The sequence below is a fragment of the Pristiophorus japonicus genome, chromosome 9 (assembly GCF_044704955.1).
Source record: "Pristiophorus japonicus isolate sPriJap1 chromosome 9, sPriJap1.hap1, whole genome shotgun sequence".
NCBI lineage: Eukaryota > Metazoa > Chordata > Chondrichthyes > Pristiophoridae > Pristiophorus > Pristiophorus japonicus.
The window spans coordinates 116,931,560-117,075,738 of record NC_091985.1 but is presented as its reverse complement, the minus strand read 5'-3'; the positions used below and the strand labels follow the sequence as shown (position 1 = coordinate 117,075,738).

The following is a 144,179-nucleotide window of genomic DNA, read 5'->3' as shown; positions in this document are numbered from 1 at the left end:
TTTGGTCTCCTAATCTGAGGAAGGACGTTCTTGCTATTGAGGGAGTGCAGCGAAGGTTCAGCAGACTGATTCCCGGGATGGCAGGACTGACATATGAGGAGAGACTGGATCAACTGGGCCTGTATTCACTGGAGTTTAGAAGGATGAGAGGGGATCTCATAACCTTATAAAATTCTGACGGGACTGGACAGATTAGATGTAGGAAGAATGTTCCCGATGTTGGAGAAGTCCAGAACCAGGGGACATAGTCTAAGGATAAGGGGTAGGCCATTTAGGGCTGAGATGAGGAGAAACTTCTTCACTCAGAGAGTTGTTAACCTGAGGAATTCCCTACCACAGAGTTTTGTTGATGCCAGTTCATTGGATATATTCAAGAGGGAGTTAGATATGGCCCTTACGGCTAAAGGGATCAATGGGTATGGAGAGAAAGCAGGAAAGGGGTACTGAGGTGAATGATCAGTCATGATCTTATTGAATGGTGGTGCAGGCTCAAAGGGCCGAATGGCCTACTCCTGCACCTATTTTCTATGTTTCTAGGTTTTCATCACCACGTACTGTGGCTGCAGTGTATACCATTCTACAAGATGCACTGCAGCAACTCGCCAATGCTTCATCGACGACCTTTACCTAGAAGGACAAGGGCAGCAGGCGCAAAGGAACGCCAGCATCTGCAATTCCCCTCCAAATCACACATCATCCTGACTTGGAAATATATCACCGTTCCTTCATCACTGGGTCAAAATGCTGGATGGAACTCCCTCCCTAACAGCATTGTTGGAGTACCTTCACCACACGGACTGCAGTGGTTCAAGGCGGTGGCTTCTTAATTGTCTTAAGGGCAATTAAGGATGGGCAATAAATGTTGGCCTTGCCAGCAATGTCCACACCCCATGAATGAATAAATAAAGTTAATGAATTGCCAATCCCTGTACTTGTTTAATTGGGGAAACTGGTGCAATCCAACTGTTTCCTGCTCCTGAACAGCACTGGCAACACGTGCTTAGATGTTTTAAGAAAGTACATCAACATGCACATAATGCATGGTGGCGAATGTTAATGAGGACAGCGAGATTCGAGCACTTCAGCAGTTGCAAAAATCAGTGAAAATAAAATGTGTCCAATATTTTCTCATAAGGATACAAGAAAATATCATAGTGCAGAAACCCGTTTAATAGATGGGGGGGCTGGAATTTGCTGAAATAATTAACGGTGTGTGAACGACGCTCATCGTTCATGTTTAAATCGCCCAGCAACTTGTGGCGAGGAAGAGATACCCTATGAATTGCGAATCTCAAAAACGGCAGCTTGTGCTTAACCTTGGTGTAGATTGATGAATCCAGAACCAGCTTTGTAATGAATTACACTCCAATTGTAAATACATTGAACTCCCACGAGTGAATTCCTTCTCTCCCCACTCAATATCTTCTCACAGAATAGCCACTACATTTATAGAAAAGTAGTAATTCAGCAAAAGTATGTCCATTAAACAGCTGAAAACAGTTACGTAGTAGTCACAAGTTTCTTACACAAAGTAATTTGAAATTAATTTAGATGAACAGATCAAATATTTAAACAGCATGCCAAGCACATACACACAAAAAAATGGCTAATATTTGGAAAGCATATTTTGAATATTTCAGACATAAAATGCAAACGGAGGACTCAGCAAAGCTATAGCTATTTTGGATTTTGCAATGATTCAGTCTTTCCTTTTTATACTCTAAAGAACTATGATGTGATTTATTTACTGTAGCTAGCAATATTAATACATCTAGCACAAATTATATATCTTTAAAAAGTATTTAATTAATTAAGGGGAGAGGGATAAACCAGGAAACTGCAGGTCAGTCAGCCTAACATTGGTGGTGGAGATATATTGGAAAATATCAGACAAAATAAAATTGCATTTGGAAAGGCATAGGTTAATTAAGGAGAGCCAGCATGGATTTTTTAAAAAGGCAAATCATGTCTGATGAACTTGATTTAATTATTTGATGAGGTAACAGAAGGCATGCGATAAAATGCCACACAGGCACAGAAAATAATCAAAAAGGTTAATGGAATGCAGGCCTTTATATCTAGAGGACTAGAATACAAGGGGGTAGAAGTTATGCCACAGCTATACAAAACCCTGGTTAGACCACACCTCTGAGCAGTTCTGGGCACACACCTCAGGAAGGATATATTGACCTTGGAGGGAGTACAGCGTAGGTTTACCAGAATGATACCTGGACTTCAAGGATTAAGTTACGAAGAGAGGTTACACAAATTAGAGTTGTATTCCCTAGAATTTAGAAGGTTAAGGGATGATCTGATCAAAGTTTTCAAGATATTAAGGGGAACAGATAGGGTAGAGAGAGAGAGAGAGAGAGAGAGAGAGAAAGAGAGAGAGAGAGAGAGAGAGAAAGAGAGAGAGAGAGACCACTTCCGCTGGTTTTGGAGTCTAGGACTAAGGGGCATAGTCTAAAAATTAGAGCCAGACCTTTCAGGACTAAATTAGAAAACACTTGTACACACAAAGGATGGTAAAAAGTTTGGAACTCTCTTCCACAAATGGCAATTGATCATTTTAAATCAGAGATTAATAGCTTTCTGTTAACCAAAGTTATAAAAGAGATATAGGGCCAAAGGCGGATATATGGAGTTGGGTCGTAGATCAGCCATGATCTCATTGAATGACAGAACAGGCTTGAGGGGTTGAATGGCCTACTCCTGTTCCTATGTACCCGAGAAGATGGAAATCCATGAAATTAAGGGGAAAGTGGCAGTATGGATACAAAATTGGCTCAGTGACAGTAAGCAAAGGGTGAATGTTTTTCAGACTGGGAAGTGGCTTGCAGTGGTGTTCCTCAAGGGTCAGTTTTGGGATCCATTACACTTTGCAATTTTTACAAATGAGCTAGACTCTGGTGTAGGGAGCAGTATTATAAAGTTTGCAGATGATACGAAACTTGGCAAATTAGATGATGAGGCTTCAGGATGACAGCGTGGCAAAATGGGCAGAATCATGGCAGATGGAGTTCAATACAGAGAAGTGTGAAGTGATGCACTTTGGGAGGACTAATATGGAAAGGCAATATATGATAAATGGCCTGATTTTGAAAAATGTAGATGAGCAGAGCGACCTTAGTGTCCATATTCACAAATCCTTAAAGGTGGTAGGCAAGACAATATGGTGGTTAAAAAAGCATGAGCTACTTGGGTTTTAAATAGAGGAATAGAATATAAAAACAAAGATCATGCTAGAACTTTCTAAATCACTGGTTAGGCCTAAGCTGGAGTATGGGACAATTTCTGGGCACCACATGTCAGGAAAGATGTAAAGGCCTTAGAAAGCACAGGAGGTGGTTACTAGGGATGAAGGACTTCAGTTAGGGAGGAGAGTTGGATAAGTTAGGACTGTTCTCCTTGGAAGAGAGAAGGTTAAGGGGTATCCTAATAGAGATTTTCAAGATGATGAGGGGTTTTGATAGAGTAGAGAGAAAAACTATTCTCTCTCGCGAATGGGTCAATATCCAGAGTCATAGATTGAGACTCATTGGCAAAAGAAAGATCGAGGGGGAAGATGAGGAGATTTTTTTTCTCCACTCAGTTGTCAGGGTCTGGAACGCTCTACCTGAAAAGGTGGTGAAAGCAGGTTCCATTAAAAAAAAACTTTAAAAAGGGAGATGGACAAGTACTTTTGGGCGAGGAACTTACAGGGTTACAGAAAAAGGGGAGGTTGGGGTTGGGGGAAAGAGATATAGGAATAAGCATGACTGCTCTCTAAAAGGGGTACCAGCAAATGGAGGATTGGGGAGGGGCGCTGGTAAATGGCAGGGGGGGGGGGGGGGGGGAGGGAGGAGGAGAGAGAGATAGAGGAGGGCTCCAGTAAATGGTGCCAACTTGCAATGATGTTCGAGTGTAAGGTCAATGTTTTTATGGGTTAAAAATAGAAATAAGGAACTTCCCCTGATAGCGAAGTTGATAGATGGTGGACCACGCAGACTAGAAAGGGTCAGAGGTATAGTACAATAACCTGGTCTATGTCGAGTTCGCTGCTCGCAAGTCAGGATAGCAGTAATTGTGCTGAGGCCAACAGTGAGGTCGGGACACGAGGCCAGTATACAGGTGGTAACCAACCACCAAAGCATGAGTGGCTGGAGAGAGAGTGGAAAAGCACAGCAGAGCCTGCGCATGGAGAGCAGCATGCTGGAGCTGGAGCCGGGGGTGGGGGGGGGCCCAGGTGTCAGTATTCTATGGCCAAATGCGCAAGCTGAAACAGTGAGGGGTCCTGAGGGAGGGGGTTAGTAGAAATGTGTGTGTGGCGTGCGTGTGCAAGGCCTTGCTCTGTCGAGTCAGTGTGGTAGCTGGTGTGCAACAGCCACCCCACATTAAAAGAATTCACACACCAGCATCTTCCACCCTTTAAAATGAAGCTTGGGACCTGGCCCGCATTGGTCTCAGTCACCTTAGAACTCATTTTAGTGGGGAAGCAAATCATCTTCAACTCCGGGAGACTGCCTAAGAAGACGCGAAGACTACTGCAGTATCCTAGCCCTTGTAATACTGTTGGGAGCACAGTGCTTAATAGTGAGGCACAATTATACAATCGGAATAACTAACCATTGTATGAGAAAATTGCCATGTTCTACAACGTTCATTGTTCTAAGCCTGGCATGCTTGTGGGAAGCTACAGTTATGCTTTTGTGAACAGCACGTTAGGAGTGGCTGCAATTCCTGACAGTTTATTTTCACATTCAGATCCTTACATATTTCCCCTCCTCCTTCAGTTTGGTTTAAAATGAACCGTGTTGCCTGGCAACAGTGATTGTGAAACCCACACAGCAATAGAGTAAGTGCTGTCTAGTTTGTCCTCTCTACACGCTCAGATCTGAGAGCAACAGCTGGAATGTTATGAGTTGAAACAGGAATTTTGTAAAGTTACATGCATTATCACAGTGCACATACATCTGCTAATAAGATCTGGATGCAAATTCTCTTCAGTGCCACTGGAAATCCTAGTCACTCTCCACTTTAGCCTTAGTCATGAATTGTTAATTGCCCAAACATAATCTCCACTGGATTTGATGTGATGAGTTTCTGATCAGAAATAACCATCTTGATATTTGTACCATGGATCTTCTATAATGCAAGTGAAGCTGAAATCACAGGATACAAAGACCCCCTTGTCATATCTGTGGAACACAAGCATCATACTGCATGATCGGTTGAGAAAAACAAACTTGTTAATATTCTAGTAGCTGCCTTGTGATACTGTACACCTTCAGGTCTAATTTCATGGTTATCTGTCCTCATAACTCCACAACAATAAGGACAATGACCTTGTTTTCAAAAATCTAACCCGATAAGCATATAAAATACATACTCGAGTGTCTTGGATGGTTAGTTTTCATAAAACTAAAAATAAAAATAAAAATAAAAATAAAAATAAAAAAGGGAAGGTGGCTCAACCGTGGCTATCAAGGGAAGTCAGGGATAGTATTAAAGCCAAGGAAGTGGCATACAAATTGGCCAGAAATAGCAGCGAACCCAGGGACTGGGAGAAATTTAGAACTCAGCAGAGGACGACAAAGGGTTTGATTAGGGCAGGGAAAATGGAGTACGAGAAGAAGCTTGCAGGGAACATTAAGACGGATTGCAAAAGTTTCTATAGATATGTAAAGAGAAAAAGGTTAGTAAAGACAAACGTAGGTCCTCTGCAGTCAGAATCAGGGGAAGTCATAACGGGGAACAAAGAAATGGCGGACCAATTGAACAAGTACTTTGGTTTGGTATTCACTAAGGAGGACACAAACAACCTTCCGGATATAAAAAGGGGTCGGAGGGTCTAGTAAGGAGGAGGAACTGAGGAAAATCCTTATTAGTCGGGAAATTGTGTTGGGGAAATTGATGGGATTGAAGGCCGATAAATCCCCAGGGCCTGATGGACTGCATCCCAGAGTACTTAAGGAGGTGGCCTTGGAAATAGTGGATGCATTGACAGTCATTTTCCAACATTCCATTGACTCTGGATCAGTTCCTATGGAGTGGAGGGTAGCCAATGTAACCCCACTTTTTAAAAAAGGAGGGAGAGAAAACAGGGAATTATAGACCGGTCAGCCTGACATCGGTAGTGGGTAAAATGATGGAATCAATTATTAAGGATGTCATAGCAGTGCATTTGGAAAGAGGGGATATGATAGGCCCAAGTCAGCATGGATTTGTGACAAATCTTCTGGAATTTTTTGAGGATGTTTCCAGTAGAGTGGACAAGGGAGAACCAGTTAATGTGGTATATTTGGACTTTCAGAAGGTTTTCGACAAGGTTCCACACAAGAGATTAATGTGCAAAGTTAAAGCACATGCGATTGGGGGTAGTATGCCGACATGGATTGAGAACTGGTTGTCAGACAGGAAGCAAAGAGTAGGAGTAAATGGGTACTTGGCAGGCAGTGACTAGTGGGGTACTGCAAGGTTCTGTGCTGGGGCCCCAGCTGTTTACACTGTACATTAATGATTTAGACGAGGGGATTAAATGTAGTATCTCCAAATTTGCAGATGACACCAAGTTGGGTGGTAGTGTGAGCTGCGAGGAGGATGCTATGAGGCTGCAGAGCGACTTGAATAGGTTAGGTGAGTGGGCAAATGCATGGCAGATGAAGTATAATGTGGATAAATGTGAGGTTATCCACTTTGGTGGTAAAAACAGAGAGACAGGCTATTATCTGAATGGTGACAGATTAGGAAAAAGGGAGGTGAAAAGAGACCTGGGTGTCATGGTACATCAGTCATTGAAGGTTGGCATGCAGGTACAGCAGGCGGTTAAGAAAGCAAATGGCATGTTGGCCTTCAGAGCGAGGGGATTTGAGTACAGGGGCAGGGAGGTGTTGCTACAGTTATACAAGGCCTTGGTGAGGCCACACCTGGAATATTGTGTACAGTTTTGGTCTCCTAACCTGCGGAAGGACATTCTTGCTATTGAGGGAGTGCAGCGAAGGTTCACCAGACTGATTCCCGGGATGGCGGGACTGACTTATCAAGAAAGACTGGATCAACTGGGCTTGTATTCACTGGAGTTCAGAAGAATGAGAGGGGACCTCATAGAAACGTTTAAAATTCTGACGGGGTTGGACAGGTTAGATGCAGGAAGAATGTTCCCAATGTTGGGGAAGTCCAGAACCAAGGGACACAGTCTAAGGATAAGGGGTAAGCCATTTAGGATTGAGATGAGGAGGAATTTCTTCACCCAGAGAGTGGTGAACCTGTGGAATTCTCTACCACAGAAAGTTGTTGAGGCCAATTCACTAAATATATTCAAAAAGGAGTTAGATGAAGTCCTTACCACTAGGGGGATCATGGCGTATGGTGAGAAAGCAGGAATGGGGTACTGAAGTTGCATGTTCAGCCATGAACTCATTGAATGGCGGTGCAGGCTAGAAGGGCCAAATGGCCTACTCCTGCACCTATTTTCTATGTTTCTATGAACAGCTGCAATCAAATTACATGCCTGTAGCTCCCTCCAAAATGTTACTCTGTATAAATCTCAACTTTCTACTTGACACTGTGGCTGTCTTTATTATTTTGCAGACACATTAATACCTGGGTTCAGTATTCTAATGTGTGGGTGGATTAAGTGGCATTGTCCCAGTTATACATCTGGATTTCAGAAAATCACCTCGAAAACATTAATCTATTTTTGTTATTGATGTACATTTACAGCGAATGCCAGATGTGAAAAAATATTTTCAAAATGAAATGACCTGAGAGAACGCGGGGCGAGAGCGAGGGAGAGAGAGAGAGAGAGAGAGAGAGAGAGAGGCAACGAGAGAGAGAGAGAGAGAGAGAGAGAGAGAGAGAGAGAGAGAGAGAGAGAGAGAGAGAGAGAGATGTGAATACAAGAAAATGCACTGGCAGTCTGGTGTCAAACTATTCTGGTACATGCCCAAATAAACAGACAAGACTTTCTTTCCGATGCTAGATCTCTTAAATTGTCAATAAATTAGACAAAATTTTGATTTCAATCTAATATGCAAAACACAGCTATATTATGTAATTCTTGGAACTGATTATAGTTCACTGATGCATGTTCATTGCATCATTAAAAGGGCTCAATTCGCTGAGTATACAAGAGAGTGTGCTGAATGGAATTAAATATATGAACTGCTGCAGCCAACAGCTAGTTAAGAATATTAAAAAGATTTGTTTACAAAAATCACCAAAGCCATGATGTTTACGTTGTCTAAATAAAGTTTTGTACACTAGATTGTGCCTGGTCAACATGATATCAATTGTTTGCGCTGATGCCAACTGTAATTCTGAAATTCCCAGATGCGACCTAAAGACCTAAGGCTAGATTTTGCACTTGTGTAGATCACCAGCTTGTCGCCCATTTTCAAAGCCACTAGTCTCCATTTTAAAAATTGGGCGTTACCGCCAGCGATCTGAAATGGACGTTAGCGTTAAATCTCTGACCTTCTGCCATAAAATGTCACCATCCTTAGAAACGGCATGGCAACGCGTGTTTCCCACGATTCAGGTGGTCAGGGGTCATCATTACATGCACAGGAGAGAGAGAGAGAGAGAGAGAGAGAGAGAGAGAGAAACGGACTGAAAGTGTGTGTGGGTGTGGTGTGTGCTTGTTTGGCTGTTGTGGGAGGCAGGAGGGGGATTCACTAGCAGCAAAGCGCCTAAGCACCAAGTTTTTGACTAACAAATAATAGACAACATGGAAGGGATGGAGGCGACCCTGGAGCTGTTAGCAAGGAACACTAGTGGCAGAGGGCTCCCAGTGGTCCCGGAGCACAGCACTGCACCCAAAGGTGCCGCACCCCCATTGCCAACAACAGGAGAGCCAGGAGCAACATCTTGCTTCTGACTCGGTGCATGTTCCCACCTCGGGACCGTCCTCTCCCGTATCTGTCCAAGCAGCGGTTCTGCCGTCATCTCCCCCCCCAATGAAGCATTGCCTGAGGAGCTCCTCGGCCAGGCAGCTTGGAGTCAGGAGGGGAAGGGGTAGAGGTGGGGAGGAGAAGCTGGGGGAGTTGGGGGAAAAAGAGGGAAGGAAAGTGAGATGCATGGCCACAGATGTTGTCTGGGGCATAATTTTAGGTTGCTGCTGCTATTTTGGTGGGAGGGTCGGGGCAAGGTGCAAGGGGGCTACCTTGTTGGTTTGCTTTTGTGTTCTGTTTTGCGGGAAATGGGGAACCATTGTAATGATGTAAAATGTGATAAATTTGTTGTGGACTGGGGTGGATTTTTTTTTTTTTAAAAAACAAACTCTTATGATTTCAGACAAATGGTCGGATTAAATGTTTTTTTATTTAACATAACCTTGTTGCGCATTGTCTCAGATAGCTGCATGGTTACACACTGGCGATTCCTTATCAAAGGGTATAATTACACTTAACTTGAATCAACTTAAATTGTTACCAAGGTGATGCACACCATTGATGTATGACCTGCACATCCAGCAGTGTTGCAACTTTGTAAATACCACCAACGTATCTTTCAAGCAAAGTGCTCATTTATGAGCTCCTGACAAGAGTCTTGCAGCTATGATGCCACCATGGGCCCTTTCCTGCGGTCTACAGGGGGCGGGGGGGCATGACTTCAGCGTCAGCCTGATTGTCAGGCCCGATGTCAGCATCCATCTCCTTGTCCTCTCTCGCCTGAAGTGAACCGGCAGACCCTTCTGGTAATCCTTGTCCCCTCCTGATAGCCAATTTGTGCAGCATGCCGCACACCACAAATTGAGCTACCTGGTCAGAGTGGTATTGGAGCTCACCTCCTGAGTGGTCCAGGCATCTAAAGCACTGCTTCACTCCAATGGTTTGCAACGATATTGCAAGTGGATCTGTGGCTCTTGTATAGCTTCTCAGCTTCGGTGTGGGTGTCACGCCCCGGGGGGGGGGGGGGGGGGGGGAGGAAGAGGGGGGTGGGGTGTCATCAGCCAGGTGACGAGGCCATATCCTTCGTCACCAAGAATCCAGCATTGACCTTGTGGCTGATTTGTCCAGTCAGATAGTGCTCTCATGCAGGACGTGAGCATCATGGATGCTGCCCGGAAATTTAGCATTCACTGCCATAATAATTTGCTCGTGGTCGACAACGAGTTGCACATCCAGGGACTGGAATCCCTTGCGGTTCCTGAAAACCTCCATCCTGAAAAAGGTGCCCGCATCGCGATGTGCGTACAGTCGATTGCTCCCTGCACCTTGGGGAAGTTAGCAATTCGGTAGAATCCTAAAGCCCTCAGTCTGAGCCTCTCTGGCCATAGGAAAGCTGATGAAGTCCATCCTGTGTGCGTATAGGGCTTCAGTAACCTGTCTAATGCAGCAATGTGTGGCATGCTGAGACAGGCCGCAAATGTCGCCAGCTGCGGCCTGAAAAGGAACCCGCCGTGTAGAAAGAAAGTGCCGCGGTGACCTCGACCTCGACGGACAGTGCAGTACTGATGGTGCTGGCAGGTTACAGATCTCTCCTGATGAGCTGGCATATCTCACCGATAACCTCTGTCGAAGCGCAGTCTCAGAAGGCAGATGGTGTCGCACAAGTTGAGGTAAGACTGCTTCTCCCTGTACTTGCGGGGGGTTTAACGTCTGGTCATCAGTCTGGCACGACTTACATTGGACCCATGATGCTGTCGAATGTACCTTCTGCCATCTTGCATCTGCAGCATGTGCGTGGTCAAGAGAGGATGAGAAATGACAGGCCCCATTCCAATGGCTATCTGTTTTACACCGATTGTTCACGAAAAATTAATGTCCCCACTAAAAGACAACTAGTAAATTACAATCGTCCACAGTATAAGATGTTTGTTTAGATGTTCATAAGAACATAAGAATTAGGAACAGGAGTAGGCCATCTAGCCCCGAGCCTGCTCCACCACTCAACAAGATCATGGCTGATCTGGCCGTGGACTCAGCTCCACTTACCCGCCCTCTCCCCATAACCCTCAATTCCCTTATTGGTTAAAAATCTGTCTGTGATTTGAATACATTCAATGAGCTAGCCTCAACTGCTTCCTTGGGCAGAGAATTCCACAGATTCACAACCCTCTGGGAGAAGAAATTCCTTCTCAACTTGGTTTTAAATTGGCTCCCCCGTATTTTGAGGCTGTGCCCCCTAGTTCTAGTTTCCCCGACCAGTGGAAACAACCTCTCTGCCTCTATCTTGTCCATCCCTTTCATTATTTTAAATGTTTCTATAATCTCTGAGTACATCCAAACTCCCCAGAGGTTGAAGCGAAATAATGCGACCTGTGATTGAGAACATGGCGTCCATATTGCTGAAAGTAGTTCCAGTCAGTTCAGCATTTTCCCATTGTGTTTTTTTCGGCAAGTGATATTGTTGGCGAGATGCCGAAAGCAAGGATGAGTGATATACTGGGCGTTAGTTTTGGCAAATGTAATCTTTACAACAAAAAACAGTGGGCGGTCAGTATTATTGAATCTTGATAATTACGTGCTGAAAGTAACACTGGGCAACATTATTGGCATTGGGTTCGCCCATTCTGATGATTCCGCCCCAAAAAAAAGTGGGCGGGTGGTATTTTTTTTCTCGCCGTTATGTACATGACGAAAATAACGCTCGGCGATGAGAGAAATGGGCGTCAGTTTCCATTCTGTGGCTAAATGGGCAATATCTGGGCGTTACACCTCATTTCAGTGTTAAAATGGACATTAAGTGGGCGTTATGCATGCAAAAATAATGGTAAATCTAGCCCAATCACTGTGCAGAGAAACTATTCTGTTGTTTTGATGGAAGTTCACATCCACAAATCATTCTGAATTAACTAAATTGTAGTGAGCATCTTGCAATAAACTGTGAAAGTCAAATATTAAACAATACAATATTTAGGTGTCAAAATCAACTAAAAACAGTTTAATTCAAATTAAACTGTCCCCACAAGCACTTAAGTTTTGCTGAGAATATCAATGACATTTCCAGGAGGGGCAAATTCAAATCAAATCAACAATACTCAGGGCTCCAGTATTCCATTTATGCTGCAGAATCATTGATTTGACTTCCAGCTCATCTGCTGCTAAAAAATAATTTACTTGCATTTATAATCACACCTTTAACATAGTAAAACTTCCCACGGCACTTCACAGGAGCATAATCAGACAAAATTTGACATTGAGCCAAATAAGGAGATATTAGGATAGATGCTCAAAAAGTTGGTTGAAGAGGGGTTGAGGCGCAGAGAGTTTTAGGGAGGGAATTCCAGAGTTTAGGGCCGCAGCAGCTGAAGGCACAGCCACCAATGGGTGAGCGATTATAATCAGGGATGCTCAAGATGCCAGAATTGGAGTAGAGGACTGCAGAAATGAGAGTTGTAGAAGATAGATGAGATTTAGGGAGGGGGAGGCCATGGAGGGATTTAAAATCAAGGCATTGCTCAACTGGGAGTCAATGTAGGTCAGTGAGCACAGGGGTTACATCTCGGGAGCCTCCCATCAACAAGAGCAGGCATTGCCGAGATCCAACACCGCCTCCAGTGCGCTAGTGCAGTCTTCGGCCGTCTGAGGAAGAGTGTGTTTGAAGACCAGGCCCTCAAAACTGCCACCAAGCTCATGGTCTACAGGGCTGCAGTAATACCTGCCATCTTGTATGGCTTAGAGACATGGACCATGTACAGTAGACACAAGTTGCAGGTGAAATATCACCAGCGATATATCTGCAAGATCCTACAAATCCCCTGGAAGGATAGGCGCACCAACATCAGCATCCGCATCCAGGCTAACATCCCCACTGAAGCACTGACCACACTCGATCAACTCCGCTGGGCAGGCCACAGTCTGCATGCCAGACACGAGACTCCCAAAGCAAGTGCTCTATTTGGAGCTCCTTCACAGCAAACAAACCAAAGGTCGGCAGGGGAAACGCTACAAGGACACCCTCAAAGTCTTACTGATAAAGTGCAAATCCCCACTGACACCTGGGAGTCCCTGGCCCAAGACTGCCCTAAGTGGTGGAAGTGCATCCGAGAGGGCGCTGAGCACAGAGTCTCAACACCGAGAGCATGCAGAAATCAAGTGCAGGCAGTGGAAAGTCAAGTGCAGGCAGTGGAAAGAGCGTGCAGTGAAACAGTCCCACCCACCCCTTCCCTCAACAACTATCTGTCCCACCAGTGACAGAGTCTGTGGCTCTTATATTGGACTGTTCAGCCACCAAAGAACTCACTTCAGGAAGCAAGTCTTCCTCAATTCCGAGAGTCTGCCTATGATGATGATGATGATGATGGATATGGGTGAACGGGACTTGGTGCGAGTTAGGACATGGATAGCAGAGATTTGGATGACCTCACCTTAACAGAGCTGGAAACTTCAAGCTTCCTCTTCCCCCGGCTTCTTCTCCCCAAACTTTTAGATCCACCCCCTCATTAGCCTTGCTAGGTCCATTGCCTTGGGTGCCTGGCAGCCATGCAATGTCCTGCCCCCTAGGTCATCCTACAGGCAGGGTCAGCACCAGGAAGAGATACAAGGGCCAGGAGTTAAAATCCTGTGGTCCAATGTTTCCCTGCACCCATTTCACTCCAGATGTGTGTCCCAGGTTAAAATTGGGGCGAGTGGGACGATGGCAAAAAAACTTTAACAGCAACTATTCACCGAAGGGCCTTCCTGGCATCAAGGAGCAAACACTTGAGAGAGTCAGAACTGCAGTATTTACTGAGCTCGATTTTAGTATCGATTTATAGATGGGATTAAAATATTCCACAAGATGGACAGATGAAGGCAGCTTTTCCACTCATTTCTCCAGAAAGGACATACAGTTCCACCATTGCAGCATCCAGCTTTCCTTAAATGATTCCAAGATTTGTGTCTTCACCACCCTACCCAGAAATCTGCTTCAAGTAATGATCAGTATCAATCCTAAAAATGTCCCTTTTTACAGTTTGAACTATGGCCCGTTCCCCACCATCGCTGTTTAACTTGAACGCATTCCAGGCTTATAAAGTACAAAGTTCTTATGAAGTATTAGCAGCACATTAGAGTAGTCTTAAAAAGCAGATAGAATGTTTCTGTAATTCTCTATTCAAAACAATCCGGCTGTGCCTCAATTTTAATGTGAGGGAACCTTTGCATAGGATTGTTAACAGGTCATTCGGCCCAACAGGTCCATGCTGGTGTCTATGCTCCACACGAGCCGTCTCTCGCCCTATACGCATACCCTTCTATTCCTTTCTCCCTCGTGTTTTTCTAGCTTCGCCTTAAATGAATCTGTGATTTGCCTCAACAACCCCTTTGTGGTAGTGAGTTCCACATTCTCACCACTGTCTGGGTAAAGAAGTTTCTCCTGAATTCCCTATTGGATTTATCAGTGACTATCATGTTTATGGTCTCCAGCTCTGGTCTTGCTTGCAAGTGGAAATATCTTCTCTACATCCTTTACTTTTCCTTTAATGTGTCCTGTTTTATAAAGTTCTGAGAGATCCCCGACTGGTCACATCCTTTCAAGGCTACAGTCTCTCTCCATCACTCAGTCCTCTGCCTTTCAATCAATCAATCTCACAGCTTTTCTCTGAATTGCTTCAAGCCTAAATTGTCTCATTATTTAAGGGCTTGGTGAGACCACACCTGGAGTACTGTGTATACTTTTGGTCTCTTACCAAAGGAACGATATACGTGCCTTCATAATACTCCTGTGAAGCGCCTCGAGACGTTTCACTACATTAAAGGAGCTATATAAATTCAAGATATTGTTGTTAGAGGGAGCACAGTGAAGGTTCACTAGGCTGATTCCTGGGATGGGGGGGTGGGGGGAAGAGAACTGTTAGAGAGAGAACTGTGAGAGTGAGAGAGAGAGAGAGAGAGAGAGAGAGAGAGAGAGAGAGAGAGAGAGAGAGAGAGAGAGATTAGGCCTATATTTCCTAGATTTTAGAAGAATGAGAGGCAATCTCATTGAAACATAAAATTCTTCCAGGATTGACACTGGGAGGTTGTTTTCCCTGGCTCAGGAATCTAGAACCAGGGGTTCTTAGTCTCAGAATAAGGGATTGGTCATTTAGGATTGAGATGAGAAGAAATTTCTTCAGAGGGTGGTGAATCTTTAGAATTCTCTACCCCAGAGGGCTGTGGATGCTCAGTCATGGAGTATATTTAAGGTTGGGATCAATAGGTTTTTGAATATTAAGGGTCTCGAGGGATATGGAGATAGTGCAGGAAGGTGCTGTTAAGGTAGATAGATCAGCCATGATCTTATTGAATGGCCAGAACTGAACAGTTTTCAAGGCATGGCGAGCGCAAAGCACTGCAGTTTAAACAAGATTTCCTGTGAATTGTTTTGGTTATTATAGTTCACCATTCTATTTGTTGGTACCTGGACTGTGTAGCAAGTCATCCTTGGCTATTTCGACAGTCAAGAAAGTAGAACCTCCATTTTTTCAGTAATTATTCACACTTATCTGTATTCATTTCCATCTGACATTATCTGATCCACCACACACACATTTCATGTAACTTATTCTGTAGGTCCACAGGTGACTCTTGGATTCAGTTTCAATCTCTTTCTCCTCCTATCCCCCCCACCAGATTGGTATCTGTAAATCTGTTCAGTTTATACAGAACTTCGGAATCCAAATCTACTCCTGGTCCACTGAAACAAGGCCCAAGGTCCAATATTGGGGGAACCTCTGGTCCCAGTCAACAAAACGTGTGTATGATTCAGGTGAGCCATTGAACCTGTGCACTCAGCACTTGATGGGAGGCAACGGTAAACTGTGGCCTCATAAGTAGCAATTTGTCAAATTCAATTTACCAGCATATTGTATTATGAAGGAAGGGGGCAGTTCACAGATAAAATGTTATTTTAATCCTTGCAACACTAACCATTGAACAGTTTCTTAAATAAATACACCCTTCAACCACCAGAATCAGAGCTTCAAACTAGCAGAGTTCCACAGGTACAAAACCAAAACAGAACCCATAATTATTAAAAAAGCAAACAATGAATGAAGGCCAGCTGCAGAACAGAACCTTTCCATTTAAAAACAAAAAAGATTTTGTTCATGTAATTGTTCCCAAATCCAATATTAAAGCAGGAAACAAAAAAAGGCATTAAGCAACAAAACCCCCCAAAAGCAGCATTTCATATCAGATTCATTGCTCTAGCGGGATTGTACAAATTTTACTAATGAATAATTTCAAAGAATAGATTTCTTCAAAACAAAAGTAGTGTTGAAGTTCAGTTAAGTTTTATCTACAATATATAAAAAAATACTTCAAATTGTTTAAGTTTTCAGATGAGTCACTTTTCTTGTATGGAGAATGCCGCTCCCTGCTGGTAGGGACAGGTAACTTCAGCAGTAGAATCATTGGTCTGGATTTTGCCATAGCAACAGCAGTACTCACTGTTATTATGGAGTAAATCAGACAGCAATTTCCGGCATGTGCAGTTAAACGTGGAAAACAGGAATTTGCTGTCAGAGTTGCCCTGCACCTCCTAAAGCTTTGCTATACTGGCACCTCGCCAAGACGCTCAGCATTGAAATCAATGCAAGGGCATGAAGTTACAGTACTTACCCATTAGATCCACACTAAACATGCCAGAAAAGTTCACGCTGGTGCATTCAAGTGTAATTGAATCTTCAATGGCGTAATAAGTCTTAATTACCGCTAAACAACCTCTCTGGCCCTGAAAATTTACAAATGTGAAATCCTATTCCTTCAGATTTTAATTATTGTTGGATATTTAAAAATTAAAAATGTGAAACTTTAAAAAATTTTAGGGCTAGACTTTCCATTGTTATCGCTATTGTCCAAAAATGGGCGATACTTCTGGCGTTAGTGGTCGTCTCACTTTTCATAACCGGCAGAATATCATCCATTTTAAAATGAAATATGGGCAGTAAACAGAATCTCGGCGGTTATATGGGTGCTAAATGGGCAGATATATGCCAAAAGTCTGCCCTTAGTCTCTCATCTCTCTCTCTCTCAAGCCCATCTTTCTTTCTATGGGTGATCTTGCTTTGAATTAAATGTTCCGACACTTCCTGGTTCAATCTGATTGGTTGAAGAGCCTCGCTGTTTCTTTGCCTGCTCATACCCACCACAGATCCCCCTGTAGAGGGTGCTGTGCTGTTTTGGATTTCTAAGAACCAAGTTCCAGTGCAAAAGCAACTTACAGTCTAATGACCAGCAAGTGCTGTTTCTTCGCCGCTGACCACAAAATTCAGGCCAATGTTTTCTCTGCGAGGGATAGTGGTTATGCAGCTCGCATTTGATGCATATAGCATGATACTGAAACAATATTTATAAAATTTTCAGAATGAAATACTGACTGAAAATATCTTCACTAATTGAAGATTAGGATTAGAATATCTTACTGCACAGTAGAACAAACACTTGTGGTAAAACACTACCAAATGCAGCACTGTTGAGGAGTTGGATGCCATTTGATCTGCTTTTTTGAAATGAGTTGCCAATCTGAGCCTCGCTGGACAAGGAGAGAACGGGAGAAGGAAGCAGTTCCCTCACTCAGTGACTGCTTCATAACCACGTGCTCCTCAACATTGAGTATCACATGGAGTGGTCCGTAAGAAAACATTCTAATCTACAGAGACCAGAGAAGGGAAAAGATTAAAGTTTTTAAAAACTGGATCACCTTTCAGAGGCTGGTGGGAGGTGTTGTGAAACTTACCAGGAGCAGTTCCAGAGGAAGGGGATTAGAAACAAATCAGAGAGTGAGTGAACTGTGATTTACAAATCCTTCCTCTGGCCACACATTCTAATGTCACAGAAAACTTTCCTTGTGCTAACCACAGCCAAGTCGATCAGTAAAAGATGTATTCCAGAATGAGCTGTGTATACTTTGACAGCACCTCCCAAACCAGTGACCTCTACTACCAAGGTGGTCAAGTGTAGCAGGTACATGGGAACACCGTCACCTGCAACTTCCACTCCAAGTCACACATCATCCAGTCTTGGAAATATATCGCCGTTCCTTCATCGTCGCCAAGTCAAAATCCTGGAACTTCCTCCCTGAGCACTGTGGGAGCACCTTAACCTCATGGACTGCAGTTGTTCAGGTGTCGGCTCACCACCACCTTCTCAAGGGCAATTAGGGATGGGCAATAAATGCTGGCCTTGCCAGTGACTCCCACATCCCAGAAACAAAAAAAAAAACACAGCTCAGGAAGGGAACTCGGGCAACATTTAAAAAGGAAACGTCCGGGGGTCTCCCTCCAGCTCAGATGGCAGAATGTTAGACGATGAGAACACTTGCGTTTTAAATAAAATCCAACAAAGAGGCACTTTAACGGAATGATGATTTTTATTATTGCCTTTTGAATATGGTGCTCAATCATACATGATGTCGTCTAAAACATTTTAGTTACAATTAGTGCAATTCTATAGGATTATTTTTGACAGTAACAAAATTAATTCAACTAAAAATAAAACTGTGCAGGTTCTCAGTACTGGACAGAATCTATCAGATTACAGAATTGTCGCCCATACATGTCCAAATAGTTTCATTTCAGTACCTTGTATAAAAGGAGCTGAGCAAGACTGGAGACATCGACTCCAGTCCTTTCCATCTTTTAGGTTTCTATTTATTTTGATCTTTTAGGCATTGCAATGTAACCAGTACAGTCAAAGTAAGCTTAACTGAGCACCCAATTTAAAAACCAGCCTCATAAGCAACACAGAGGATATCACCACTTAACCAGAGCTACAGGATGTTGTCCACAAGACCCTACAGACTGCCCCAGAACCACACCAATGGATCTTTCCAACCTTGATTCTCATCTTTTATAAATGAAACATCTCCACAGCAGATCGGGTTTTCCCTCCACGCGAGTTACTCATCTTGTCTGAATCAAATTCTTGCCCATTTGGTTCTTCAGGTATTGGTTGAAATTTTGTGAACGATATATAGCTGGCACTTTTGCGCGGCCTAATAAATAACAATTCCTCACTTTCCGATTCCTCCGATGGAGTTCTTACAGACACAACACCTAGATTTGTGTCACAAGTTCTGAAATACTTTTTGTGTGATTTTTTATACATCACAAAACAGAGAGCCAATATTCCTGATGTGAGCAGGACCGCACATATAGCAGAACCAATTAGGATTTCCTGCAAACCAAATGAAGACCAAAAGCCAGAATCTGGAAGAAGAAAATAACCATTATCTCTTTGTCCACTTGCTTCTTTACCCAAAAATATTTTTATTCTGCATTCTATGGCATTGCTAAATGTGGTTGAGTGATGTATTAAAATCACAAAATGAAATAAAATTAGACTTTTACTTTGAAGAGAACAAACATGTTACTTTTTGCTGATGAATATTTGGAGCTACGAGTATGGTGGATGTAACGGGTAAAATTCAGCTGCCAGTATCCCAATAATCCAATCAACCTATAAAGCCAAGGACTAATTGTTGCAATATTTCATATAACTCAGTAGTTTGAGATTATAAAAACCCAAAACTGACAGGCTCCCTTTCTGTAAACTTTCTAATTGTAAATTTCCTTCAGTTTATACTTCCTCCAGTTGTTACAGGAATATCAGATCAGGTTTATAAGTCCAGTTGGGATGAGTGTATTGCAAGCAAATGCAACTAAATACATCTCCTGAGCTTTGGAATCAGCAAAGGTAGAACCACAAAGATTCAAACTACATCAAGTACACTCACTCAGGATTTTTATTAAGATGACGGTCTCTCACAAAGCGGTTTCCTGACCCAACCTGAATCTCAGGAGCACTTTGTAAAATTTGTTTTTTATCCATTGTTTTGAGAGAGAGTCTGCATTCATAACATTTCAAACACAATCGGCATGAGTGGAACTCTTGCGTGTGTACACATGCAGACACAATCTTGATCCTGGGAATTCTTTTCCGAGCCAGGCAGGTGAAGAAACGGGACTGTCAGGCTAGAATAGATTCTGTCACTACCAGCCTCAGACTTGTAGCAACAGGTCAAAGGCAGCCATAATGTGGGATCTATGTCAAATGATGTTTAAAAATGAAATATTTTCTTAGAGATGGTCATGAAGTTCTTTCTCAAAATCCAATGTGCATAAACACAATTTGTGCAAAACATTAAAAAAACTTGCATTTATATAGCACCTTTTTAAGCACAATACCAAGAACCTTTTTCATTTTAAGACACACACAGTTTATACGTACCTAATTCCACTGTGTCAATGCAAACTGGACTGTGTCCCATTGAAGGTTCTTCAAATCCATGTTTACACTGGCATAAATATGAGCCAACAGTATTAAGACATTTTGTTGCCTTGCCACACACTCCAGTCTTCGATTTACATTCGTCAACATCTGGAAGAGTAAAAATACTGAGGATTTCCAAACAATAGGGAAAGAACAGTTGGCAGAGGCAGGGGGGGGGGGCGGTTAGAGGCAGGAGTACAGGAGTCTTGTACACAATCTCCCCCCACCTCCATAAAATCTAATTTGGCATTGAAAAAAAAATGCTTTTCCTTAAAGTTGTCTTGACATTTGCTTCAGCACTTTGCAGTTTTCAAAAGACGTCCCACTCCATTAGAATATTTACAAAGTAGAGATACTGTGAAACCACAATAGATTAAAAAACAATGTTACTGATTTATTGCATTATTTTACTAATGCACCTGCAACAGCTTCTCTTCCCGCTCCCTCTGGTGTCCCCCAAGGATCTATCCTTGGCCCCTCCTATTTCTCATCTATGTTTCCCCTTGGCGACATCATCCGAAAACACAGCGTCAGTTTCCACATGTACACTGATGACCCCCGGCTCTACCTCACTACCACTTCTCAACCCCTCCATGGTTTCTAAATTGTCAGACTGCAATTTAGTCTGGATAAGCAGAAATTTTCTCCAATTAAATATTGGGAAGACTGAAGCCATTGTTTTCGGTCTCTGCCACAATCTTTGTTCCCTAGTCACTCCCTATCCCTCTTCCCAACATCTGTCTGAAGCTTAAACACACTGTTTGCAACCTTGGTGTGATATTTGACCCTCAAATGAGCTTTCGACCACATATCCGCAACATAACTAAAACCGTCTATTTCCACCTCCGTAACATCGCACGTCTCCGCCCTTGCCTCAGCTCATCCACCGCTGAAACTGCTAGACTTGACTGTTCCAATGCACTCCTGGCTGGCCTCCCACGTTCTACCCTATGTAAGTTTGGTGATCCAACACCCGGTAGCCCATGTCCTAACTCGCACCAAGTCCCGTTCAGCCATCACCCCTGTGCTCGCTGACCTACATTGGCTCCTAGTTAAGCAACGCCTTGATTACAAAATTCTCATCCTTGTTTTCAAATCCCTCCATGGCCTCGCACATCCCCATCTCTAATCTCCTTCAGTCCCCCCCCACCTCTAATTCTGCCCTTGAGCATCCTTGATGATAATCGCTCAATCATTGGCGGCCGTGCCTTTCCAGGCCCTAAGCTCTGGAACACTGCCTAAACCTCTGCGCCTCTCTACCCCTCTTTCCTTCTTTAAGACACTCCTTAAAACCTATCTTTTTGACCAAGCTTTTAGTCACCTGCCCCAATTTCTCATGTGGTTCAGTTTCAAATTTTGTCTCATAATACTCCTGTGAAGCACCTTGGGACGTTTCACTACGTTAAAGGCAAGTTTATAAATACAAGTTGTTGGTGTTGTTAATGAAGACATTTAATGATTTTGCTGCAGATTATTGCTTTAAGGTAGATACTGTTGGTGGGAACTTCCTGGTTGTTCTCTTGAATAATTCAATTAAGTAAACTTTGGAGAACACATAGAAAAAGATTACTTCTATTTTATTTTGCAGATACACGCTACTTGGAGAACAGAGAAGTCAGTGGCCAATTAAAGAATTTGCAAAACATTTACCCACTGAACAAGATGGAGACAGCAACACTTCACATTAATATTGCACTAGAATCATAGAATGGTTACAGCACAGAAGGTGATCATTTGACCCGCCAAGCCCGTGCCAGCTCTCTGCAAGAGCACTTCAGCTAGTCTCACTCCCCCATCCTTTCCCCGTAGCCTTGCAATTTTTTTCCTCCTTCGGGTACCTATCCAATTCCCTTTTGAAAGCCACAATTGAATCTACCTCCACCACCCTCTCAGGCAGTGCATTCCAGACCATAACCAATCACTGCATGAAAGTTTTTTCCTTATGTCGCCTTTGGTTCTTCTGCCTTAAATCTGTGTCTTCTGGTTCTCGACCCTTACACCAATGGGAACAGTTTCTCTGTGCCCTGTCCAGACCCCTCATGATTTGGAACACCTCAGAAATCTCCTTTCAACCTTTTCTGCACCAAGGTGAACAACCCCAGCTTCTCCAGTCTATGTAACTGAAGTCCTTCATCCCTGGAACCATTCTTGTAAATCTTTCCTGCACCTTCTTTAAAGGCCTTCACATAACATAAGAAAAAGGAACAGGAATAGGCCATATGGCCCCTCGAGTCTGCTGCGCCATTCAATACGATCATGGACTCAGGTCCACTTCCCTGCCTGTTCCCCATAACCACTTATTCCCTTATTGGTTAAGAAACTGTATCTCTGTCTTAAATTTATTCAATATCCCAGTTTCCACAGCTCTGAGGCAGCAAATTCCACAGATTTACAACCCTAAGAAATTCCTCCTCATCTCAGTTTTAAATGGGCGGCCCCTTATTCTAAGATTATGCCCCCTAGTTCTAGTCTCCCCTATCAGTGGCAACATCCTCTCTGCATCCACCTGGTCAAACCCCCTCATTCTTATACATTTCGATAAGATCACACCTCATTCTTCTGAATTCCAATGAGTAGAGGCTCAACCTACTCAACCTTTCCTCATAAGTCAACCCCCTTATCTCCGGAATCTGCCTTTCGTAAATATGGAAACCAAAACTGTACATAATAGTTCAGGTGTGGCCTCACCAATATCCAGTATAACTGTAGCAAGACTTCCCTGCTTTTATAATCCATGCCCTTTGCAATAAAAAGGTAAAGATTCCATTTGCCTTCCTGATCACTTGCTGTACCTGCATACTAACCTTTTGTGTTTCTTGCACAAGTACCCCCAGGTCCAACTGTACTGCAACACTTTGCAATTTTTCTCCATTTAAAATAACTTGCTCTTTGATTTTTTTCTGCTAAAGTGCATGACCTCACACTTTCCAACATTATACTCCATCTGCCAAATTTTTGCCCACTCACATAGCCTGTCTATGTCTTTCAGATTTTGTGTGTCCTCCTCACACATTGCTTTTCCTCCCATCTTTGTATTGTCAGCAAACTTGGCTATATTATACTCAGTCCCTTCATCCAAGTCGTTAATATAGATTGTAAATAGTTGGGGTCCCAGCACTGATCCCTGCGGCTCCCCACTAGTTACTGGTTGCCAACCAGAGAATGAACCATTTATCCCGACTCTCTGTTCTGTTAGTTGGCCAATCCTCTATCCATGCTAATTTATTACTCCCAACCCCGTGAACTTTATTTTGTGCAGTAGTCTTTTATGCAGCACCTTGTCAAATGCCTTCTGGAAGTCCAAATACATCACATCCACTGGTTCCCTTTATCCACCCTGTCCGTTACTATTGTATATGCAATAACTCAATAGACTGAATACTGTAAACTCCAAACAGGTACAAACCTGGCTCTACTTTTAGGGCCCAAAGTGATTACATTACAAGATGGCTGGCCTTTTATACCTGGGCCGCACACGTGCGCACAGCCCAATGACCTCCGACAGTGGCGCCACCTAGTGGCTAGTAAACCCAAGCATACATACATGACAGTTACATCCTCAAAGAATTCCAGCAAATTCACATCCTTCCTAAAGTGCAGTACCTAGAATTGGACACAATACTCCAGTTAAGGTCGGACCAGTGTTTTTTTTTAAAAAAGGTTCATCGTAACTTCTTTGCTTTTATACTCTTGTGCCTTGATTTATGAAGCCCAGGACTGCTTTCTCAACCTGCCCTGCCACCTTCAATGATTTGTGCACATATACCCCCAGGTCTTTCTGGTTCATGCCCCCCTCTTTAGAATTGTATCCTTTAGTTTATATTGCCTCTCAGTCTTCCTACCAAAATGCATCACTTTGCACTTTTCTACATTAAATTTCATCTGCCACGTGCCCGCCCATTCCACCAGCCTATCTATGTCCTCTTGAAGTCCATCACTCTCCTCTTCACTGTTCACCATACTTCCAAGTTTTGTTATCTGCACATTTTGAAATTGTGCCTTTAACATCCTAGTTCAAGTCATTGAAGAAAAGCAGTGGTCCTAATACCAACCCCTGGGAAATACCGCTGTATACCTTCCTCCAGTCCGAAAAACAACCGTTCACCACTACGCGGTTTCCTGTCACTTAGCCAATTTTGTATCCAGGCAGCCCACTGTCCTTTATTCCCCAGGCTTCAACTTTGCTGGCAAGCCTATTATGTGGCACTTTATCAAAAGCCTTTTGGAAATCCATGTACACATCAACTGCATTGCCCTCTTAACTCATCAATCGCTGTTTTTACTTGTGAATCAGATTTTTTTTGCAGATTCAAGAAACTCATTAATGCAGCTACATTTTTCAGATAAAAGCATTAACATGGATTCCAAATTTTTACCAAAGCCACCTTAAAAGCACAGCAATATTCCATAGATTGGTGTGTGGTTTCATTTACAATCATTGTCCACAGTCACTTAGCCACTGATATCAAAGGGTAGCAATTCCTGTTTTATATGTTACTTGCCAGTGTCAGGAGTTGTTATCTTTAGATTATGCAAACTTAAATGGTTGCAAAAATATGAAAGTAATTCCCTTTGATAGTTGACTGTTAATTAGATGGTTAGGTTCATCAACTATAGCCTGCAACTAGATTCTTCCAGTAAGCACTTAATGTTGGGATGTATTTATTGGAATTGATCCAATTTTTCAGTTGATGCAGAATCCAAAACACTACTAACATTACAGGGAATCACAACGTCGTTCTCCTTAAACAGAAAATACATTTGATTTTTTCCCCAGGACTTATATCAAATGCTTTTCCATTATCCAACTCAATACACCAAAGACTGCAAAATGTGTCATCATCTCCAGGAGACATATAATGTCATCTTCCTAGGAGAGATGTCATTGGAAACATTCACAAATAATGATGCATGTTCTTCACTCAACATCTCCAGTGATCAGAACAAATTGAACAAGATACTTTATCGATATTCAGCGATCCTCAGCCAGGAAAGACTGAGCTGTCCTTCCACATCACTTTACACCCAGTCTTTATGGTGCAAGAACAACCGAACAATCTCAGGGATTCAATAGTTTCAATGCCTCAGATGATATGATGCATGGTCTGAGTCTATTTGAAGATTTGTTTTTAAAAACATCAGCATTTTCAAATAAAATGACAAAATAAAAGACATGCATAATCGTTTTATATGGAAAGCAAATTCCTTCAGTTACCAAATTAGACAAAGCTACACGGTGAAAAATCTGAATAGATTGTATTGGCTTCTTGATTTTTCCAGGATTGGTCAGGTACGATTGGCCAGATATTACAACACGCCCATGAACTGTACATTCATTTTTAATGTTTTACCATAAACATGGTCTTTTTAGCTTGTTTCAGTTTAATTGATAACTGAAAGGCTTCAAAGTATGAGAGATGAGGAAGAACCACGTATATAAATGCATTTGATATTTTTAGGTAATGATTAACACTTCTTGGGTTAACATGCAAAGGTTTTTCTCAATCTATTCTAATGACGCTCCTGTAATACAAAATCTGAATTCAAAGACAAGGTCATCGAATATTGAATAGAATATATACAAAATTGGTTTATATTCTTTCGCCCTCGCCCTCCTCGCCCCCCCCAAACAAATTCTGCTGTCCACTCGAAGATGGCAACTATTGTATGTTTGGCAGTGCCTCATGAATGAGCATAATTCAAAAAGAATCTGGAAAGTACCTGCAGCTGGTAAAACCAAGGAATGCATCCCAGCAGAGAGCAGTCCCACCCTCTCTCTAACCCAGAGACATGGAGCTCACATTTAGTTGCCTCAGTTCTGTACCCTGACCAAGATCTACTAAATGGATATTGGCCAAGGATCAAACTTGGGACCTTGTGGTGCACGGCAGAGTCTGACCCATTGACCTGCCGGAGCAGATACACATTTCAGAATACATCTAAAAGCTATAAAGCAGTACAGTACATTTATAGTAGCACTATTTCACACACTAAGATCTCAATAGGAATCCTTTTAGCCACTCAACAGTTCCCAGCTTTTGAACACAGAAACTGAATTAAATAATTCAATTACCTTCTACTGATATCGAAACCAAATGGATTTTTCCATTCCTTGGGTTAGCCACTGACTTGTTTAACAACTTATTCATCTCAGTCTGTAGAGAGTCATAGATGTTCTCCCCATTTGTACCAAAGTACAGCTGGTAAGCTAAAGCAAGACCTGAAGTGTTGATCCTGCAACAAGGAACAGTGACTATAAAATCAGAGCAGTCTACACTCGAGCTGTTGAAATAACAACTTCCCTTCATGCTGGCTTACTTCTTTCTTACAAAGCTCCATCAATGTGGTTGCCATAGATGAATACAGCACAGGAGGTGCTGCTGCTGGACATATGGAACCTCCACCTTGAGAGCAGACTATCCCAAATTCACAATTGATCTACTGGATTGATTTTGGTCTCCCTAAAACCATTACTACCAACTGGAGGTGATCAATTGGACCAACTTAGGTTAACACTGAACAGACAGACCAACTAACAAAACTGGTCTTTAAATGAACCAATCCCTTTGAAAAACATTGATTCATTTTGTCCCATTTTCCATGTAGCAGGTAGCATTGGGGGGAGGGGAGGGGGCTTGTGTTTTCAGATGGATCTAATTTTAAAATATTTTTTACAATCAAGGAATGAGCATATATATTTTGGTAATTAGAAAATCCAGAGTGAGCGCTCCCTGTCAATCGAGCCGGGGCTGGTACAACTGTGCTCTCTAGGAGAGTTCAATCAGCAACTGGGGCCTTACTTAGACCCACAGTTCCTCCCATGGCCGTCAGTATTTGCAGGACTGGCAGGACCTCCGTGAAGTTGTTCTTGTCGTCATCGGATATGCTAATTTGACAACTGCAGATACTCTACGTATCAGAGCCACTGATTTACAGTGATTGATCAAGGCAAATATATGGAAGAGATTTTTTTTTTTTAAATAGATTTTGGGTGTTGAATTCCATGACACTCATATCGCTGTGCAAATTGTAAATAAGTGGCTTTAATTATTGTTTTATTTGTGAATGAGTGGATAAATCTTGACCTTGTAGCTACATATTTAATTTTATCACTTACCTTTTTAAAAAAAAAAGCCAAGGACAGACAGCATATGTTACTCAAGATGAAAGGTAGGCAGCCTGTGTTTAAGCAGCATTAGAAGAGGAGGAAGTTACAGACTCAGTAAGACTGGTGGAGAGGACAGGACCTTCACAGCAATGGGGTAGGGATGCTAAGGGTCGACAGGAGAGAGCCTGTGTCTTGGCAGAATTGTGAGGGGTACAGAATGTGCAGGTTGGTTCCCTGGTGGATTCCTGGAGTCTCGGCATTAGGGGATGCCCAGTGCTGGTTTCTAAGGGCCCAAGTTTCGGCCTCAGTTGCTCCTGATTTTTTGGAGCAACTGGTGTAGAACAGAGTATCTTAGAAATTCAAATTCTCAGCATTTAGTTTGCTCCAGTTCTAGTCAGTTAGGGGGGAGGGAGGTCGGGTCCAATCCGGGGGTGGGGGGGGGGGGGGGGGGGGGGAGAGGAGAAGAAAGCGGGAGTCGGGTCGGGAGGAAGCAGGAGCTGGGCGTGGGAGGAACCTTATGCACGCAGCCCCAGTGAGGTCATTCGGCCAGGGCTCGGGGTTGCGTGCTTTGGGCCCCTCCCACACAGTTTTGGGCGCCTGGAGCTACTGCACATGCGCCCCCATTGTAGCGCGCATGTGCAGAGGTCCCGGCACTGTTTTCAGCGCAGGGACCTGGCTCCGCCCCCTATAGCTTGTACTGCGCCGCGCGTGACTCAAGAGGACCAGCAGGGAGCTGGAGAATCTGGACGTTTTTTTTAGGCGCACTTTGTGGCGCGAAAAACGGGCGTCCAGGCCGGGGCTGCGCCGTTCTCAGCGCGGCCCGAAACTTGGGGCCCATAGTTTGTAACTAATCTCTGGAAGCATTGAACTGATTCTTTGCAATTAGCTCCTAGAAAAATATCCTGGTTTGTTTTGATAATCAAATATCACAGCTGCATAAATGAATATGAAGATTGCACTCCGCCTCTCTGGAATAAATACATGGATGTTTTGATAATTTAAAAAAATTTTTTAACTAGACAAATTTAGCATGAATGAGCATGCAGATGTAAAAAGCTTGGGTCTGGGGGCAGAGCTTTCAACCAATGTTCCCTGTAAATGGCCAGTCATCCTATCAATCATAAATTTCCTTAAAATTTGTCCAAGATAAAAGCCCGAGGGCAAATTGGTTTACACTATCAGGCTAATGTACAGAATGGTTACCTGACGCAGTACAGGTATTTCTATGAACTGCCATTACTACTTCACTGGCCTACAGCAACTGGATAAACAAATCTCATGTAAATTGATTAAATGTAAAAAAAAAATTGATTGAAAATAGGTCAGAGAAAAACACAAGTTAAAAAGTCTTTAATTTTTTTCAAAGTTTAGTTTTAAATCTATGCCAAATCATCCGTTACTTTATATTAAAAACAAACTGAAATACGGTTATGCAAAGACACAATTTCTGTTCCAGAGAAAAATAGATTTAAATTTCAAATTGTAAACAAGGCACTTAACCAATACTGTTAGATTCAAGGTTAGTCTCTCTGTTACTCATCTCAAATTCCTTCAGCCTTCCCCAAAAAAGAAATAATTTCTGATCACAATTTATTTTACCTTTTGGCACCTCTAAGTAGAATTTTCTTAAGTGGAGGAGAAAACAATGCCAGATTGTCCATTATCTGTTTCAACAAAAAACACAAGATCAGCAGAAAAATATTAAACATTTTTCTTTTCACCCCTCAGCCCACAGTTGGGAGGGAGGGAAGGAGGGGGGGGGGGGGTGTCACAGTAATATAAATTGCGCTTTAAATCTTACCAGAGTCTTGACTGATTGCAAGGCTCTTTTTTCCAGATGCCAAAAGTTCTTGTAGACGACATTTACCAATTCCACTCTAGCAGATACTTCCAATAAATGACCTGCATTTTTATGAAGAATGTTTGGGTTTAAAAATAATTCAACAAAAATAGATAGGTAGCAAAGATTTGCATATCTAGGTAGCATTTTCCACATAACGCCACTCATCATTTTAATATTCTTCAGAGTTACATCCTTATCCTAAACCTCATTGCAACATTATATAGCCCAATTATTCAAAACACTAAACCTAGAGACCAAGAATCTCCTAATTATTGAGCCTTAATGGACTAACTTCCACTACAACTCTAACAAAATTCCATAATCAGGATCCCTGCAGTGGCCTGAATCAGTTTGCAAATCAGCTTAACGTTTTGTTTACATAATACTTTAGTAAAAATCTAGCGAAACCTGATGCCACCGGTAAGTTTGTAACTCTCGGCACCCAATGCATACCAACTAGTGGGCAACTTTTGATCTATTCCTTCAAAAAAGGAGCCAATTGTATAAAGAGACTTGAAATACGACAGAAAATGTTTTAATCAGATATTGACCAAAGCCCAATCTTACATTTTACACCCCATTGATATTTAATAGCATAAAATGGACTTCTGGGTATAAATCAACATAGAAACATAGAAAATAGGTGGAGTAGGCCATTCGGCCCTTCGAGCCTGCACCGCCATTCAATGAGTTCATGGCTGAACATGCAACTTCAGTACCCCATTCCTGCTTTCTCACCATACCCCTTGATCCCCCTAGTAGTAAGGACTACATCTAACTCCTTTTTGAATATATTTGGTGAATTGGCCTCAACAACACTGTGGTAGAGAATTCCACAGGTTCACCACTCTCTGGGTGAAGAAGTTTCTCCTCATCTCAGTCCTAAATGGCTTACCCCTTATCCTTAGACTGTGACCCCTGGTTCTGGACTTCCAACATTGGCAACATTCTTCCTGCATCTAACCTGTCTAAACCCGTCAGAATTTTAAACGTTTCGATGAGATCCCCTCTCATTCTTGTGAACTCCAGTGAATACAAGCCCAGTTGATCCAGTCTTTCTTGATATGTCAGTCCCGCCATCCCAGGAATCATTCTGGTGAACCTTCGCTGCACTCAATAGCAAGAATGTCCTTCAAGTTAGGAGACCAAAACTGTACACAATACTCCAGGTGTGGCCTCATCAAGGCCCTGTACAACTGTAGCAACACCTCCCTGCCCCTGTACTCAAATCCCCTCGCTATGAAGGCCAACATGCCATTTGCTTTCTTAACCACCTGCTGTACCTGCATGCCAACCTTTAATGACTGATGTACCATGAAACCCAGGTCTCATTGCACCTCCCCTTTTCCTAATCTGTCACCATTCAGATAATAGTCTGTCTCTGTTTTTACCACCAAAGTGGATAACCTCACATTCATCCACATTATACTTCATCTGCCATGCATTTGCCCACTCACCTAACCTATCCAAGTCACTCCGCAGCCTCATAGCATCCTCCTCACAGCTCACACTGCCACCCAACTTAGTGTCATCCGCAAATTTAGAGATACTACATTTAATCCCCTCGTCTAAATCATTAATGTACAATGTAAACAGCTGGGGCCCCAGCACAGAACCTTGCAGTAACCCACTAGTCACTGCCTGCCATTCTGAAAAGTACCCATTTACTCCTACTCTTTGCTTCCTGTCGGACAACCAGTTCTCAATCCATGTCAGCACACTACCCCCAATCCAATGTGCTTTAACTTTGCACATTAATCTCGTGTGGGACCTTGTCGAAAGCCTTCTGAAAGTCCAAATATACTACATCAACTGGTTCTCCCTTGTTCACTCTACTGGAAACATCCTCAAAAAATTCAAGATTTGTCAAGCATGATTTCCCTTTCACAAATCCATGCTGACTTGGACCCATCATGTCACCTCTTTCCAAATGCGCTGCTATGACATCCCTAATAATTGATTCCATCATTTTACCCACTACTGATGTCAGGCTGACTGGTCTATAATTCCCTGTTTTCTCTCTCCCTCCTTTTTTAAAAAGTGGGGTTACATTGGCTACCCTCCACTCGATAGGAACTGATCCAGAGTCTATGGAATGTTGGAAAATGACTGTCAATGCATCCGCTATTTCCAAGGCCACCTCCTTAAGTACTCTGGAATGCAGCCCATCAGGCCCTGGGGATTTATCGGCCTTCAATCCCATCAATTTCCCCAACACATTTTCCCGACTAATAAGGATTTCCCTCAGTTCCTCCTCCTTACTAGACCCTCCGACCCCTTTTATAACTGAATGAGTCTCCATATTGCAGCAACTTGGAATTTTAAAAAAGGGCCACGATTTGTAAAAACCATTTCACAAAGGTTCTTTATAAACACACGACGACAAGTCATGTCAACAAACCATTGCATATCAAGGGACAAGATTGGAATGAAAATCATGCATAGCTCTCCATCAGAAAAACGGTTGGCAAATATCTTCATAAAATGAAGTAGAAAAAGACTCATTTTAAGTAATAGGAAGTTTCTATCTTTTACATATTTCTAGCCAACGAATTGACAGGAAAGTTCTGCTTTGTGATCACTGGCAGATTTCTTTTAAAGTTCCTTCAGTTTCCCAACATTCCAATCACAAAGCATTTTTACAGAGATACTGTGCATATTTACAAAATATATATTAGAGGAATAGTAACTGGTTAGAGTGCAATTTGTTCAAGGGAAACTGAAGTGTGTCTGTGTACACACAGACAGGGCTCATATTCTGGAGTCCCAAGGGATTCCATAATCCCTTGGGAGCACAGGCATTTAAGGAGGCCTCACAGGTTGGAGGGGCACTCTGGAGACCTGCAATAAAAGACTAATGTCACACTTTACTTTCTCAGTCTGATTCTTTCTCCATATATAACTGGCGACAAGATACAGATAGTGAACCCAAAGATGCAGAGAACAGTGGGCATCATGGAGAAATTCTCGGAGGGAGATGATTAGGAAACTTTTGTGGAGCGACTCGACCAATACTTCGTGGCCAACGAGCTAGATGGGGAAGAGAACGCTGCCAAATGAAGGGTGATCTTCCTCACCGTCTGTGGGGCACCAACGTATGGCCTCATGAAGAATCTGTTCACTCCAATGAAACCCACGGAGAAATCGTACGATGATTTGTGCACACTGGTCAGAGCATTTGAACCCGAATTAATGTGCAAAGTTAAAGCACATGGGATTGGGGGTAGTGTGCTGACGTGGATTGAGAACTGGTTGTCAGACAGGAAGCAAAGAGTAGGAGTAAACGGGTACTTTTCAGAATGGCAGGCAGTGACTAGTGGAGTGCCGCAAGGTTCTGTGCTGGGGCCCCAGCTGTTTACATTGTACATTAATGATTTAGACGAGGGGATTAAATGCAGTATCTCCAAATTTGCGGATGATACTAAGTTGGGTGGCAGTGTGAGCTGCGAGGAGGATGCTATTAGGCTGCAGAGTGACTTGGATAGGTTAGGTGAGTGGGCAAATGCATGGCAGATGAAGTATAATGTGGATAAATGTGAGGTTATCCACTTTGGTGGTAAAAACAGAGAGACAGACTATTATCTGAATGGTGACAGATTAGGAAAAGGGAAGGTGCAACGAGACCTGGGTGTCATGGTACATCAGTCATTGAAGGTTGGCATGCAGGTACAGCAGGCGGTTAAGAAAGCAAATGGCATGTTGGCCTTCATAGCGAGGGGATTTGAATACAGGGGCAGGGAGGTGTTGCTACAGTTGTACAGGGCCTTGGTGAGGCCACACCTGGAGTATTGTGTACAGTTTTGGTCTCCTAACTTGAGGAAGGACATTCTTGCTATTGAGGGAGTGCAGCGAAGGTTCACCAGACTGATTCCCGGGATGGCGGGACTGACCTATCAAGAAAGATTGGATCAATTGGGCTTGTATTCACTGGAGTTCAGAAGAATGAGAGGGGACCTCATAGAAACGTTTAAAATTCTGACGGGTTTAGACAGGTTAGATGCAGAAAGAATGTTCCCAATGTTGGGGAAGTCCAGAACCAGGGGTCACAGTCTGAGGATAAGGGGTAAGCCATTTAGGACCGAGATGAGGAGAAACTTCTTCACCCAGAGAGTGGTGAACCTGTGGAATTCTCTACCACAGAAAGTAGTTGAGGCCAATTCACTAAATATATTCAAAAGGGAGTTAGATGAAGTCCTTACTACTCGGGGGATCAAGGGTTATGGCGAGAAAGCAGGAAGGGGGTACTGAAGTTTCATGTTCAGCCATGAACTCATTGAATGGCGGTGCAGGCTAGAAGGGCTGAATGGCCTGCTCCTGCACCTATTTTCTATGTTTCTATGTTTCTATGTTTCTAAAGTATTCTGATGGCGAGGTACTGGTTCTACACCTACAAAAAAGGTCTGAAGGCCAGGAAGTGGCAAGTTATGTCGCCGAGCTAAGACGCCTTGCAGGACATTGCGAATTTGAAGGACATTTGGAGCACATGCTCAGACTTTTTCGTCCTTGGCATTGCCCACGAAACCACACTTAGTCAAAAGTTTGCAAGAGACAGCAACCTTGAGTAAGGCCATAGCGATAGCCCAGGGTGTTCATTGCCATCAGTGACAATATGAAGCAAATCTCTCAGCACACAAGCGCTGCTACAAGTACTGTGAACAAAGTGATGTTTTCGAATTGCAACGTATAGGGCAGGTCACATACCTGCAGCTGCACGTCCGCAGATATCTCCGTGTCCACCATCAAGGGTGATAAATGCAAGGCCATTAATACCTGGTTGGTGCTGCGGGGATGATGATTTCCATTCATGCCGATTCAAAAGGGTACGTTTGCAAGGGCTGTGGAACAATGGGACACCTCCAATGAGTGTGCAGGCGAGCTGAAAATCCTGTTAAACCTGCAAACCACCATGTTGCAGGGGAGGACAGATCTACAACGAATCTCGACGAACCAGAGCCTCAGAAAGAGGAAGCAGAGGTACATGGGGTGCACACATTCACCACGAATTGTCCCCCGATAATGCTGAATGTTGAACTAAATGGACTCCCGGTGTCAATGGAGCAGGACATAGGCACGAGCCAGTCCATCATGGGCAAAAAGACGTTCGAAAGATTGTGACACAACAAGGCCTCAAGACCAGTCTTAACTCCAGTTCGCACAAAACTAAGAACTTACATGAAAGAACCGATTCCTGTAATTGGCAGTGCTACCGTAAAGGTCTCCTACGATGGAGCGGTGCACAAGCTACCACTCTGGGTGGTACCGGGTGATGGCCCCACGCTGCTCGGCAGGAGCTAGCTGGGAAAGATACGCTGGAACTGGGATGACGTCTGAGCACTAATCACCTGCTGACAACACTTCATGTGCCCAGGTCTTAAACAAATTTCCTTCGCTGTTCGAACCAGGCATCGGGAAATTCAAGGAGCAAAAGTGCAGATCTACCCAATTCTGGGGGCGCGACCCATCTATCACAAGGCGAGAGCAGTACCGTACATGAGAGAAAGGGCATAGATCGAGCTAGACCGGCTGCAAAGAGAGGGCGTCATTTCACCGATCGAATTCAATGAGTGGACCAGTCCTATTGTCCCAGTCCTCAAGGGAGACGGCACCGTCAGAATCTGTGGCAATTACAAAAGAACTATCAATCGTTTCTCCTACAGAACCAATACCCACTACCAAAGGCCGACGACTTCTTTGCAATGCTGGCGGGAGGAAAGATGTTCATGAAGCTGGATCTGACTTCAGCCTACATGACGCAGGAACTGAAGGAATCATCGCCCTCACCTGCATCAACACGCACAAAGGTCTTTTTGTTTATAACAGATGGCCATTTGGAATCCGATCAGGGGTGGCGATATTTCAGAGAAACATGGAAAGCTTACTGAAGTCAGTCTTCCAGGACGACATCTTGGTCACAGATCAGAACAGTCGAGGCATCTGCAGAACCTGGAGGATCTTAGTCGACTCAACTGCGTGGGGCTCAGGTGTAAATGCTCGAAGTACGCTTTCCTGGCACCTGAAGTGGAGTTCTTGGGAAGGAGGATTGCGGCGGACGGCATCAGGCCCACCATCACGAAGACGGAGGCAATCGAGAACGCACCGAGGCTACAGAATGTGACGGAGCTGCGGTCGTTTCTGGGACTCCTGAACTACTTTGGTAACTTCTTACCGGATCGCAGTACACTGTTAGAACCACTGCATGTCTTACTGCGAAGAGAGGATGAATGGGTTTGGGGTCAAAGCCAAGAAAATGCCTTTGCAAAAGCAAGAAAATGTTATACTCAAACAAATTGCTTGTGTTGTATGATCCTTGTAAGCGTTTGGTACTAGCATGTGATGCGTCGTCATATGGTGTCGGGTGTATATTGCAACAAGCTAATGATTTCGGGAAACTGCATCGGTTGCTTATGCATCCAGGAGTCGGTCTAATGCCGAGAGAGCCTACAGCATGATTGAGAAAGAAGTGTTAGCGTGTGTCTGTGGGGTAAAGAAAATACATCAATACCGGTTTGGGCTAAAATTCGAATTGGAGACTGACCATAAGCCACTTATATCCCTGTTTTCCGAGTGTAAAGGGATAAATACCAACGCATCAGCCCACATCCAGAGACGAGCGCTCACGTTGTCCGCCACAGAAAACTGCACCGATGCTTGCAGTAGGCTGCCATTGCTCACTATGGGTGTGGAAATGGCGCAGCCCGCAGATCTAGCCATGGTCATGGAAGCATTTGAGTGTGAGCAATCACCCGTCACTGCCCGGCAGATCAAACCCTGGACCAGCTAGGACCCCCTATTATCTCTGGTCAAAAGCTGTGTGCTTCATGGCAGCTGGTCCAGTGTCCCCGTGGAAATGCAGGAAGAGATAAAGCCGTTCCAGCGGCGCAAAGATGAAATGTCTATACAAGCAGACTGCCTTCTGTGGGACAATCAAGTAGTGGTCCCAAGAAGGGCAGAGACACCTTCATCAATGACCTCCACGGTACCCACCAAGGCATCGTAATGATGAAAGCGATAGCCAGATCCCACGTGTGGTGGCCCGGTATCGATGCGGACTTAGAATCCTGCGTTCACAGATGCAATACATGCTCGGAGTTAAGCAATGTACCCAGGGAGGCTAAGTTTATGGTCTTGGCCCTCCAAACCATGGGCTAGGGTACACGTTGACTATGCAGGCCCGTTCTTGGGTAAAATGTTCCTTGTGGTTGTAGACGTGTATTCCAAGTGGATTGAACATGAGATAATGTCGGCTAGCATGTCCTCTGACTACTGAAAGCCTGCAGACCATGTTTGCCACTCACTGCTTACCCGATGTCCTGGTGAGCGACAACGGGCCATTTTTTACCAATGCAGAGTTCAAAGAATTCATGACCCGTAATGGGAATCAAACAGGTCACACCAGCCCCGTTTGAACCAGCGTCCAATGGTCAGGCAGAGAGTAGTGCAAACCATCAAGCAAGGCTTGAAGAGGGTAACTGAAGGCTCACTGCAGACTCACCTATCAAGAGTCCTGCTTAGCTACCGCATGAGACCCCATTCACTCACTGGGATTCCACCTGCTGAACTGCTCATGAAAAGAGCACTTAAGACCAGGCTCTCGCTGATCTACACAAACAGGTAGAGAGCAGGCGGCTTCAACAAAGTGCATACCATGATGGCGCAAATGTATCATGAGAGATCGAAATCAATTATCCTGTCTTTGTATTGAATTATGGACAAGGTCCCAAGTGGCTTCCCGGCACTGTCGTGGTTAAAGAGGGGAGCAGGGTGTTTCGGGTCAAACTTTCAAATGGACTCATTCACCGGAAACACTTGGACCAAATCAAACTCAGATTCACAGACGATCCTGAGCAACCCACCTTGGACCCTACCTTTTTTGATCCCCCAACACACACCAGTGGCAACTGGCACCACAGTTGACCACAAAGCAGAACCCATCATCCACAGCAGGGCCCAACACACCAGGCAGCCCAGCAAGGCCAGCTGCACAGCAGCCCAGCGAGGGCCCAAATGATTCAACAATACCAGCTTTCACAGAGATGATCAACCAGGGCAAGGGCCCCAGATCGCAACATTGTAAATAGTTACACTTTTGACTTTGGGCGGAGGCGGGACAGAGAGTGTTGTTATATATGTAAACTTGTATTTACTCTGTACAGCCACCAGAGGGCTCATCCCCTGGAGTCCCAAGGGAGCACAGGTATTTAAAGAGGCCTCACAGGTTGGAGACGCACTCTGGAAACCTACAATAAAAGACTACGGTCACACTTTACTTTGAGCTCAGTGTTCAGTCTGACTCTTTCTCCATACATAACACTGGTCATTAAAGTTTAAGGATGTTTAGTTAACAATGCATGGGTTAGTGTTAGCTGGAACCAGGCTATACATGATTACTGCTTTCATAGCAGTGTGCAGTTTGGCCCAGACTATAGCAGTATGCAGCAAATCCACTGAGATTGAAGGCTACAAACAAAGTGCGTATCTAGGCTCCATTAAAACAGTATCAAATTTTTTTTTTTTTTAAATCATACATAAGGTGTATATTTATTAGATTTTCAAAAGTTAGCTGAGGATTACATAGATAGTAAACTCTCAGCATTTTATCCCACCAAAGACAGGAAACGCTCACCAATCTCTTTGTTATGCAGTTTTGGTGCCAACATTGTCCATAGAGGAGTCTCTGAAACAGAGGACGGCTCAATTAGATATTGAGCATCAAGGAGGCTTGTCCCATCAATCAGATTTGTTGTAACCAGAGAAGGTGTATAACTCATGAGTGTCCACAGACTTGGTGTTGATATTTGCCACTCCACTTCATAAATTCGAGACTCATTTCTCATCAGGCTGGAATTTGCTTTTGATGACATGTATACTTGGGATGGTGCAATCAGTTGCAATTCCGTTTCATGCATTTGATAAGTGGCAGTGTGAATAAAATCCTCAGACACGTATACATTCTGCGATTTAGTTTCCATCCACATGCAACTGTACAATGAAGTTAATAACGGTGTCAACATCCCATCAAAGCTGCCCGAGTAAATCAGTTCAGGTTCTTTCATTACATCGTTGGCAGTTTCCATTGAGCTCTCCAGCTCCCAGAACATATGGTGTTCCATTTTGCTGTGCATTTCTCTATAGGACAATGAGGATTTTAATGGCTGTGTCCTTATATGCTCCAAATTGCCACATTCAAGATCTCCAGCTGTGCCACAAATTGTCATCTGAATTGAAGCCCCATTCTCAGACAAGACAAGGTTGTTTTGCATTTCCCTCCACCCTTCAGTATAGTCAAACGACATGAACTGGCCTGTCAAAATTCCATCAAATTTGTCCGAATGTACAGAATTCCTTTCATACTGCATTTGAACAGATTCGAATGACTGGGTAATTCCATGCACAATATTTGCAAGGACAAAGACTGAATGCACAAGATCTATGGATCTGTAGATCGTGTGTGAATAAGGCTCAATCATGGGATGAGAATTTAGGCAACTGATACAATCTGAGTTCTCCTTTACTCGGTCTCTGGAATAGTCCTTAATTTGCTGTTTTACAAGAGAGACAACTTGGATGGAATGCTGTGCAGAATTTACTTCCTCCTGAAAGGGAGGCACAGAAGACCAAAATGCTAAAGTTGTTGAACACCAGATTTTCCACTGGTACTGAGGCTCACTGACTACTCCCAGCTTGTCAAACCTGCAAGTGACCAAATTTCTTTCCATCCTGGAAGGGTCCAGAATACCTCGACCACTTGGAATATCCCCATTATCTTTGACTTCAGCCTTTACCCATTCAGAAGCAGCGGAGCACATTTGTGGAACTATGGTCGTTATGGGAGGTGCATCTCCAGGAAATCCAGGCTGAAAGGGACCCAACGGTCTTGTAAATTCACAGGACCTGCTCAGCGGCTGTATGACAAGAATGTTCCACAGATTGGTATCTTCAAAGTCTGATACACTCTGTCCAGCAGAGATCTGTCCTCGGTGCCCAGGAACTGAAAGATCTTCACTTCCTGCAGCAGATTTTTGACTGCTGCCTAAAAGACTCTCCAGTTCTGAAATAATAAATTTAAAAATGTACATATTTATTTCTTAAATAGTGTGTATTCAAGTTGAGCAATAACATGAGGGAATTAGTTGTTTTTAAACTTTTTATACCAGTCAACAAGAAACAGCTCCGTCAGGTTAGATGAACGTAAGAAATTAGCCCTTCGAGCCTGTTCCACAATTCAATATCATGGCTGATGATCTACCTTAACTCCACCTTCCCGCCCTCTCCCCATATCCCTTAGTTCCTTTAGAATCCAAAAAATCTATCAATCTCAAACTTGAATATACACAAGATGTAGCGGTCATAGTGTTAGCACTGGCCGTTAAGGCCCGTTTCGGCAAAGAAAATGCCTGCCCACCTCACTTCCACCTGCTGCCACTCGCTCCTGGAGCAGCTGCCATTTTCGGCTGGGAGGCAGCACTGCGGTTGTCTGTGCTCACCTCATTAGGGAGATGTAGATTGTGACGTTATTTATCGTGTAACGTTCAACTAATGCCCGATCTGTCTTTTTGGAGGTTGCAGCTCAACTTACCGGTCTGTGGTAATTATGACCAGCTGACGAAGCATTCAGCAGCAGAAATGCCTATTAAGTACTGTAGTTGCTAAATGTATATAGATGCTAAATTTTAAACATTTATGTTCCTATAGTTTTGTGTTTATTTGTATAGAACTATTGTATAGTTTAATTGTTGAATTTCAGTTTCATACTAAAGGAAACAAAAAGGTATCCAATACTGACTCTTCCAGTTCTTGTAATTGGTATGAATTTATATCATTCAGAAATAAAATGCTCCTTATTTCAAAAAAAAAGGAGCCTCTAGCAACAATATTTAAAGTGATCATTAGCAACAACTTGCAGCTGAAATGTTTGTTCAGTTTGACTGGCTCTGTGGAACTTTGCTACTCTTGCAGCTTTCTAAACTGGTTTCAAGTTCCTATGGTAACGGAGTGTTGGTGCAAGTGGAGAACACCTTCATTCTTATTTAAAAGCTTCTGCTCAACACTTGCTCAGAGTGATGGGGGCTATACTGGCAGTCCCCTTGCGTTCAAGTATCTTCAGGAGAGGGAACGGAAGCAACAAAAAAAAAAACCAGAAGATGTGCACAGAGGGACGAGGAGGGCCCTCAATGGGAGGCTTTAACCTCCTAGGGTCTTCCGAGAGCACTTCTCTTATGGCCACTTAAGTAAGCAGTGTATGAGGATGATCTGCTTCACCAAGGAGGTGGTCACAGAACTCTACCACCTCCTACAACCAGACCTGGAGCTTCAGCAGGGTGGTCATGACTCTCCCACTCGCCCTCAATTTCTTCACCAGTGGATCCTTTCAGTCTGCAGCAGGAGACAGTAACATCTCCCAGTTTGCCATCCATCACTGCTTTCAGGATGTCAGAGGCTCTCTACTATACTGAGAGAAGCAGGATGTGTGCGTATGTGGCTTTGCCAAGTTAGCGGGCTTTCCCCTAGTACAGGGCGCACTCGGCTGCATGCACGAGGCTGTGCGGGAGCCGTATAATAATCCTGATCTCTTCCATAACTGCAATGTGCAGTTGTTGTGTGACCATGCCCAGTGCATCATGGTGGTCAATGTCTGCTATCCTGGCAGAAATCATGATGCCTTCATCCTGTGCCAGTCCAGCATGCCAGCAACGTTCCATGCACCACCACCAGAGCTTGGCTGCTCGGAGACAAGGGCTATCCGTTCTGCACCTGACTAATGACTCCCCTCCACAATCCCAATATTCATGTCCCAGCACTGAGAGCCATGATTTCACCAGGAACATTATCGAGCCGACTATTGGTTCCACTGCCCTCCAGCACTTGGCAGAAAGGGTGTCCCATTTCGTGGCTGTTTGCTGCATGATTTGAGAGCAGGTGGGAAGGAGGAAGGGAGGCAGCAAATCCCCCTTCTGCATGGGCTGTCTGTGAATTCATCAGACTTTGATTCCAGTGGATGAAACCCCAGATCCCCATTGCTCACCAAATCCCATCTCTCGGTCATGGAATATCACAACATCCTGGGCAAAAGCTGAAATGAGAGCCATCACAATACAAACATTCCATACAAAAATAAATTATTCAATTTACATTACAATATCAACTAATTACCCTTGTGCAATCCAAGTGCCTGTGGTTCAGGTGCCCTTTCCTAATCTAGTGCACCGACACTGCAGTGGCTGATGAAAGGCTGCTGAGTTTCCATGGGGGAGACTTCAGATGGCTCAAAGTCCCAGTTGTAGACCGCACTACTTCGGCATGGGCAGCAGTGTGGGCTGGCTGACAGGTAGTGACAAGGGCAGGGTGGCAAGAGGAATGCAGTCATCCCGAGAGAGAGGACAGCAGGTTCTTGCTCCATAGAGCCATCGTCATTCCCTTGGGGCAGCACCTCAGCATTCCTAGACATCCATTGGAGGATCACTAGCAGCAAGCAGTGACTGTAGGAGAGCAGTCTGCACTTCCACTGCAGCATGGAGGTATTGGGTTGCTTCCGCCTGTGCTGCAATGGAAGCTACGACATCGCCCATCATGGCTGAGTCAACACTGTCACCTGGAGCTAGCCATTATTTCCAGACTAGAAATCATGGGCTCCAAGTTCTGCACAATGCCCCATTCAATATTAGAGCTGGACTCCTCCATGCTCCGACACTGCCAAGAATCTCTCTGGCAGGTTTGCCATTGCACCCTTCTTCTGAAGGCCAGCCCATCGAGGACCTCATCCGAGTAGTGTGCAGCAGAATCCATGCGCGAACCCTTCCTCCGGGGAGCTGAACCTTGAGCTACCCTTGTGCCCCCCCCCCCCCCCGCCGCAGCAGCCCATTCGTGCCTAGTGCCTCAACATGTGCAGATCCTACATCGATACTCTCCTCTACATTCTGCGCAGTGTCAGTTTGAGCTGGTGCCTGCGAGTGTCAGATGCAGTGATGGTGTGCCACCTTCTTCACTCTCCATTGCTTTGGCTTCAGGCTGTGCAGGTGGCAGATCTTGGTCATATGAAAGCAGAAAGGCACATTATGGTGGTTGTGGGGTGGGGGGGGGGGAAGCAAGATAGGCATGCATACAGCATCAGAAGCTTGTAAGTGGGAAGAGATTGTGGGATGAGGGGGAAGTGGTATGCGAGAAGGATTAGGAATGAGCGTACCGTTATAGTCCAAGGGCTTCAACTTTGCCACAGCCTCAGTAACTTCCCCTCAATGATGCCCAGCACCATCTCCTCCAGTTGGCTCAAGGCCACCTCCCATGGCAATTATGAGGCATCTTGGCCTGCAAGAGAAAAGTAATTGTATGAGTATGAGTGAGTGTAGTGTGTGAGTGAAGTGGGTATTGGAATGTGTTTGGGTGATATGCGTGCCATTGTTGAATAGCTATCAGTGTGTGTAAGGTGTGAGTGAGCTTTGCGGCAGTGGTAAAGTTGTGAGGGTGAAGTGAAGCTAGGATTGGGAGGTCAGAGTGGTGATAGGTAGAGATTGTTGGTAGGCAAGTGCTGGGGGTGTGGTGCATTGAGCAATGTGTGAGGCTTGTGATGCAGATGGTGTGATACGGCATTTGCTGAAGCCTACACTTACCTTGACCTGCTGTGAGGGGTCATTAAACTTCTTGTGGCACTGGATCCATGTCCTCAGTACATCACTGTTGGCCATGATGCACCCAGCTATCACTTGCCACAGCCTTCTCGATGTATGGTTTATGGCTTCCTGCAACCCTGCGGGAAGAACACAGCTCGTCTCCTCTCCATTGCCAGTACCAATGCCTCCAGAGCCATGTCCAAGAACTTTTTAGTTCGTTCACTTTGCAGGTGCTCAGCCATGTATTACAACTGCAATTTGAGCTCCAACGACAATGAGGTGCTGTTTTTTTCAAAGCACTTCTCCTTTAAGTGGTGGATACAGCCTACGCCAATACTGGCCATTCTATATTGGCCCACCTGTTGAGCGGGTAAGCCAATGAGCATGGCGTTTAGCACCCCGATCAGCACTCCAATCACGTAAATGAGCAGGCAGCACGAATTTTGCATACTTCTTGGGCCACTTTGAATCAGGCATCGCTAAATAGCACTGGGCCATATCAGATTTCTAGGCTAGCATCTTTTAAAGTTACATTTTCAGGATTTGGAAAGGACCAGAATGATGCAGTTTCATCACCTACATCTACACTAATCCAGATTAAATTTTGTAAGAGCCCAAATTCAGACTCGAGTACAAAACAAGGGCCTCTGCTCCAGATTACTGGTGGAAAGAGCTTGTATATCACAGGATCATTGCTTGCATTTTATCAATCAAGAGTTCATTAACAATAGGGAAAAACATGCTTTGAAATCTGCTGCATATTCCAGGTCACCCAGAGTACATGAGGGGAAACACAATCTTAGTTTATGGCTAATTGGACTTTAAAACAAGCACACTGCCTAGGATAAAATAAATTGCATGTATATAGCATCCTTAAAGTTGAACATCCCAAGGGGCTTCACATGAGCGCAGACAAAATTTGCCACCAAGGTCAAAATGACCTAAAGCTTAGTCAAGGAGGTAGGTTTTAAAGGAGAGATGTGGAAATGCTAAACGCTTCAGGCCTCAGCATTTGAGACACAACTGTCAATGGGGAGGTGAAGGTTGGAGGAGGTTAGAGATAGGGAGGGGCAATTCTGTGGAAGGATTTGAAAACAAGGATGAGAATTTCTTTGTTTTTTAAAAAAATCAAGGCATTGGTGAAACAGGAGCCAATGTAGGTCAGCAAGCAGAAGGGTGATGAATGAATGGGACTAGATAGGAGGGTAGAAGATGGGAGGGTAGCCAGGAGAGCATTGGAATATTGAGTCTGGAAAGTAATAAAAAAAACATGGATGAGGGTTTCAGCAATGGATGATATTATGTCCATAATGTACTTTTGAATGACTCCACGAGGCAATGTGTTGTACTCAAACTATAGTGACCTTGGTGCTTTATTCTAAACTCCAGAGTGAGGCACAAGCATTGTGTGCAGCCTTTTATACTGGGCCCTGCCACCAGGGCAGGAAACCCTCGGTCTCCACCAGTTGCACCCTCTAGGTGGTGCCAGCATAGTATACACACAGTGTAAACCTTATTGATAGTACATCAGGTAAACCCGTCTCCATCTTATGCAACCACACAGCGACTACAGAGTACATCCATAGTCTGCATATACAACAGATGAGCCGAGGCAGGGCAGAGACAGGTGATATTATAGGTGTGGAAATATAGGTCAAAAATATTACAAGTGTCCCGGTCACTTATTAGAGAATAAATTTATTGAGAAAGATATCTTTGCTCATGCCTAGAAACAAGCCAGAACAGCCCCTTAACCCAAACTCTAGTAAATTGCAGTTAAAATTCAGGTCCTATACACAAAAAGCCAAAACCTCTCCCCACTGGCCCACAAAATATCTTCATACAAAAAATTCCAAGCTATCCCCATCTGCCCACACACCCATCCTTCAGATTCCCTCCCCATCACTCCCCCAAAGTTTGGCTTGAAAGCTGGGTACATACAACCTTAGTTCAACTGCCCGGGTTGGAGATTTGATTGGTGGATTTAGACAATTGGGAAGCAAAAATCAATCAGGAAGCAGCTTTTTCCACTCCTCCCAGCCTGGGACATTAAAGGGCTGTAGCTGAGCATCCATCTCACGGCCTGCACTTCTCATTAAATGTACAAAGCTTATTTCAATGACAGGACCATTCAGCTCCAGAACTCAATACAGCCTTGGTTCAAACAGGGACATGAGCTGAATTTCAGAAGGAGGAGGGGGGAGTGACTGCACTCAAGATCAAGGCAGCATTCAACAGAGTGTGGCACCAAGGAACCCTAATAAAACTTGTCAATGGGGATAAGGGAGAAAACTCTCCAGTGACTGGAGTCATACCTAGCACAAAAGGACATGGTTGTGGTTGTTGGAGGCCAATCATCTCAGCCCCAGGATATCTTTGCAGAAGTTCTTAAGGGCAGTATCCTAGGCCCAACCATTTTTAGCTGCTTCATCAATAAGCTTCCCTCCATGATAAGGTCAGAAGTGGGGATGTTCGCTGATGATTGCGCAGTGTTAAGCTCCATTTGCAACTCCTCAGATAATGAAGCAGTTCATGCCAACATGCAGCAAGAACTGGACAATGGGGCACAAAGAAATGGCTGAACAATTGACCAAATACCTTGATTCTGTCTTCACAAAGGAAGACACAAATAACCTTCCGGAAATACTAGGGGACCGAGGGTCTAGCGAGAAGGAGGAACTGAAGGACATTCTTAGTCAGGAAATTGTGTTAGGGAAATTGATGGGCTTGAAGGCAGATAAGTCCCCAGGGACTCAGTCTGCATCCCAGAGTACTTAAGGAAGTGGCCCTAGAAATAGTGGATGCATTGATGATCTTTTTCCAACAGTCTATCAACTCTGGATCAGTTCCTATGGACTGGAGGGTAGCTAATGTACCACCACTTTACAAAAAAAGGAGGGAGAGAAAAAAAAAACCCAGGGAATTATAGACCAGTTAGCCTGACATCAGTAGTGGGGAAAATGTTGGAATCAATTATTAAAAGATGAAATAGCAGCACATTTGGAAAGCAGTGACAGAATCGGTCCAAGTCAGCATGGATTTATGAAAGGGAAATCATGCTTGACAAATCTTCTAGAATTTTTTGAGGATGTAACTAGTAGAGTGGACAAGGGAGAACCAGTGGATGTGGTGTATTTGGACTTTCAAAAGGCTTTTGACAAGGTCCCACACGAGATTAGTGTGCAAAATTAAGGCACATGGTATTGTGGGGTAATGTATTGACATGGATAGAGAACTCGTTGGCAGACAGGAAGCAGAGAGTCAGGATAAACCGGTCCTTTTCAGAATGCAGGCAGTAACTAGTGGGGTGCCACAGGGCTCAGTGCTGGGACCCCAGCTATTTACAATATGCATCAATGATTTAGATGAAGGATTTGAGTGTAATATCTCCAAGTTTGCAGATGACACTAAGCTGGGTGGCAGTGTGAGCTGTGAGGAGGATGTTAAGAGGCTTCAGGGTGACTTGGACAGGTTAGATGAGTGGGCAAATGCATGGCAGATGCAGTATAATGTGGATAAATGTGAGGTTATTCACTTTGGTGGCAAAAACATGAAGGTAGATTATCTGAATGGCAGATTAGGAAAAGGGAAGGTGCAATGAGATCTGGGTGTTATGGTACATGAGTCATTGAAGGTTGGCATGTAGGTACAGCAGGTGGTGAAGGCAGCAAATGGCATGTTGGCCTTCATAGCTAGGGGATTTGAGTATAGGAGCAGTGAGGTCTTGCTGCAGTTGTACAGGGCCTTGGTGAGGCCTCACCTGGAATAGTGTGTTCAGTTTTGGTCTCCTAATCTGAGGAAGGACATTCTTGCTATTGAGGGAGTGCAGCGAAGGTTCACCAGACTGATTCCCAGGATGGCAGGACTGACATATATGTGGATCGACTGGGCCTGTATTCACAGGAGTTCAGAAGAATGAGGGAGGATCTCATAGAAACACAAAATTCTGACAGGACTGAACAGGTTAGATGCTGGAAGAATGTTCCCGATGTTGGGGAAGTCCAGAACCAGGGGTCACAGTCTAAGGATAAGGGGTAGGCCATTTAGGACCGAGATGAGGAGAAACTTCTTCCCTCAGAGTTGTTAACCTGTGGAATTCTCTACCGCAGAGTTGTTGATGCCAGCTCGTTCGATATATTCAAGCGGGAATTAGATATGGCCCTTACGGCTAAAGGGATCAAGGGGTATGGCGAGAAAGCAGGAAAGGGGTACTGAGGTGAATGATCAGCCATGATCTTATTGAATGGTGGCCAAATGGCCTACTCCTGCACCTATTTTCTATGTTTCTATGATAACATCCAGGCTTGAGCTGATAAGTGGCAAGTAACATTCATGCCACACAAGTACCAGGCATTGACCACCTCCAACAAGGGAGAGCCTAATCAGGTCGGCAGCTGGGTTTTCTGTGGAGAGTGACTCACCTCCCACTCCCAACTTCCCAAAGCTCTCCACCAAGTACAAGTCAGGAATGAGATGGAATATTCACTTGTCTGGATAGGTGCAACTCCAAGAACACAAACAAGCTCGATAAGCATCCACTCCCTCCACCACCAGTGCGTCCATGGCTGCAGTGTATGATGTAGTGTGGACCATTCACAGGATCCTCTGCAGCAGCCCGCCAAGGCTTCTTCAGCAGCACCTCAAACCTACGACCCCCACCACTAAGGACAAGGGCAGCAGACGCATGGGGCCACCACCACCTCCAAATTCCCCTCGTGTCACACACCATCCCGACTTGGACATCAAGACAAGTCAAAGTCACGGAACTCACTACCCCACAGCACTGTGGGAGTACCTTCACCACATGGACTGCAGTGGTGCAAGGCGGCAGCTCACCAGCACTTCAAGGGCAATCAGGGATGGGCAATACCAGCTCTGCCAGTGATGCCAGCATCCAGAAGTTAAAAATATAACTACATTTGGTCTTGGATCCCATTGAACCCAACAGTGGTTAAACCCAGTTTAGTGCATGTTGTAAGAAATTCAGCAGACAGATGAACGATGCTTGCAGGCTGTATTTGGCTTATGGGCCAATTGTTGGACAATGCCAACCTAGTCTGTGACACAGGGCAGGAGAAGAAGAGGTCATCTTCTCTCTTAAAAACACAAGAGTAACTAGCTAGAGCAAGAGGAAGAAAAATCAGACATCCAACAAAGTAATTTTCCTGGAATTCTTAAACAAAAAAGCAACAGACTGCATGTTAATATGTTGCATCAGGAGTTTCTCACACAGCCTCCGATCCTTAACCAAAACAATTTGAAAAAGCAATGACAAGTTTCCTCAAAGCTAAATGGCAACTCCCACATTGCGACTATGACAAATTGGGGGGAGGGAAATCCTGTGTTTCGAAAGACAACTCAGTGAGCAGCATTTAAACAGACCAATGTCAGCGATAGACTCAAAATCTGGAGAGCACTACAAAGTAATGTAGATACTGCCATGGTCACAGGATCTGTATGGGGGAGGGAGCGGTGGAGAAAGAGGGAAGGGAGATCCTAAGGAGACCAATTTAGCCATCGCTGTACAGAAATGTAAATCATTGATGTAAGTCCAATCTACTTGGGCCCAAAGGCACATCAGTTCTGTTAATAAACACCTTGGACATGAGTCAGGGCAGTGAAAGTTTTGCCATATGCAAACAACTATTTATATAGCACCTTTAACGTAGTGAAATGTCCCAAGGCACTTCACAGGAGTATTGAGATAAAAATTTGACACCGGGCTGTACAAGTAGAAATTAGCACAGGTTGGTCAAAGAGATATGTTTTAAGGAGCACCTTGAAGGAAGAAAGAGAAGGAGAGGCGCAGAGAGGTTTAGGCAGGGAGTTGGAGTTTGGGGCCAAAGCAACAGAAGGCGCAGCCATCAATGGTTGAGCAGTTATAATCAGGGATGCTCAAGAGGGCAGAATTAGAGGAGCGCAGACATATCGGTGTTTGCGGGGCTGGAGGAGAGAACAGATAGGGAGGGGCGAGGCCATGGAGAGATTTGAAAATAAGACAAAATTTTGAAATTGAGGCGTTGCTTAACCGGAGGCCAATGTAGATCAACAAGCACAGGGGCGATGGATAAGCAGGACTTGGGGTGAGTTAGGACACGGGCAGCCGAGTTTTGGATCATTATGTAGGGTAGAATGTGAGGCCATCCAAGAGTGCTGTTGGAAGAGTCAAGTCTAGAGGTAACAAAGGCATGGATGAGGGCTTCAACAGCAGATGAGCTAAGGCAAGGGCGATGGGCGATGTTACGGAGGTGGAAATACACATTAAACAACCTGGGGACGTGGGTTTTTCCAAACAAGATGATTCATTTATTTTACTGAAAGAATGGCAGGAGAAAAGGTGGTGAATGAGAGAAACACAGATCAGGGGCTAGATTTTCCACATTTTTGCATGCTGAACGCCCATTTTACCGCTGAAATGACATAACGCTCGTATAATTGCCCATTTAGCCACAAAATGGAAAAGGACGGGAATTTTTCAGAAACATATGCCGAGTAACTTTCTCCATGTGCGTGTAACGCTGGGGAAAAAAAAAATATTGCCCGCCCACTTTTTTGGCCGGAATCAGAATGGGCAAAATCAACACCCATAAATTAACACAGAGATTCAATAATACCGCCCACCCATTTATTTTGTCGTAAAGAGCACATTTGGTGAAACTAACGCCCAGGAGATCACCTGCCACTTCACACACATTTCACCCACAATATTACTCGCCCCAAAAAAACAAACACCTGGAAAAAGTGGAACTGTTCTGAACTAAAGTCAGCAGTGTGGCTGCCATTTTTAAAATCGCAGGTCACTTCATTCAAAGGGCTGCTTCAACTTCGGGGGAGTTTGGATTGACTCAAGTTCTTCAGATGAAGTGACCATCTCAACAGACATATTTTCAGACTCGGGACTATTGGGGGTTTACTCTAGGTGTATTTTAGTGAGGAAATTATTGCTTCTAATCAATCGCTATTATACTTTCATTGCAATGGGGCCAGCCATTTCTCAGCCTGCATCAATTAATATGCAGATGCTGCAGAGTGCAGAGGGCTCAATGTCTGATGCACATTATGTCCCCAATTTAAGACATGCAAGAATGAGGAGGAGGGCCAGACCATACACACCCTGCACGTACAGGGAAAAGAGGTCTTACCTCAATGTGTCCAACCACACCTGCCTTTGGAGACTGCGCTTCCACAAGGTGGTGATCAATGAAATATGTGAGCTCATCAGGCCACATATGCAGCCTGCCATCAGGACATCAGTGTCGGTCGAGGTCAAAGTCACCACGGCACTGTCTTTCTACGCATCTGGTTCCTTTCGGGCCTCTGCAGTCGAGATTTGCCCTCTGTCTCACCATGCCACCCATCGCTGCATTAGACAGGTCACGGAAGCCCAGCATGCATGAAGGATGGACTTTATCAGCTTTCCAATGACCACGGAGGCTCAGACTGACCGGGCTGGAGCATTCTACCGCATTGCTATGCTCCCCAGGACACGGAGCAATATAGTGCACTCACATCCCCATGTGGGCACCTTCTCAGGACCCAGAGCTTTTTTCATAACAGGAAAGAATTTCACTCCTGAAGGTCCAACTGGTTGTCAACCACAACCAGATAATTATGGCAGTGAATGTCAAATGTCCGAGGAGCTTTGATGAGTCTCACATCCTGCGAGAGTGCGCTGTCTCTGACATGTTTACCAGTCAGCCACAAGGACAATGCTAGATGCTTGGTGATAACCGATATGGCCTAGCCACCTGGCTGATGACCCCCCCTCAATCCCCTGCTGCGTTATACCCACCAGAAGCAATACAACCAGAGCCACAGAAACACACGCAATGTGGTCCACAAAACAATAACTGTGCTTAAGCAGCGCTTCAGATGTCTGGACCACTCAGGAGGGGAGCTTCAATACAACCCTAAGCAAATAAATACATTTGTGGTCATGTGCTCCACAACCTGGCTATCAGGAGGGGCCAAGAATTGCCAGAAGGGACTGATGTTCCACTTCAGGAGAGAGTGAGTAAGAGGACAACGAGGGGCTAGACGCTGACCTAGGGCAACCATGCCCACGACCCCCTCCAGACCGCAGGAAAGGGCCCGTGGTGGCTACATAGCTGCAAGACTCTTACGCGAGGAGCTGATAACTGAACGATTTGCCTGAAAGAACATTGCTGTGAGTGACAATGTTGACACACTTGAAAGTGTGCAGCTCAGACATCAATAGTGTCCATCACCTTGGTGCCAGTTAAAATTTATGTTGATTGAAGTTAAGTTTTATTTAACCCTTTCATGTTAAGGAATTACCAGTGTGTAATGGTCCAGCTATGAGACAATGTGCAACAAGGTTATACCAACATTGGTCTGAAATCATAAGTCTCAGGTAAAAACACCCAACCCCTGTCCACACCCCACTTTTTCCACCATTGACAATCAAATGTTCAACATGTCCAGCAACAGAATCCAAATGCAAAGCAGGAGGATAGTCCCCTCTCCCCATACATTACAACAAATTGCATACACCCAGATGGAGATATAACACAGCCGTCAGCTGCAGACATGCACCTCACTTTCCTTCCCCCACCCCAACTCTACCCCCTTCCCCTCCTCACTCCACGGCGCCTGGTCCGGGGAGAGGGGGGGCGGTGAAGGCAGAGGCGGTGGTTTGGAGCAGGGGATGCCGAGGGGACAACATTTTCTGATGCAGAAGCAGTATCTTGGTCCTTTCTCTCATCTGTCGTTCGCAGTGGTGGTGCGGAACCTAGTGGTGGAGTGCCACGTTTTGGGACCATTGGGAAGCTTGTGCCAGCAGCGTTCCTGGCTATCGCATCGAGGACCTCTGCCATCTGCAGAACGTACTCAGTCATGGTGGCCAGCTATTGGGATGTGCCCCCCAATGCTTCGATGAGCTGGTCACCAAAGTCTACAGTCCTCCTGGACAACTGTACCATCTCCTCGCTCATGTGGCACTCGTGGACCAGACCTACCGTGTCCACGAAGCCTCCGTGGGGTTGGTGCTGTCCTGCGGACAAATGGGGTGCCCTGTGGCGAGGTGCTTGGGGCTGGTACCGCCAGGGTGGAGGCAGGAATGACCAGAGGAGCACAAATTGGCCTTAGGGTAGACGGCTTCTGGAGCGTGGCGATGCAGGTTCCTCAAAGTGCACGCTCTCATCTGTAAAGAACAGACCCAGCGGATTGACAGGCGAGAATCGGAGCTCCTCAGCACCAGATGTAGGATCGTCCAGAGAGTCGGGCCCCTCGCCCCCATCTTCTGACCTCTGAGGTCACGCTGTTGGCCAAGATACAAAACACAAATGAGGTTGTTAGAGAAGGGGGTGCTAGGGTCACAAGGAGAGTCCAACGCTACTCACAGCATATGCACAACAAAAGCATCACTGCTATCAAAATCATCATAGATATCAAATTTCATGACCATCAACACATTTGCATTCCAATGATTTTCATTAGGCCAGCATTATTTCTCGGACAATTTTAGAAATCAATCATATATAATTGTTCCGATATGAGTGGGTGTGGCGTCTATTGGACGTTACATCATGCAATGGTGTAAACTTTACTCACATGGCATCACTTCAGGGTCTGCAGATGCTTCCGTTGCTGTCCGGGTGTGCTTCCCCACAAATACAAGCACCCGCTCCTCCATCTCTGATGTTGCTGGGGACTGGTGGCCCCCCCACCCGTTCGCGGACCTCATCATCGATAGCTTCTTCTGTAAAAGGTGACAGGGTGACATGGTGTGAGATCATTGCTAGGTACTGTCAGAGACTGATACAACACATAATAATCATTACATCTGTCGGTTATGATAATTATCATTCTTTACCTAAAGATGTGCATTGTGACCGCAGGCTTTGACTACAACATTCCCAGTAAAAGTGAAAGACCTCATATCTGCTGACAGTCATGAGTGACTTACAAATCAAATTATATAAATACATAAGTACATGTAAATAAATGTAATACTTACTCTTGCGGATCCCACAAGGTCGTTTCATCGTTTGCAGCATTGGTTGCCCTCACGCACCTCCTTGGTCGCGGGCGAGATCACTTCCATCTCGGCCCATATCTTCTGGTAGGCCTTTAGGGTGGGCTTCCCACGCCCTCCCGTGTCAAATCACCCCGGCATAACTCGACCTCCTGCAGGATGCATTTGCCTCGTTCAAGTACCTCCTCGCTCTTTTGCGCCCTCCAATGTGCTCCTCTTCTAGCGTCAGTCTCCACAGCGTGCTATGATGCCTCCTCCTTTCTCTCCATTATAGGCCAAATTCGGGCAAATGTGGCTGGTAACAACTAATTTTTGTTTCCCTATTTGCTCTCAAGCCTCCCTCCTTCCTCCCAAAGCAGCCACACCACACCCACACACTCCTTCAGTCCCCCTGTCTCTTCTGCGCATGTCATGATGACCCTTGACCTGCTGAATCACAGGAATTGAGCATTGACATGCCATTGCTAAAGATGGCAACACTTTATGGCAGAAGGTCAGAGAAATTTAACGCGACTGCCCATTTCATAATTGCTTATGGTAATGCCCAATTTCAAAAATGGAGACTAGATGCTTTGAGAATGGGCAAGCAGCTGACAATCTGAAAACCCATTTTTACCATCCATGCCAGAAAGAACACCCATTTTGGAGAGATATGCACAAAAGTGTAAAATCTAGCCCCTAGTCTTTTTATAGCACCTTTCAAGATGTCCTAAAGAACTTCAGTCAATTAATTATTTTTGATGTCTAGTCACTGTTGTAATGTAAGGAAATGTGGCTGCCAATATGCACAGCAAGATCCCACAAACAGCAGTGAGTTAAGATTAAATAATCTGTTTTAGTGATGTTGATTGAGGGATAAATATTGGCCCAGGACACCGAGGAGATCTCTCTGCTCTTCTAATAGTGCAGTGAGATCTTATGTCCACTTGAGGGGGCAGACGGGGCCTTGGTTCATAATTGAACATTAATCCCAGTTCCCTCAGACGACATACCTTACACAATATGCAAACTGGTACAGTGTCAGAATATTCACTTGATCTGATGCAGTGTGCACTGAATAGAATGTGTTTGGAAACTGGACTTCAACCCATATTTAGCTCTAGTTCCTGTTCCCTCAATTTTTAAAATATTATAAAAACTGTACAATGTTTTTTTTTTATAAAGTAATTTTTAGTACATAATACCTTATGTAATACATAATAATTTTGAAAAGTGAATGTCTACCAGGATTGCAGAGGCTGTACCAAACACCAATGTAACATTTGTTTGTGGAATATTTTAATGTGGTATTTCAAAGACTAGGCTTTAATTCAACAGAAGCTTGTGTCTTTTTCATTACTTTGGAAAAAAGGTTATTCTAATGAATACACCAATTGCCTACACATCGAGAGCCATAAAAAGGTTCTTGATGCAAGAAAGTGTGTAAATAATTTGACTTACAAAACCAGTGTTCTGGGGCAGATTTAGATTCAAAAGAAAAACATACAAGTATTTTAAGGAACCATAATTTATTTTCATTTCCAGATATGGCATTTTAAACAAACAGAGGAGTTAATACAAGTGTGTTGTTTAAACTTAATCCAGGAAAATGTATTCAACACCATACTCTCAAAACTGTATTAACTCTTCGATAAGAACACAATTAATTGGGTAGTTCCATGCTATACACAAACAAAAATACCATACAAAAGACATGTTCTTTAGTGGCCTTTATCCTTGTAAACCAAAGCAGATGATTGTGGATCCTTGAGCCCATAAATTTTAAAGTCTCAGTTATCAAATCACATGAATCAGAACATTTAGATTCACAGATTTCTACCACTTCATTTTCCTGCCAATGAAGGAAATTAGTTTCAAGTAATTTAATGCAAACTATATATCTATATTACTTAAACAGATTTTAAAAAAAACAAACATTCTTCCAATTGTATGTTCTGTTCTTCACCCATTACCATCACACCTTGACCAGCTCAGGCCATTACTTGTGATGTGAAGTCATTCAAACACTGGAAACGAGCAACATTCCAGGATTTATCCTCCAACTCCCAAAATCATTCTAACCTTTGACCCTATTCATAGGGTTTAATTGTCAGATTAAGTTTGAATTTAAAAAAAAAAAAGAGAAAAACGAAGTTAACAAAGATACAAAACAGTGTTTTGGGGAAAGTTATCATCTAAGCTAGGAAATCTGCAGCTACTTCTACTCAAACTTTAACATTTGGGTTATGCAAATTGGCATCAATTAACAATATAGAATGTAAAGGAATACTAATTGTAAATGCCAGCATCATACACCAGAATTTTAGCATCACAAGTAAAATACATTAGATCAATTACTTTCCAACCCAACGTCTTACAAATGTGGAGTCTCCACAGACAGCTGATTTTGCACTGTGCTAAACTTAGTAGAGTTAAGTTTTTGTCCAGTCATATCTTCAAGTGGTTCAAATTTTGTGAAGAACACAGAGTTACTTTTGGCTTCACAAGCAGTAAAAACTATTGATCCTTCCCTTCTCATTTCTTCTTGAGGAAGTGAAGGTCTTGGGAGTAAACCATCTGAACTCTGGTTACAAGCATCAAAGACCCTTTTATTTCGTCTCTTACTCATCACAAAAAGGAGTGTTAAGATTATTGCCAGGATCAAAACTACACACAGGATAATACCAGCTAAGATTTCCTGTAAACCAAGAGAAGATCCAAAACCAGATTCTGTAAGAAGAAAATAGCTACATGATTGACTAGGAACACTTGTATTCTAGATAACTCTTTTGGATATGAATAGCATATTGAAACCAAAACAATTAAGTGCAATATTACTTCCACTACTCCCCACCCACCCTTTCAATAAGGTTAACAATTGTTTGCGTTAAAAAAAATCCTCGTTTCCTGTAATTCTAGAGAGTGATTTAACAGTTGTGTGGTACCACTACCGAGGAAGAGAAAGTTCCATGGCAACAGTATCATTTTACCAACAGTAAGAGGAACTATATGCCAGTGACTCTCGATGGGTAGGATAATGGGGTTTACTGAAGAATGGGCCAAGGTGCTAGGAAGGGTGAGAATGTTGCAGCTTTAGACCAGCATTCAGAACAGGCCGCCAAGAATTACTTAGTTCAAATAAATCCAGACAAATTTTAGCCAATGTCTTTCCCATCAACAATCCTTTGTCCATGCCCTTCAGTTTTTGCCACTTATCTAAAGACGTCCAAAAAAATGATTGCACCAAAGACTCAGGAATTAATTTAAAAAAGGATGCACAAGAACATAAGATTTAGGAGTACGAGTAGGTCACATAGCCGTTAGAGGTTGCTCCACCATTCAATAAGCTCATGGCTAAATTTTCGACCTCAAGTCCACTTTCCTGCCTGATCCCCATATCCCTCAATTCTCCTAGAGTCCAAAAATCTATATCTCAGCCTTGAATATACTCAATGGCTCAGCTTCCACAGCCCTTCGGGATAAAGAATTCTAAAGATTCACAACCCTCCTAGTGAAGAAATTGTTCATCTCCGTCTTAAATGGCTGACCCCTTACCCAGAGGCATGCCCCCTAGTTCTAGACTCTCCAGCCAGGGGAAACAACCTCTCAGCATCTACCCCATCAATCACCCTCAGAATCGTGTATGTTTCAATGAGATCACCTCTCATTCTTCTAAACTCCTACTTTTTGCAATATTAGAAGCTTACTATTCTTCGCAACATTACAAGCCTCTTTTAATCTAATACTATCCTTAACTTGTTTAATTAGCCACAGATAGATCACTTTTCCTGTGAAGATTTTACTTCTCAATGGAATGTATATTCAGAGAATTTTGAAAGGTTTCTTGAACTGTTTCCCACTGCTTATCTACGGTCATACTTTTTAATTTAAATTTCCCAATCTACCTTGGCTAACTTGCCCCTCATACCCATGTAATTGGCTTTAAGTTTAAGACCCTCGTTTCCAACTGAAGTATTTCACACTCAAACACAATGTAAAATTTGATCATTGTGATCACTCTTCCCCAGGGGATCCTTCTATTACTGATTAGATCTTGTATAGTGTAATGAGACAGGGTTAAAGTAGCCTGTTCCCTCACTGGTTCTATGATATATTGTTCTAGGAAGCGGTCACAAATGCATTCAATGAACTTGTCCTCCAGACTACCTTTGTCAATTTAATTTGCCCAGTCTATCTGAAGATTATTATATTATCTTAGCTACAAGTTCCTATTTGTTGATTAATACTCTGTCCAATAAACTACTTGCACTAGTGTTTTCTGCCCCTTGTTATTACTGATCTCTACGCATACTGATCCTACTTCCTAATTGTTAAGTCTCAAATAAAGCAATGTGACTGAGTACTGTAGACTTGAGTAAGTGTGACCTTAGTCTCTATTCTGACTCGAGTGCTGGCACAGCATGGGAGGCCTGCTTATATGCAGTGCTCCAAGGGATGCTGGGATACCTTGAGACTCCAACAGATGCGCCCTCTGGTGGCAGTAGAATGCTGGTTACAAGGTGTTGCATACATAACACTAATCTTCTGAGCCAAGATCCTCTCACTACTGTCCTTGTCACCCTTTATCAGGGCTACCCCATTCCTTTTCCATTCTCCGTCTTTTCTAAACATCAAGTTCCCTGGAATATTTAGCTTCCAACCTTGGTCACCTTTCAACCACATCTCTGTGATGGCTATTCGATCAAAACCATTTCTCTATGGTTGCTCATTAAATGACGGCACCAGAAACTTCAGTTAATGTTCTATACTATGCTCAAACTCCATCCCTCTCTCCAACTTGTGAGGCTTAACCAGACTGTTTGCAACCTTAGTGTTATATTTGAATCCGAAATAAGCTTTCGACCACATATCTGCAGCATAACTAAGACCACCTATTCCCACCTCCATAACAACATCACCCATCTCCATCCTTGCCTCAGCTCATCCGCTGCTGAAACCCTCAACCATGCCTTTGTTACCTCCTGGCTGGCATCCCACATTCTACCCTACGTCCACTCACCCATCACCCCTGTGCTTACTGACCTACATTGGCTTCCAGTTAAGCAGCGCCTCTATTTCAAAATTCTCATCCTTATTTTCAAATCTCTCCATGGCCTCGCCCCTCACTATCTCTAATCTCCTCCAGCCCACCCCCAGATGTCTGCGCTCCTCTAATTCTGCTCTCGAGCATTCCTGATTGTAATCGCTCAACCATTGGTGGCTGGGCCTTCTGTTGCCTAGACTCCAAGCTCAAACTCCCTGCCTAAACCTCTCCACCTTTCTACCTCTCATTCAAGACGCTCCTTTAAACATATCTCTTTGACCAAGCTTTTGGTCACCTTCGCTAATTTCTACTCATGCAGCTCGGTGCCAAATTTTTAATCTCGTAATACTCGTGTGAAGCACCTTGGGATGTCGTTTCAAGACTTTAAAAAAGGTGCTATATAAAAATACAAGTAGTTGTTGTATAGAAGAGAGGAGAGAGAAAATTAACTGATGGCAGTAAGCAGAGGCAAATATTAATTTCTAAAAGGCCAATTAGAATTTGAAAATGCAGATATTTCTCAGGATGATGAAGCCATATTTCTAAGATTCATGGTGGGGAGGGGAAATGTCTTGTTGCAGTAAAGTCTTTTATAAGAATGCATTTCTCATTTTGTCTATTTCCTATTTGAAGATTTCCAATATAATGAATGTTCTTATAAGTGTTCATTCACGATACTTATTAGTTTGCACACATTTGGCCTTTAAACAGAGCTGTAGACAGTTTACACTAAACAGATGTTAGTGGAAATAATTCAATCTATTAATGTCTTTAAAAACAAACTACACTGGAAATTTTGAACAGCTAACAGACTCGTTATTAAGTTTCATCTCCATAAGTGATTCTTAAAATAGGTTTTGCTGGGAACAGCACTAGTTAATATGAAAATTAATGGGGAAACGGACACAAAATAGTTAAGTTGTCATCATTTCCTAAAGCCAAATTTCATACAAGTAATTGAAATATTTTGCTAGGAAACTAAATTAGGCAGCTAGGACACATTTTAATTCTTGCACATCAACTCAAATACCTGACTTCACATTCTTGACACAGCTGATGCCAGAAGCAGTTGGAGAATGGTCCTCAAACCCCTTTGTACATTGACAAGAATAGAAACCAAAGGCATTCAAACAGTTGGCTTCAGGGTCACACATCGAAAGCCCAGAGGAGCATTCGTCCACATCTGCAGAATGAGGAATGTATCAAATGGTCACCAATCATTTTCTATTCTTCAAAATATCTTGTAAATATATTCAAAGTAATTAAAGGGTCACTTTCTGCAAAATGTTCCTATGCCAACCTATATTAAATGTTTATTTTGCAAGCTACAAACTATTTACAGCTATATTCTGTAAAGCTACATATTAAAGTATTTCAATTTTCTTTTGAACACTAGTTACCTGCAACTGATATTGAAAACAATGCTGCTTTTCCATGTCTTAGATTAGCTACAGACTTGTTCAACAGTTGGTTTAACTGACTCTGGAGAGGAATGTAGATGTCATCTCCACTGGGATTGAAATACAGCCAATGGATAAAGAGCAGGCCTGGAGCATCAATCCTGTGAAGTTGAAGGACAAGAGTAGGATTATAGTAAATAAGCATCTCTTTTTATAATGGAATACAAGAACATAAGAGGAATAGGCTATTCAGCCCTTTGAGCCTGCTCCGTCATTCAATGAGATCGTAGGTTATTTGCGCCCTAACTCCATATACCCGCCTTTGGCCCATATCCTTTAATAACTTTGGTTAACAAAGCGATCAATCTCAAATTTAAAATTAATTGTTCGAGCATCAATTGCCATTTGCAGTAGAGTGTTCCAAACCTGTACCACCCTGTGTGTGCAGTAGTGTTTCCTAATTTCACTCCTGAAAAGTCTGACTCCAATGGTTAGACTATGGCTGGATTTGCACTATTTTGCCACCTCTGTTCGCGCCACAGAGGGGCGGTAATAGAAGCGGCAGTGGTTTGCTAGTGCCCCGCTGGGAAATTAGTTGCCAGTTTTGCAGGGGCGCAGAGCACCACCACCCAGGAGCTTGGAGTCAGCGTGAGCACCGCCGGTTTTGACATTTGTTGCATACTGAACCTATGGCGCCATGTAGCGCACTGTCGTGGGACCGCCTGGAAAACCAGCTGTCCCGGCAGCAGGGAGTGATGAAATTGGTGAAGGAGGCAAGTTTGATTGTTTTGTTTAGTTTTATTTTTGCGATGTAGCTTATTGTGGGGTGTTTAAGGTATTGGGAACGTTTGTGTTTTGAGATGGATTGTTTTTTTGCCGCAGAATCCTCTTGGGGCACTCAAAGGCCAGTTATTTAGCTTGGATTTTCAGTTGCTCAGCTGGCTATGTGCCCTAAAAGAGGTGTGTAACACTTCCCATAGTGCTCTGCTCCACACTCAGGGCCCAGCTGATGAATTTTACTGACTGAGAAGCAACTGTTCCCAGGTGCAAACTTCACCGCCCCGCTGCCATTACCACCCAGAAATGAGCAGAATCAAAAATCCAGCCCGATGGCCCTAGTTCTAGAGCCCCAACCAGTGGAAATAGTTTCTCTCTACCCTCTGTTCCCCTGAATATCTTAAACTTCAATCAGATTACCCCATAACCTTATAAATTCTAGAGAATGCAACCCTAATTTGTGTAATCACTTCTCGTAACTTAACCCTTGAAGTCCAGGTATCATTCTGGTAAACCTATACCAGACTCACTCCAAGGCTACTATATTCTTCCTAAAGTCGTGGTGCCCAGAACTGCTCACGGTACTCCAGGCGTGGTCTAACCAGGATTTTGTATAGCTGCAGCATAACTTCTACCCCCTTGTATTAACAGAAACACAGAAAATAGGTACAGGAGTAGGCCCTTCGAGCCTGCACAACCATTCAATATCATGGCTGATCATGCACTTCAGTACCCCATTCTGGATTTCTCTCCATACCCTTTGATCCTTTAGCCGTAAGGGCCACATCTAACTCCGCTTTGAATATATCTAATGAACTGGCCTCAACAACTTTAAACTTTGTGGTAGAGAATTCCACATGCTCATAATCTTGAGTGAAGAAGTTTCTCCTCATCTCTACCCTCAATGGCTTACCCCTTATCCTTAGACTGTGACTCCTGGTTCTGGACTTCCGACATCAGGAACGTTTTTCCTGCATCTAACCTTTCTAGTCCTGTCAGAATTTTATATGTTTCTAGGAGATCTCCTCTCATTCTTCTAAATTCCAGTGAATACAAGCCTAGTCGATCCAGTCTTTCTTCATATGTCAGTCCTGTCATCCCAGGAATCAGTCTGGTGAATCTTTGCTGTATTCCCTCAATAGCAAGAATATCCTTCCTCAGATTAAGAGACCAAAACTGTACACAATATTAAGGGTATGGCCTCTCCAAGGCCCTGTACGTCCGTAGTAAGACCTCCCTGCTCCTATACTCATCCTCTCACTATGAAGGCCAACATGCCATTTGCCTTCTTCACCGCTTGCTGTACCTGTATGCCAACTTTCAATGATTGATATACCATGACACCCAGGTCTTGTTGCATCTCCCCTTTTCCTAATCTGTCACTATTCAGATAATAATCTGCATTCCTGTTTTTAACCAAAGTCGATAACCTCACATTTATGTACATTATACTGCATCTGCCATGTATTTGCCCACTCAGCTAACCTGTCCAAGTCATCCTCCAGCCTCTTAGCATCCTCCTCACAGCTTACACTGCCACCTAGCTTAGTGTCATCTGCAAACTTGAGATATTACATTCAATTCCTTCATCTAAATCATTAATGTATATTGTAAATAGCTGGGGTCCTAGCACTGAACCTTGCGGTACCCCACTAGTCACTGACCACCATTCTGAAAATGACCCTTTTATTCCTACTCTTTGCCAACTAGTTCTCTATCCACGTCAGTACATTACCCCCAATACTACGTGCTTTAATTTTGCACCCTAATCTCGTGTGGGACCTTGTCAAAAGCCTTTTGAAAGTCTAAATACACCACATCCACTGGCTCCCCCTTGTCCACTCTACTAGTTACATCCTCAAAAAATTCTAGAAGATTTGTCAAACATGATTTCCCTTTCATAAATCCATGATGACTTGGACCAATCCCGTCACTGCTTTCCAAATGTGCTATTACATCTTTAATAATGGATTCCAACATTTACCCCCACCACCGATGTCAGGCTGACTGACTAATTTTCTCTCTCCCTCCTTTTTTTAAAAAAAAAAGTGGGGTTACATTGGACTGGAGGGTAGCTATAGGAACTGATAGAGTCTATGGAATGTTGGAAAATGACCAATACATCCACTATTTCTAGGACGACTTCCTTAAGGATTCCTCTGGGATGCAAACTATCAGGCCTTGAGGATTTATCAGCCTTCAATCCCATCAATTTGCCTAACACAATTTGCTGACTAATAAAGGATTTCCTTTAGTGCCTCCTTCTCATTAGACCCTCGGTCCCCTAGTATTTCCAGAAAGTTATTTGTGTCTTCCTTAGTGAAGACAGAACCAAAGCATTTGTTCAATTGGTCTGCCATTTCTTTGTTCCTCATTATAACTTTACCTGATTCTGAATATAAGGGACCCACATTGGTCTTCACTAATCTTTTTCTCTTCACGTATCTGTAGATGCTTTTGCAGTCAGTTTTTATGTTCCCTCCAAGCTTACTCATTCTATTTTCCCTAGTCCTCCTTTGCTGAATTCTAAATTTCTCCTAGTCCTCAGGTTTGCTGCTTTTTGTTGGCCACTTTATATGCCTCTTCCTTGGATTTAACACCATCCCTAAATTTTCCTTGTTAGCCATGGTTGAGTCACCATTTTATTTTTAATGCCAGACAGGGATGTACAATTGTTGAAGTTCATCCATGTGATCTTTAAATGTTTGCAATTGCCTAGCCACCGTCAACCCTTTAAGTATCGTTTGCCAGTCTATCCTAGCCAATTCACATCTCATACCATCAAAGTTACCTTTCTTTAAAGTTCAGGACTGTAGTCTCTATTAACTGTCACTCTCCATCTGAAGAATTCTACCATATTATGGTCACTCTTCCCCAAGGGGCCTCGCACAAGATTGCTAATTAATCTTCATTACACAACACCCAGTCTAGGATGGCCAGCTCTCTAGCTGGTTCCTCGACATATTGGTCTAGAAAACCATCCCTGAAACGCTCCAGGAAATCCTCTTCCACTATATTGCTGCTAGTTTGTTTAGCCTAATCTATATGTAGATTAAAGTCACCCATGATAACTGATATTCTAGTCCTCTAGATATAAAGGCCTGCATCCCATTAGCCGTGTTGATTATTTTCTGTACCTGTTCATGACATTTTAAATGATATATGTACCTGGACCCCCAAGTTTCTTTGAACCTCCACTGTTTTTAGCCTTTCACCATTTAGAAAGTATCCGATTCTATCCTTTTTGGGTCCAAAGTGGATGACTTCACATTTGCCTACACCGAAATCTATTTGCCATAGTTTTGCCCCTTCAAATAATGTTGATATCCCTTTGTAATTTTATGCTTTCATCTACAATTCTACCCAGCTTTATCATCGGCAAATTTGGATACATGGCTTTCTGTGCCATCATCCAAGTCGTTAAATATGGTGCATAGTTGAGGCCCCCAACACAGATCCCTGCGATACATCACTAGTCACCTCCTGCTAATTTAAATACCTACCCATTATCCCTACTGCCTGTCTCCTGCCACTCAGCCAATTTCCTAACCAGGTCAATAATTTGCCCTAAATGCCATGGGCTTCTACCTTGGACAACAGTCTCTTATGTGGGACCTTTATCAAATGCCTTCTGGAAGTCCATATAAACATCCATAGACATTATCCCATCAACTACTTTCGTCACCTCCTCACAAAATTCAATCTGGTTTATCAGGTCTGACCTACCTTTCACAAATCCATGCTGGCTCTCTCTGATCAACTGAAAATTTGCGAGGTGTTTAGTCACCTTATCCTTAATTATAGTCTCTAGCAATTTCCCAACAGATGTTATGCGAACTGTTCTACCTCAATTTTTAAATTGCAGAGTGACATGCACAATTTTCTAATCTAGAGGAATAGTTCCTGAATCATTATATAGTTAGGGCATCTGCAATGTGGTCACCTACTTCCTTTAAAACCCTGGGATGGAAACCTCCTGCCCCTGGGGGTTTGTGACTCTTAGTGCCATTATTTTCTTCATTACTGTTATTTTACTTGCATTAATTTTATTGAGTCCTGTATCCAGATTTCATTTTCTTGGGATTTCTGGCATGCTATCCTCTTCCTCTACTGTAAATACTGATGCAAAGTAATTAAACATTTCCTTATTGATATCACCGCTTTCAGTTTTTAAGGGGCCAACATTGCTCCTGACCACCCTCTTTATCCTAATACAACTGTAAAAAGTATGTCGATTTTGATATCCCTTGCAAGTTTCCTTTCCTACTTCCTTTTTGTAGCTCTTACTATCTGTTTTCGGACCATTTGCTGTTCTTTGTATCTTTTCCATTTGCCAGGATGTGCGCTAATTTTTGCCTTTTTGTATGCTTTTTCCTTCTAGTTTTAAGCTATCCCTTACCTCTTTAGTCATCCATGGCTGGTTTGTTTTGGCAAGTAGAGCTCTGAACCCTCGGATATAAACTGGCTCTGTATTGCCTTAAATTATTTTTGGAACATCCCACTGCTCTGTCGTTTTACCCATTAACAGATTTGCCCAGTTTACCGTGGACAGTCTTGGTCTCATCCCTTTTAAGTCGGCCTGACCCAAATCTGGAATCTTAGTAGCAGGTACAGTTTAACAGGTATATTTTCTGGATGAATCCAACACATCGAAATTTACATTATGTAGAGCTTACAGAAGTAGGTTTAAATTGTTGAGACATTCTATATTCAAGTTCCAAATCATTTTCATGCTCAGCACAAAACTCCAATTCCCCAGGGAAGCCCCTTCCCTCCCCCCTTTGTAAGTAGGTAATCTGGGACAGCAGTGAATATATACCTCGTACTGACCAGGTACACACATCACGGAGCTCTGTCGCTCTAACTGACCACGTCTAGGGCTACAACTGGTTTACTGAATGAACAGTGAAAAGATTACAGAACTTTGCTCAACTCAAACAGACTTCAAAATAAAACATTTCATAAGATCTCAGAAGTAACTAGTTTAATTTGAATCAAGATCTGATGTGAAGTGTATATGCAAAATTAAAGTCAGTGTATTGCTATAGTCCCAGTTTATTCGATGCTGACTGAATAGACTTGCCTTCGCTACCCCAGGATGCACGCATACCATTTCTACCCTCTCCCCAATGTGCTTTGCACAATAGTATGGAAATCATTTGGATTTTACCTCTCAACACCTCGAAGGAGTAATTTCTTAAGCGAAAGAGAAAATGTTGAAAGCTTTTCTGTAACCTGGAAGAGAGAAAAAGTTAGTTTTATTTATTAAAGATGCATTATACTCTCAGCACAAGGAATGCACTCAATAACTCACCAGATTTTTGATTGATCTCTCAACTCTTTTCTCTATCCCCTCAAATATCTTGAAATTGTCACCTACAAACTTCACTCCAATGGATACTTCAAATAAATAGTCTGTAGAAAATGTAAGTACATTTAGATATTTTAGCATTTAAAAAACGAGTAACAGTACTGGGAATAGAACTAGAATTTTACAGCCCATTAAGCTAGTACCAACTCTCAGAGCTAGCTTTCTCCCCCCACCCCCCCCTGCCGCCATTTCCTTTGCCCACACACTTAAAACATTTTTGTTCAAAAATATTTATCCATTTACCTTTTAAAAGCCATTATGGGTTCTTCTTCCACTGACAGGACCCGACAACTCACCGCATTAAGACTCCTAACCTCTCTGATTTTAAATTTATAGCCCGGTTATTGACTAGTGGAATTCCTTAAATAACAGAATACTGGAAATCTCAGCGGGTCAGCCAACACCTGTGGAGAAACACAGTTAACGTTTCGGCAGTTCTGACAAAGGGTCATTGAGCTGAACGGTAACTGTTTTTCTCTCCACAGATGCTGCCTGACCTGAGATTTCCAGCACTCTTTCAGATTCCAGCATCTTCAGGATTTTGCTTTTGTATTAGTGGAAATATTTACCCTGATTTACTTAATCATCAAAACTGCTCGGATTTTGAGCATCTATTAAACCTCCTCTTAAATTCTTTTGTTCTCTGTGAAAGGAGCCAAGATTCACTGGTCTCCCTTCACAACTAAAACCCATCACTGATATCATCTTCATGAATCTCTTGTAATTCTTTCCATGGCCTTGCCATCCTTCCTAAAATAATTGTGGGTGAAAATGGTCTTTTGCTGTCGCCTGTTTTGTCCTCCTGACAATCAGCAGCCGACTAATCCACATGCAATGAGAGAAGGAAAAATCATGTATGATCTAAAATGGGCTGCCAATTGGCCAAAGAGAGAAACACAGGCCAAGACCAATCTTACCCTAATTGTGTCCATTTTTAGGCACCTATTTCAAATGTGTCCTAATCAACAATTTGCATCAGTTTAGCATTACCTCTCTCTTTGTACTCTATACCCCAAAGATTGAGGATCCCAGATTTATCTTTAAATCAAGAAAAGTTTCATTAAAAGTGGGAGGACAAGCTAAAGATTTGCATATCTGAAAAAAAGGGAGGGGTCATTTCAGATGGCATTAAGAGTCAAACACATTGTGGGACTGGAGTCACACGTAGTCCCAACCAGAGAGAGATATTAGGAAACCAGTTAGGTTCCTGAGAATCTGGATAATGATTATTTTTTTGGTATTAGCCCACAAATAACTAGATTTATTGAATTCAATTTCACAATATGTCATTTGAACTCATGACCTCTATCTTCCAGATTGCCATTTATATCAAATATATTGGTAGTGCAACTAAAGACATCAGTAATTTCTGGAGACCTTCACAGAATCACATGTTCAACTACTTGTAGTTTCAAAACTTTACCTCCAGGATATATTTTTGGTGGATCAGATATTTCATGCACTACCTCGGTATCTGCAAAAGAAGAAAAAATATCTATACACACATGGATTCAAATCACAATTCCATGCAACGACTGTACATCAGTTATATAGGGCCCTGGAGAAACCACACCTGGCGTAGTGTGTTCAGTTTTGGTCTCCTTACGCAAGGAAGGATATACTTGCCATAGAGGGAGTGAAAAGAAGGTGTGGGGGTGGGATGTCCCATGAGAGGTTGAGTAGACTGGGCCTAATCTCATTGAAAAATATAAAATTCTTACAGGACTTGAAAGGGTAGATACAGGGAGGATGTTTCCTCTGGCTGAAGAGTCTAGAATCAGGGGTCACAGTCTCAGAATAAGGAGTCAGCCATTTTAGGGCTGAGATGAGAAATTTCTTCAGAGGGTTGTGGAGGCTCAGTCGTTGCATATATTCAAGACAGATCGGTAGATTTTTGGACTCGGGGGGGGGGGGGGGGGGGGAATTGGGCAGAAGGTCGAAGATCAGCCATGATCTTATTAAATGACTCAAAGGGTTGTATGGTCGACTCCTGCTCCTATTTCTTATGTCCATAAAGGCCCAGGACACTTCACACCAAAACTGGATTGCTTTAGCCATTCATGTGCAGGCCTCGAGTGTCACATCACTTTTCTTACCCAAATCCATTGTGATCCAATTGGTATTCAAGTTCATGAATCTGCTCGTCAAGTGATGCCCACAGCATACAAAAAAATTCAACTGATGTTGATCATCAACACTAAAAGGCTGACGTTTATGGGGTCAAGCCCACACAATCTAGGTACCCATCAGTGCAAATTACATCCAGTCTATTCAGGTGAACAGCACTAAGAGTAGGGGCAAGCAGCTCTGTTCCACTCCGCATTCTTCACTCAACCAACTGACAGATTAGCTGCATATTCAGCTCAGACCTTGCTAGATAGGACCCTGCCACATTTATTTACATAAGTCACTGCAATTCATTAGTTATAAAGCACTTGAGAGATCATGAAGCACTATATAAAAATGCAGGTTTCAAAGCTTTAAGACAAACATTTACTTAAATATTTCACACCTGGTGATGCTGGGTTCCCAACACAACTACAAAACAGCCACCAACAAAAAGCACAGCTCTTGACCTCTATTCACTCGAGGATAAGTGACACTGCTGCAACTTGAGAATTTACACAAACATTTAACTGAAGTTATTCTAACCACTGGCAAACCCATATGTGGATGATGAACAGTTTCTCACACCTTCCTTGCCAAATGGCAGTGGAAAGGGACTAGAGAAGAGTAGCAAGAATACCGGGTCGCGGAGCCAATTGGCATTGCATTAAATGCTTCAGTTTGACATTGTGACTGTTTTGGTTGGGAGCAAGAAATCCATCGAACAAGGATGACTTGCTTCCACACCAAAAGGGATGAGTTTACAGATATTTCAATGGAGGACCAGATATTCCAGTCTTGAACTCCAGGGGTTGAAGATGCCAGTGTGGATTTTTTTTTTAATAAATGTGTGGTGACCATTGCATATCAGCCACCACACGGGCTCGACAGAGCTAGGACTTTATCCAGTGGCAAGGGTAAACCAAGATGACTGGAGACTTGCTCTGCTGCACGGACCTAGTGCGCGCACACATCGCAGTGTGGGCTGGCCCGTGCTGCCCCTGGGCCTTCGGCTCTTCTGGGCCCCGTACCCTCATTTGCCGCACCTTCATGATCTCATCGCACATCCACACCAAACATTTGCCGCACCTCCACCCCGACCTTTCCGCTTCTCCGCTGTGCCTGGGCCCAGCCAATGTTCCAGCCCACGCTCTAACCGGTGACCTGGACCTTGATGATGTCACCCAGCTCGAATTCGTCGCACACTTATTTCAAAATATACTTTATTCATATAAAAATTTGTACAGTACATTCAAAAGCAGTTCAGTACATTTAGCTGCAGTCAGCAATCCCATACACTACATTTGGGTGCTGATGACAGTTCCGTTCGATACATTTCCTTGCTTTTCATTTCAAGTACAATTCGGGATACATTGTAGTACATTTGACAAATTACATTACATTACATGTGTCACTATACAGTACAGATGGTGACGGTACATTTACATTTTTTCTTTTCAACGTGCATTAGAAACAGACTTTGCATTGTACATGGCACTACATAGGTGTTTACAGATCATGGTGCTCCATGTACACAAAAAGTTACAAGTACGGCCCGAGGGAGTTTTGTACGGATTCCTGTCCCCGGGTTTTCCGTGGCAGAAGGGCTTTAAACTGTGGCCCTTCCCCACTGTGCCTTTGCGGCGGCTGCACCAATTTTAAGTGCGTCCCTCAGCACGTACTCCTGGATCTTGGATTGCGCCAGTCTGCAACACGCAGACGTGGACATCGCCTTGCTCTGGAAGACCAGCAAGTTTTGGCAAGACCAAAGAGCATCTTTGACCGAGTTGATGGCCCTCCAGCAGCAGGTGATGTCTGTCTCGGTGTGTGCCCCTGGGAACAGCCCGTAGAGCAGAGTCCTGTTATTATGGAGCTGCTCCGGATGAACCTCGACAGCAACCACTGCATCTCTTTCCAAACCTGCCTTACGAAGGCGCAATCCTGAAGGAGATGGGTGACAGTCTCGTCTGCCCCGCAGCCGACTCGGGGGCACCGTGCCGTGTTGCCGAGACGTCGGCTGTGCATGAACGCTCTGATAGGTAAGGCACTCCTCACTGCCAACCAAGCTACGTCTTGGTGCTTGCGTATAAGCTCTGGCGATGAGACGTTCTGCCAAACTAGTTCGACAGTCCGCTCAGGGAATCACCCGACAGGGTCCACCCTCTCCTTTCGTAGGGCGTCCAGGACGTTACGTGCTGACTACTGTTTTATGGCTTTGTGGTCAAAGGGGTTTTTTGTGAAAATCTTTTCCACGAAGGACAGGTGGACAGGCATGGGCCAGCTGATGAGGGCGTTTCGCGGCAGCGTGGCCAGGCCCATCCTTTGCAATACCGGGGACAGGTAGAACCTCAGCATGTAGTGACACTTGGTGTTTGTGTACCAGGGGTCTGTGCACAGCTTGATGCAGCTGCACACAAAGATGGCCATCAGGATGAGGGCCATGTTCGGAACATCCTTTCCTCCACTGTCCAGAGATTTATACATTGTGTCTCTGTGGACACGTTCCATTTTGGACCTCCAGACAAAGTGGAAGACGGCCCGGGTGACTGCCACGGCACAGGAGCGAGAGATGGGCCAGACCTGTGCCACGTACAGCAACCCCGAGAGCACCTCACTCCTGATGACCAGGTTCTTTCCTGCCATGGAGAGGAAGCGCAGCTTCCACCATCCCAGTTTTTGCTTCACTTTGGCGGTACGCTCTTCCCAGTTTTTGGCGCACGCCCCGTCTGCTCCGAACCATATTCCCAACACCTTCAGGTAATCTGGCTTAACGGTGAAGGGGATAAAGGATCGGTCGGCCCAGGTGCCAAAGAACATGGCCTCACTTTTGCTGCGATTGACCTTCGCTCCTGAGGCCAGTTCAAACTGGTCGCAGATTGTGAGCAATCTGCGAACCGACTGCGGATCTGAGCAAAAGATGGCCACGTCGTCCACGTACAGGGAGGTCTTGACCTGAGCGCCTCCGCTGCCTGGGATCGTCACCCCTCTAATGCCTGCATCCTTCCTGATGGACCCGGCAAAGGGCTTGATACCACAAACAAGACAGACGAGAGAGGACAGCCTTGCCTGACTCCAGATCTGATCAGAAAGCTTTCAGTTTCCCACCCGTTGATTAGAACTGCGCTACTGATGTCTCTGTAGAGCAGTTGGATCCAATTGCGGATACCCTCCCCAAACCCCATTTTGGAGAGCACGTCCATCAGGTACGTGTGCAATATCCTGTCAAAGGCCTTCTCCTGGTCTAAGCTGATTAAGCAGGTGTCCACCCCCCTGTCCCGCACGTAGGCGATCGTATCCCTGAGTAGCGCCAGGCTATCAGAGATCTTTCTGCCGGGGACAGCACAGGCCTGGTGAATCACCAGCTCAAGAGCAGACTTGGCGCTGGAAGTTGTAGTGGTATGCCCACGATGTTCCAGGGCCCGCACTCCAGCTCTTTTATCCTTTTGACCTGCAGTGGTGTCCTCTCGCAGGTCAGGGTGGCCCACAAACAGCAATGATATAAGTGGCCATATACTCTGTTTCGGATAAATATTGGCTCTTTCTTGGACATGTGCTTGAAATGTGAGCCAGCCTCCTGGAGAAGGGTTTCCGGTGGGGTTGGGGAGGGGAGAAACAGGCTACTGCATGTGGACCATGTGCTGAAGTGGAGGACACGGTTTAGAAATTCACGTACTTCAAGTACAGCTAGTCGTTCAAGACATGCATCTTCTTGCTTCCGCCCCAAACACAGCCACAGAATGTGAAAGAGACCACAATGATGCACTTGATGCAATGACTTATTCTCCATTTTGCCGCCAGCACTGGAGATAAACACAGCATCACGTTTTCTACTGGCGATGACCTGAACAACAATTTGTAGTCAATTTCATGGAGGCATTGATATTCCGGCACAGGGAGGTGGTTATTCAGCCCATCGTGCCTGTGCTCGCTCCATTCTAATCCCGTCTGTGTATTACACTGGAGTGGCTTAGACCAGGACTGCTCCCGTTCCACAACCCCATCTGCCCTCTGCCAGTAGTTTAAATACAGTTCCACAATGATGTGTGGAAAAAGGGCAGATACCAATTCATGAAATTGAGAGACACTCGGAATAAATTGAATTTAAAGACGTTAAACCGAGAGTTTTGAAATCGACGTTAATGCAAATGGATAATGGTCATCACTGTTTGGGCGATATCAGTGACTCTCTCCGGGACTGAAGGGTAATTTGTTGGCCCGGCAGTGTCCCATCGTGACCACAGGTTGCAGAGGCTTGCTGTTCAGATCAAGAGATGCGAGTCTTCTTATGGAAACCAATCTTTGGTGTGAACATGAATGTGTGTTGGGGGAAAGAGAACCAGAACATCTCTGGGGGGGGGGGGGGGGGAAAAGGAGTTAATTAAAAAAGCAAAGCTGGTCGAATCGAGATATATATAAAATATATATATATAAAAAATGTGTGTGTGTGTGTATGGATCCTACACAGGGCAAGGTGTGTTGTTCCTCCTCATTCTATGATTCTATTACTGGCTGACAGTCTAGGTTGACTCAGTTACTGAGAGGTGTTGGAGCCGTAACCAATACAGAGCCATTGCATTCGAGGGGAAAAAATTACGAAGTGGGACAGCGTGGCCCTTTTACTCGTTGGGACTGAAGGGTAATTGTTGGTCCGGCAGTGTCCTATCGTGGCCACAGGTTGCCCTTTTCCTTTGAACAATTCCTGCTCCAGGAATCGAGGGGAAGTAGATTATACAAAAAGTGAACTATTTCAGCGGATTTTTTTTGCTGAAAAAGATAGTGGAAAATAGCTATTTGAGTTGCTCTGCCACTTAGCACTTTTAAATACTAGCAAAACTAAAAAGGGGGGAAAAAGCAGAATCACGAGATTTGGAATGGATAAAATACTGATTCAATACTATTGTCCATTTTAATATCAAAAAATGGAAAATGCTTCAGTCATAATCACACACACAGTATTCTACCCACACAGGATTACTTTTGAAACTCTGCAGATATACTCACCAATTGCATTTTTATCTTGGACTCTTGGCCCAGACATCCATTTGGTATTAGACAAGGTGACGGTTGGTTGTATCCAACGTTGGAGGTCCAGAAATCTGCTGTCTTCAAACTCATGAGTTTCAGTATTTACAGCTGCCGCCGGATCAAGGGTTGGAGCGGAAATATTCAGCACACTTCGCCAATTACTGTCGCCTGTTGCCCAATGTTGCGCTTTGTAACTCCGGAGTTCAGTTCCAGACACAACCAAACTGCTTGTAGCAGGCAGCTGTGCGTGGCCATCAGTAGTCAGTGCGGATAATCCTTGGTCCATCTGATAAATTACAGGATGCATAGAACGCTCAAGCTCCAACGTGATGTGTGCGGATTCCGTGTCCTTGCCCACCAAACTGGTCAATGAAATCCAGGCGCCACCAGCCGCCCCGGGAAATTCAGTATTTACTGTAACCTTCATTTCAGATACAAAAGACCAATAATTACTGACCATAACGGGACTAGGAAAACGCACAAGACTTGTATTTTGGAAGTCATTTGTAGAAGATTTAGATTCAATAAACACAGTCTGTTCACGCCAACATTTCTCTTAATAAATCTTTTGAATCAATGTCACTGAATTTCGAAGCTTATTCCCGGAGGCTGCATATGCCGAGGTACAGAAGACCCAAACTCGACAGCTGAGGAGATCTGATGGTATGGAGATTCGGGGAAAAGAATCCAAATCAGACGGACGCATTATATTCCGCTCAGATTTTGTCATTTGTGTTCTCAAAATATCCACGTCTCCTTGAATTTCTGGTCCTATCCAAGTTGTCCCTTTGAGTAGTTGTACTTGATGTGAAAGAATCCTGATAAAAGACTTCAGGAGGAAAATACTGGCATCCAGCAATCAGATGCAACATATAAAAGGCAATTCATGGGAACTAGGTGTTCTTGCACAACATACACGTCATAAATCTCAGATCTTTTACTAAGAGATCCTATTATTCTCGTGGACAGACTTCATACGTGAGATCCCAGTATTCAGATTATGTAATCCGTTTTCCACATTATGTGCCCGTGTCACAGAACTCTGGAATGTTAATAACTGGAGGGAGCTGGGGGTTCTAACAAAACAATCAACTTCCTTGAGTCTAAGCCTCACAGCTCTTTGGCTTCAATACGTTGTAGAAACTTTGTCTCTTGATGTCGTCTCCAGATTTTTGCCTGCACTGCGTTCAGAGGGAACGATGGTTTCCATCGCAGAAAGTAGGAATGAGTAAGTAGCATCAGACAGACTTTTCACGTTTATACCAGGACTGAGTTGACCGAGATCAGTATTTTTTTCTTAAGAGATTTGCTGTGTTTGGTAGTAGCCATATGTAGCAGCAGAGAATGACTGTGTGGGCTAGTTCTGGATAGACATCTGAGTCTGTCTGCATAGAACTGGAAAGATGAATTTCTGGAGCGTCAGTTTCACTTATATCCACAATAGGTGGCATTAGTTTTAAAACAGTGTTCCAGAGATTAAGTTCCTTTACCTGATGAAATGAAGTATAAAGAGTGGACATCTGTACTGAACAAGTTGGAGAAAGGAAGTTGCTTTCTATTCCAGTTACTGGCGTGACTTTACCGGTTCCTGATTTTACTGACAGTTGTCTTGATGTCTGATAATCCCTAAACAACTGGATCCCGTAAAGTTATTTGGGGAGTTTCAATGTGTTGAGTCTTCTGTTGAACTTTGGCCAGCATTGTGTTTGTTTTAATTATTATAACATTAACTTCGGTATTCATTGTCACGGAGCTCTTTAAAGATCGGTGCAAGATCTACGGTCGTTTTATCTTCATATGTGCAATACTTGACTCGAAAATGACAGTTGGAGTGTTTAGAATTAGTCTTTGAAAGAAAAATAACTTGCACCTCTAGCGCCCAAGTTTCAAAACGGTGATAAGTTTTATTGAATCAGACTTCCTATTTCTGCAGGTTCCTGAGTAATGATAATTTCATCCTAATTCTGCTCACAGTTCTCATGTGATGAAAATCCATTTATTTTCACGTCAATACGCTTCCATTTTCCTGCTGCAACAGTCCAATTGCACCAGACATTCTCTGGGTAAATACTGGGATAATCTGGAAACTAACTCACCCGAGTCTCCTTTAAATGGTCATGTGACAGCTCTTCAAAGCATAAAATACCCAAGATGAAGGATGCTTCAATTCTAGAATATGAATTAGAAAGCATTTGTACAATATTTTTAGCTTTGCACTACTAAATTTGTTTTGTGGGTTAAAATGAACTCTGCCATGAGAACTAGGTTGCACAAGATTTCTATGCATTGCCACGTGGTTTCTTTGCTCTTGGTAGCCAGTAAAGGATATTCTGAATATGTTTCACCAGCCGGTAGGAGAGACATCCATTTGGGGAAGAGGGGGAAGCATGGAAGAGACCATTCAGATAAAATATTATACGCAGTCTACATCATTGCAACAAATGTTTTTTTGCATCACAACATCCGATTCTGTAAAGAACCAATTCCAATTTGTATTTTCTGTAGCTGTGCAGGAGTCCCTGGAAGAGTTAATCAAATATTGAAGCTAGTTCAGATGTCCTCTAACTGGTTTAAATGAATCTACAAGAGCTAACGGGACAGTTATTTCGTTGCTATCCAACATTTTCATGAGCAGGTGTACTCCCCTTCAACTCGTCACAAATTAACCAGTCAAACCAGTAAAGCTAAACCACAAAAGGATTTATTCCCCGCAATCTTTTTGTTCCAAGTTAACACTGACTGAATGAATGAATGCATCAATGTACTGTGTAATCTGAGCCCAAGATTCACTTGTGTACTCACCAATAGACCGCACGGAATATTGAAAACCATCAGTTAAAACATTCACAAGAACAAACATTCTATGATTGAAAAATTATCTTTAGTCTCAATCTGAAATGCTTCCTAAATAGCAAGTAATTGTAACAATAAAGCAAAAAGCTTCTATTTAGAAATTAAGTGGGGCAATTGAACATGAATCGGCCCTGAAATTGCGGTGTGTAGGACAGCGTAATCAGCTTGCGCATATGCGAAATCTGGAACTTGCGGCCTGTCAACATACGCTGACAGGCCACAATAAGCAATTGCTGCCGCAGAGTTGGGCTATTTGACCACCAAGTGGCCAGTGATTGTGCAAGTCTTACTGTTGATGTAAGCAGGTACAGGGCCTGTTTGCATCCGCTTAAGGGGACATCCAAGCCATTAATTAAATATTTTCAGATCCTAACCAAGTCCAAGCACTATAATAAATGAGTTTATGCAAATATTGGCCCAGATTACAGTTTGATGGAATGAAGATAATGAACAAAATTCCAATGATTATTAGATTTGGGGATTCCCTTCATAATGATTGAAATGGAATTCTGCTTGTTAATTAGAAGCCCAGGCCCACTTGATCCCAGGTACGCATCCGCATCGCATGGAGCAGTTATGCTGCCCTCCACTGACAAGGCCAGAGACCACAAGTGTTTGCAGCCTGTCTGCCAGCAGGTACTTTTGTAATTCTTTCGCAGGTTGGAGTTGTACTCTGGAGGTATGCTTCCGACTAATTTCTAGCCCAATATAAATCTAAGACATTTCCCAGGTCATCATCGTCAGTCCCTCGAAAGAGGATGACTTGCTTCCACGAGTTCACAGATGTTTCAATGAAGGTGCCGATGTTCCAGTCCTGAACTCCAATTGAGGAGGTGGAAGATGCCTGTGCGTGGATTTTTTTAAATGTATGGTGACTATTGCACATCAGCTACCGCACGGGCTTGACAGAGCTAAGCCTTTATCCAGTGGCAAGGATTAACCAGGATGACTGGAAACCTGCTCTGCTGCAGGTATAGAAAGTCTCACCCACACAAACTGGTTACACTCAGCTTTAACAGCAATGGATGTTCATGGTTCATGACTTGCAAAAGTTGAGCTAATTGCACGTAGGGGTGAACAAACTGGTTTAAACATTCATTGCAATGATGAATATATCTTGATTGCTCCAGGCTTACTTCTAGATCATAATACAACATACAAAGCTCAAGAGGTCATGTAAACGAGGACAACATTTAGTCCCAGTCAGGTGTCTATTGTACCTACCCACTAGCAAACAATCCCCACTGGCAAAATATAAGCAAATGTAGCCATCATTCCTCTTGTGTGAGGAAGTGCAACCCTCCACCAAACATTTGAGACATATGCCATTTGGAATGGTAATGTAGCAAAGCAGCCTGCAGCCCTTTCCCCAAAAGGCTACACAGCTCAGTCAAATCTCAGGCAAGAGTAAACCAACTTGGAATGTGGATTCAGGCAAACAAAGAATTTATTCCACATGACTTGGGCACCAAAAGCCCCAGAAAAGGACAATGACCATTTTTTAAGACAAGCAGATTCCTTGAAAAATCACCCAAATGACAGTATGGGAGAGACAGAAGCTTACTTTTACACCTGTGGAGAAACAAACAGCAACAGGAAAATCAATTAAAAAAAAAAATGAAATCCAAAAGCAGTCTTACCTTGCCTTGGTTTTTCTGTTTGATCATTCTCACTTTCCTAAGAAAAATCAGTTTTTAAAATCAGCTACAAGTAAAAAAAAAAATGAATCAGCTCATGTTCATTTTATGGGAATAAATCTGTCAGTCAACAGCTCACATTTTCAGTACTCTACTGCTGGCTTAACCCAGTGAAGTTAATTGTTCCAGGAATAAACTTCAGTTTATAGGTAGCTTGGTTAGATTTTAAAAATATGCTGCCTATTATTTCTAGGTAGATTATCCACCCCAAACTGATAATCATTGCTAGTTTATTTCATCAACAGTCAGAAACAAAACCCAAGATCCCCACCCCATGCAGACCAGTCACTATTTTGCAATGATGGTTCCAAAAGGATTTTCAAGCCAAAGTCTAATTTCAAGTCCAGATGATTATAAGCCACTTGATGCTGTTTAGGATATTTAAAAAGGAGATTGCTGCCCAGTGATCACACCAAGTTCTCAATTATTATTCTTCATTTAAAATAAATAAAGGCACTTTTCAATTAGTGAAATAATGGGCAGTGCCCACCAAAAGTGCCCCCCCAACAAGAGCACAGCCTCCCACCACGAGCCACACAAGGCATTAGAGCAGATGACAAAGCTCAGTCAAAGTAGTAGGTTTTAAGGAGAGCCTTAAAAAAGGAGGAAAAAGGGGGAAGAGGGGTGGAGGTGTGTCAGGAGAGAACACCAGCACTTACAGCCTTGACAGCTGAAGGTATGCACAAGACTGGATGGAGGCTGGCCAGGAATGTGTTGAAATAGTCAAGTCTAGGAGGTAACCCAAGGCATGGATGAGGGTTTCAACAGCAGATAAACTGAGGCAGGGTGGAGGTAGAAATAGGCTGTCTTAGTGATAGCACGGATGTGTGGTTGGAAGCTACACTGCATTCTGACTGAATAAAACAGATCTGTGCACAAGCTCTACTCACAGATTATACACATTCCCATTGCAATGTTGAGGTGTAACATTACTAATGTATTGCTGAATGCAACAGTACATTTTAGTATGAGAGCAAGAGAGCGAATGAATAAGTACAACTGGAAGCAGAGAATCTTTATGAAACTACTTCTATAATCTAGTTTTATACTTTATAATTTCCAAGTAGGCATAATTAATCAATTTAGTCAAAGATGGTTTCACTCTGCATTTAGCCTCAACTCACAAGATCTTTGAATGATTAAAATATTCAAGGCCAAAGCTCAAGAACCAGAAATTGATACAGAACATAACAAAAAAATAGAATTAAAAACATACATCTTTCTTCAAAAAAACAGGGAATTTGAAATGCTTCGCTTTTTTTATGCAAAAATCTTTCTGGCTTTTTAAGAGTTTAGAAATGCCACACTCACTTTCTCAAATGCTACTTTGTTTTCTGTTGCTGTCTCCTCACCACTGGTCCAAATAACACTAAGATCAGCCAGAGATCTATGAAAAATTACACAAAACACAAGTAGATTCTTAAACTTAGAAAAAAACAAACAGCCCATCCTGGCACTTTGAGAAATCTGCTCCAAGAGGTGGACACACCTGATAACAGCTGCACTATTTGCATTGGTTTATTTAATTGTTTTCCCATAAATGATTAAACTAATTGATAAATTAGATCAGTCAGGAGGAACTAATTCAGAGGAATGATGTTCAGTGGTATCCATTCAATATTAACTATTTGTTGGCAAGAGAGAGCTTCAAGGGGCCAGAAATACCATGTGGAAGCCTTTTCTGTTGCTCCAGAGTCATCAAGCCCAAAAAATATAACAATAGTGCCCCCTTTTTAGAGAGGCAGCATTAATAAAACCCCAATCACAAAAATTCAAAGGAAACTTATCCAGTTAAATAATAATGTTATTCTCTGTGTGCACCACGCACTCCGCCCCAGCGATGCCACCAGTCGCAGAAAGTCTCAAGTATAACAGCAGTCACTGTGGGCTCCCTGGCCAGGGAGGACATGTGGAGGGGGGTCACAGACATTCATGTTAAACAAGAACAATGGGAAACACAACAGCAGGTCAGTACGTGTGGAGAGAACAGACACCTTAATGCTTGGGTTGCAAAGCTTAATCAAAACTGATTCAACCTTGCAGTGAAGAGTTACGAACAAACAATTAATTTTCCTGTTTTCTCCACAGCTGCTGACTGACCAGCAGAGTGACCAACTGACAGTGACCAACCGGGAGAGTGACCGACCGACAGAGTGACCGATGACCGACTGGCAGATTGACCGACTGGCAGAGTGACCGATGACCGACCAGCAGAGTGACTGATGACCGACTGGAAGAGTGACCAATGATTGAACGGCACTGTGACCGATGACCGACTGGCAGAGTGACTGAAGAATGACCGGCATAGTGACCAATGACTGACTGGCAGAGTGACCAACCAGCAGAGTGACCGATGGCCAACTGGCAGCATGAACGATGACCGACTAGCAGAGTGACAGACGACTGACCGGCAGAGTAATTGGCTGGCAGAGTGACCGACTAGCAGAGTGATCGATGACCGACCAGCAGTGTAACAGATGATCGACCGGCAGAGTGTCGACTGGCAAAGTGACTGACTGGCAGTGTGACCGATCGGCTGAGTGACCAACAGGCAGAGTGACCAATGACCAACTGGCAAAGTGAACCACCGGCAGAGTGACCGATGACCTACCAGCAGAGTGACTGATGACCAACTGGAAGAGTGACCACAGATCGAACAGCAGTGTGACCGTTGACCGACTGGCAAAGTGACCGATGACCGACCAGCTGAGTGACCAACTGACAGAGTGATTGACTGACGTGGTGTTTCCAGCAGAATGACAGACAGTCAGAGTGACCGACCGGCAGCGTGACCGATGTCCGACAAGCAGTGACTGATGACAGACCGGCAGAGTGACTGATGACTGACTGGAGGAGTGACTGCTGATCGAACGGCAGTGTGACCGATGACCAACTGGCAGAGTATCCGATTGACGGAGCATTTGCGACAGACTGACTGACAGGGTGACTGACCGGCAGAGTGACCGATGACCGACCGGCAACGTGACCAATGACTGACCAGCAGTGACTTATGACAGACCAGCAGAGTGGCCAATGAGCAACTGACAGAGTGACCAACCATAGAGTGACTGCTAACCAACCGGCAGAGTGACCAACAAGTAGAGTGACCGATGACCGAATGGTAGAGTGACCGATGACCGACAGGGAGAATTACCGACCAGCAGTGACTGATGACCGACTGGCAGAGTAACCGACTGGCAGTGTGACCGATTGGCTGAGTGACGAACCGGCAGAGTGACCAATGACCAACTGGCAAAGTGACTGACTGGCAGAGTGACCAATGACCGACCAGCAGAATAACCAACTGACAGAGTGATTGACTGACGGAGTGTTTCCAGCAGAATGACAGACAGAGTGACCGACCGGCAGCGTGACCAATGACCGACAAGCAGTGACTGATGACAGACTGGCAGAGTGACTGATGACTGACTGGAAGAGTGACCACTGATCGAACGGCAGTGTGACAGATGACCGATTGGCAAAGTGACCGATATCCGACAAGCAGAGTGGCCAGCTGACAGAGTGATTGACTGACGGAGTGTTTCCAGCAGAATGACAGACAGTCAGAGTGACCGACCAAAGAGTGACCGATGACTGACAAGCAGTGACTGATGACAGACCGGCAGAGTGACTGATGACTGACAGGAGGAGTGACCACTGATCGAACGGCAGTGTGACCGATGACCGACTGGCAGAGTAACCGATGACCGACTGGCAGAGTGACCGATGACCGACCAGCAGTGACCAACTGTCAGACTGATTGATTGACGGAGCATTTGCAACAGACTGACAGACAGGGTGACTGACCGGCAGAATGACTGATGACCGATTGGCAGAGGGACCGACCAGCAGAGTGACCGATGACCGACCGGCAGAGGGACCATCCAGCAGAGTGACCAACCGGCAGAGTGACCGATGACCAACTGGCAAAGTGACCGATGACCGACCAGCAGAGTGACCGATGACTGACCAGCAGAGTGCCCAATGACCAACCGGCAGAGTGACTGATGACCGACCGGCAGAATGACTGACCAGCAGAGTAACCGACTGGCAGAGTGACCAATTGGCAGAGTGACCAACTGGCAAGTGACCAATTACAGACCAGCAGTGACCAATGACCAACCAGCAGAGTAACAGAGTGAAGATGACCGAACAGCAGAGTGACCGAAGACCAACTGCCAGAGTGACTGATGACTGACCGGCAGTGACCGAAGACCGACCGTCAGAGTGACCAATGATGGACCAGCAGTCACCAATGACCGACCAGCAGAGTGACCGATGACCGACCGGCAGAGTGAGCGATGACCAATTGGCAGAATGTCCGACCGGCAGATTGATGGATGACCGAATGGCAGAGTGACCGATGATCGACCGGCAGAGTGACCGATGACCGGCTGGCAAAGTAACCGATGACTGACTGGCAGAGTAGCCGACCGGCAGAGTGAGCGATGACTGAATGACAGATTGACCGATGACCGACTAGCAGAGTGACCAATGACTGAACAGTAGAGTGTCTGATGACCGAGTGGCAGGGTGACAATGACTGACCGGCAGAGGAAATGACCGGCAGCATGTCAAACCGGCAGATTGAACAATGACCGACTGGCAGAGTGACTGACCGGCAGAGTGACCAACCGGCAGAGTGACCAATGACTGACTGGCAAATTGATCGATGACGACCAGCAGAGTGACCAATGACCGACCAGCAGAGTGACCGATGACTGACAGGCAGAATAACCGATGACTGGCCGGCAGAGTAACCGACTGGCAGAGTGACCAAACGGCAGTGTGACCGATGACTGACAAGCAGAGTGACCGATGATCAACTGGCAGAGTGACCAATCGGCAGAGTGACTGATGCCCGACTGGAAGAATGACTGACGCCCGATCTGGAAGAGTGACCGATGACCGACCGGCAGAGTGACCGATGACCGACCAGCAGAGTGACTGATGACTGACAGGCAGAGTAACCGAACGGCTGAGCGACCGAAGACCGACCAGCAGAGTGACCGATGACCGACCGGCAGAGTGAGCGATGACCAACAGTCAGAATGTCCGACTGGAAGATTGATGGATGACCGAATGGCAGAGTGACTGACCGGCAGAGTGACCAACCGGCAGAGTGACCGATGACTGACTGGCAGATTGACCGATGATGACCAGCAGAGTGACCAATGACCGACCAGCAGAGTGACCGATGACTGACAGGCAGAATAACCGACGACTGGCCAGCAGAGTAACCGACTGGCAGAGTGACCAAACGGCAGTGTGACCGATGACGGACAAGCAGAGTGACCGATGATCAACTGGCAGAGTGACCAATCGGCAGAGTGACCGATGACTGACAAGCAGAGTGACCGATGATCAACTGGCAGAGTGACCAATCGGCAGAGTGACTGATGCCCGACTGGAAGAATGACTGACGCTCGACTGGAAGAGTGACTGATGACCGACCGGCAGAGTGACCGATGACCAACCAGCAGAGTGACTGATGACTGACAGGCAGAGTAACCGAACGGCTGAGCGACCGAAGACCGACCAGCAGAGTGACCAAAGAACGACCAGCAGAGTGACCAATTGGCAGAGCGATTGTCTGACTGAGTGGTTCCAGCAGAATGACTGAATGGCAGAGTGACCGAACCAGCAACGTGACCAATGACCGACCAGCAGAGTGACTGATGACAGACCAGCAGAGTGGCCGATGACCGACTGGCAGAGTGACCGATGACCAACTGGCAGAGTACCTGATGACTGACCGGCAAAGTAACCGACCGGCAGAATGACCAACAAGCAGAGTGACTGATGACCGACCGGCAGAGTGACTGATGAGCGACTGGCAGAGTAACTGACCAGCATTGTGACCGATTGGCTGAGTGACGAACTGGCAGAGTGACCAATGACCAACTGGCAAAGTGACCGACTAGAGTGTCCAATGACCGACCAGCAGAGTGACTGATGACCAACTGGAAGAGTGACCACTGATCGAACGGCAGTGTGACCGTTGATCGACTGGCAGAGTGACCAACGACCGACCAGCAGAATGACCAACTGACAGAGTGATTGACTGACAGAGTGCTTCCAGCAGAATGACACAGACAGAGTGACCGACCGGCAGCGTGACCGATGACCGACAAGCAGTGACTGATGACAAACCAACAGAGTGACTGATGACCGACTGGAAGAGTGACCACTGATCGAACGGCAGTGTGATCGATGACTGACTGGCAGAGTAACCGATGACTAAGTGGCAGAATGACCGATGACCAACTGGCAGAGTGACCGATGATCAAGCAGCAGAGTGACCGATGACCAACTGGCAGAGTGACTGATGACCGACCGGCAGAGTAAACGACTGGCAGAATGATCTACCGGCAGAGTAACTGATGGCCGAATGGCAGAGTGACCGATGATCGGCCAGCAGTGACCGATGACCGACTGCAGAGTAACCGATGACTGACTGGCAGAGTAACTGACTGGCAGAGTAACCGACTGGCAGAGTGACCAAACGGCAGTGTGACCGATGACTGACTGGCAGATTGACCGATGACTGACCAGCAGAGTGACCAATGACTGACCAGCAGAGTGTCCGATGGCCGAGTGGCAGGGTGACCGATGACTGACCGGCAGAGTAACCGACTGGCAGTGTGACCGATGACTGACTGGCAGATTGACAGATGACGACCAGCAGAGTGACCAATTACCGACCCGCAAAGTTACCGGTGACGGACTGGCATAATAACCAATGACTGACTGGCAGAGTAACTGACTGGCAGAGTGACCGACCGGCAACGTGACCAATGACTGACCAGCAGAGTGACTGATGACAGACCAGCAGAGTGGCCGATGACCGACTGGCAGATTGACCAACAGCAGAGTGACCGATGACCAACTGGCAAAGTAACTGATGACTGACCGGCAGAGTAACCAACCGGCAGAGTGACCAACAAGCAGAGTGACTGATGACCGACCGGCAGAGTGACCGATGACCGACGGGGAGAGTGACCGACCAGCAGAGTGACTGATGACCGACTGGCATACTAACCGACCGGCAGTGTGACCGATTGGCTGAGTGACGAACAGGCAGAGTGACCAATGACCAACTGGCAAAGTGACCGACCAGCAGTGACTGATGACCAACTGGAAGAGTGACCACTGATCGAATGGCAGAGTGACCGATGATCGACTAGCAGAGAGACCGACCGGCAGAGTGACCGATGAGCGACTGGCAGAGTTACTGATGACCGACCGGCAGAGTAAACGACTGGCAGAATGATCAATCGGCAGAGTAACTGATGACCGAATGGCAGAGTGACCGATGATCGGCCTGCAGAGTGACCGATGACCGACTGCAGAGTAACCGATGACTGACTGGCAGAGTAACCGACTGGCAGAGTGACCAAACGGGCAGTGTGACCGATGACTGACTGGCAGATTGACCGATAACCGACCGGCAGAATGACCAATGACTGACCAGCAGAGTGTCTGATAACCGAGTGGCAGGGTGACTGATGACTGACCAACAGAGTAACCGGCTGGCAGAGTGACCGATTGGCAGAGTGACCAACTGGCAGAGTGACCAATGACCAACCAGCACAGTAGCAGAGTGAAGATGACCGAATAGCAGAGTGACCGATGACAAAACTGCCAGAGTGACTGATGAGTGACCAACAGAGTGACTGATGACTGACTGTCAGATTGACCAATGACTGACCAGCAGTCACCGATGACCGACCAGCAGAGTGACTGATGACCGACTGGCAGTGTGACCGATGACCAACCGGCAGAGTGAGCGATGACCGACTGGCAAAGTAACTGCTGACTAACTGGTAGAGTAACCGACCGGCAGAGCGACCAAACAGCTGTGTAACCGATGACTGACTGGCAGATTGACCGATGACCGACCAGCAGAGTGACCAATGACTGACCAGCAGAGTGACTGATGACCGAGTGGCAGGGTGACCAATGACTGACCGGCAGAGGAAACGACCGGTAGCGTGACGGACCGGCAGATTGACCAATGACCGACTGGCAGAGTGACCGATTGGCAGAGTGACCAACTGGCAGAGTGACCAATGACAGACCAGCAGAGTGACCAATGACCAACCAGCAGAGTAGCAGAGTGATGATGACTAAACAGCAGAGTGACCGATGACCAACTGCCAGAGTGACTGATGAGTGACCGACAGAGTGACTGATGACCGACCGTCAGAGTGACTAATGACTGACCAGCAGTCACCGATGACCAACCAGCAGAGTGAGCGATGACCGACTGGCAGAGTGACTAACCGGCAGAGTGACTGATGATCAAATGGTAGAGTGACCGATGATCGACCAGCAGAGTGACCGATGACCGACTGGTAAAGTAACCGCTGACTAACTGGCAGAGTAACCGACCGGCAGAGCGACCAACTGGCAGAGTGACCGATGACCGGCCAGCAGATTGACCGATGACCGAGTGGAAGAGTGACCACTGATCAAATGTCAGTGTGACCATTGACCGACTGGCAGAGTGACCGATGACCAACCAGCAGAGTGACCAACTGACAGAGTGATTGACTGACGGAATGTTTCCAGCAGAATGACAGAGTGACCGAACGGCAGCATGACTGATGACCGACAAGCAGTGACTGATGACAGACCAGCAGAGTGACTGATAACTGACTGGAAGAGTGAGCACTGATCAACCGGTAGTGTCACCGATGACCGACCAGCACTGACCAACTGTCAGACTGATTGATTGATGGAGCATTTGCAGCAGACTGACAGAGTGACCGACTGACAGAGTGACTGATGACCGTGTATCAGAGTGACCAACCGGCATCATGGCCGATGACCGAGCAGCAGAGTGACTGATGAAAGACCAGCAGAGTGACCGATAACCAATTGGCAGAGCATCCGACCGGCAGAGTGAATGATGACCGATCGGCAGAGTGACCCTCCAGCAGAGTGACCAACCGGCAGAGTGACCGATGACTGACCAGCAGAGTGACTGATGACCGACCGGCAGAGTGACCAACCAGCAGAGTGACCAATGACTGACCAGCAGAGTTACCGATGACTGACTGGCAGGGCAACCGATGACTGACCGGCAGAGTAACTGACCGGCAGAGTGACCAACTGGCAGAGTGTACAATGACCAACTGGCATTGTGACCGATGACCCACCAGCAGAGTGACCGATGACTGAGTGGCATGGTGACCGATGACTGACCGGCAGAGTAAACGACCGGCAGCGTGACTGACCGGCAGTGTGACCAGCCGACTGGAAGAATGACTGATGCCCGACTGGAAGAGTGACCAATGACCGACCAGCAGAGTGACTGATGACCGACCAGCAGAGTGACCGATGAATGACAGGCAGAGTAACAAATGACTAACTGGCAGAGTAACCGACCGGCTGAGCGACCAATGACCAACCGGCAGAGTGACCAACTGACAGAGTGATTGACTGATCGAGTGGTTCCAGCAGAATGACAGACAGAGTGACCGACTGGCAGTGACCGATGACTGACTGGCAGAGTGACTGACCGGCAACATGACCAATGACCGACCAGCAGAGTGACTGATGACAGACCAGAGTGGCCGATGACCGACTGCCAGAGTGACTAACCGGCAAGGTGACTGATGACCAACTGGCAGAGTGACCGAAGACCAACTGGCAGAGTAACTGATGACTGACCGGCAGAGTAACCACCGGTAGAGTGACCTACAAGCAGAGTTACTGATGACCGACCAGCAGAGTGACCGATGACCGACAGGGAGAGTAACCGACCAGCAGAGTGACTGATGACCGACCGGCAGAGTAACCGAGCGGCAGTGTGACCAATCGGCTGAGTGACCAACAGGCAGAGTGACCAATGACCAACTGGCAAAGTGAACCACCGGCAGAGTGACCGATGACCTACCAGCAGAGTGACTGATGACCGACTGGAAGAGTGACCACTGATCGAACGGCAGTGCGACCATTGACTGACTAGCAAAGTGACCGATGACTGACCAGCAGAGTGACCAACTGACAGAGTGATTGACTGATGGAGTGTTTCCAGCAGAATGACAGACAGTCAGAGTGACTGACCGGCAGCGTGACCGATGACCGGCAAGCAGTGACTGATGACAGACCGGCAGAGTGACTGATGACTGACTGTAGGAGTGACCACTGATCAAACGACAGTGTGACCGATGACCGACTGGCAGAGCAACCGATGAACGACTGGCAGTGTGACTGATGACCGACCAGCAATGACCAACTGTCAGACTGATTTATTGACGGAGCATTTGCAACAGACTGACAGACAGGGTGACTGACCGGCAGAGTGACCGATAACCGACTGGCAGAGTGACCAACCGGCGGCGTGACTGATGACCGACCAGCAGAGTGACTGATGACAGACCAGCAGAGTGACCGATGACTGGCAGAGTAACCGACCGGCAGAGTGACCGATGACCGACCGGCAGATAGACCATCCAGCAGAGTGACCGACCGGCGGAGTGACCGATGATCCGAGCAGCAGAGTGACCGATGACCAACTGGCAGAGTGACTGATGACCGACCGGCAGAGTGACTGATGGCCGACTGGCAGAGTAACCGACCGGCAGAGTGACCAACCAGTAGAGTGACCGGTTATTGACTGGCAGATTGACTGATGACCGACCAGCAGAGTAACCGACTGGCAGAGTGACCAATGACTGACCAGCAGTGTGTCCGATGACCGAGCGGCAGGGTGACCAATGACTGACCAGCAGAGGAAACGACCGGCAGAGTGATCGATGCCCAACTGGAAGAATGACTGATGCCTGACTGGAAGAGTGACCGATGACTGCCCAGCAGAGTGACCGATGACCAACTGGCAGAGTAACCGATGACTGACCAGCAGAGTAATCGACCGGCAGAGTGACTGATGACATAATGGCAGAGTGACCGATGACTGACCAGCAGAGTGACTGATGACCGACTGGCAGAGTAACCAAACCGATGACTGACCAGCAGAGTAACTGACCGGCAGAGTGACGAACCGGCAGAGTGACTGATGACTGACTGGCAGTGACTGATGACTGACCAGCAGAGTGACCGATGACTGATGACTGACAGAGAGAGTAGCCAATGACTGACCAGCAGAGTAACCGACCTGCTGAGCAACAGATGACCGACCGGCAGAGTGACCGATGACTGACCAGCAGTAACTGATGACCGACAGGCAAAGTGACCAACTAACAGAGTGATTGACTGACTGAGTGGTTCCAGCAGATTGACAGACAGAGTGACCGACCGGCAGTGACCGATGACTGACTGGCAGAGTGACCGACCGGCAACATGACCAATGGCCTACCAGCAGAGTGACTGATGACAGACCAGCAGAGTGCCGATGACCGACTGGCAGAATGACCAACCGGCAGAATGACCAACCGGCAGAGTGACTGATGACTGACTGCCAGAGTGACTGATGACCGGCTGGCAGAGTAACTGATGACTGACCAACAGAGTAACCGTCTGGCAGAGTGACCAACCAGCAGAGTGACCGATGACTGACCAGCGGAGTGACCGATGACCGACTGGCAGAGTAACCAAACCGATGACTGACCGGCAGAGTAACTGACCGGCAGAGTGACCAACCGGCAGAGTGACTGATGACTGACTGGCAGATTGACTGATGACCAACCGGCAGAGTGACCGATGACTGACCAGCAGTGACTGATGACTGACCAGCAGAGTGACCGATGACCGATGACTGACAGACAGAGTAACCAATGACTGACCAGCAGAGTAACCGATCTGCTGAGCAACAGATGACCGACCGGCAGAGTGACCGATGACTGACCAGCAGTAACCGATGACCGACAGGCAAAGTGACCAACTAACAGAGTGATTGACTGACTGAGTGGTTCCAGCAGATTGACAGACAGAGTGACCAACCGGCAGTGACCAATGACTGACTGGCAGAGTGACCGACCGGCAACATGGCCAATGACCTACCAGCAGAGTGACTGATGACAGACCAGCAGAGTGGCCGATGACCGACTGGCAGAATGACCAACCGGCAGAGTGACTGATGACTAACTGCCAGAGTGACTGATGACCGGCTGGCAGCGTAACTGATGACTGACCGACAGAGTAACCGTCCGGCAGAGTGACCAACCAGCAGAGTGACCGATGACCGACCAGCAGAGTGACTGATGACTGACTGGAAGAGTGACCACTGATCAAATGTCAGTGTGACCATTAACCGACTGGCAGAGTGACCGATGACCGACCAGCAGAGTGACCAACTGACAGAGTGATTGACTGACGGAATGGTTCCAGCAGAATGACAGACAGAGTGACCGAACGGCAGCATGACTGATGACCGACAAGCAGTGACTGATGACAGACCAGCAGAGTGACTGATGACTGACTGGAAGAGTGAGCACTGATCGACCGGCAGTGTGACCGATGGCTGACTGGCAGAGTGATCGATGACCGACCAGCACTGACCAACTGTCAGACTGATTGATTGATGGAGCATTTGCAGCAGACTGACAGAGTGACCGACTGACAGAGTGACTGATGACCGTGTATCAGAGTGACCAACCGGCAGCATGACCGATGACCGAGCAGCAGAGTGACTGATGAAAGACCAGCAGAGTGACCGATAACCAATTGGCAGAGCATCCGACCGGCAGAGTGAATGATGACCGATCGGCAGAGTGACCATCCAGCAGAGTGACCAACCGGCAGAGTGACCGATGACTGACCAGCAGAGTGATTGATGACCGACCGGAAGAGTGATTGATGACCAACCAGAGTGACCAATGACCTAGCAGCAGAGTGACCGATGACCAACTGGCAGAATGAATGATGACCGACCGTCAGAGTGACCGATGACCGACTGGCAGAATAACCGATGATTGACCAGCAGAGTGACCGATGACCAACCATCAGAGTGACCAATGACTGACCAGCAGTCACCGATGACCGACCAGCAGAGTGATTGATGGCCGACTGGCAGAGTAACCGACTGGCAGAGTGACCAAGCAGTAGAGTGACTGGTTATTGACTGGCAGAGTGACTGATGACCGACCGGCAGAGTGACCGATGACTGACCAGCAGAGTGTCCGATGACCGAGCGGCAGGGTGACTGATGACTGATGAGCAGAGCAACCGACTGGCAGAGTGACCGATTGGCAGAGTGACCAACTGGCAGAGTGAGCATTGGCCAACCAGCAGAGTGACAATGACCAACCAGTAGTGTAGCAGAGTTAAAATGACCGAACAGCAGAGTGACCAATGACCAACCATCAGAGTGACCAATGACTGACCAGCAGTCACCAATGACCAACCAGCAGAGTGACTGATGACCGACTGACAGTGTGACTGATGACCGACCAGCAGAGTGACCAACCGGTAGAGTGACTGATGACCGAATGGTAGAGTGACCGATGATCAACCAGCAGAGTGACCGATGACCGACTGGCAAAGTAACCGATGACTGACTGGCAGAGTAACCGACTGGCAGAGTGACCAACTGGCATAGTGACCGATGACTGACTGGAAAATTGACCAATGACCGACCAGCAGAGTGACTGATGACAGACCAGCAGAGTGACCGATGACCGACCGGCAGAGTGACCGATGACCAACTGACAAAGTAACTGACCATCAGTGACCGATGTCTGACCGGCAAAGTGACCAACGACTGACCAGCAGTGACCGATAACTGACCAGCAGAGTGATTGATGACCAACCAGCAGAGTGACCTACTGTCAGAGTGATTGAATGATGGTGTGTTTCCAGCAGAATGACAGACAGAGTGACCGACCGACAGCGTGATCAATGACCGACTGGCAGAATGACCGACCGGAAGCGTGACCGATAACAGACCAGCACAGTGACCGATAAATGACTGGCAGAGTGGCCAGTGACTGACCAGCAGAGTTTCCAATGAACGACCGGCAGAGTGACCGATAACCGACTGGTTAAGTGACTGATGACAGACTGGCAGAGTAACTGATGACCGACCAGCAGTGTGACCGATGACCGACCGGCAGAGTGACCAATGTCCAACCAGCAGAGTAACTGACCGGCAGGATGACCGACCAGCAGAGTGACCGATGACCGACCGGCAGAGTGACTAATGACCAACAGGCGGAATGACCGATGACTGACTGGCAGAGTAACTGACTGTCAGATTAACCGACTGGCAGAGTGAACGATCGGCAGAGTGACCGATGACTGACCGGCGGAGTGACTGATGACCGACCTGCAGAGTGACTGATGATTGACCAGCAGAGTGACCGATGACAGACCGGCAGATTGACCAATGACCAACCGGCAGAGTGACCGATGACTGACCAGCAGAGTGACTGATGACTGATCAGCAGAGTGACCGATAACCGATGACTGACAGACAGAGTAACCAATGACTGACCGGCAGAGTAACCGACCTGCTGAGCAACAGGTGACCGACCGGCAGAGAGACCGATAACTGACCAGCAGTAACCGATGACCGACAGGCAAAGTGACCAACTAACAGAGTGATTGACTGACTGAGTGGTTCCAGCAGATTGACAGACAGAGTGACCGACCGGCAGTGACCAATGACTGACTGGCAGAGTGACCGACCGGCAACATGACCAATGACCTACCAGCAGAGTGACTGATGACAGACCAGCAGAGTGGCCGATGACCAACTGGCAGAATGACCAACCGGCAGAGTGACTGATGACTGACTGCCAGAGTGACTGATGACCGGCTGGCAGAGTAACTGATGACTGACCGACAGAGTAACCGTCCGGCAGAGTGACCAACCAGAAGAATGACCGATGACTGACTGGCAGAGTGACCGATCGGCAGAGTGACTGATGACTGACTGGCAGAGTGAATGATCAGCAGAGTGACCGATGACTGACTGGCAGAGTGACCAATCGGCAGAGTGACCGATGCCCGACTGGAAGAATGACTGATGCCCGACTGGAAGAGTGACCGACGACCGACCAGCAGAGTGACTGATGACCCACCAGCAGAGTGACCGATGACTGACAGGCAGAATAACCGATGACTAACCAGCAGAGTAACCGACCGGCTGAGTGACCGATGACCGACCAGCAATGACCGATGACTGACCAGCAGAGTGACCGATGACCAACTAGCAGAGTAACCAATGACTGACTGGCAGAGTAACTGACCGGCAGAGTGACCAGCCGGCAGAGTGACTGATGACAGACCAGTAGAGTGGCCGATGACTGACTGGCAGAGTGACTAACTGGCAGAGTGACTGATGACCAACTGGCAGAGTGACCGATGACCGATTGGCAGAGTAACTGACTGTCAGATTAACCGACTGGCAGAGTGATCAATCGGCAGAGTGACCGATGACTGACCGGCAGAGTGACTGATGACCGACCTGCAGAGTGACTGATGATTGACCAGCAGAGTGACCGATGACAGACCGGCAGATTGACCAATGACCAACCGGCAGAGTGACCGATGACTGACCAGCAGAGTGACTGATGACTGACCAGCAGAGTGACCAATAACCGATGACTGACAGAGTAACCAATGACTGACCAGCAGAGTAACCAACCTGCTGAGCAACAGGTGACCGACCGGCAGAGAAACCGATAACTGACCAGCAGTAACCGATGACCGACAGGCAAAGTGACCAACTAACAGAGTGATTGACTGACTGAGTGGTTCCAGCAGATTGAAAGACAGAGTGACCGACCGGCAGTGACCAATGACTGACTGGCAGAGTGACCGACCGGCAACATGACCAATGACCTACCAGCAGTGACTGATGACAGACCAGCAAAGTGGCCGATGACCGACTGGCAGAATGACCAACCGGCAGAGTGACTGATGACTGACTGCCAGAGTGACTGATGACCGGCTGGCAGAGTAACTGATGACTGACCAACAGAGTAACCGTCCGGCAGAGTGACCAACCAGCAGAATGACCGATGACTGACTGGCAGAGTGACCGATCGCCAGAGTGACCGATGACTGACTGGCAGAGTGAATGATCAGCAGAGTGACCGATGACTGACTGGCAGAGTGACCGATCGGCAGAGTGACCGATGCCCGACTGGAAGAATGACTGATGCCCGACTGGAAGAGTGACTGACGACCGACCAGCAGAGTGACTGATGACCCACCAGCAGAGTGACCGATGACTGACAGGCAGAATAACCGATGACTAACTGGCAGAGTAACCGACCGGCTGAGTGACCGATGACCAACCAGCAGTGACCGATGACTGACCAGCAGAGTGACCGATGACCAACTGGCAGAGTAACTGATGACTGACCGGCAGAGTAACCGACCAGCAGAGTGACTGATGACCGAATGGCAGAGTGACCGATGACTGACCAGCAGTGACTGATGACCAACTGGCAGAGTAACCAATGACTGACTGGCAGAGTAACTGACCGGCAGAGTGACCAGCCGGCAGAGTGACTGATGACAGACCAGCAGAGTGGCCGATGACTGACTGGCAGAGTGACTGATGACAGAGTGACTGATGACCAACTGGCAGAGTGACCGATGACCAATTGGCAGAGTAACTGATGACTGACCGGCAGAGTAACCGACTGGTAGAGTGACCTACCAACAGAGTGACCACTGACTGAGCGGCAGAGTGACCAATGACTGATGGGGAGAGTGACCGACCAGCAGAGTGACTGATGACCGACCGGCAGAGTAACCGACCAGCAGTGTGATCGATCGGCTGAGTGACCAACAGGCAGAGTGACCAATGACCAACTGGCAAAGTGAACCACCGGAAGAGTGAGCGATAACCGACCAGCAGAGTGTCTGATGACTGACTGGAAGAGTGACCACTGATCGAACGGCAGTGTCACCTTTGACCGACTGGCAAAGTGACCGACGACCAACCAGCAGAGTGACCAACTGACAGAGTGATTGACTGACGGAGTGTTTCCAGCAGAATGACAGACAGACAAAGTGACCAACTGGCAGCGTGACCAATGACCGACAAGCAGTGACGGATGACAGACCGGCAGAGTGACTGATGACCGACTGGAGGAGTGACCACTGATCGAACGGCAGTGTGACCAATGACCGACCAGCAGTGACCAACTGATTGATGGAGCATTTGCAACAGACTGGCAGTCAGGGTGACTGACTGGCAGACTGACCAATAACCGACTGGCAGAGTGACCAACCGGCAGTATGACCGATGACTGACCAGCAGAGTGATTGATGACAGACCAGCAGAGTGACCGATGACCGACCGGCAGAGAGACCATCAAGCAGAGTGAGCAACCGGCAGAGGGACCGATGACCAACTGGCAAAATGACCGATGACCGATGACCGAGCAGCAGAGTGACCGATGACCGACTGGCAGAGTGACTAATGACCGACCGGCAGAGTGACTGATGACTGACCAGCAAAGTGAACAATGACCAACCGGCAGAGTGACTGATGACCGACTGGCAGAGTGACTGATGACTGATGAGCAGAGCAACCGACTGGCAGAGTGACCGATTGGCAGAGTGACCAACTGCCAGAGTGAGCATTGGCCAACCAGCAGAGTGACCAATGACCAACCAGCAGTGTAGCAGAGTTAAAATGACCGAACAGCAGAGTGACCGATGACCGACTGTCAGAGTGACCAATGACTGACCAGCAGTCACCAATGACCAACCAGCAGAGTGACTGATGACCGACTGACAGTGTGACTGATGACCGACCAGCAGAGTGACCAACCGGTAGAGTGACTGATGACCGAATGGTAGAGTGACCGATGATTGACCAGCAGAGTGATCGATGACCGACTGGCAAAGGAACCGATGACTGACTGGCAGAGTAACCGACCAGCAGAGTGACCAACTGGCATTGTGACCGATGACTGACTGGCAAATTGACCAATGACCGACCAGCAGAGTGACCGACGACTGACCAGCAGAGTGTCTGATGACCAAGTGGCAGTGTGACCAATGACTGACCGGCAGAGGAAACAACCGGCAGCATGATGGACCAGCAGATTGACCAATGACCGACTGGCAGAGTGACCGATTAGCAGAGTGACCAACTGGCAGAGTGACTAATGACTGACCAACAGAGTAAAGATGAGACCGAACAGCAGAGTGACCAATGACCAACTGCCAGAGTGACAGATGACTGACCAGCAGAGTGACCGATGAACGACCATCAGAGTGACCAATGACTGACCAGTAGTCACCGATGACCGACCAGCAGAGTGACTGATGGCCGACTGGCAGTGTGACCAATGACTGACCAGCAGTCATCGATGACCGACCAGCAGAGTGGCCAATGACTGACTGGCAGAGTAACTGATGACTGACCGGCAGAGTACCTGACCGGCAGAGTGACCACTAACCGACCAACAGAGTGACCAACTGACAGTGATTGACTGACGGAGTGTTTCCAGCAGAATGACAGACAGACAGAGCGACCGACCGAGTGATCAATGACCGACTGACAGAGTGACCGACCGGGTGCGTGACCAATGACCGACCAGCAGAGTGACTGATGACAGACCAGCAGAGTGACCAAACAGCAAAGTGTCCGATGACCGACCAGCAGAGTGACCGATGACCAACTGACAGAGTAACTGACCGGCAGAGTGACCGATGTCTGACCGGCAGAGTGACCGATGACTGACCAGCAGAGTGACCGATGACTGACCAGCAGAGTGATTGATGACTGACCAGCAGAGTGACCTACTGTCAGAGTGATTGTATGATGGTGTGTTTCCAGCAGAATGACAGACAGAGTGACCGACCGACAGCGTGATCAATGACCGACTGGCAGAATGGCCGACCGGAAGCGTGACCGATGACAGACCGGCAGAGTGACCGATAAATGATTGGCAGAGTGGCCAATGACTGACCGGCAGAGTTTCCAATGAACGACCGGCAGAGTGACCAATGACTGACATGGAATAGTGACCGACCAGCAGAGTGAACGATGACCGACTGGTTAAGTGACTGATGACAGACTGGCAGAGTAACTGATGACCGACCATCAATGTGACCGATGACCGACCGGCAGAGTGACCAATGACCAACCAGCAGAGTAACTGACCAGCAGAGTAACCAACCGGCAGAGTGACTGATCAGCAGAGTGACCGGCCAACAGAGTGACCGATGACCAACCGGCAGAGTAACTGACCGGCAGGGTAACCGACCAGCAGAGTGACCGATGACCAACCGGCAGAGTGACCAATGACCAACCGGCAGAGTAACCGACCTGCAGAGTGACTGATCAGCAGAGTGACCGACCGGCAGAGTGACCAATGACCAACAGGCAGAGTGTCCGATGACTGACTGGCAGAGTAACTGACTGTCAGATTAACTGACTGGCAGAGTGAACGATCGGCAGAGTGACCGATGACTGACCGGTGGAGTGACTGATGACCGACCTGCAGAGTGACTGATGATTGACCAGCAGTGACCGATGACAGACCAGCAGATTGACCAATGACCAACCGGCAGAGTGACCAATGACTGACTAGCAGAGTGACCAATGTCTGACTGGTTAAGTGACCGATGACAGACTGGCAGAGTAACTGATGACTGACCGGCAGAGTAACTGACCGGCAGAGTGACCAAAGACCGACCAGCAGAGTGACCAATGACCAACCGGCAGGCTGATCAATGACTAACTGGCAGAGTAACTGACCATCAGAGTAACCAACCGGCAGAGGGACTGATCAGCAGAGTGACCGACCTGCAGAGTGACCAATGACCAACAGGCAGAGTGACCGATGACCGACCGGCAGAGTGACCGATGACAGACCGGCAGAGTGATCAATGACTAACTGGCAGAGTGAACGATGACTGTCCGGCAGAGTGACCGATGACTAACAGGCAGAGTGACTGATGACTGACCGGCAGAGTGACCGATGACTGACCGGCAGAGTGATCGATGACCAACCAGCAGAGTAAACGACTGACAAAGTGACCAACTGGCAAAGTGACCGATGACTGACTGGCAGAGTGACCAATGACTGACTGGAATAGTGACCGACCAGCAGAGTGACCGCTGACCGACTGGTTAAGTGACCGATAACAGACTGGCAGAGTAACTGATGACTGACTGGCAGAGTGACCGACCGGCAGAGTGACCGAAGACCGAACAGCAGAGTGACCAATGACCGACCAGCAGAGTGACTAATGATCACCGGCAGAGTGACTGATCGGCGAGTAACCGACCGGTAGAGTGATCGATGACCGACCAGCAGAGTGATGGATGACTGACCAGCAAAGTGACCAATGACCAACAGGTGGAGTGACCAATGGCCGACCGGCAGAGTGACCAATGACCAACTGGCAGAGTAACTGACCAGTAGATTAACGGACCGGCAGAGTGAACGATCGGCAGTGGCCAACCAGCAGTGACCAATGACTGACAAACGGAGTAACTGATGACTGACAAGCGGAGTAACTGATGACTGACCAGCAGAGTGACCAATTACTGACCAGTAGAGTGACCAATGACAGACCAGCAGAGTGACCAATGACCGACCAGCAGAATGACCGATGACTGACTGGAATAGTGACCGACCAGCAGAGTGACAGATGACTGACTGGTTAAGTGACCGATGACAGACTGGCAGAGTAACTGATGACTGACCAGCAGAGTGACCAGTGAGCGACTGGCAGTGTGACCAATGACCGACCTGCAGAATGACCGATGAGCGACTGGCTGAGTAACTGGCCAGTAGATTGACCAATTGGCAGTGTGACCAGTCGGTAGGGTGACCAATGTCTAACCGTCAGAGTGACCAATGACCAACCGGCAGAGTAAATGACTGGCAAAGTGACCAACTGGCAAAGTGACCGATGACTGACTGGCAGAGTTACCAATGACTGACTGGAATAGTGACCGACCAGCAGAGTGACCGCTGACCGACTGGTTAAGTGACTGATGACACTGGCAGAGTAACTGATGACTGACTGGCAGAGTAACTGACCGGCAGAGTGACCGACCGGCAGAGTGACCGATACTGAACAGCAGAGTGACCAATGACCGACCGGCAGAGTGACCAATGATCACCGGCAGAGTGACTGATCGGCGAGTAACCGACCAGTAGAGTGACCGATGACCGGCCAACAGAGTGATGGATGACTGACCAGCAGAGTAACCAATGACCAACAGGTGGAGTGACTGATGACCGACTGGAAGAGTGACCAATGACCAACTGGCAGAGTAACTGACCGGCAGAGTCAATAGTACACTTATTTACAGGGTGAGACGATCTGGGGCTTTTCGCTCCCTTGTCGATCGTCTCGGTACAAATGGAAGTGTGGGTGAGTTGGTTGGGCCTTCGCTGGACTGCTGGGCAGCTGGCCTTGATGGGCTGCTGGGGATGCTGAATTCAGCTTCGTGGTCAACCGTGATGTCGGTCACCACTTATGCGTGTGTCGGAGGGTCGAAGTTGGTGGTGTCCTCTTTGGGTTGCTCGTAGCTGTCTGTGAATTGCAGTTTGGTTTGGTCCAAATGCTTTCTGCAAGTTAGTCCATTAGCAAGTTTGACCTGAAACACCCTACTCCCTTCTTTGGCTATGACAGTGCCAGCAAGGCATTTGGGACCATGTCCATAGTTGAGTACAAATACAGGGTCATTGACTTCAATATCGCGTGACAAGTTTGCGCGATCATGGTACATGCTTTGTTGATGCCGCCTGTCCTCGACGTGATCATGGAGATTAGGGTGGACAAGAGAGAGCCTTGTTTTGAGCGCCCTTTTCATGAGCAGCTCGACCGGGGCAACCCCGGTGAGCAAGTGGGGTCTGGTGCGGTAGCTGAGCAGGACTCGGGACAGGTGGATCTGCACGGAGCCTTCCGACACACGTTTCAAGTTTTGCTTGATGGTTTGGACTGCCCATTCTGCCTGGCCGTTGGATGCGGGCTTGAACGGGGCAGATGTGACGTGCTTGATCTCATTGCGGGTCATGAATTCCTTGAATTCAGCACTGGTGAAGCACGGCTGACAATGACATCAGGCAGGCTGTGCGTGGCGAACATGGCTTGTAGACTTTCGATGGTGGCAGTGACGCTATTACACACTCAATCCATTTTGAATGAGCATCCACAACAACCAAAAATATTTTGCCTAGGAACGGGCCTGCAAAGTCAACGTGAATCCTAGACCACGGTTTGGAGGGCCATGACCACAAACTTAGCGGTGCCTCCCTGGGTGCATTACTCAGTTGAGAATAAGTGTTGCATTGGCGCACGCATGACTCCAAATCTGAGTCGATGCCAGGCCACCACACCACACATGGGATCTGGCTATAGCTTTCATCATTACTGTGCCTGGGTGGGTACTGCGTATGAACGTTTCCCTGCCTTTCTTAGGCAAAACCACGCGATTGCCCCACAAAAGACAGTCCGCCTGTATGGACATTTCGTCTTTGCACTGCTGGAACGGCTTGATCTCTTCATGCATCTCTGCTGGGATGCTGGACCAGCTCCCATGGAGGACACAGTTTTTTACAAGGGACAGTAAACAATCCTGGCTGGTCCAGGTCCTGATCTGTTGGGCCGTAACAGGTGACTTTTCATATTCAAATGCATCCATCACCAAGAGCAAGTCTGCAGGCTGTGCCATTTCCACCCCAGTGGTGGGCAAAGGTAGCCCGATTGAGAGCATCAGCGCAGTTCTCTGTGCCTGGTCTGTGGCGGATTACATAGTTGTATGCAGACAGCGTAAGCACCCATCTTTGGATGCGGGCAGAAGCATTGGTATTAATCCCTTTGCTCTCTGAGAATAGCGATATGAGCGGCTTACAGTCAGTATCTAACTCAAACTTGAGACCAAACAGATACTGGTGCATTTTTTTCACCCCGAAAACGCATGCCAGAGCTTCTTTTTCAATCATGCTGTAGGCCCTTTCGGCCTTGGACAAACTCTTGGACGCATAAGCGACCGGTTGCAATGTTCCCAATTCATTTGCTTGTTGTATCACATACCCGACCCCGTATGAAGACGCATCGCAAGCTAGCACTAATTGTTTGCATGGGTTAGACAGAACAAGCAGTTTGTTGGAACATAACAGATTCCTGGCTTTCTCAAAAGCAGCCTCTTGTGATTTCCCCCATATCCAGTCATCTCCCTTGCGTAGCAGCACATGTAGGGGTTCTAGCAAGGTGCTTAACCCGGGTAGGAAATTACCAAAATCCTTAAGGAGTCCCAGGAACGACCGCAGCTCTGTCACGTTCTGTGGTCTCGGCGCGTTCTTGATGGCTTCTATCTTGGCGTCGGTGGGTCTGATGCCGTCTGCCATGATTCTTCTCCCTAAGAACTCGACCTCTGGCACCAGGAAAACACATTTTGAGCGTTTCAACCTGAGTCCCACGCGATCTAGCCGACTTAGAACCTCTTCCAGGTTCTTCAAATGTTTGACGATGTCCCGACCTGTGACCAGTATGTCGTCCTGGAAAACCACGGTGCGCGGAACCAACTTTAGCAGGCTCTCCATGTTCCTTTGAAAGATTGCCGCAGCCGATCGAATCTCAAACGGGCATCTATTGCAGATGAACAGTACTTTCTGCGTATTGATGCAGGTGAGGCCTTTTGAAGATTCTGTCAGCTCCTGCGTTATGTAGGCCGAGGTCAGGTCCAACTTGGTGAACGTCTTTCCTCCAGCCAGGATCGCAAATAGGTCGTCTGCCTTGGGTAGTGGGTACTGGTCCTGTAGCGAAAAACGGTTAATCGTTACTTTATAGTCCCCACAAATTCTGACCGTGCCATCGTGTTTGAGAACCGGAACAATCGGACTGCCCCATTCATTGAACTCCACCGCCGCAATGATGCCTTCTCGCTGCAGCCTGTCCAGCTCAATTTCCACTTTCTCTTGCATCATATATGGCGGCGCCCATGCCTTGTGGTGGATGGGTCGTGTACCGGGAACCAAGTGGATCTGCACCTTCACCCCCGAGAAACCTCCAATGCCTGGCTCAAACAACGATGGGAACTTGCTCAGAACCTGGGCACATGAGGCGTCGTCGACGGACGAGAGCGCTCAGATGTCATCCCAGTTCCAGCGGACTTTTCCCAGCCAGCTTCTACCAAACAGTGTGGGACCATCTCCTGGTACAATCCATAGTGGGAGTTCGTGCACTGCTCTATCATAGGAGACTTTTACTGCTGCGCTGCCAATTGCAGGGATCAGCACTTTAGTGTAAGTTCTTAGCTTGGCATGAATGGGGCTAAGATTGGGCCTGTGTGCCTTGTTGCACCACAGCCTGTCGAAGGTCTTTTTGATCATGCTAGAGCACCCATGTCCAGTTCCATGGATACTGGAATTCCATCCAGTTCGACTTTTAGCATGATCAGTGGACATTTTGTGGTGAAGGTGTGTACCCCATACACTTCTGCCTCCTCGGTTCGAGTCTCTAGTTCAGCCTGATCCACCATGGATCGATCCTGTTCTGCAACATGGTGGTTTGCAGGGTTTGCAGCTCATCTGCACATTCGCTGGAGGTGTCCCATTGTTCCACAGCCTTTGCACACATAGTGTTTGAAGCGGCATTGATTGGCTCGATGATCACCTCCGCAGCACCAACAAGGTATTAACTGCCTCGCATTAACGTTTGATGGCAGACTCTGGGTCATCTGAGGTCGTGCAGCTGCAGGTGTGTATGTTCTGCCATATGCATTCCTGCCTGAAAACGAAGTTACATTGTGTACAATACTTGCCGAAACCTCTTTATGCTGTGAAATTTGTTTGGTGTTATCGCTGGTGGACATAAATGCCTGGGCTATTGTTATGGCTTTGCTCAGGTTTGGTGTTTCAACAGTCAATAGTTTGCGAAGGATAACCTCATGGCCAATGCCAAGCACAAAGAAGTCTCTTAGCATTTGCTCAAGGAATCCATCGAATTCGCAATGTCCTGCAAGGTGCCTTAGTTTGGCGACGTAACTCACTACTTCCTGGCCTTCAGACCGTTGACATGTGTAAAATCGATACCTTGCCATCAGAACACTTTCCTTCGGATTTAGGTGATCCCGGACCAGCGTACACAGTTCTTCATAGGATTTGGTTTTTGGTTTCACCGGAGCAAGAAGATTCTTCATGAGGCCATAGGCTGTTGCTCCACAGACGGTGAGGAGGATCGCCCTTCGTTTGGCAGCGTTCTCATCCCTTTCCAACTCGTTGGCCACGAAGTATTGGTTGAGTCGTTCCACGAAGGCCTCCCAATCGTCCGCTTCTGAGAATTTCTCCAGGGTACCAACAGTTCTCTGCATTTTTGCGTGATTGTTCATTATCTCGTTGTTATGTTCATAATAAAGTAATGTAACTGAGTACTGTAGACATGAGTAAGTGTGACCTTAGCTCCTTTATTCAAACTCCAGAGTCTTGGTACAGCATGGGAGGCCTGCTTATATACAGTGCTCCCAAGGGATGCTGGGTTCCCTTGGAACTCCAACAGGTAGTTATACTGCCAGTTTTGCATCAGTGTGAAGTGTTTTCAGATGCATGTCTACACGTAATGTAGCAATCTAACTGGGGTATGAGCTGTAGAGCTTATTTTTGTAACATGGAATATTATTACATGAAGGGAACATATTGTGTGTTTTCAATTATAATAGTGATATATTAATAGCTAATTTGGCTAATTATTTTAATGATATACTTCTGACTCAAAAGTTTCAGTGTGCACAGTGATGGTGCTGCCTAATTGAAGAATTAGCAAAGTTTGGCTTCCTCCTGATTGGTGGATTGCAAAGGGTGAAACTGAAAAAGTAACCTATTATGGTGTTGTACAATCTGGTGGTGGTATGATACAAGTTACCTAGGGTTGCATACATAACATCCTCTGGCTTCTGAATTCAGAAAGGATCATATTACAATTTGCAAAGCCATTCAGATCTTAGGCTGGGCGGTTCCAGTTACACATTCCAGAGAAACTTCTGGGTGTGGCTTATCCTCCAAGGGGATCAATCAGCAATATGTCATGTGATAATGGAGAGCCAGAGAAAGTTCGTACAAATAATTGGGTCCAAAAAAATATCCTCATCTCCTCCCAGGCTTAGGTGAAAATGCATTGGCATGTTCAGTGACCTGAATCCATCCAGGTCTTGGTGCCCCATTTATTGGTGGGTCACTGTCTGTATTGAATAGGACCACCCTTCACTGTAGGATCTAGTGCAGCAGAACCTACCGTGCCTGATCATTGAATGAGGCTGTTCTATGTTCAGTCAGTTTATTGGTAAAATCGGAAGTGTAGCTTTCAGAGCAACTAGCAGGAGTTTAAGAGCTGCTAGCACTGGAGAGCCTGCCCCAATGAACTCACATGCTGCCAGCGTGTCAAATTGTGAAAATGAGCTGACCTCACATCACTCGATAGCAACAAATTATCAGCCTTGGGATGTCACTGCGGCAAAAACTGCCTTTATATTACAGTACAGCTTCAAAGAAGCCCCGTCACTAACTGTAGGTCCATCACACAAACACTTGTCCCTCTGGTGGAAAAAGAGACTCACAAATAGAGCTGGATTCTCCCTGTGCTGCCAGAGTCTAAACAGGTGCCACCAATAGCGCGAAGTAGCACATGGCATCATTCTGGCCATTCAGCCATACAAGCTAACCAAGCAGCTTTTGCACTGTTATAAGTAGTGCCTTCAGCCAACAAGTCCGCGGCTAATAATTTAGGATATAGTTATACTGCCAGTTTTGCATCAGTGTGAAGTGTTTTCAGATGCATGTCTACACGTAATGTAGCAATCTAACTGGGGTATGAGCTGTAGAGCTTATTTTTGTAACATGGAATATTATTACATGAAGGGAACATATTGTGTGTTTTCAATTATAATAGTGATATATTAATAGCTAATTTGGCTAAATTATTTTAATGATATACTTCTGACTCAAAAGTTTCAGTGTGCACAGTGATGGTGCTGCCTAATTGAAGAATTAGCAAAGTTTGGCTTCCTCCTGATTGGTGGATTGCAAAGGGTGAAACTGAAAAAGTAACCTATTATGGTGTTGTACAATCTTTTTGGATGCAGCCTTAGCCCTTTTATTACTTGTTGATCAGAACCCTCAACAAATATTCTCCAATATTTTTGTAGAAATCAATAAATTAACATGAAAATAATCCCAGGATTTAATTACATTTTAAAGTGCTCCTTTATTGTTCATTTTTCACACAAGTTTATAAAGCTGAGAAAAATGCTTCTAAATTTTATTTGCAAGAGTAAATCCCCTCACGTCACTCTGTCGAAACTGCAGAAAAGCTTGTAACTTGCTGATTCCTACCTCTTTATGGTGCAGCTTTTAAACTAAAAAATACAACCACGTGGGTAAATCCCCCTCCAGATGCTGCACATCATGCGGTTGTGGAAAGTTTGAGGCATTGTTGTCTGCTAACCTAAGGCAGGGAATGAGGTCATGACATTTTCTTGGGGCTACATACCAGCTGTGAAAACTTACATAAAGATCAATGGAGGAGAAATTGATTATCGCCCTATTTGGTGGCGGTAACTTTTGAGAGTCGAGAAACTCTACGCCAGGAGCTAATGTTTAGCCACTCTCAAAAAATTCGCTTTCGCGCTCCCGGAAGAAAGTGGAGCCCTAAATCAAGCACTCCACTTCCTTCTTGAAGCGCTAACAGGGCGCAGACTTCAGCAGCGCTGCACGCTGGGCCATGCAGCGTTGCCGCGTTCAAAGGGCCTCTCCCTCCCTTAAAGGGAAGGGCCATCGTTGCAGGCTGTGCAATTAATAAAGCACCTAACTGGTCCACCAAGGGAGCGGGGAGCCTTGCGATCAGCCCAGCACTCAAGCAGAGAGCAGGTCTGAGTGATCGCGGGCAGGAACTCACGAAGAAAATGGAAAAACACAGCGAAAACAAAGGTACGTTTTTTTTTTACTTATCACGGCCACCTCACCTTCAATAATCGCCCGGCCGCCCGATCCATACTTCCTGCAGCTCCCGGTGTTTTCGCCCGGCGCTGCTACAGGGGATGAAAGCCAATTTCGAGCTGGGGTACTCACAGGACGCTGTGCACGACGATGACGTCCGGGCACAGGAGATTGGAGCTCAACGCCATAGCCGCACCGCTAAACTCCTGCCCAATATGGCAGGATTAGTTGTCAGTGTCATGTATGTAACCTTCATGTAACAACACTGCATACTGTATACACCTAAGAAATGCACACCTTGACCACATGGGGTGAACTTGTGGGAGACACTCCTCACCTAGTCATCCAGGTATATAAAGATGACCATGCAGAGTCATCACTTCTTGGTCCTGTGAATAAAGGTTCGGGTCACAGACTGACCTTGTCTGCAAAATGTGCCTTGTGTGAATTTATAGTAGTGTGTAAGGACACTATATTTGGTGACGAGAAACAGGAATCAACGACTCATGAGAATGGCCACCGGTAGCACAGAGGAACGGTACTGTGTTGGTGAGGACTGGGATTATTTCGTTGAGAGGCTCCAGCAGAGCTTTGTCACGAAGGACTGGTTGGGAGATGCAGCGGCTGACAAGCAAAGGGCGCATCTACTGACCAGCTATGGACCTAAGATGTATGCACTGAATGAAAGACCTGCTCGCACCCGAGAAGCCGGCGGACAAAACCTTTGACGAGCTCAGCAAACTGATCGGTGAGCACCTCAAACCAGCAAGCAGTATACACATGGCCCAACACCGATTATATACATATCGACGTCGGGAAGGACAGAGCATACCGGACTTCATTGCGGACCTTCGGCATTTGGCCAGCCTCTGTAAGTTCACAGATACCTGCAGGGGGGAGATGTTAAGGGATTTCTTCATTGAGGGCATTGGTCATGCCGGGATTTTCAGAAAGCTAATTGAGACCAAGGACTTGACCTTGGAAGCGGCGGCATTGATGGCTCAGACCTTCATGGTGGGGGAGGAGGAAACCAAGATAATATACGCGCGCAACTCTGCTTCCAACGTGGCAATGGATCAGGGAGTTAACACTGTAAACGCGACTCAAAACCCCGCAGGCAGGCAAGGGCAATTCGACACCACCCAGGCAGCAACAGACTCTAGAGTGGGTCCTCAACAGAGACTATGGCAGGTTGAACGGACATTTACACCATCACAGTGGACAATGCATCCCGGGATGGGCGTTCATCACCCCACAAATTAAAAGGGTACAGGACGATAGGGAATGGGTGACCGTCGCACACAAGAGTATGGCGAGGCAGGTAATGCAGGAGTCCCCTGAGGCTATCCCGCTCTCCAACCAGTACTCTATTCTGACTACTGGCGAGGGCGGTGATGCCTCTGGGGAATGCAGCCAGGGCCAAGTCCACAGCACCGTGGGTGGCTCAGCTGCACAGGGGGGGGAGGAAGAAAATAGGAAGGACTAAAGTGATAGGAGATTCAATAGTTAGGGGAGCAGATAGGCGCTTCTGCGGCAGCAAAAGTGACATCAGGATGGTGTGTTGCCTCCCTGGTGCAAGGGTCACTGATGTCACTGAGCGACTGCAGGGCAATCTGGGGAGGGAAGGGGAACAGCCAGTGGTTATGGTCCACATTGGTACCAATGATATAGGTAGAAAGAGGGGTGAGGTCCTGAAAGCTGAGTTTAGGGAGCTAGGAGTAAGATTGAAAGCCAGGACCTCAAAGGTGGTAATCTCAGGATTACTGCCAGTGCCACGTACTAGTGAGGGTAGAAATAGGAAGGCTAGTTATATAAATACGTGGCTGGGGCATTGGTGTAGGAGGGAGGGCTTTAGTTTCCTGAACAATTGGGACTGCATTTGGGGTAGGTGGGACCTGTACAAGTCGGACAGGTTACACCTCAACAGAGACGGGACCGATGTTCTCGCGGGTGGCTTTGATAGTGCGGTTGGGAGGGCTTTAAACTAGCTTGGCAGGGGGATGGGAATCCAGGAGAGGGCTCTGAGCTAGTTAGAGTGGGTGAGAGCGCAGATGAACAGAACCCCAAGAAAGGATGCAAAAGGCCGGAGGCAACAGAGCAGAGTAGCACTGGGGTAAGTGTAAACCACAAGGTGATAGGAAGGGACAATATGTATGAATATAAAGGGCCTACAGGAGGGGTCAAAACTAAAAATCATGGTTTAAAAACTAGTATTAAAACACTTTACCTAAACGCACGCAGCATTCGAAACAAAGTAAATGAGTTGACGGCACAAATCATTACAAATGGGTATGATTTGGTGGCCATTACAGAAACGTGGTTGCAGGGTGGCCAAGACTGGGAATTAAACATACAGGGGTATCTGACAATTCAGAAAGATAGACAAGAAGGGAAAGGAGTTGGGGTAGCTCTGTTAATAAAGGATGATATCAGGGTAGTTGTGAGAGACGATATTGGCTCCAATGAACAAAATGTTGAATCATTGTGGGTGGAGATTAGAGATAGTAAGGGGAAAAAGTCACTGGTGGGCGTAGTTTATAGGCCCCCAAATAATAACTTCATGGTGGGGCGGACAATAATCAAGGGAATAATGGAGACATGTGAAAAAGGAACGGCAGTAATCATGGGAGATTTTAACCTACATATCAATGGGTCAAATCAAATCGCACGGGGTAGCCTTGAGGAGGAATTCATAGAATGCATACGGGATTGTTTCTTAGAACAGTATGTTACAGAACCTACAAGGGAGCAAGCTATCTTAGATCTGGTCCTGTGTAATGAGACAGGAATAATAAATGATCATCTCGTAAAATATCCTCTCGGAATGAGTGATCACAGTATGGTTGAATTTGTAATACAGATTGAGGGTGAGGAAGTAGTGTCTCAAACGAGCGTACTATGCTTAAACAAAGGGACTACAGTGGGATGAGGGCAGAGTTGGCTAAAGTAGACTGGGAACACAGACTAAATGGAGGCACAATTGAGGAACAGTGGAGGACTTTTAAGGAGCTCTTTCATAGTGCTCAACAAAAATATATTCCAGTGAAAAAGAAGGGCGGTAAGAGAAGGGATAACCAGCCGTGGATAACTAAGGAAATAAAGGAGAGTATCAAATTAAAAACCAATGCGTATAAGGTGGCCAAGGTTAGTGGGAAACTAGAAGATTGGGAAAATTTTAAACGACAGCAAAGAATGACTAAGAAAGCAATAAAGAAAGGAAAGATAGATTACGAAAGTAAACTTGCGCAAAAGATAAAAACAAATAGTAAAAGCTTTTACCGATATATAAATCGGAAAAGAATGACTAAAGTAAATGTTGGTCCCTTAGAAAATGAGAAGGGGGATTTAATAATGGGAAAGTGGAAATGGCTGAGACCTTAAACAATTATTTTGCTTCGGTCTTCACAGTGGAAGACACAAAAACCATGCCAAAAATTGCGGGTCACGGGAATGTGGGAAGGGAGGACCTTGAGACAATCACTATCACTCGGGGGATAGTGCTGGACAGGCTAATGGATCTCAAGGTTGACAAGTCCCCTGGTCCTGATGAAATGCATCCCAGGGTATTAAAAGAGATGGCGGAAGTTATAGCAGATGCATTCGTTATAATCTACCAAAATTCTCTGGACTCTGGGGAGGTACCATCAGATTGGAAAGCAGCTAATGTAACACCTCTGTTTAAAAAAGGGGTCAGAAAAAAGGCAGGTCACTATAGGCTGGTTAGTTTAACATCTGTAGTAGGGAAAATGCTTGAAGCTATCATTAAGGAAGAAATAGCAGGACATCTAGATGGGAATAGTGCAATCAAGCAGACGCAACATGGATTCATGAAGGGGAAATCATGTTTAACTAATTTACTGGAATTCTTTGAGGATATAACGAGCATGGTGGATGGAGGTGTACTGATGGATGAGGTGTATTTAGATTTCCAAAAGGCATTCGATAAGGTGCCACACAAAAGGTAACTGCAGAAGATAAAGGTACGCGGAGTCAGAGGAAATGTATTAGCATGGATCGAGAATTGGCTGGCTAACAGAAAGCAGAGAGTCGGGATAAATGGGTCCTTTTCGGGTTGGAAATCGGTGGTTAGTGGTGTGCCACAGGGATCGGTGCTGGGACCACAACTGTTTACAATATACATAGATGACCTGGAAGAGGGGATAGAATGTAGTGTAACAAAATTTGCAGATGACACAAAGATTAGTGGGAAAGCGGGTTGTGTAGAGGACACAGAGAGGCTGCAAAAAGATTTAGATAGGTTAAGCGAATGGGCTAAGGTTTGGCCGATGGAATACAATGTCGGAAAATGTGAGGTCATCCACCTTGGAAAAAAAAACAGTAAAAGGGAATATTATTTGAATGGGGAGAAATTACAGCATGCTGCAGTGCAGAGGGACCTGGGGGTCCTTGTGCATGAATCCCAAAAAGTTAGTTTGCAGGTGCAGCAGGTAATCAGGAAGGTGAATGGAATGTTGGCCTTCATTGCGAGAGGGATGGAGTACAAAAGCAGAGAGGTCCTGCTGCAGCTGTACAGGGTATTGGTGAGGCCGCACCTGGAGTACTGCGTGCAGTTTTGGTCACCTTACTTAAGGAAGGATATACTAGCTTTGGAGGGGTTACAGAGACGATTCACTGGGCTGATCCCGGAGATAAGGGGGTTACCTTATGATGATAGATTGAGTAGACTGGGTCTTTACTCGTTGGAGTTCAGAAGGATGAGCGGTGATCTTATAGAAACATTTAAAATAATGAAAGAGATAGACAAGATAGAGGCAGAGAGGTTGTTTCCACTGGTCAGGGAGACTAGAACTAGGGGGCACAGCCTCAAAATACGGGGGAGTCAATTTAAAACCAAGTTGAGAAGGAATTTCTTCTCCTAGAGGGTTGTGAATCTGTGGAATTCTCTGCCCAAGGAAGCAGTTGAGGCTAGCTCATTGAATGTATTCAAATCACCGATAGATTTTTAACCAATAAGTGAATTAAGGGTTATGGGGAGCGGGCGGGTAAGTGGAGCTGAGTCCACGGCCAGATCAGCCATGATCTTGTTGAGTGGCGGAGCAGGCTCGAGGGGCTAGATGGCCTACTCCTGTTTCTAATTCTTATGTTCTTATGTTCATTGACACCCACTAACAGAGTGCTCAAAGAGACAATCAGAGAGGAATGCCTGGTAACAGCTCTTTTGTTCACAACAATCTCTGCTCATGCTGGAGGTGCGGGGGCAGACATGCTCAAAAACCTGTAGGTTTCAACAATTTATCTGTAGAAATTGTAACTTCAGTGGACATTTAGCCAGAATGTGCAGGAAGCCCACAGCGAGGCTAATTTACTAGGCAGATGAACCACAAGAGGGGTCTGCAAGGCAGGTTGATGCTTGGGACAAAGCAATGGACGCTGAAGTTCAGCGGGTTCATGTGGCAAACATCCACAGCTCATATACCAAAATGCCACCTATGATGATGAAAGTCCTATTAAACGGCATCCTGGTACGCATGGAGCTGGACACAGGAGCCAGCCAGTCACTTATGAGTGTCCAACAATTCGAGAAACTATGGCCACTCAGAGCTAGCAGACCCAAACTAGAACGCATTGACACGCAATTACGGACGTACACCAAAGAGATCATCCCAGTGCTAGGCAGTGCAATGTTGGTGGTCACACTTAATGGATCAGAGAATCGGCTACCACTCTGGATTGTCCCGGGAAATGGTCCCGTGCTTTTGGGGAGGAGCTGGCTAGCCAAGATGAACTGGAAATGGTGGGATGTGCACGCCATTTCATCTGTGGAGCGAAGTTCATGCTCACAGTTCCTACAGAAATTTGAGTCACTATTTCAACCTGGTGTCAGGACTTTCAAAGGTACCAAAGTAGTGATACACATCACCCCGGACGCCAGACCAGTGCACCACAAAGCCAGAGCTGTGCTGCATGTGATGCGGGAGAAAATTGAGAGTGAGTTGGACAGATTGCTGAGAGGGCATAATTTCGCCCATTGAATTCAGCGACTGGGCAAGCCCCATCGTCCCTGTCCTAAAAACGGATGGCTCGGTCAGGATCTGTGGCGACTACAAGGCTACTATCAACCGAATGTCACTACAAGACCAATACCCGCTTCCGAGAGCGGAGGATCTTTTTGCCACGCTGGCAGGCAGCAAGCTGTTCACCAAGTTGGACCTCACTTCAGCCTTCATGACCCAGGAACTGGCCGAAGAATCCAAGCTACTGACCACCATCACCACGCACAAGGGGCTGTTTGTCTACAACAGGTGTCCGTTTGGCATTCGATCAGCAGCTGCTATCTTTCAAAGGAACATGGAAAGCCTGCTCAAATCCATCCCCGGAACAATCGTATTTCAGGACAACATCCTTATCACTGGTCGAGACACCGAGGAACACCTCCACAACCTGGAGGAGGTGCGACGCCGACTGGACCAGGTAGGCCTGCGACTAAAGAAGTCCAAGTGTGTGTTTTTGGCCCCAGAGGTCGAGTTTTTAGGCAGGAGGGTTGCCGCAGACAGGATCCGGCCTACCGAATCCAAAATGGAGGCGATTCGTCGTGCACCCAGGCCCAGCAACACATCGGAGTTGCGTTAATTTCTGGGACTCTTGAACTATTTTGGGAACTTTCTGCCGAACTTAAGCACATTGTTGGAGCCGCTACATATGCTCCTGCATAAGAGTTGCAATTGGTTTTGGGGGGACTGTCAGGAACAGGCTTTCAATCGGGCGCGGAACCTGCTTTGTTCTAATAAGCTGTTGACCCTGTACATCTCCTGTAAGAAATTGGTTTTGACATGTGATGCCTCATCCTATGGGGTTGGGTGCGTGTTGCAGCAGAGTAATGATGAGGGCCAATTCCAACCTGTGGCTTATGCCTCCAAGTCGCTCTCCCAAGCAGAAAGGGGATATGGGATGGTTGAAAAGGAAGCGTTCGCATGTGTCTACGTGGTGAAAAAGATGCACCAGTACCTTTTTGGCAGACGGTTCGAATTAGAAACGGACCACAAGCCGTTAACATCCCTGTTGTCAGACAGCAAAGCTGTCAATGCCAATGCGTCAGCTCGCATACAGCGATGGGCTCTCACGCTGGCTGCTTATGACTACACCATACGGCACCGGCCAGGCACCGAAAATTGCGCTGACGCGCTCAGCAGGCTTCCACTGGCCACCACTGAGGGGCAGTGGAGCAAAGCGCTGAGATGGTCATGGCTGTTGATGCCTTTGACAGCGCAGGCTCCCCCATCACAGCCCGCCAGATCAAAATCTGGACCAACAGAGATCCCCTCCTATCCTTGATTAAGAAATCCCCTGACTGGGGATTGGGTGCCCACACACGGAGCATGCCCCGAGGAGGTCAGACCGTTTCACAGACGAATGGATCAGCTCTCCATCCAAGCCGACTGCCTGCTATGGGGCAGCCGGGTAGTCATGCCCCAGAAGGGAAGGGAAGCATTCATCAGGGAGCTCCGCAGCAAGCACCCAGGCATCGTGCTAATGAAGGCCATTGCCCGGTCACATGTATGGTGGCCGGGAATTGACTCAGACCTGGAACACTGTGTTCGCAGGTGCACGACGTGTGCCCAGCTGGGCAATGCCCCCAGGGAAGCCCCACTCAGCCCGTGGCCCTGGCCCACCAGGCCATGGTCACGTATTCACGTAGTCTACGCGGGCCCGTTCATGGGAAAATGTTCCTCATTGTTGTTCATGCGTAATCGAAATGGATCGAGTGCATCATATTGAATTCATCCACGACATCCACCACTGTGGAGAGTCTGCGAGCGGACTTTGCGACCCACGGCTTGCCGGACATCCTGGTTAGCGACAACGGCCCGTGTTTCACTAGCTATGAATTCCGGGAGTTCATGTCGGGGTACTGGCATCAAACATGTCAGGACAGCACCGTTCAAGCCGGCCTCCAATGGCCAGGCAGAACGTGTGGTTCAAATCATAAAACAAGCCATGCTCCGGATTCAAGGACCCTCCCCTTTAATACCGTCTATCGCGCCTCCTGCTGGCCTATAGGTCCCGACCGCATTCGCTCACGGGAATCTCACCCGTGGAACTACTCATGAAACATACACTTAAAACTCGGCTGTCCCTCATTCATCCAGTCCAATCAGACATTGTTGAGGGCAAGCGCCAGTCCCAAAATGAGTGCAATGACCGTAACTCAAAGGGGAGATGTATAGAAATCGATGACCCTGTATTTGTTCTTAATCACGCTTTGGGGCCCAAGTGGCTTGAGGGTACTGTAATTGGCAAAGAGGGGAATAGGGTCATAGTGGTCAGACTTAACAATGGACAGATATGCCGCAAGCATCTGGACCAAGTAAAAAAAAGGTTCAGCATGGACACTGAGGAACCTGAGGAAGATCATGAGATGTTGCCCACACCACCGCCAGTGAACGAGCAACAAGAACTTTCAGCAACATGTACAGTCCCTGCGGCCAGCCCGGACAAGCCAGAATCACCACAGGTGACAGAGACGCATGCCAACGCTTAACAACTAGAGCTCCAACTGCGGCGCTCCACGAGAGCGTCGACCGCCTGAAAGACTTAATCTTTGACCCCATAAGACGTTGGAGGGGGGGGGGGGGGGGGGAAGGTGATGCCATGTATGTAACCTTCATGTAACTGTAACCTTCATGTAACAAGACTGCATACTGTATACACCTAAAAAATGCACACCTTGACCACAGGGGGTGAACTTGTGGGAGACACTCCTCACCTGGTCATCCAGGTATATAAAGGGAGGTTCCACGCAGGGTCATCACTTCTTGGTCCTGTGAATAAAGGTTCGGGTTATAGAGTGACCTTGTCTGCAGAATGTGCCTCGGGTGAATTTATAGTAGTGTGTAAGGACACTACAGTCAGCACTGTCATCATCATCATAGGTAGTCCCTCGGAATCGAGGAAGACTTGCTTCCACTCCTGAAGTGAGTTCTTTGGTGGCTGAACAGTCCAATAGGAGAGCCACAGACTCTGTCACAGGTGGGACAGATAGTCGTTGAGGGAAGGGGTGGGTGGGACTAGTTTGCCGCACGCTCTTTCCGCTGCCTGCGCTTGATTTCTGCATGCTCTTGGCGTTGAGACTCGAGGTGCTCAGTGCCCTCTCGGATGCACTTCCTCCACTTAGGGCGGTCTTTGGCCAGGGACTCCCAGGTGTCAGTGGGGATGTTGCACTTTATCAGAGAGGCTTTGAGGATGTCCCTGTAGCGTTTCCGCTGCCCACCTTTGGCTCGTTTGCCTTGAAGCAGCTCCGAGTAGAGCACTTGCTTTGGAGTCTCGAGTCTGGCATGCGAACTATGTGGCCTGCCCAGCGGAGCTGATTGAGTGTGGTCAGTGCTTCAATGCTGGGGATGTTAGCCTGAATGAGGACGCTGATGTTGGTGCGCCTGTCCTCCCAGGGGTTTTGTAGGATCTTGCGGAGACATCGTTGGTGATATTTCTCCAGCAACTTGAGGTATCTACTGTACATGGTACATGTCTCTGAGCCATACAGGAGGGCAGGTATTACTACAGCCCTGTAGATCATGAGCTTGGCGGCCGTTTTGAGGGCCTGGTCTTCAAACATTCTATTCCTCAGGCGACCGAAGGCTGTACTGGCGCACTGGAGGTGGTGTTGGATCTCGTCGTCCATGCCTGCTCTTGTTGATAGGAGGCTCCCGAGATATGGGAAGTGGTCCACGTTGTCCAGGGCCGCACCGTGGATCTTAATGACTGGGGGGCAGTATTGTGCGGTGAGGATAGGCTGGTGGAGGACCTTTGTCTTACGGATGTGTAGCGTAAGGCCCATGTTTTCATACGACTCAGTAAATACGTCGACTATGTCCTGGAGTTCAACCTCTGTACCTGGGTGCTAACACATTTGTGTCCAATAAACGCCCCCAGGGGGTGCTAACAGGAAGCGCAAATGCACCGAATTTCTAGGCCAATGTTTCTGAATAAGGAAATTTACCTTCTCTGGGCACTCCCTTACGCAGATTGAAAGCTTCTGTTTTGAAAGTTGGAGGAGGCAGAGATTCCCTTGGTCGGGTCCTACAGTCTTATTTTATAATTTATTTTCTAATGAAGACTGTTAGGATTTTTTATAATTAGGAACAGGTTAAAGATTCCCTCAGGGTTTGGACTGAAAAATAGAGAAAACGATCTTGTAAAAATAGCGAGAGTGTACCTCTGCCAAAAATGAAAAGTTTATTAATAAACTTGGAGCGTGTAGCGTGATGCAGACAAGTGCTCTTCTGGAAATGTAGTCAAGCTGTAGGATTCTGGGCTCCACTGAGTTTTATGTATGTTGGCAAAGGTCAATTAAATTATTGATATAATGGGTTAATTTATTGTATTGGGATGAGGGGGAGAATTGGATTATGAAGGAAAGTACGAGAGGAATGGAGATAAGGAATGAATGTATAATTAAATAACTTACTGACATTGTAGGGAAGTGCTAAGCCTCAATTTGCCTCTGTTCCTAATAGTGTTGCTGCGAGTTATGGCTACACCTGGGTCTGATCATTCCCTGACACAGTGGGGCTGATTTCTCTCTTGCTACTGCCATGTTTAGCCTGTGAACAGGATGGTAAGGGGATAAAAATTCAAAACAAATGGCAGACTTACGACAAGACTTGTTGCGGTTTTTAGGGGTTTTTCAATGTAGACACCCATGCTCCTGTTGCAAACTGGTGAAGAGTCAGGTAATGCAGTTAAGACTCTAACATGATATTCACATGAAACAGAACTAGCACCAATATCCCTTCAACTCGCCTATGAACCAGGAATCGGACAGTCCAGAGACGGCCATTTATAGCTCTACTTAAAGGGATCTCCACCTGCTTTGATCTAAAAACCTGCAAAGGTTTCAGATATATTTTGCTCATAGCTTATAGTGGCTTTTGGCACATTACTCAATTTTAAATTGCTTGTAGTGGCTGAACAATCTGCTGAAATCTTAAAGGGGAACTGAAAGAAAGCAACATATTAAGCTTTGTTCTGCACAGCCTGTTTCTTTCAAAGCGCGGTCCCTTTAAATTTCTGTGCATGCGCGGTATTTACAATATAAAAGCCGGTGAACGGCCTGCGTGGCACTTTTCAGATTACTGCACGGACGCACTTTAACAAGAACATTGCATTCAGCCCCTCAAGCCTGTTCCACCATTCAGTGAGATCATGGCTGCTCTGTATCTTAACTCCATCTACCCACCTTGGTTCTGTAACCTTTAATACCTTTGCCAAACAAAATAAGCTGATAATGCACTTTTTTCAAAATGGGCCATTCTTCGAGAAATCCATTCTGGCTTGAGGAAGTTGAGCAGAGTCCTGGATGGGTGATCATTGCGGTCACCACACATTCTATGGTTGATTGCAGGATTTTGATGTCGTGTTTCAGAACCCCACACAAGTTGGTAGTGGATCTCTCCACAGTCTTTAACAGGTTACCCTGGCAGGCTCCCCAATACATTCAACTACTGGTGGACAGAAAGCAGTTTTCTTTTGAAGGTTGGGCTCCTAAAGTCTGCATCTCTATCCTCTTCTTCAGAGCTAGGACCCGACAGTACCCTTTTGTGAGCCATCTCCTGGGATGACCTTGCTCACTTGTCCTGTGTGAATTATCCCCCTGTGCAGAGCCCTCACTGTCTCTGTCCCACTCGGGGTGACCATTTCCGTGCTGGTGCTTGGAGGGGTATGAGCGAGGGATGGTGCATCTTCAGGAGAGTTGTCCCTACTGTCTGCACAGCTCAATTTATATGGCGGACCTAGAAAAGGAGCAGAAGGACAAAAGTTAGCACGTAACGGTGGAAGATGAGAGGCAATGCAATGCAGCCCCAGGCTGTCGTACTATGGGTGTGAGTGTGTGCATGTGAGCTGAAGAGTTCATTAGAAAATGAAAAGAAAGGAAAAATGCCCAAAACATCCTCATTTGCGAGGCCTCCAGACTCACCATCGGATAAGCTGCCTGTCCCCCATTGCAATGTGGCAGAATTTCCGTCATATTCTGTGCCAAATTCTCTTACAAGGTGAGTGAGAGTGGGTAAATGTGCCCCCTTTGGAGGATTGTGAAGATGAGTGATGCAGTTTATTATTGTGGGCAGGCTGAGAGAAAGGAGCAGCAGCTGTGGGTAAGAGAGGGAAGTCATTGTGAGGGTGGCAGCAGGAGATGTAGTGGTGTCCACTGTGATTAGAGGAGAGGCTTGTGAGGTGGGGGAGGGAAGGTTTACCAGTGCTAGAACTGAAATCTAGTGTTGCAGGGTTGTGTAGAGAGTAAGAAAGATTTGAAGAGGAGTCGTGCCTTGGCAATCCAGGTAAGGTCATTGCATTTCCTCCTGCACTAGTAGCTATGCTGCGAGCATTGAGCTGCCCAGACACCTCGCTCCACTGCCTCTCGCTAATTTTCCGTGGCACCAATCATCCATCTGAAGAAAAGAGGGCCTCCTCCTGGTCCTTACTTATTTCAGGAGGACCTCCACAGTCATCACCCCTCCCACTGCCCAGTCTGAGCTGCAAACAAAAATAAACACGAGTGTACGTCAATATCTATCCACTATGTCCTTATCTTTTAAATGTTTCCATGTCTCATTTCTGTGCTTCCCACTCCCTGTTGGTCCCTTTCTGTGCTTCTCTCGTTGACTGTCTTCCTGCGCTCTCTATTCCCCTTGTCCTTTCAATATCTCCTCCCTTTCATGTTTTGAACACAGAATTTCCTGACTAGTTAAGAGATGGAGTTCAGCAGGAAACGTAAGCATGTTCATCTCGCCTGTCACAGGGTAGAAGTTCTTGCCCTTGCCACTGCCGTCAGTGTAGATACACCCACACAGAAAAATGACACACAACAACATGTATTGATATAGCGCCTTTAACACAGTGAAATGCCCCAAGGCGTGAGGTTATGCACTTTGGCAGAAAAAAAATCAAAGAGCAAGTTATTATTTAAATGGAGCAAAATTGCAAAGTGCTTGGAGTACTTGTGCATGAAACACAAAAGGTTAGTGTTATATATGTGGACTTGTATTTACTCTATAAAGCCACCAGAGGGCTCATCCCCTGGAGTCCCAAGGGATCTCGTAATCCCTTGGGAGCACAGGCATTTAAGGAGGCTTCACAGGTTGGAGAGGCACTCTGGAGACCTGTAATAAAAGACTAAGGTCACACTTTACTTTGATCTCACAGTGTTCAGTCTGACTCTTTCTCCATACACAACAACTGGTGACGAGATACAGATAGTGAACCCAAAGATGCAGAGAACAGTGGGCATCCTGGAGAAATTTTCGGAGGGAGATGTTTGTGAAACTTTTGTGGAGCGACTCGATCAATACTTCGTGGCCAACGAGCTAGATGGGGAAGAGAGCGCTGCCAAACGAAGGGCGATCCTCCTCACCATCTGTGGGGCACCAACGTATGGCCTCATGAAGAATCTGCTCACTCCAGCGAAACCCACAGAGAAATCATACGACGATTTGTGCACACTGGTCCGAGAGCATTTGAACCCGAAGGAAAGCGTTCTGATGGCGAGGTACCGGTTCTACACCTACAAAAGGTCTGAAGGCCAGGAAGTGGCGAGTTATGTTGCCGAGCTAAGACGCCTTGCAGGACATTGCGAATTTGAAGGACATTTGGAGCACATGCTCAGAGACTTTTTCATACATGGCATTGGCCACGAAACCATACTTTGCAAACTTTTGACTGTAGAGACCCCAACCTTGAGTAAGGCCACAGCGATAGCTCAGGCGTTCATTGCACCAGTGACAATACGAAGCAAATCTCTCAGCACACAAGTGCTGCCACAAGTACTGTGAACAAAGTGATGTTGTTTTCAAATCATAACGTACAGGGCAGGTCACACATACCTGCAGCTGCACGTCCGCAGATGACTCAGAGTCCACCATCAAGGGTGATGAATGCAAGGCCATTAACACCTTGTTGGTGCTGCGGGGGGGATCATTGTTTCCATTCATGCCGATTCAAAGAGTACGTTTGCAAGGGCTGTGGAACAATGGCACACCTCCAACAAGTGTGCAGGTGAGCTGCTAAGCCTGTTAAACCTGCAAACCACCACGTTGCAGAGGAGAACAGATCCACGGAGGATCACTACGAACCAGAGCCTCAGATAAAGGAGGCAGAGGTAAAAGGGGTGCACACATTCACCACAAATTGTCCCCCGATAATGCTGAATGTTGAACTAAATGGACTCTCGGTGTCAATGGAGCTGGACACGATGCGAGCCAGTCCATCATGGGCAAAATGACTTTCGAAAGGTTGTGGTGCAACAAGGCCTCAAGGCCAGTCTTAACTTCAATTCACATGAAACTAAGAACTTACACAAAAAAAACTGATTCCTGTAATCGGCAGTGCCACCATAAAAGTCTCCTACGGTGGAGCAGTGCACAAGCTATCACCCTGGGTGGTACCGGACGATGGTCCCACGCTGCTCGGCAGGGAAAGATACGCTGGAACTGGGATGACGTCCGAGCGCTAATCGCCCACTGACGACACTTCGTGTGCCCAAGTCTTAAACAAATTTCCTTTGCTGTTCGAACCAGGCATCGAGAAATTTCAAGGAGCAGAAGTGCAGATCCACCTCGTTCTGGGGGCGCGACCTATCCATCACAAGGTGAGAGCAGTACCGTACATGATAAGAGAAAGGGTAGAGATCGAACTAAACCGGCTGCAAAGAGAGGGTATCATTTCACCAATCGAGTTCACTGAGTGAGCCAGTCCTCAAGGGAGACGGCACCGTCAGAATCTGTGACGATTACAAAGTAACTATCAATCGTTTCTCCCTGCAGGACCAATACCCACTACCAAAGACCGACGACCTCTTTGCAACTCTGGCGGGAGGAAAGACGTTCACGAAGCTGGATCTGACTTCAGCCTATTTGATGCAGGAACTGAAGGAATCATCGAAGGCTCTCACCTGCATCAATACGCACAAGGGCCTTTTTGTTTATAACAGATGCATGTTTGGAATCCGATCAGCGGTGGCGATATTCCAGAGAAACATGGAAAGTTTACTGAAGTTGGTCCTGCACACCGTGGTCTTCGAGGACGACATCTTGGTCACAGGTCGGAACACTGTCGAGCACCTGCAGAACCTGCAGGAAGTTCTTAGTCGACTCAACCACGTGGGGCTCAGATTAAAACGCTCGAAGTGCGTTTTCCTGGCGCCTGAAGTGGAGTTATTGGGAAGGAGAATTGCAGCGGACGGCATCAGGCCCACCAACGTGAAGACGGAGGCAATCGAGAACGCACTGAAGCCTCAGAACGTGATGGAGCTGCGGTCGTTTCTGGGACTCTTGAACTACTTACTCGGTCTCAGCACACTGCTAGGACCACTACACGTCTTACTACGAAAAGAGAGCGAATGGGTTTGGGGCAAAAGCCAAGAAAGTGCCTTTGTAAAAGCGAGAAAATTGTTATGCTCCAACAAATTGCTTGTGTTGCATGATCCATGTTAGCGTTTGGTACTAGCATGTGATGCGTTGTCATATGGCGTCGGGTGTGTATTGCAACAAGCTAATGATTTCGGGAAACTGCAACCGGTTGCTTATGCATCCAGGAGTCTGTCTAAGGCCGAGAGAGCCTACAGCATGATTGAAAAAGAAGCATTAGCGTGTGTCTATGGGGTAAAGAAAATGCATCAATACCTGTTTGGGCTAAAATTTGAATTGGAAACTGACAGTAAGCCACTTATATCTCTGTTTTCCTAGAGTAAAGGGATAAATACCAACGTATCGGCCCGCATCCAGAGATGGGCGCTCATGTTGTCCGCATACAACTACGCCATCCACCACAGGTCAGGCACAGAAAACTGTGCCGATGCTCTCAGTAGGCTGCCATTGCCCACTACGGGGGTGGAACTGGCGCAACCCGCAGATCTAGCCATGGTTATGGAAGCATTTGAGAGTGCGCAATCACCCATCACTGCCCGGCAGATCAAAACCTGGACAAGCCAGGACCCCTTATTATCTCTAGTTAAAAGCTGTGTGCTTCACGGGAGCTGGTCCAGTGTCCCAGTGGAAATGCAGGAAGAGATAAAGCCGTTCCAGCGGCGCAAAGATGAAATGTCTATACAGGCAGACTGCCTTCTGTGGGGCAATCGAGTAGTGGTCCCCAAGAAGGGTAGAAACACCTTCATCAATGACCTCCACAGTACCCACCCAGGCATCGTAATGATGAAAGCGATAGCCAGATCCCACGTGTGGTGGCCCGGTATCGATGCGGACTTAGAGTCCTGCGTTCACAGATGTAATTCATGCTTACAGTTAAGTAATGTACCCAGGGAGGCGCCGCTAAGTTTATGGTCTTGGCCCTCCAAACCGTGGTCTAGGGTACACGTCGACTATGCAGGCCCGTTCTTGGGTAAAATGTTCCTTGTGGTTGCAGACGCGTACTCCAAGTGGATTGAATGTGAGATAATGTCGGCTAGCATGTCCGCTGCCACTACTGAAAGCCTGCGGGCCATGTTTGCCACACACGGCTTACCCGATGTCCTGGTGAGCGACAACGGGCCATGTTTTACCAGTGCTGAGTTCAAAGAATTCATGACCCGTAATGGGATCAAACATGTCACATCTACCCCGTTTAAACCAGCGTCCAATGGTCAGGAAGAGAGAGCAGTGCAACCCATCAAGCAAGGCTTGAAGAGGGTAACTGAAGGCTCACTGCAGACTCGCCTATCCCGAGTCCTGCTTAGCTACTGCACGAGACCCCACTCACTCACTGGGATCCCACCTGCTGAACTGCTCATGAAAAGAGCACTTAACACAAGGCTCTCATTAGTTCACCCTGATCTACATGAACAGGTAGAGAGCAGGCAGCTTCAACAAAGTGCATACCATGATAGCGCAAATGTGTCACACAAGATTGAAATCAATGATCTTGTATTTGTATTAAATTATGGACAAGGTCCTAAGTGGCTTCCCGGCACTGTCGTGGCCAAAGATGGGAGTAGGGTGTTTCGGGTCAAACTTTCAAATGGACTCATTCATCGGAAACACTTGGGTCAAATCAAACTCAGATTCACGGACTATCCTGAGTAATCCACCTTGAATCCCCCAACATACACACCAGTGGCAACCGGCACCACGGTTGACCACGAAGCAGGACCCATCATCCACAGCAGCCCTGCAGGGCCCAATACACCAGGCAGCCCAGCAAGACCAGATGCACAGCAGCCCAGCAAGGGCCCAACAAATGATTCAACAACAGCAGCTTTCACACCGAGATGATCAACCAGGGCACGAAGGATCGACTCACATTGTAAATAGTTACACTGGTGACTTTGCGGGGGGAGTGTTGTTATATATGTGGACTTGTATTTACTCTGTACAGCCACCAGAGGGCTCATCTCCTGGGGTCCTAAGAGATCCCATAATCCTTTGGGAGCACAGGTATTTAAGGAGGCTTCACAGGTTGGAGAGGCACACTGGAGACCTGCAATAAAAGACTAAGGTCACACTTTACTTTGAGCTCACAGTGTTCAGTCTGACTCTTTCTCCATACACAACAGTTGGTATGCACGTACAGCAAGTGATCAAGAAGGCCAATGGAATATTGGCCTTTATTGTGAAGGGGATGGAGTATAAAAGCAGGGCAGTCTTGCTACAGCTATACAGGGTATTAGTGAGTACTGTGTACAGTTTTGGTTTCCATATTTAAGAAAGGATATACTTGCTTTGGAGGTAGTTCAGAGAAGGTTCACTAGGTTGATTCCGGAGATGAGGGGGTTGACTTATGAGGAAAGGTTGAGTAGGCTGGGCCTCTACTCATTGGAATTCAGAAGAATGAGAGGTGATCTTATCGAAACGTATAAGATTATGAGGGGGTTTAACAAGGTGGATGCAGAGAGGGTGTTTCCACTGATAGTGGAGACTAGAACTAGGGGACATAATCTTAGAATAAGGGGCCGCCCATTTAAAACTGAGATGAGGAGGAATTTCTTCTCTCAGAGGGTTGTAAATCTGTGGAATTCGCTGCCTCAGAGAGCTGTGGAAGCTGGGTCATGGAATAAATTTAAGACAGAGATAGAGAGTTTCTTAACGATAAGGGAATAAGGGGTTATGGGAAGCAAGCAGGGAAGTGGACCTGAGTCCATGATCGGATCAGCCATGATCGTATTAAATGGCGGAGCAGGCTCGAGGGGCTGGATGGCCTACTCCTGCTCCTATTTCTTATGTTCTTACAGGCGCTTCACAGGAGTATTATGAGACGAATCATTTGACACCGAGCCACATAAGGAGAAATTAGGGCAGGTGACCAAAAGTTTGGTCAAAGAAGTTGGTTTTAAGGAGCATCTTATAAGAGGAAAGAGAGGTAGAGAGGCGGAGAGGTTTAGGCAGGGAATTCCAGAGTTTAGGGCCGAGGCAACAGAAGGCATGGCCACCAATGGTTGAGCAATTATAATCAGGGATGCTCAAAAGGGCGGAATTAGAGAAAAGCAGGTATCCCGGGGAGGTTGTGGAGCTGAAGGAGATTACAGAGATAGGGAGGGGCGAGGCCATGGAGAGATTTGAAAACCAGGATGAGAATTTTAAAATCGAGGTGCTGCTTAACCAGGAGCCAATGTACGTCGGCGAGCACAGGATTGATGGGTGAGCGGGACTTGGTGCGAGTTAGGTCACAGGCAATCGAGCTTTGGATCACCTCTAGTTTAATTAGGGTAGAAAGTGGGAGGCCAGCCAGGAGTGCGTTGTAATAGTCAAGTCTAGAGGTAACAAAGGCATTGATGAGGGTTTCAGCGGTGGATGAGCTGAGGCAAGGGCGGAGACAGGCGATGTTACCGAGGTGGAAATAGGCGATCTTAGTTATGCTGCAGATATGTGGTCGAAAGCTCATTTCAGGGTCAAATATGATACCAAGGCTGTGAACAGTGTGGTTCAGCCTCAGACAGATGGTGGGGAGAGGGATGGAGTCAGTGGCGAGAGAACAGAATTTGTGGCGGAGATTGAAAACAATGGCTTTAATCTTTCCAATATTTAACTGGAGACAATTTCTGATCATTCAGAACTGATGTCGGACAAGCAGTCTGACAATTTAGAGACTGTGGAAGGGTCAAGAGAAGTGGTAGTGAGGTAGAGTGGGTGTCATCTCCGTACAATTAGAAACTGACACTGTGTTTTTAGATGATGTCACCAAGGGGCAATATGTCGATGAGAAATAGGAGGGGATCGATTCTTGGGGGACACCAGAGGTAACGATGCGGGAGCGTGAAGAGAAGCCATTGCAGGTGATACTCTGGCCACGATTAAATAGATGAGAATGGAACCAGGAGAGTGCAGTCGCACCCAGCTGGATGACAGTGAAGAGGTTGGAGAAGGATAGAGTGGTCAACCGTGTCAAAGGCTGCAGACAAGTCAAGGATGAGGAGGGATAGTTTGCCTTTGTCACAGTCACAAAGGATGACATTTGTGACTTTGATGAGAGCCGTTTCAGTACTGTGGCAGGGGCGGAAACCTGATTGGAGCGATTTAAACATGGAATTGTGGGAAAGATGGGCACGGATTTGGGAGGCGACAACACGTGGACTTTGGAGAGGAAGGAGAGGTTGGAGATGGGGTGGTGGTTTGCAAGGACGGAGGGGTCGAGGGTTGTTTTTTTGAGGACGTGGGTGATTATGACAGATTTGAGGGCGAGGGGGACAGTACCTGAAGAGAGAACCATTAACAATATCAGCTAAGCTGGGAGCCAGAAAAGGAAGATGGGTGGTCAGCACTTTAGTGGGAATAGGATCGAGGGAGCAGGATGTGGGTCGCATAGACAAAATGAGCTCGGAGAGGTTGTGAAGAAAAATCGGAGAGAAACTGGAGAAAGATGTGAGTTCAGGGCTAGGGCAGGGGAATCCTTAAGAGGAAGTTTGGCCCAGTGGGCTAAGGGAAGGAAGGGAAGTGACAGAGGCAGCTGAATGGATGGTCTCAATCTTAGAGGCAAAGAAGTCCATGAGCTCCGCACACGTATTGTCGGAGGTGAGGGTGGAGACTGGGGAGAGGGATTTAAAAAGGTGGTTAGTAGTGGAGAATAGAAGCCAGGGTTTACATTTGCATTCCAGAATGATTCTGGAATAGTCAACAATTTTGGCAGATGAGAGCAGTGTTGTATATGCAGACTATGGATGTACTCTCTGTGTAGTCACTGTATAGTTGCATAAGATGGAGACTTGTTACCTGATGTACTTTCAATAAGGTTTACACTGTGTGCATACATGCTGGCACCATTACTGGCAGGGCCCAGTGTAAAAGGCTGCACACAATGCTTGTGCCTCACTCTGGAGTTTGGAATAAAGGACCAAGGTCACTCAGTTTGAGTACAACACATTGCCTCGTGGAGTCATTCATAAGTACATTACAGACATAACAACTGGCGACGAGAATAAGAACTTTCACGCGATCATGGCTACCTTTGACGCACTAAAAGACTTCGCAAAGGGTGATGATTGGGATGCCTTCACGGAAAGGCTTGAGCTATATTTTGTGGCAAACGACCTGGCAGGGGAGACGGACACATGGCGGAGAAGCGCAAGGCTATACTGCTGACCAGTTGTGGGCCCGAGGTCTACCGCCTCATCAGGAATTTGCTGGCACCCACGAAGGCCAAGGATAAGACATACGATGAGCTGACTGAACTAATTCACAAACAACTTAAACCAAAAGAGAACATCCTCACGGCAGGCACAGATTCTACACTCACCGCAGACCTGAGGGCCAGGAGATTGCAAAATATGCTGCCGACCTCAGGAGACTTGCGGCACCGTGTGATTTTGGCACGCACCTCAACGAAACATTGCGAGACATCTTCATTTTAGGAATTGGCCACGAGGGCCTCCTTCACAAGCTATTATCTGCCGACACCACAGTCAACCTGCAGAAGGCCATCAGCATCAGTCAGGCGTTCATGACCTTGACCTGCAGCACCAAGCAAATTATTCATCCTGTGGACTCAAACCCGTCAAGTACTGTACACAGAATGGTGCCTTTCACAGGCAAGACTGTAGAACGTGGCTCTGCCCAGGGCAGAGAGCACAGACCTCAGGGTTCCAGAACTCAGAGTCCGCCGAGGGGTGCTAATCGAGTAGCACCATGCTGGCGTTGTGGAGAAAATCATAGGGCTCTCCAACGTCGGTTTGCTGAGTATGTATGCAAAGCCTATAACACGCAGGGTCATCTCCAGCGCATGTGTAAAAGAAATACGACTCACCGTCTAGCAGAGGAGTCGGTAGATGACTTTGAATCCAGCTCCAAGAAGAAGTGTATGGAGTGTATACCTGCACCATCGATTGTCCTCCAGTGAAGATGGAAGTCGAGATAAATGGCGTTCCAGTCTTCATGGAAGTAGACACGGGAGCGAGCCAATCAGTGATGAGCCAGGATGCCTTCGAGAGGCTATGGAATGAAAAACGACCCAAGCTGGTTCCAGTACAGGAAAAGTTGCGCACCTACACCAAGGAGCTGATCCCAGTTCTTGGTAGTGCGGATGCAAGTGTAATCCATAATGGCATGGTGCACAAGTTATCTCTGTGGATTGTTGCAGGGGATGGTTCAACGTTACTCGGAAGAAGGTGGATGGGGAAGATGCAGTGGAAATGGGAAGACCTCTTCACTCCAGCAATCGATGTCCCCCATGCTCAGAGGGAGAGAAAAACCTCACCTTTGCTTGGGCCAGGCACCAGAGAACAGACCAGCGCAGCACCTGAGGCACAAACCATCCATCACGACTGCGTGGCAATGATCTGACCAGAACGACCTAAAAGTACCTTCCCGGCTCCAGTGGCAGGACTCCTGGGGAGGAAGATCTAATTCACAGGTACCCTTCCAGCATTTGTGTCAGAATCGCGGGAGAGAAAGATCAAGGCAGTAGACTTCGAGGACAGAGACAAGATGGCGTTCCTGCTGTAGCGAGGGGCAGTGTGGCTGAAAAAAAAGATGGCCACGGCAATATCACGAGGTGCAACGCTGAGGGACCAACACGTGGTATCTAACAAAGGAATTGATTGGGGTAAAGCCAGCAGGGTTCTCTTAAAGGAGACCTGCAACCAACTGAACTTAAAGAGACATTGTATGCAGGGGAATTAATGTAACGAACCGATTAAGATTGTAAAGAACAAAATGTTGTTGTGAATTTTCGGTACTATTCCTAATGTAAAGAACAAAATGTTATTGCGAGATGTCGGGAATAGAGTGTCCCCAAAAGTAGCAAGCGAGCGACCTCAGGAGGGTGAAGGCACTGATCCTGATACCCTGCCCCAGGTCTATCCCACGCTGTAGGCACCCATTGGCACTATTCGCCACGGACCCGGAAACGGCGCCAATACGCGCAGTCAGCCACCATTGCCCACCACCAGGGAGGAGACGGTGCAGCCACCAGACCCAGTCGCTACCTCGGCCATGTCCGGGAGTGAAAGGTCAGAACCAACGAGTTCCCCAAACAGGACCTGGAACAGCCAGATTCCCAACACCATTAGAGAGCAAACAGAAGATTCTGCAGCCTTCAAAGGAGGATGGGGAGGCGACACACATCTGTGGCTCTGCCCACCACTAGGCAACGACAAAGGCCCTGAGTCCTGGCTAGGTGAGTGAACCAAACCCACCCCGCTAGCAGGAGGCGCAGCGCTGCCATCAGACGACTAGAACCCCGCCTGGTTGCTCTGGAACTAGCGTCCTCGCAAACCTGTACTGCTACCTCATACTGACCATGACTAAACCATGAATGCAATCTACCCAATCCTGGTGCACGACCGTAAAACGTAACAAATGTAAGTCACTGAACCGAGGTGTCACGATACAAACTGTAAAAAAAAATGTTTTTCTTCCTTTCTTTGTACTTGCACTGTGTCTGATCCTGTATGTTAATGTAACTGGCCAGCTGCATGATCTCGCTGTGAGCAGGGCTGGGGGGAATGGATGTAGGTAGCCATGGACACACACATGGATCACACCCAGAACCCACTGGAAACTCCAGCGCATCATCGAACCATCCAAACTGGTAACCACTACCCAATGTAGTGGCAAAAGGACTGGGGGTTAACAGGGAGAGAGCCAAGCCAAAGCACAGCCAAGGTGCAAGGGCTATTGGCACTTAAGTCTGGGGAGAGCTAAGCCAGAGCACATAGTGCAAAGGTAATTGGCACAAAGGACTTGGGGGAGAGTGATGTTGTATATGCAGATTATAGATATACTCTCTGTGTAGTCACTGTATAGTTGCATAAGATGGAGATTTGTTTATCTGATGTACTATCAATAAGGTTTACACTGTGTACATACATGCTGGCCCAACTAGAGGGTACAAGTTGGTGGAGACCAGGGGTTTCCTGCCCTGGTGGCAGGGCCCAGTATAAAAGGCTGCACACCATGCTTGTGCCTCACTCTGGAGTTTGAAATAAAGGACCAAGGTCACTATAGTTTAAATACAACACATTGCCTCATGGAGTCATTCATAAGTACATCACAGACATAACAAGCAGGATCTGATAATGCTTTATGTGGTCCATTCAGATCTGGCGGTGAATGGCTAAACCAGTTGTCTGCCATATCCATTCAAGTCTGCGTCCCTTGGACTTAAAGGAGCAAAGATGAGGGCTGTACCAGGGGGAACGTCCAGGGTGAGAGAGAGTTATGATTTTAATAGGAACTAGGGCATCAAAGGTGGTGGTGAGGGTGTGGCAGATCGGTAGCTGCAGAAATGTCATGGTGAATGGAGGGCCAAAGGCTGGACAGTTGGGAGTTGATAAATGCAGCTGTAAGAGAGTTGAGAGTGTTTTTTTTCCAGGCACGGACACAGAAGAAGGTAGGGTTGGGGGTGGGGTGGAAGGGGGATGTGGCTGAAAGAATAGAAAGACGTGATCAGAGATGGCTTTATCTGTGATTGACACGATGGGAGTAGCGAGGCGACGAGAGATGGCAAGGTCAAGGGGATGGCCATGAATATGGGTTAGGTAGTTTACCTGGAGAGAGAGATTAAGGGAGGATAGGAGGGTAGTGAACTCGGAGGAGACAGAGAATGATGAATTGAGATGGAGGTTGAAATCACCGAGGATGAGAAGTCATCAGTGCAGAGGCTGAGGGAGGAAAGCAGTGAGGGTATATCGGTGATAAAGTTTTTATGGTACTTGGGTGGGCGGTAGCGAACGAGATGCTCAAAGGAGGATAAAGTGCCGGAGGAGTAGGAGGACAGACCAAGGTGTGATTTGTTGATGAGAGCCACACTGCCACCACGGCGGTTTGAGTGGGGCAAGTGGCAGAAGGTATAGCCAGGCGGGGAGGCTTCATTTAAGGGTAAGGTGGCATCACCCCTCAATCAAGTTTCTGTTAGGGCCATGATGTCGATGCAATCATCCACGATAAGCTCATGGATGGCAAGGGCCTTGTTCGCAAGTGAACGGACATTCTGGAGGGAGATGCGGAGAGGGTCGGAGATGGCTGTCCCACAGGGTCAGTGCTGGGGGTGTGAGTTGGACGGGGAGGAGATTGGCAAAGTTTAGCCCCCAGTGGGTGCGCTGGGTGGGAAGGTCGGCGAGAGAGTAGAATGGGATAGTTGGGGTTGCTGCTCGTAAGGAGGCAGCGATAAGTGCCTCGATGGGCCCTTCATAGGATGCCAAGAAAGCCAAAGGTAAAAAAATCATCTTTAACAGCAGAGATAGAAAAACAGCAGGTAAGTCTTACAGTATAATCCAGTATAGTTCATTGCAGAAACGTAGTCTAGGTGTCCAGAGAAGTCCAGGAGATTGGGAACCAATTTGACAAAAGAATTCAGCAGCAAAGACTTGAAGCGACTGAAAACAGAGCAAAGGCACAGTAGCTGAGTCATGTTCGTGAAGTAGTTTGTTAATCAAGTTTCTGCAGAGGTCCAGCAGTTGAAAGGGCTCAGTGAGAACAAAGACACACCAGGGGGTGGGCACTGGGCTCTGCAGGGATAGCTTTAAACTTCTAGATGGGCTGAAATGCCTTCACTATCAGAGACAGGGTGTCTTAAGCAATGGAAAAAAGAAGATTTGGGGAAGAAAGGGTAAAAGAATGGCAATGGATGACCACGGATACAGTTGAAGAGAAGAACAGCTCAGAAAGGAGCTGCCAGTCCAGAAGCCATCTTGAAACGATAAAAGGAAAGGACAGATGGAAGGAGAAATGGAGGAGCAAAAGGAAACGAGAAACATGCACCAGAATTCAGGCTACAGCTCTTGGTTCCTTGCACATTTTCACAAGTGGGAAGATAGTGAGAAATACAGTGTATATTGCCCTGCATAAATCACTAGAAATCATGTATAATTTCAGGAATATAGCTCAAAAATATAATTTTTCATTTTATTATGAACCTATAAACAAATCAGTTGAAAAGAAATCTCAACCAGCAGGTTGGAAGGTTTGAAATTTGCAGAGTTTCCTGACCAATATTCCTCCTTAATACAACACCAAGCAGAGATGAACTGGTTGCAGTTTGTGAGATTTTGCTGTGTGCAAAAGGGCTGACACATAATTGCCCCTTCTGATAAGGCCTCTGACAGCCTGAATGCGGCTCGGAGGGGCCGCCATTTTGTAAATTGCCCTACCTCGGGTTTGGAGCGGTGTCCGGGGCCGCTCCACCCGTTTTCGCGTCGTGGCATGCTCACGCCGATGCCTTTCCGACTGGCGGGGATCTCCTCGCGAAATTGCCCCTTTTCAAAATTGCCCCGCGGGAGCGGCCCCGTCACAACTCGGTGCCCCCGACAACTTTTGCTGTCGGTACACTCTCTGTGCCGTGGCGGCGCGGCCGCCTTTAAAGGGGAGGGCGCACTGCCTCGGCCGCCATGTTAATTGTTTTTGTCGGCCGACTGCCAGGTTGGGCCGACAATTATGGCCGTGTGTTCGGCCGGGCCGCCAACAGACCAGCCTGACACCCCCTCTTGGGTGCCAGGCCGCTAGCCCGCCCGAAACTCTCAGCATTAACGTGGCTGCAGAGTTCGCAGCAACTCTCCCCTTTAACTGAAGTGGAGAGATGTTATGATGCACCAGCGCGATGACATCATCAGCACAAAGCTGATGACTGACAGCCTCGGCTACGCCACCCTGCCCCCACTTCCGCTCCGCTATTGACTGCCACTCTGCCCCGCCCCCACTTCCGACCTGCTCGAAAATAATCCCCAAAGCTTTAGCTGAATTTTGACAGCTAGGCCGCCCCAGTGCATGGAGCAGCCAGAACACATCGAAACCGGTAGGTGCGCCTCGTTTCCGGCGGTGGGTAATTTCAGCCCCGAAGTCTCATCAATTTAAAGTAAATAATTGTATACGAAGCACTTTGAGAGGTTTCTGAGAAATGTAAGACACTGTACAAATGCAAGTCTTCCTTTCTTTTCAAAGGTACATGAGGGAGATGAGGAAAACATGAAGCAGATGCTTCCTGATGTGACTGCATTGCTCCATAAGATGGCAGTCTATTACTGTAATAGTTAAGTAATTCCACTGAATTGCTTTGCAATGCAAACAGTGAAGACAGCTCCCTATCGAAGGCGCATGTCAAACAATATGTTTTTTCACTTACTCAGCTCAGACTGAGTTGTGGCTCCACAACATCTTAACACAATTGCAATTTAATGATGCTGTTAGAGTAACAGCTACGTCAGTTTTTGACATACATGGAAATGATGAAGTGAGGTGTGACCTTCCTTCCTTCAATTATGCAATAGAGGAACATTGTCAATACTTTAAAATAGAATACGACCTTTGTACAGTGTTACAACATGACTTACCACACCAACAAAACACTAAATATGTGTTAGTGGGTGATGCTGCTTTGTTGATTTTTCACATTTTCTTTCAATCCCTTCTCTCCTGAAACTTGTGACATAGTGGACTATGTACACCAGAGATATGTTTATATCTTGGAGAAAAGGACCACCCACAATAGTGGATTTATTGAAAATGTTGTGAACTATTAAGGTCCCTTTGTTTTCCTATATCTTGAATATTGAATCTTTCCAGCTGTACATAGAATTAAAAATACCAGGCCCAACAGGCTTGGTCAACATGGATTAGTGGTTGGGATTCATTGTATCGTATCTCCACATTCTTCCTTTCCCAAGGCTACACATGGCTTGGCATTATCATTGTATGTGGGAAGGTAAGTAGCGTTCCAGGACTCAGACAGGAGCTGGCATCAGAGCAAATGGTCTATAGATTGAGCCTCATTTTCACCTGTCGCAAGTCACTGATTTACTGTAACCTCGCTCCCACATCCTTACTTGTGAGTGACCAGTCCCAGTGCTGAAGCATTGCCTAATTGGCCACGGTTCACAGCTCCAGTTGTGTAATGTTCATCAGGTTCAATATCCACACGATGTGGCATATTCTGTCGACGTGTTCTCCAGATGTTAATTCTCCATTATTTCCAACTGTGGTTGAGAGGGTTGAGAAAGTGCAGGAAGCTGTGTCTCAACTTCAGTGCCCTCTGAGCATGACGGCGTTGGAAAACTGGATGGGTGTGGGTCTGACTACGGCTGCTCCTTATGTCTGGAGGTGTGATACAGTAGGTAAAGATCGCCCATCTTGCTAGGTTTAGGCAATTATTAATGCATGAGCAGAAAGTGGCTCAGTGGGTAGCCATCTTGCCTCTGTGTTAGAAGATTGTGGGTTCAAGTCCCACTCTAGAGACTTGAGCACAGAAATCTAGGCTGACACTGCAGTACAATACTGAGGGAGCGCTGCACTATTGAAGGTGCCGTTTTCAGATGAGATTTTATACCAAGGTCCTGTCTGCTCTCTAGATGCAAAAGATCCCATGGCACTATTTCAAAGAAATAGGGGAGTTATCCCGATGTCCTGGTCAATATTTATCCCTCAATCAACAGAACAAAAATAGGCTATCTGGTCATTATCACATTGCTGTTCGTGGGAGCTTGCTGCATGCAAATTGGCTGCCACGTTTTCTACATTACAGCAGTGACTAAACTTCAAAAGTAGTGCTCTGGGACATCCTGAGGTCATGAAAGGTACTTTATAAAGGCAAGTCTTTTTTTTATTAAGAACCGAGTTCAATTTCTTTGCATGCACAAAGTACATTGGGTAGCAGGAACAGAGACTCCTGATAGAGTTTGGATCAATTCCCCACTTTGAGTTAGCCATATTAAGCGGGATGTTATGCCGAGTTCCAGCTTTAGCTTTGGTCTTGATAACTTGTTCCTTGTATCTCATAATACGAGACAATGTCACACCACGGAAGTCAGGGTTGAACCAATGATCAAGTCTTTCCCCGTACCACTCGATATATAACTCTGCTTGGCTGCTCGGTCTTGAGATGGGATGCACAGCCCTGCCTCCTATCTGGATCAGGCTTCAGTGATTCGAATTGTGTCAGGCCAGGGTTACTTCAGCCTGATCAGAAGTCTGGCTTTGAGCAGCAACACAAAGATCATCTGCACAGAGGAAACTCTAGCCAGCAGGATGGATGGGTTAGTTTTATTGAATAGCATCGCTAGATTCAGTATAATGTGGATAAATGTAAAGGTGCAGTATAATGTGGATAAATGTGAAGTTATCCACTTTGGGGGCAAAAATGCAAGACAGAATATTATCTGAATGGCGGCAGATTAGGAAAATGCGAGGTGTAACGAGACCTGAGTGGCATGGTAAAAATCAGTCATTGAAAGTTGGCATGCAGGTACAGCAAGCGGTTAAGAAGGCAAATGGTATGTTGGCTTTCATAACTAGGGGATTTGAGTATAGGAGCAGGGAGGTCTTACTGCAGTTGTATAGGGCCTTAGTGAGGTATCACCTGGAATATTGTGTTCAGTTTTGGTCTCCTAATCTGAGGAAGCACGTTCTTGCTATTGAGGGAGTGCAGCGAAGGTTCACCAGACTGATTCGCGGGATGGCAGGACTGACATATGAGGAGAGACTGGATCAACTGGGCCTTTATACATTGGAGTTTAGAAGGATGAGAGAGGATCTCATAGAAACATATAAGATTCTGATGGGACGGGACAGGTTAGATGCGGGTAGATTGTTCCTGATGTTGGGGAAGTTCAGAACCAGGGGACACAGTCTTAAGCTAAGGAATAGGCCATTTAGGACTGAGATGAGGAGAAACTTCTTCACTCAGAGAGTTGTTAACCTGTGGAATTCCCTGCCGCAGAGAGTTGTTGATGCCAGTTCATTGGATATATTCAAGAGGGAGTTAGATATGCCCCTTACGGCTAAGGGGATCAAGGTGTATGGCGAGAAAGCAGGAAAGGGATACTGAGGGAATGATCAGCCATGATCTTATTGAATGGTGGTGCAGACTCGAAGGGCCGAATGGCCTACTCCTGCACCTATTTTCTATGTTTCTACCTGTGGGAGCACAGCCAATGCCTCTTTTTTTAAAGGCAAAGATGTCGCTGCTAATAAAGTTATGTTGAGCTGGCTGGTTTGAATTAGTCAGGCATATTTTCCAAGTCCCAGAACACTGTGAGCTTGAAGGTCACCCAAATAACAAACAGTTGAACCTTTTTCTGCAGTCAACCTTCCTTTATACACACGGCAAACTCCCAATAGGCACAATGTGGAGAATTTGCCAAAGGAGAGAGATTGGGAAACCCAGTAGGTCAACAGCACTGGAAGGGCTTCAGGCCAGATTTAAAGGGATGTGACTACTTAATTGTAAAGGCTGCATGGGCAAAATGTTTTAGGCAAAAAATAGTGGATGGCTAAACAAATGTGGAATCAGGAAATAGAATCTGTGAGCAAGTGATGATGTGGTGCAGCAGCAACCCCTCGAGTAGACAGGCCAATGCCACATTCCATAAAATGCCCGTGACCCTGCTAAATATTAACTGTTTAACTTTGTGCATGGCAAACATACAACATGGAACAGATTTAAATAGAAACTTACACTCAAGATTTGGCACATTGACATATTCAACAGACTTCTCACATAAAACATTTGTAACATTTATAGAAGGTTATGCCAATAGTGAGATAAAGCGGGGTGGGAGGAGGCTCATGTGGAGTATAAACGCCAGCACAGACCAGTTGGCCGAATGGGCTGTTTCTATGCCGTAGACTACATGGCCCGGAATTTGCAGCCAGCGGCGAAGCAAAGACATTTGCCATTGGCCCTGAAGTAAGCTTCACACAAGGATCTTGCAATCCCTGTGTCAAGAACTTCAGACTTTGAGACATTCAATTCAAATCAATGGAGTATAATAGGGAATCCCTTGTGCAAACTGCTGTGACGTCAACAAGCTGTCTAAGCAGCCAATGAAACGGCAGAATTCTCACAGACAGTGAACAAGGAAGTGAATAAGCCTTTAAAATTCTAACTGTTTCAAAATGTGTGAGAAACAGAGCAAAGCAAAGATTGGGGCTCTCACATGGGGAAAAGGTAAACCTGAAATAAAGATGGACAAACTTAAAAATGTTCTTATAAATTTTAATTTCTATTAAAATGGACAAATTTCACACTGCACAACATTAAAATTATTTTTCCAGGCCCTTAACATTTATTTAGCAGTAAAAATGCTGTCAAAACCCCAGTTCGACCCAGACCCTCTGGATCTAACTTTTAGTGGGGAATTTAACAGCGTACTTACTGTGGAAGAGCCAACGTTTTCGGCAGCTTCTATGTTTTGGGATGATTACACAGATTGGCGGTTCTGTGGCGGGTGGGAGGTGGGACACAGAGCAGCCTGCTTCGGAGCTGTCAATGACTGACTACAACTCCAGGTTAGCCTGCGCGCATGCGCCAAATCCCAAAGTTGCGCTCAGTTTCAAAGGCGGAATGACAGCGAACGCTGCCAGTTCGCCACCATCCTGACCGCAAATTCCTTGCCGATGTAACAACCTCGCTACATGTTTCATGGTCACACCCTGACAACACAGGATGGGCAGACTACAATGTATGCGTTTCTGCTTGCATAGCAAGTCACTTCTTCGACATTTGTCACTTCAACCTTAGCAAAAACAGCCCTCCGACCCCCTTCAGATTTAAATTGTTTCCTCCCCACCCCCACATTGTGATACGTGCCTTTAATTGTCCCCCATCTATTGCATTCCACCACGAGCACACTCCTCACACTAGACCTGGTCTTCACTTGGATTTATTGCCATTCAAACAAATGAGCTTAGCCGACTGAGGAAATTGGAGTGTTATTGACACATTACCACTCAGGGGGATTTAGCACCAATTCTTAACCTTTTAAATGTGGTTTGTGCCAGGTGATGGAAACCATCCCCGCCCCAACCCTGGAATTTTTATATAATACAAAATGTAAAGCACACAGATTTACAGAGTTTAAAGAATAACAGACACATTATTCAATTCAAAGCACTGGTAAAAAAATTCCAGAATACCACTTACTAAAAATGGAATTTGATGTATTGAGTCATTATGAATCAGTGGCCCTGACATTATCTACACGTAAACACCCCTAGTGTTCTTAACATTGTACTTGACTCATCCTGAACAATGTCACAGGAAATTGATAGCATCAAAATGTAAAGTAAAATTGTATTAACCAAATTCATCCACAATCTTAATTCTGACTAAAGACCTTTGTTGGATTAAATTAACATTTCGTCCTGATCAATCGGAGCTTGGGCATGGGGTGGATTATTAGATTAGAAACTGGGCTGAAATATCGACATTCGAGATACTGTACATCGTTCAAAGATGTTCTTTGCCTTTTTTAATTTGCACTATGGGTAGGTAGAAGCTTTTAATCACCATTCTCACTGGCAAGTAAAATGATGTTCTCCCAGGACACTTGTGATGAAGAAGATGAATTGTATCCTGTTGGTCGACTACAGAAATGAGGGTAATTTATTCAAAGTTTGTTTATTGAAGATTATAATATTTCCAGTTTCCTACTTTGGACCACAGATGCCTTCTTTGCAAGTCACCTCCATCAGCATAAGGCTGAAGTTTGGAATGGGACTATGAATTCTTCAATAACTTTAATACCAGCATAGACCAGCTAGTGGCATGTATTTCCTGCTGAGCTGAACTTGCTGTGGTTTTTTGGGTGGAGTATTTCAATTTACTGTCTGTAGAAAAACAAGTTAAATCTGAGAAGTAGGCCAAGATTATACATCAGCGATGAGGTTTATTACTTCAGGCATGTGATACTTACATTGCTTTCTCATGACCAATCAGGCACTGAATCAGATGATTCTAACAGATCCAAATATACACTTTTAAAAACATGGCAAGCCCAAAATGACTTGATCTTTTTACAAAGCTTTAGTTTATGTTTGTTTCATAACCAGAAATCTGGAAGTCATCTAATGTTTATCATATTATAATAATGAAAAGCACAATATGGACATTTTGCTACAAATTAATATATATGTTTAGTTATTTAGTAAAATTTCTAAAATGTACAAATAGTATGTAAGGAAATAGACAGTATTCTACAAAACATATTTGAACAACTTGCTATATGTAGAAAAACATCTGAGTACTTTAGAAGAGGGTAAGAAGGAGGCCAAACATGAAGCAGTAAGAGTTGCCAGAGGTAAATGGAAAACACAGTTAAAGAGATAAACTTGTAAGAGAATTTTGAAAGAGGAGACAGTGATTGTAAGGTCCAGTGAGCAATGGCAAAATGACTGAAGGATTGGCCTGAAACGGAGTGAAGAGGAGCACTGATCCCGTGTCAGAGGACAAAATGTGAGGTGTGGAACATATGACTGGAGGAGATGACACCGAATAGGTTGGGGCCAGAATGTTGAGGGATTTGAAGACAAAGACAGAGATTGTGAAGTTGATGCAGGGAGCCAGTGGAGCTTGGCATGGACTAAGATCAACGGTGGTGCAAGACTTCGTGTGAAAGGGTTTACAGGCAACTGAGTCCTGGTTTAAGTGGACTTTGTGAAGGGTGGAGAAGGGAGGCCATCAAGGAAATTATTGAAGAAATCTATCCTGGAAATGATGAAAGCATGAATTATGGTTTTGGCAATGGAGGATGAGAGATAGGATTCAAGTTGGCGATGTTCTGGGTGTGGAAAGTGCAGTGTTGTTATGGGTTAGTAAAGCCCATTCCCTGCTCTCCATTTCTGTAGTAAGCATAGTTCAATCACAGTTCCTTTCCCTTTGGCCAATATCACAAATGGAAGGTAGCGCTCAGTTATCAGGTGTGAATAGCTGCAGTACTGGAGCTCAAAGACACTGTGAACTAGATAAGGTCTCCAAATATCCTTGGGGTCTGAAGCAACTCTCACTGTAAATCAACCAGATGGCCAGCATAAGAGGAGCAACATCAGACAATACCCAGAGACAGTGTCTGCCTCCAGATTTCAAGTCTCCAATGGGAGTTGGAAGGGACAGAACTTCTGACCCATGGTGCAAGAATTATTTCAACTCCCACCTCCTTCCAACTCGGTGATCTAGACACTGGGAAGATTGCAGTGCACAGGTCAGTTCAGGGGCAAAACTGGAGGCAACCTGAGGCTCCAGGTCTGGGCGTCCCAGAAGAATGCAGGCACATAGCAGGGAGTGGGAATTTAATCATCATCGAGAAGAAGCTTGCAGGGAACATTAAGACGGATTGCAAAAGTTTCTATAGATATGTAAAAAGAAAAAGGTTAGTAAAGACAAACGTAGGTCCCCTGCAGTCAGAATCAGGGGAAGTCATAACGGGGAACAAAGAAATGGCGGACCAATTGAACAAGTACTTTGGTTCGGTATTCACTGAGGAGGACACAAACAACCTTCCGGATATAAAATGGGTCGGAGGGTCTAGTAAGGAGGAGGAACTGAGGGAAATCCTTATTAGTCGGGAAATTGTGTTGGGGAAATTGATGGGATTGAAGGCCGATAAATCCCCAGGGCCTGATGGACTGCATCCCAGAGTACTTAAGGAGGTGGCCTTGGAAATAGTGGATGCATTGACAGTCATTTTCCAACATTCCATTGACTCTGGATCAGTTCCTATGGAGTGGAGGGTAGCCAATGTAACCCCACTTTTTAAAAAAGGAGGGAGAGAGATAACAGGGAATTATAGACCGGTCAGCCTGACATCGGTAGTGGGTAAAATGATGGAATCAATTATTAAGGATGTCATAGCAGCGCATTTGGAAAGAGGTGATATGATAGGTCCAAGTCAGCATGGATTTGTGAAAGGGAAATCATGCTTGACAAATCTTCTGGAATTTTTTGAGGATGTTTCCAGTAGAGTGGACAAGGGAGAACCAGTTAATGTGGTATATTTGGACTTTCAGAAGGCTTTCAACAAGGTCCCACACAAGAGATTAATGTGCAAAGTTAAAGCACATGGGATTGGGGGTAGTGTGCTGACATGGATTGAGAACTGGTTGTCAGACAGGAAGCAAAGAGTAGGAGTAAATGGGGACTTTTCAGAATGGCAGACAGTGACTAGTGTGGTACCGCAAGGTTCTGTGCTGGGGCCCCAGCTGTTTACACTGTACATTAATGATTTAGACGAGGGGATTAAATGTAGTATCTCCAAATTTGCGGATGACACTAAGTTGGGTGGCAGTGTGAGCTGCGAGGAGGATGCTATGAGGCTGCAGAGCGACTTGGATAGGTTAGGTGAGTGGGCAAATGCATGGCAGATGAAGTATAATGTGGATAAATGTGAGGTTATCCACTTTGGTGGTAAAAACAGAGAGACAGACTATTATCTGAATGGTGACAGATTAGGAAAAGGGGAGGTGCAAAGAGACCTGGGTGTCATGGTACATCAGTCATTGAAGGTTGGCATGCAGGTACAGCAGGCGGTTAAGAAAGCAAATGGCATGTTGGCCTTCATAGCGAGGGGATTTGAGTACAGGGGCAGGGAGGTGTTGCTACAGTTGTACAGGGCCTTGGTGAGGCCACACCTGGAGTATTGTGTACAGTTTTGGTCTCCTAACCTGAGGAAGGACATTCTTGCTATTGAGGGAGTGCAGCGAAGGTTCACCAGACTGATTCCCGGGATGGCGGGACTGACCTATCAAGAAAGACTGGATCAACTGGGCTTGTATTCACTGGAGTTCAGAAGAATGAGAGGGGACCTCATAGAAACGTTTAAAATTCTGACGGGGTTAGACAGGTTAGATGCAGGAAGAATGTTCCCAATGTTGGGGAAGTCCAGAACCAGGGGACACAGTCTAAGGATAAGGGGGAAGCCATTTAGGACCGAGATGAGGAGGAATTTCTTCACCCAGAGAGTGGTGAACCTGTGGAATTCTCTACCACAGAAAGTTGTTGAGGCCAATTCACTAAATATATTCAAAAAGGAGTTAGATGAAGTCCTTACTACTAGGGGAATCAAGGGGTATGGTGAGAAAGCAGGAATGGGGTACTGAAGTTGCATGTTCAGCCATGAACTCATTGAATGGCGGTGCAGGCTAGAAGGGCCGAATGGCCTACTCCTGCACCTATTTTCTATGTTTCTATGTTTCTATGATCATCATAGGCAGTCCCTCAGAATCGAAGAAGACTTGCTTCCACTCTAAAAATGAGTTCTTAGGTGACTGAACAGTCCAATACGAGAATCACAGGTGGGACAGACAGTCATTGAGGGAAAGGGTGAGTGGGACTGGTTTGTCACATCATACGCTCTTTCCGCTGCCTACGCTTGGTTTCTGCATGCTCTCAGCGATGAGACTCGAGGTGTTCAGCGCCCTCTGGCGGAACAAGATGTTAGTGATGACAAGGTCATGTTCTAGGCATTTTGTGAGGAATTGGGCTCCAAATGGAAGGGGTGAATGGTACTTTAATAAATGAGAAGCAGGGCATTAATATAAAGCAGGGAGAGAGATTTTAATAAGTGGGGAGTGAGATCGCAGTGCAGGGAATTAGTTTTAATACAGAATGAGGAACAGGGAATGAGCTTTACTACAGAAATGGACAGCAGGGATGGGCTATACTATAGAATGGAGATAGGGGCTTTCAATGGAACACGAGGATGGGGAAATTGATTAATTAATTGCTGTTAAATGTTAATTGGGGCTGCTCCAGGAATTGGTTGAACTGGGCACAGTGGGCTGAATAGCCTTCTTTTGTGCTATATCATTCTATGATTCTAGTGAATGGAATGACTGCTGCTGTATGTTGTGAGGTGGGTGGCACGACTTCCTAGAGACAGCTTCTGCCCACTCATTCCAGACACTTGCCCACATTCTGACCTCACAGGCTTGAAGTTTGACCAAACTGTTTCATTTCTGATAATGGTGATTAATCTTGGCCAATGAATAAAGGCAACTCACCTTCACCGTCCTTCGCATCTTTGAGAGGGAAAAGATGATTCACAAAGTTTATTCTTTTCCAATCCAAGGACAAAATTTCCAACAAAAAAAAGCAAAATACTGCAGATGTTGGCAATCTGAAATAAAGACAGGAAATGTTGGAAATACACAGGTCAGGCAGCATCTGCAGAGTAAATTTCGTTAGCTCTGTTTCACTCTCCACAGCTGCCACCTGGCCTTCTAGCATTTTCTGTTTTTATGAGAAACTTCTCAGTTTAAACCTTGTCCTTTTATAACCATAGTCACACGGTTTCAGAACGTACTTTCAGCCTATGATAACATCTTGTTATTAACCGTGAGAAATTTTGGGGGATTTCCTGAGTCACATAAAAAGATCATGTCCAAGTAACAAAGTGCAACACAACTTGTACATGCCACGTGGTAAAGTCAGCCTGGTTGTAGGCAACATAAATTTGATAAAAAGATACCATGTGTGTGTAAGTGGAGACACGGGCAAGCACACCTGGAGAATCGCTCTTTCCATTCTCGCTTTCTGTCTGGTGATGCATCCACACTTTGTATCAGTAACGTTACAGTCCCAGAGTAAACTCTTCAATGTAGCTGAATCAGCACAAACACACACTGAGGAGAATTAAAGAAGACCATTTGACTCATTTAGCACATGTTTGTATCTGCAGACAAGAGAGGAGGAAGAAAAAAAAATGATCAAGTTTAATTTGATTGAGAAATCGAGAAAAACTTGCACACGATTAGGATTTTCCCAAAATAGGTTTGACTGTAGTCTCTTAAATACTAAGGGTACTATCCAATCCTATTCCTCCTTGCTTGGCCAATTTGCCCTGAGGAGTGGTAACTTTTTTCAAAACCTCCAAATGTCATCATGGTTGATGCCAAGAAGCTGGCACAGCTGCTGATGGTACCAGAGAACTCTATCATTTCATTCTGGGGGAACGCAACTGTCTAACTACTCTATTTCAATTTCTATGAACACAGTAAACAGCCAGCGTTTTTGGGAGCCAGATTTGAGCACTGACATTTCAGAGGAGGAGTGAGAGGCAGTGTGAGTGCTCCCCTTGTTCCCTCCCTTAGGCAGCAGGCTGGATCAGGAAACTGGTTTCTTCCCCCCCTCTCCCGAGGGTGGGTGATCCCTCCACCATTGACCCAGGACATAATCCTCTTGCCTTTCCCCACCCTTTTTAATCTTTCTCCTAGAGGCTACATAGCAGCCTTAGTGAGGTGACACATGGATAACTCAGGCTCCCTACCCATCACGCACCCCCAGGCTTCATCCTTTGGATTGACCAGATACTTTCCCTGACCCTGCCTCACAGAGCAATCTTCCAGGTTTTTCTTAACTTATGCACCTTGTGGATGTGATACAGTGCAGAAGACACATACTTGCTGTATTTCTCAATGTTTCTATATCCTAGAGTGCAATGCTGTAACACTGGTGGGCTGCCCTGCTGTTTTTGGTTAAGTGTGTTACAAATTCAAGTTCACCATCAATATCTGCCTTGGTTCAAAGGCATCACTGAGCTGTGCAATAGCATAACAATAGTGATCTAAACTAGATATTCGGGTCTTTGGCTTGGATGCTTCTTCAATCTTTTCAAAAATTAACTGTGCAAATACTTGAGACGAGGTTGGATACAAATTGTTCTCTCGCAGTATGAACATTTATGACCAGACTCACTTTAATTCAAATAGTAACACTTAACTTCCTCTAATAATACAAAATAAAGAATGAACCTCACTTCTCCACATTAGTGGGTCATCCCACTTGACTTGAATAATCTAATTGCTGACTATTCTCTCCTGTATTCCAACTTTCTTGTAGCTGGTGACATCTGACTGTCTTGCAGCATTCTATTTTTTTAAAATTCATTCATGGGATGTGGGTGTCGCTGGAAAACCCATCCCTAATTGCCCTTGAGAAGATGATGGTGAACTATCTTCTTGGCAACTGAGTGGCTTGCTAGGCCATTTCAGAGGGCAGTTAAGAGTCAAACCACATTGCTGTGGGTCTGAAGTCACATATAGGCCCAACCAGGTAAGTATGACAAATTTCTTTCCCTAAAGGACATTAGTGAACCGATGGGTTTTTAATAACAAGCCAGTAGTTACATGATACTAGCTTTTTAATTCTCAATTTATTGAACTGAATTTAAATTCCCCAGCTGCCGTGGTGGGATTTGAATGCTTGTCTTCGGCTCATTAGTGCAGTAATAGAACCACTATGCTACCGTTCCCCATTTCAAAAACTCTCTGCCTGCATATGTCTGCCTTTATGTTTTATCTCTTGTTTGTAGCCGGAAAGGGATCCAAGAGTTTCCAATACAGTGCAGGTGATTGCTGAGACAGGAAAGTGAATTGCTTATTATTTACAATCTATGAGGAAACAGCAGTAACACTTGCTCAATGCGGATTAGCATTTTCACCATCTCTCATCTCAGAACCTTGTATTAAACATGTGTGTGAATACACTATGCTTTAAAACACATTTACAACAATTTTTCAAAACCTCCCTTGGACCAATGGTCTGTGTGCTTACTGTATGTAGTTATCTATAAAGGTACCTGCACATTTGACCTCTACTCTCCAGCAAAAATAAAAGTGACGTTCATAGAAATTTACAGCACGGAAGGAGGCCATTTCGGCCCATCATGGGCCTTAGTGAGGCCTCACCTGGAATATTGTGTTCAGTTTTGGTCTCCTAATCTGAGGAAGGACTTGCTTGCTATTGAGGGAGTGCAGCAAAGGTTCACCAGACTGATTCCCGGGATGGCAGGACTGACATATGAGGAAAGACTGGATCAGTTTAGAAGGATGAGAAACATAGAAACATATAAAATTCTGACAGGACTGGACAGGTTAGATGCAGGAAGAGTCGCCGATGTTGGGGGAGTCCAGAACCAGGGGACATAGTCTAAGGATAAGGGATAAGCCATTTAGGACTGAGATGAGGAGAAACTTCTTCACTCAGAGTTTTTAACCTGTGGAATTCCCTGCCGCAGAGAGTTGTTGATGCCAGTTCATTGGATATATTCAACAGGGAGTTAGATATGGCCCTTACAGCTAAAGGGATCAAGGGGTATGGAGAGAAAGCAGGAAAATGGCCCTTACAGCTTAAGGGATATGGAGACAAAGCAGGAAAGGGATACTGAGGTGAAAGATCTGCTATGATCTTATTGAATGGTGGTGCAGGCTCGAATGGCCTACTCCTGCACCTATTTTCTATGTTTCTGTGTTTAT

General features: G+C 46.0%; 1 protein-coding gene across 1 annotated transcript; it reads right to left on the bottom strand.

Moving 5' to 3' along the window:
- Nucleotides 1–55,061: 55,061 nt before the first annotated feature.
- Nucleotides 55,062–130,654, bottom strand: LOC139273917 (uncharacterized). Its single transcript, XM_070890988.1, has 8 exons — nucleotides 130,313–130,654; nucleotides 76,904–76,940; nucleotides 66,703–66,753; nucleotides 65,223–65,323; nucleotides 65,079–65,143; nucleotides 59,132–59,292; nucleotides 58,762–58,914; nucleotides 55,062–55,417 (listed from the first exon to the last, which is right to left on the bottom strand). Exons 1-8 carry the CDS (start codon nucleotides 130,364–130,366, stop codon nucleotides 55,062–55,064), a joined length of 978 nt encoding a protein of 325 aa, XP_070747089.1. The 5' UTR covers nucleotides 130,367–130,654.
- Nucleotides 130,655–144,179: the final 13,525 nt, after the last annotated feature.

Coding starts and splice junctions, on each gene's coding strand:
- LOC139273917 (XM_070890988.1), bottom strand. CDS start 130,366: ATGCCACGACGCGAAAACGGGTGGAGCGGCCCCGGACACCGCTCCAAA. Junction 76,941..130,312: donor GACACCGCTCCAAACCCGAG/GTAGGGCAATTT, acceptor GATTTTTCTTAG/GAAAGTGAGAATGATCAAAC. Junction 55,418..58,761: donor TGTCAAGAATGTGAAGTCAG/GTATTTGAGTTG, acceptor TTCTTCTTACAG/AATCTGGTTTTGGATCTTCT.